Source organism: Ailuropoda melanoleuca, chromosome 7, assembly GCF_002007445.2.
Source record: "Ailuropoda melanoleuca isolate Jingjing chromosome 7, ASM200744v2, whole genome shotgun sequence".
Lineage (NCBI taxonomy): Eukaryota > Metazoa > Chordata > Mammalia > Carnivora > Ursidae > Ailuropoda > Ailuropoda melanoleuca.
In genome coordinates this window covers 118291837-118436015 of record NC_048224.1, presented here as the reverse complement: position 1 = coordinate 118436015, position 144179 = coordinate 118291837, and the positions used below count along the sequence as shown (strand labels likewise).

Genomic DNA, 144179 nt, shown 5'->3' with positions numbered 1-144179 from the left:
AGACCAATCTTTACACTAAGAGAAACCACAAAAAAAAATACATGTAACAATTGTCAGAAGTCATTGAAGAATAACTGGGATAGGCAGGTTGAAGATCCAAAATGCCTGAGGTAAGAGTGGCGCACAAATGAGAGCTGCACATTTTCTTCTCCTCCTCCTTCCCTCCTTCTCCTTCTTCTTTTTGGTTGATTCATCGTTTCATGGGTAAAGGAAATGTAGAAGGAGCAAAAAGAGCAACAGGGAGTTTGCAGCATTCTCTATGAGGTGAGGATACAGAATAAGGGGATCCCTGTTTCCATGGAGACTGGGATTCGAGGAGGAGAAAAATATCTTAGGAAAGGTTCCCTAAAATACTGAGTGTTATTTTCTGTCAAGGCTTTTTCCAAATCTTAATATAAAGAGCGTGAATCTCCTAGACATCAGCAGATCGATGTCAAACAAAACAAAACAAATGCAAAAAGAAAACTCCTAAGACTCAAAACTAAAATGTTCATATAGAGCTTATCACTAAAAAAATCATACATAGAGTGAGGGTATGCAAAACAGCCAAAGTCTGCCTCCAACTAAAAAGGTAAGATAAAGCCAGGTGCAAATTTCTAGCTCCCTTTGTACAAACCATGCTGAAAGAGTTTTCTCTCTTGGATGGAGAACTACTGACACTGATGGAACAACTTAGAACCAGAGAGTACAAAACAGAGTCTCATTCAGAATTCCTAACATCCTGCTGGTCTAGAAGGCTTATTCTTGCTATGTAATGAGACTTCAATGGCAGAGCCCTATGGAGTTCTCACTGAGGACAGGTGCAAATCATCAATCTCACTGTTACCATAAAAATACTAACAAGCTGGTACAAACCACTCCATTTATCTTCAGACCCATGGTTACAAAACACACTATTAATCAGTAAATTGTATGTCTTCACCAAGGGTCAGTGGCACAGAGATACATATCACATTTTAATAAAACAGCTCAGCCTAATTCTAGGCCAGCTGGATTTAAACCTCACAACACACTGGAAAAATAAGCTGAGCAAAGATTCCAGCAGTCTTAGATTCAGGATATGGAAAAATGGCAAAACCCTGAAATGTAACAGTGTTTCATTTGTGACCCCACAGACTTCTGTTTCTTGCTAAGATGGAGTAGCAGAACTCACATTTACTCTGCCTCTTATAACAACCAAAAATAACAAAGAAGAGCCCTGATCCTAAAGACACAGGAAGCAAACAAGGTGAGACCTATTCTCATGCAAACTTACTGCCTTGAGAGGACTTACTGAATGCAGATCAGTGAAGAATATTCAGGTAAAATCCTGTGGACACCTTGAGTAGAGAAGATGGAGATGATAATCTGAATAGGACAAGACATCTAGAATTTATAGGACAGAATAATAGAGAAAAAAAGAGATGCATGGAAAGAGAAATCCAACCACCTTCAGAGAGTCTTCTTTTGTTATTCTTTAGAACATACCTGTGAGAAAATTACTTGAGTCTAGGGAAGAACCACCCAAACCAATTAGAAATAACATTTCCAAGCATCCACATAGGTCTGGATATGCTGCCTGTTTCCACTAGCCAGGTAGCAAAATCTCATGACTCATAGATCTAAAAGCCTCAAAAACCTCCAAGTACAAGAAATATGACTATAGGTAACACAAAGTCACATCATAATCACATTGCTCAAAACCAGTGATAAAGAGAAAAATCTTAAAAGTGGCCTAAGCAAAAAGACTCATTACACACAGAAGAACAAATATAAAGAGATGACCTTGCATTTAGCATCCTTTGGGCTAATTCAGCGTTCCACTGCTTCTTCTACGTGAGAATTTACAATAATTGATGTGCCATATAGTTGTGATTCTTCGTCCCATAGATGCTAGAGCAAATATATTGATTAGGAAGTGGTGCATATAGAGAACTGCATATCTACTGACTCCTGTGATCTACAAATCTATGAGACTGATGATTTTCTTAATTGGAACTTCTAAGAGAGGCAGCCGCCTCCCAGGCTTCCTTTGGGGTTTGGGCTCTTAGCCTTGCTGATATGACTCAGCTATTAGCTTGTAAATGGAGATGCCAGACCCTCAGGGGACCTGATGATTCTCTGGCCTAGTATTCAAATTTTTGTGTGAAAATGGTGACAGTTCCCAACAATTTGACTTCTTAGCATAGAAGCATCATCCTAACCATGTTCACTTTGAAAGAAAAGGGTCTGTCCAGCATAAACTGAGTTGGTATTGTCATCCTACTTAGAAGTGATCCTCCAACATGACCAAGACAATGAACCCTTGAAAATGTGAATATGTTGAAATTTCTCTGAATATTCATGAAATTTACTTTTACTCCCTGACTTGAATTTATCTTTGTAGGCTATCCAGGATATCTAATAGACATCTGGGTAACAACAAATCCTTTTCACCGGTACCAGTTATCAATTTAGAAGTCCAGTATGTTGCTATAGGGTACACCAAGACAATCAAAATTTCTATGGAATGTAATACGGCAGATAGCAGGATAGTTAAAAATAATCTAGAGGCTAGACAGTGATGTGCTGCTGCCTTTTTTATTCCACTGGAAGATAAACTGCTTTTGATTCTCCCTGCTGAGTATTCAAAAGAATACCTTCATAGAATCAATAGCTGCATATCATGTTCATTGATTTGTTCCAGTGAAGACAACACATCCTGCAGAGTAGAGCAGTAAGGACAAGACCTTGTTGTGTTTACAATAAACACCATCATCTGCCTTGACCCATCTGGCTTTCACAGAGAGCAGACAGGTGAAGACATGGGAATGCACTGGTGGGAGAAGAACCAGCATCAATAAATAGCTCAGTGGTGACTACCTCTTGTGGACAAGGGCTGATGAGAAGAGATGCTGTTGCAGAATTGGGTTCTCTGATAGTAATAGGCATGGTAAGAGCCAAAAAAAAAAAAAAAAAAGGAGGCCAGGTGGTAGTACTTAATCAAATGAAGCCAGGTGAATCCAATTATTGTAATGAGCTGAGTTCTAAAACTGGCAGTTAGGAAGGCTTGACCCATGGAGAGCTATGAAGATACTTTATAGCACATGGACTTCTCAGGGATAAGAGTCATGGGCACTCAGAAAAGATATTGCCCTTTATACAACATAAAATAAATCCAGGATGGATAATCAGGAGGCAGCAGGCAGCACCACTGATGAATTGGCATAATCCCTCAACCCATTTTCAAATTTGAACCATTTCTTATCCAAGAAATTTCTTGACTGAAGGGAAGGCTGGCTCTCTATAAGGAGAGATGCTGGAACACTATAGCAAACGTATATAATAATAGTTTCTCCGTTCTTCCCACAAAGTGGTCTATGGCCATTTAGTCAGGTAAACATATACCAGGAAAAAGGAAATACTAAAACATATTTTAGAAATGGCTGAACACAATTTCCTACTGAACGTTAATACCTAAGGACTCAGCATTGACCTTTGCAACATTTTTCTTGATATGTTTCCTGAGGCAAAAGAGACAAAAGCAAAATCAAACTACTGGGACTAAACCGAAATGAAAAGCTTTTGCAAAGTGAAGAAAACCATCAACAAAATGAAAAGGCAACCTACTAAATGGAAGATATTTGCAAATGGTATATCTAATAAGGGGTTAATATCCAAAATATGTGAAGAACTTATAAAACTCAAAACCAAAAAATTTTTTTGATTTAAAATGGGTAGAGGACTTGAATAGATATTTTTCCAAGGCAGACATACAGATGGCCAACAGATACATGAAAAGATGTTCAACATCACTCTGGTACCATCAAGGAAATGCAAATCAAAACCACAATGAGGTATCATCTCACACCTGTCAGAATGGCTAAAATAAAAAACACAGAAAATAACAAGTGTTGGTAAGGATGTAGAGAAAAAGGGACACCGGTGCACCATTGGTGGGAATGTAAATTGATATAGCCACCGTGGAAAATAGTATGAAGTTTCTCCTCAAATTAAAAACAGAAATACCATATGATCCAATAATTCTATTTGGTATTTACACAAAGAAAATGAAAATACTCATTTGAAAAGATATATGCAGCCCTATGTTTATTGCAGCATTATTTATAACAGCCAAGATACAGAAGCAACCTAAGTGTCCATCAATAGACAAATGGATAAGGACAGTGTACACATACACACAAATGTACAATAGAATATTATGCCACCATAAAAAAGGATGAGATCATGCCATTTGAGACAATGTGGATGGACCTAGAGGTATTATGCCAAGTTAAATAAGTCAGGCTGAGATAGACAAATACCAGAGGATTCCACTCATAAGTGGAATCTAAAAAAAAAAACAAAAACAAAAACAAAACAAAACAAAAACAAAAAAATGAATAAAAAAACAGAAAGCAGAATCAGACCTATAAATACAGAGAACAAACTCATTGTTGCTAGAGGGGAGGTTGGGCAAAATGGATGAAGGGGAGTGGGAGATACAGGCTTCCAGTTATGGAATGAATAAGGCAAGGGGAAAAAAAGGCACAGCATAAGGAATATGGTCAGTGATACTGTAATGGCTATATAACTGGGCAGAAGATAGCTACACTTCTAGTAAACATAGCATAATGTGTAAACTTGTCATTAAGTTGTACACCTGAAACTAATGTAACATTGTGTTTCAACTATACTCAAAAAAGTCTCTTACGGGGCGCCTGGGTGGCACAGCGGTTAAGCGTCTGCTTTCGGCTCAGGGCGTGATCCTGGTGTTATGGGATCGAGCCCCACATCAGGCTCTTTCACTATGAGCCTGCTTCTTCCTCTCCCACTCCCCCTGCTTGTGTTCCCTCCTCTCGCTGGCTGTTTCTATCTCTGTCAAATAAATAAATAAAATCTTTAAAAAAAAAAAAGTCTCTCTCTCTCTCTCTCTCTCTCTCTCTATATATATATATAAATGTCTATTTTATATATAAATACATAAATGCCTATTTCATATACATACACACACACATATACACATCCCCCTGGATATTTGAGTCATATGAGATGCTGAATGAGTCTTTGTTATACAAAGCTATCATCATATTATAGGACATCTAATATGTCTGGCTTCTGCCCAATAAATGCCAACACACAATTATTGTGTCACCTAACCATCCCCAGATGCCCTCTTGTTGGGTGTACTACCCACTTGAAAACCTCTTCTCTCTCATTCTGTTCTAGGATTGTCCAAAAACTGAAACATTTTTGAAAGTATATTGCTGTCACTCTGTATCCTCATGACACTGCATGACACCTAACCTGTGGCTGAATCTCAATAAATGTGTATTAAATGGTAATAACTTAAGAGAAGCAGTTGTACAACTGTTAGCCAGGGTCATCTAAAAGATCAGATAATATTTTGATCTCAGGATTCTTCAGGTCTACATTAACTAGATTTGATTCGGAGTCTGTGGGAGTTGGTATCCAATAACTTTCTCTTTGCCCAGAAGATATTACCTAGTTTTCATTTTGTTTCCTGACTTTCAAGTTAAGGAAATAAACTTACAGCAAAGTCCAATTTGCTTCATTTAAACACTCTTTAATGAATTTTTCAAGATAATGTCACCAGTTGTACCAGAAAAATGCCTGAGGTGATTGTTTCTGCATTTTCTCCTTCATCCCCAAAGACTTCAGAAAAAAATAACATTTGTAATTATCACATGCAGTATGTGTTGTGTATGATATACAATTTAAAATTTCTAGTTAAAGATCTTGTATACATAGGAAAATCTTATCATAACATTTCTTAATTGCAGTTACAAAAACTTGTCTAGCTATGAAAATATTTTGGGGTCATCTAAATCTAGTACAGGAAGCAATTACACTTAGGAAAACTATTCTTTGTAAAATCTATATATAATGTGCCAAGTGATAGATGGAGAAAAAATATGGACACTCCAGTTCAAATATGTCAAATGAAATTTACTGGAATTACTAATCAAATTACACTTCGAAACTTTCTAGAATGAGATCTCTGCTTTATTTCTTTCTGTCTTACCAACACCGAGCACAATGATACTTTGTTCACATTCTGTGATCAATAAGTTAGCGAATAAAATATATTATGATAGATGTGAAGCAAAATGGCCCTAATGTCACAATGAATTTTCTTCTGACAGCTGATAAAGACATAACTAATCCAGCTCAGGAACATTTTGCCACATGTTTTCAGACTATAATGCATATGCTAAAAATTGAAATGAGGTTGTTGTGAAGGTTAATAAAATGTCTTTTAAATGCAGTTTGTAGAATTCTCTCATCTCTGTAACCTAGGTTATAAAAGTTGTAAGTAAACAAAGGTTTCACAGAGGCACTGCCTGCTGCTGCTGTATATCATCCTGGAAATTAGGATCAGTTAAGGCTTCATTGTGACAGTTCCTGAATGCCATAGCTGGGATATCAGTGGCAGTATGGGACCGCTCAGCTCTCCCTGGTGCAGCCAGCTGCAATTGATTCTGGTAGATGTAGATAGAGCATATCTCTTTTACACTGTCTTTGCCTGTCATTGCTACTCTCTTATCTAGTTTAATTTCCTATTTTTATATTTGTGTGTCACAGTGATTGTATCTCCAAGAGGAAAAAAGTTTAAAATATAATAAGGGTATGTTCACTGTCTTGGTGAGGTTATACTGGCCACTCTGATGCAAATTTGAACCATTTCAATATTTGCCAGTGTATTGCCAGTCTCATTACAAATTTGTATCATTCACAATTAATCAGAAAAATATTTTACCCATGGGAGAAAAGGTAGATAAGGGCAAATTTATCTTAATGTATAAGGTATTTATGTAGCACTGTTTATAATATAAGCTGTCAGTATACTGAGTGCCTATTAGGGGGTGTGTAAGTGGTTATTAATATTTAGTCCTTTTATTTCTAGTTTTGTATACTACCAACTCTGATAAAAACATTCCTGCAAGTAAATCTTCACTCTTCTGCTGGCATGGGATGAATATTGTTTGGCCTGCCTCTCAAGATGGAAGAAAGAAAAATCTGAGAGTTCTAACTGCTTCTTATCTATATAAATTATAACCAATATATAATATAACCTATATAATATAAATGACTTGTAAAACACTTAAAATATTTTATAGTCTGAAAACTTTGAAAGGCACATATGATTTTATTTCCTTAATAAATAAAATAAATATAGTTCCTTGAACTATCTGGGCTAAAGTATAGAAAACAGTGATTATTTTCTAAACTACAGTATTTTAAATTCCCTTTATAGCCCTCACCACCCATAAATTCTTTAATGAAATAATATGATTCTTCAAAATGAACTTTGGGCCAACAAAGAAAAAACAAATAACATAATTATGGCTTTAGGATGGATCATTAGCCTTAAATAGAAATTATTAAGTATACCATATTTAAAATATTAAGATAATTACATAATGGTTAAACCATATTTACAAAGTATATTTGAAACAATAATATTACTTAATATTTGAAGAGTTATTATAAATTTTTCAGACCAATAACACTAGAAATAGGAAAAGAATTTGAAGAATAGTTCATATTAAGTGAAATTACAATTAACAATTTAAACATATGTCTCATTTTCTTACAATTAAAGAAATATGAATAAAGCAATAATACAAAATGAATTTTTAACCTATCAGCTTGGCAATGACAAAGTTTTAAAATAAAAAGAGTTTTGCAGAAGTAGACACTAGATACTTTGAGAAACTCATCGTAATTGCTGTCTTTTTTACATGCTCATCCTCTATATTTATCTACATTAAAACTTCGCATGCACTTGCACCAGAAGTTCCATTCTGTTTTTTAATCCTATTGATATACTTCTACTTCTGATTCCCATCCAAAAACAAAGATAGAAGAGTGTTAATACGTGTATTGCAACTTTGCAATACTGTTCTTACTTCCCAAGTGAAGGCAATAAACTAAAAGTCCATCAATAAAGGTCTGACTAAAAATTGTATTTTATTTAATCTAAGACACTATTGTAAATTGCATCATTATTTTATGCATTACTTATAAAAAAAGAAACCAATTTATCGGAAAGACTATCATTATATTATTATAAGACACAACTTAGCTTCAGAGATGTTTAAAATAAAAGAAGGTATTCTTAAAATCAGTGAAATATGATATACAGTAAAAGGACAAAGGATATTATGAAAACATTAAAATAGCATAAACACAACAAAGTGAAAGACTCTCAAAACCTTCAGTAAAAGATAAGTGAGTGGAGAATATTGTAGATGATTGTTCTCATATACATAATTTTTGAAGTAAATGGAAAAATCTAATTAGAGCCTGCCTTTGGAAAAGTCATTTTACTTTTCAGTAGGTGACTGAATGAAGGAAAATTTATTTTATTAAAAGTAGTATGCAGTATTGCATATGTTGTTATATTTTCTTTAACATAAAATTGTTTTTAAAGACTCATAAAATAAAACAAGTTTTCCCATCTGTCGACCTCTAATTCTTAACCCTTACACAGAGAACCACTTTCAATTACTTCTGTAATTTATCTTTTTAAAAATATACTTCCATATTTTTAACTGACATGTGTTTGGAATGTATGTGGCCCCCAAAATTCTTACGTTGAAAACTACTGCTCAAGATGAGATTATTAGAAGGTGGGTCCTTTGGGAAACAATGAGGTCATTAGGGTGGAGCTTCTGTGAATGAGAAATTCACATCAGTGTCTGTGGTTTATAATCCTTACCCCTAGAAGCAACTCTCCCCAGGGAAATAAGTGTTACTGTCAGTATACTGAGTGCCTATTAGGGGGCGTGTAAGTGGTTTTTAATATTTAGTCCTTCTATTTCTATTTTTGTATACTACCAACTCTGATAAAAACATTCCTGCAAGTAAATCTTCACTCTTCCGCTGACGTGGGATGATTATTGTTTGGCCTGCCTCTCAAGATGGAAGAAAGAAAAATCTGAGAGTTCTAACTGCTTCTTATCTATATAAATTATAACCAATAATTTGATTTTATAATTATCTCTATTTTCTTTTTCAGGGATATCTGGCACTCCAGTTTTTGAGCATTTTGGGATTCAGGTAATATAACTTGTCTTGGGCTGTCCTCAATAGGGGCACATTTCTGTTTCCTCTAACAAAATTAATCAATTAGCACTGCTCCCTTTGTTCCTGAGGTTGTGTTTTTTGTGTGTCTTGTCTCCTCTTCTTTTTTTTTTTTTTTAAGATTTTATTTATTTATTTATTTATTTATTTGAAAGAGAAAGCGAGTGAGCACGGGGTGGGGTGGTGATGGGGGTAGTGATAGCGGTAGAGGGAGAGGGAGAAGCAGACTCCCCACTGAACAGGAAGCCTGATGTGGGGCTCCATTCGAGGACCCCGAGATCATGAGCTTAGCCAAAGCCAGACACTTAACCGACTGAGCCACCCAGCTGCCCCTGTGCTGTCTCTTCCTGCATTTATTTGTTTTTTTGCTGTTCATAGTATTTCATCTTTCCGTGTATTCCTGTATTTTCATTTTACTACTTCTTAAAACTATCAGAGGTAAAGTGTACTTTAATTCCTTCATATTTAACTGAAAACTATACATATCATTTAAATATATAAATATATATTGATATTATATCTACTGATACATTTAAATATATTAAAACAAAGTAAAGTAGATGAAGTGGGAGAAATGACTGAATTATGAAGCATGGATCAAGGAAAAATAGTAATTTGTATATAATTCATTATATACGAACTAAATTTGAAAAATACATGCAATACATGAAAATAAAAGAATTTAGATAAGGATAATTTTTTAACAGCATGTTTTACAATTTTCACTACTTAGCAATGTCTCTTCTCAATATATTCTCATATTGGTCACTTTAGATTCATAAAATACACAAAATTAATCTGTTTTAATAATGAAGGAGTTGAGACAGAGAAAATCTTTATACTTCAGCTTAAATATATTTATTGAGTTCCTACCAGGGATTCAATTATTGACTAGGCTCTCAAAGAATAAAATTTATAAAGATTTTCCTTTCTCTTGAGGAGGTCATTCAGTGGGCAGCCAAACAAATACAACATGTCAAGTAATAAGATAAATACATAAACAGAGGAGATGAAAAACAGATATCACAAAATTTCTCACAGTAAATGCTTAAATATTTAATGCATATTAGTAAAATATGTCATTTCCTAACATATAAGAAAAATTTGAATTCTTGCACGTAGTAATAATTCAACGTGTGTGCTAATAGGGTAGATATTTTCTGTATGCATCTGAAAACCCACTCTATTCTTTCCATCATGCTCTGTGTCACTGAAAGGATGATCTCTAATGACTGCTTGAACTTCAGGAACATTGGGTTCCTTTGTCCTTTAGTTTCAAGTTGCATTACTTCCAAAAGATGCACCAATAGAAGAATAGGTGGTTCACTCTAGGGTTCATTTCTTAAGGGTTCATGGTTTAGGCACTGGCTCTGTTCCTCCACAGAAAGCCACAACTGTTGCTAGACATCTCCTCACTTCAGCTACAGTTTTACTGAACTCCAGTAACAGTTCGGCCTCACCCCCATCATTATCCCTTAAAAAGACAGGTAATGGCTTCCTACTTTTCTTGATCTTGTAGTGCTTTACTATTTCTAATGGTTCTCTGGCCTTGTCTATATCTTTGTAAAAAATTCCTTTCATTAAATACAATGATCCATTTTGTGTATGTCACCTCTTTGGGGAGTGGGAGAAGACTGTCAATTTGCCTTAAAATGAAATTTATATGAAAAGTTTTCCTGTGAAATGCAGACCACAAATTGAATTGTAGAATCACATAGCTCACAATTTTTATAAAAAACATTAAAATATTCTTTCTGAGGAAAAAAAATGAGACACTGTAGTCATTGGAGTAACAATTGGAGTAGTCATTGGAGTAACAATTAGCCATGCTGGCACGTGATAAAGGGCAAATAGAGCAGAAGTTGGTGAGATATTTTGTAAATACTATACTTTTTCAGAAGAACAACACTTGTGATAATAAACATTGTAACATAGCCTGGCTGCCTCTTTTGATCCTAGAGTGGGTACCAAAGAAAAGAATGAATTTATGGCTTTAAATACCCAACTCAAGGTTGTGTCTTACTGTCAGAGAGGGATATTACCAATAAACAAGAAAGGAAGGCTAGAATGAATCACATTATATCAGACTTCAGCTGGAGATAACATAAACTCATGTGTAATTTAATATACACATAACATGGATTGATACAAGACTATAACAGAGACTGTTACAAATGTATGTATATATGGTTAGTATACACACATATTTCCTATTTCTGTTGACTGAGAATGCCTAGAAGTATTGAAACTCTAGGAGAAATGAGAACATTCAGCATGGAGATCTGGGTTTACAAATACCATTCTCCAATAAAAGAAACCAGAGTTCCTTGGTAAAAATGGTTGACTCTTTGACCAAGCCAGGGAGAAGTACAAGATGGATTTAGGATATCTTGAAGTACCAAAAAGTAATGAAATGCTCAAAAACCCCCAAATGGTAGCAAGCCAAAGGGACACAGAATTCAAACTGAAAGGGTTCCCAATGGTGAAAACTGAAACAACTTGAGAAACAAAATAAATAACACAGTATTGGACTACAATGAAAAGTATAGAATACACATAGTTGAGCCCATAGTAATATGACTAAGTTATTGAATAAATCAAATAAGTGGAGAGGATAAGACAAATCTTTTGTACAGAAGAAACCCAAAGAACATTTGTGGATACCTCCTCTTCCAAGAGGTGGAGTTTCATTCCTGGCCCTCATCCTCTTAGCAGTGAGTTAGTTTTAGTGAATCACTTTCTAAGAGTAGAATAGGAAAGAAAAAGAATAGTAAATATACAGTCGACAAAACTGGCAAACACTACTGAACAGTTCAATACAACAAATAACGTCTTGTGCCACCTGATATGATGTGACAAGAAGACCACTTTTCACTTCTTTTGTATAATTGCAGTCTGATCATGAGAAAAACAGTCATTCTGCAGAATACCTGCCCACTGTTTTTCAGAATTGCCAAGATGATGAAAAAGAAAGACTGGGAAGCTGTCACAGACCAGACAGGACTGGAAAAAATATGGTGACTAAATGCAATGTGGTAGCCTGGATTGGATGTTGGAATAGGAAGAAGATATTAATGGAAAACTGCTGAAACCCACATAAAGTCTGGGTTTTGTTTAATAATATTATACAAATATCATCAGTTTAATCATATTAGAAATACACCATGATAATGTAAAATGTAACAATAAGTAAAACTGAATGAAGTGTATCTGGAAACTCCCTGTACTGTATGTTCAACTTTTCTGTACATTTAAATAGTCTTACAATTAAACAAAAAATATATATCCAACATTCCAATTATATTAGATTCTGGAAAAAAACAAAGAATTGAAAAGAAAGTGATGTGATAGTAGATATGAATCATTGGCAGCACCAGACAATGAAATACTATCCTCAGCTACAAATTGTGGAGATACATGTACCTGTTTTTGGCCTTTTGCATTGAAGAGGATATTATTATTATTATTAATTATTATTATTATTATTATTATTATTATTTTGTCAATTCCTAACAACAAATCTGCTCTCACATAGGTTTGGCATAAACAAAGATCTGCCCGTGGTTATTTGGGGTTTGTTTGTTACTTAGTCACTTGGACAGAGCAAATGAAAAATTAAAATCACTGCTGGAGAAAAAAATCTTCAAATTCAGACCACAAGCAATACAATAATATTTTTAGACTGCCAGCAAATTAGGCCAAATGCTGAATCAATGTATATAACTTCTTACTTCTTATAAAATTATATGAAGCCTTACAAGATAAGGAATGTATTTACATATTTAATCTTGAGTCTTTTGCTTAGAAAAATTTCTGCAGGATAACAAATCGAATGTTTAGGGGCGCCTGGGTGGCACAACGGTTAAGCGTCTGCCTTCGGCTCAGGGCGTGATCCCGGCGTTATGGGATCGAGCTCCACATCAGGCTCCTCCGCTGTGAGCCTGCTTCTTCCTCTCCCACTCCCCCTGCTTATGTTCCCTCTCTCGCTGCCTGTCTCTATCTCTGTCAAATAAATAAATAAAAATCTTTAAAAAAAACAAACAAACAAAAAAAAACAACAAATAATGTTTATAAACACATGTATAAGTAGATTTGAATTAATTTAGTCATTGCCCACTGCACTGCTCTTCATTGTTTCTTTTTTTTTTTTTAAGTTTTGTTTATTTACTTAAGAGAGAGAGAGAACATACCCAGGTTGGGGGGAGGGACAGAGGGAAAGGAAGAGACACCCCAAGAAAACTCCCTGCTGAGCATGGAGTGCTTCCTGGGGCTCAATCCTAGGACTCTGAGATCATGACCTGAGCTGAAATCAAGAGCCAGTCACCCAACCGAGCCACCCAGATGCCCCCATTGTCTCATTCTTAACCAAAATATTTATGCCTTATATGCGTAAACTCAAAAGATTTAAAATATTTAGGTTTGATAAGTAAAGAGGTATAGAAATTGTTTGAATATATGTTTAAATCTATCATTTAAATAGTTTAATATAGTTAATTATATTTATATATGTTTATATATTATATTTATATATAAAATAGTTTAATATATTTCACAACTGATTTTTCAATATACATCAAATGAAGTAAAAGTTTTATATGTAAGAATTACAGTTAAATAGTAAGTCATTGAGTTCTCATGTTTTGATTTTTTCCAATCCGCCAATGGTGACTTTCCTATAAATCTTTATAAAGAAGACATAGGAGCCTTTTATTGTTTTCAACTGATGCCTTGTTAACAGTATATGCAAAAACATGCAGATCACAACACCTTTAAAAAATAAAAATATATGTCAAGTTTAAAATTCTGAAAGCTGTATAATAATGCTAAAATATTGATAAGTAAAATTTCCTCCTAACTATCAAAGCTAAATAATATTAAAATAAAAGATCACTTTGTTAGAAGAAATGGTCTAACTGGGGGATTAAAAAAAAAGAGAGTATAGTCTCTAGTTAAATATATTTCATGTTTCAGAATTTACCATATTCACAGATTAAAAGAATTTTAAACATTTTTATTTCTAAGGCATCTGTAACTAAATTAGTTACAGCAGAGAACTATTTTTTAAAAGATTTTATTATTTATTTATTTATTTATTTATTTAGAGCATCCACATGCATTGGAGAGGAGGGAGGGGCAGAGGCAGAGGGAGGAAGAGTCTCAAGCAGGCTCCATGTTCAGTGTGGAGCCTGACTGGGGACTCGATTCCTCGACCATGAGATCATGACCTGAGCCAAAATCAAAAGTCTCAACACTCAACTGACTGAGCCATCCTGGTGCCCCAGAGATTTGTTTTTAAGGATCAACTGAAACCAGTAACTTTTCTGTAAGTTGAAAAATAAACATCTCATTAGGAATATTAGACTGTCAATCTCATTTTCACTAACATGGTATTAATATCAGTATGTTGCAGGTCTCTGATAGTGGTAATTGGTTCTACACTTAAAATTAAGGTTACAGAAATCTATAAAATATTTCATCTTTGTGGTACACATAAAGAATATAAGATAAATATAGTGGGGAATGGCATCTGGCGTCAGAGTCCTTTGTGAATTATTCCCATCACCAGAGGATAGAAGCAATATTTTATACATATTGAATTTTTATAGCCTACAAAAATAATTACTTTTGAGTTCTATGTTTAAAAAAATTTAATATATATCCAGGTGGTTATGGATCTTATGATTTTTCAAAATCAAATAAATAGCTAATTTTAAATTAAAAATGAGTCTTTTCAAACATATAATTTTTGGGGTGCCTGGGTGGTTCAATCACTTGGGTGTCCAACTCTTGATTTCTGCAGGTTGGTGATCTCAGTGTCTTGGGATCCAGGCCCATGTCAATCTCCCCACTCAGTGAGGAGTCTGCTCTCTCTCTCAAATAAATAAATAAATAAATAAATAAATAAAACTTTAAAAAATACACATTTTAAAAAAAAATCATTAAAAACTTTTAAATTTTGAAATCAATTAACATTATATTGTAACTGTAAAGTCATGAACAGATTGTTCATGCCATACCATTAATTAATTGCTCTATAATTTGTAGCTGGGTATTTTATATAAACATATTTTTGGCCAGTAGGTAAGTAAACAGAAACTGTTTTGGCCATGTGGTAAAACAAGATATATGACTGAGGTAATATAAAGTTCTTAAAAGTCTGCAGCTTTTCATCACTTAAGGGGACTGACTTCATTTTTCACAGAATATCAAATCTATGCATTAGGTTACTGTCACCTATTAATATAAAGTCAGGCAACTGATGAGAAAACAGCAATATTTAAGAATCATATATGAATTTTTAGAATAGATGACAGATGTCACAAATATAGAAATTTATGCTTATTTTATATAATAAGTATATTAAGAACAATTCAAATATAATCCTCTTCCCAAATATAAATAAAACAAAAATTTAAATGTTAATACATTGGGTCATTTCTTTTTTTTATTCCCACCTTGTAGAGAAAATGTCCCCTTTTGTATCTCATTCTTCTTATCTCTTATTTTGAAATTTAAACTCCATTCTAAATAATTAGTCTTCTTGAATCAGTAGTCAGAGATGGGCGTCTATTTTCAGCAGATGTTGAAATGCAAAGACGCTCACCACTGCATCATTACATAATAGGGAGCGATTTTTGCCAGGGTATGGAAGTTTAATTTTGTCCTCCTACCCCCAGCTCCAATAGGTGTAGAAAGGTATGCACAGAAATAATAGCTTCTTTCCAATGAGAATTTAACCAAAATGTCATGCAAAGTCCTTTCCTTTTGTTATTCTACTAGATATAATTTTGTGACTCAATAGTATGTAGATGGTGATCTGAATCTGGGAGTGCAAAGCAGCAGGTGCCATCACTTTGAGGATTACTTTCTGGAATGTTGTTCATACAACTCTCCCAAACTCTAGTTAGAGAATTGACATATTAGATCCAATGACTCAAAGCAATGTACAGATATTTTCTGAATTATTTCATGACTGTTCCCAAAGTCTATCGATCTTTTCTTCCACTTCCCCAATCCTAGTGACAGACTTTCTCCTCATCAAATGATGTCTCATAATAAATATCTGGGCACTGTCATGATTACATGTATATATGCCCCTGATATGGGCTTTTGTATTTTAAAACAAAACAAAACAAACAAAACAAGATGAGAAAAAAGTGTAGCCCAGCACTTCAGTTTTACAATAGCAGTAGACATAATGACAGCATAGTACATATTTTTAAATAATCCCACGATATTTTATTTTCTATTCATTTTTATTAAAAGACATTTTCTGGTAGATTCCCCATTGTATCACTTCACAAAATATTACTTTCTGCTCGACTTTTCCAAACCGGCTTTTTTTGTTTGTATACACAAGGGAATCTCCTGGCATTCCTGGTTTCCAATTTGAAAACTCAGTATATAACTTGCATTTTTATTGTGTGTATCCTATAGTTTACATTTAACTGAAAAAATCCTTTGGGTTATTTTCTGCTGCTAGAAGGGCTGCTGTGACTTGCATTGACTGGCAGTGATTTTCCACAGGCAAGCACCTGCATGGGAAACACCTGCAGTTACCGGCCTTTAGGAAGTAACACTTTTAAGCAGAAACTCTAGGGGTAAACAGGAGCATTTCCAAACTGCCTATGACTAATCAAAGGGGAAAGGAACTTTAAAAAATATAACACCTATTATATTTTTATTTGGTTACCCAGAAGTAGACAGTGAAATATTTGGTATAATAGTAGTAATAAAGGCGCAAAAGAGCAAATATAGTAACATACACTTAAGGTAATATTTTTGAAAAATATTTAGAAAATATTAATATAAATTAAGTCTTTGAAAAATGTATATTATGGACAAGTGTTTTCATCTTTCTATCAAATCTAGATCACCGGGCTTTTTACATATTCATAATTTTTATTTATTATTATTATTTCTACAAATTTGAAGCTGGAGAAAACACTACATATTATAAACTGATTATTTTGTAAAACCATTAACGTAGTTTGAGGTAAAACTTTTCGAATCTGGCACATACATGATAACAAATCACTTCTTGAGTTTAGGGGGGAAAACTATTTTAAGATAGAAGAAGGAATTTTGTAGATTTCAAAACAGAGATGAAATATTACCTTTATTATACCCTGATTAAATGCCTTACTAATTTTGAGATAATGGAAGAATACCACTAAAGAAATATATTGAGTTCATTTGTCAGAAGAATAAAAATGCTACTTATTTTAATATACATGGCATAAACTTAATCTATATACAGTAAACTTGGCTCTTTTCTCTAAATACAATAGACTAGAACAAACCTCATAAACACTCTGTAAAGTAAAAAAAAAAAAAAAATGTCTGTCCGACCGTTAATATCAGCAAAATAGTCTTCCAACAAGATTAACTCCAGGGAAACCTTCTGAAGTAGGGAAGCTGAAGGGATTCCATTTTAGAAATACTCAGTCTATGCCATTTTTCTGCTAGGTCCCATTTACTTAATGTTCCATATTTTGCCTCTTGAATAAGCCACAGAAGCTATGTTCCCACTTCACGGGAGAAGCAAGACAGTTATTCATTCTCTGAGTTTTGTCCTAATACCACCTGATACCTGATACCGCCTAAGAAAAGCCAGATCCCAAACATGTTCCAGAACATTAGCTTCAAACAAATCTTGGCTGACACTGGCAGTAATTGCCCTATTTTTGGCAAGTTATGGAATAATACCTATTGTTCACCTGACACTTGTCTTTGATTGGACTCTACCTTGGATTCCTGGAGTAACACATACCCTGGACCCTTTTCTAATATAAACCCAAAGCCCCAAGCAATGATGAATCTTATTTTCCTTTCCTTTCTGAGTCTCCCAGACACTCCATCTACTATTCTTTGTCACTCACACTATTCAATAAACTCTGTTTTCACTTTTTCAGGTCACATTTGATTTCTATCCTACATGAAGTCAAAGACCCTCCTGGCTGGTCCTGTGGGACCCTCCCCTGGTTCTCAGACCCAGGCTGCCTGCCTCACTTCCTTCTGTAGGTTGATATAATCTGTGACATTGAAATATAATTTACATATTAATTTATTAATTAGATCTGCTTCAAAATTCCAAGCATATTTTACAGCAAATTGAAAAAAAAATGTATTCTTCTTTTAAAATAGAAAACCACAAACTGAAGTCCTACTCTGAACATAGGGCTAAAATTCTAATAATCAATATATGAATTAACTAAAAATTTTTTGGAATAAAACATAATGTGAGCCACCATCATTGTGCTGTACTATAATATATAGTATACATATAGCATATGGTTTATAGCATATTGTAATACACATACAGTGTAGTATATGTGATATACTTTTATATACTATATAATCTTGGTTTTATGGTCCAGCAGCACAAGCATCATGTGGGAGCCTTCAGAGATGCAGAATCTTAGCCCAACCTCAGACCTATGCATTTTAACAGAATATGCTGTTACGGTAATGAATGTGCATAAGAAAATTTGAGAAGCATAGGTACAGACTGTGCAAAAAAAAAAAATTCTTGAACTTGAAAAATATATATTATTCCTCAAAAGCAAAGATAGATTGCTTTTTCACTGTAGTGGTCTGGATAGGAGTGGATAACATCAAAAGATGTGAAAGGACATTTTAAATATGTGTGCAATCTTTACAATACACTGTTCATTCAAATGAACAGTTTCTGGGTTCTTTTGGTCAAAGAGGAAAGAGAGAGGGCAAGTTTTTATCTATACCTGTTATTATTATAATTGGAGTGTGGGAGAGGCAAGAAATGACAAAATTTTAGTTGGGACAGAAAAAAAGCTTGAGACTTCTAGTTCAGAAGACATTTTATGTTTCTCCTTCACTCAAGAGAGCAAAATGTTGTGAGACAATGAATGCAACTAGAGAATAAAAACTCTAAATCACCTACACTCCATACAAAAGACCAGACACAATTACTTTTGATATTTTGTGCAACTTTATGTTTTGTTTGTTAGTTACTGAAATGATTGTATTTGTCTTAGTTTGATACACTTGAATAAATCTCCATTAACTGTATTGGAGATTGGCAAACTATGGATCATGGGCCAATAATGGACAGTTAACTCTTTTAGTAAATAAAGTTTTATTGGAAGAAAGAAATGATAATTTTATATGTATTTTCTATGGCTGCTTTTGAACTACAAAAACAAGTCTGAGTCATTGAGAAACAGACTATATAATAATCTGCATCGTCTAAAATATGTACCATTTGTTCCTTTACAGAAAAAGTTTGCTGACCTATATGATGAAGGCTAACTATATGGTTTGTTTTAAGATTTCCTTTTCACTATGCTTTTGGTATCCATATATCTTTCTAGTGTGCCAGTAAAGGAAACCTCACTAAAGTGGACTTGAGATGTTAGAAGGGGAGGCTGGAAAAGGGAGCTGTACTACTCAGTGTCAGTTATAGGAAAAAAATGATCAATTCCAGGCCCTGACAGAATAAAGTGTATATAGCACTTCCTACGATGAATTGACTACCCAGCCAATGAGCGCTGTCAATTCAACCAATAAGGAACTGTCATCACCCTACACCCTCACTTTTCATCTATTAACTTTTGTTCAAAACAACCCCTCCCAGCATTCCCCTCTTCTCCATAAAATAACATTCCTCTCCTTTCTTTGTTGGACTTGCCTATGGTTTTGCCATAGATTGCTTGCCCCAAATTGCAATTCTTAGTTATTCCTGAATAAATCCATTTTTTACTGGTACAATAACTGACTTGTTTTAGTTTTAAGTTTAACATCAGCATCTGGAGTATTGCTTAAGAATACAGGATCTTGAATTTACACCATTTTTATCTCTCTAAAACTATCCAATTGTATATGTGGCTTTTAAAGAATTACAGGCAAAAATCAATTTAAATATATAAAAGTTTAAATGTAAATTATGTTTTAAAACTTATTATTGCTCTCTGAGCAGGCAGAAGTAAACCAGTGCCAGCTAAAATTTTCTTTCAGTTACTGTGGGCAAAAAGAAACAAGTTCAAGTATTATTATTTTGTAATTTCATGTGTGAATATATGCTACATACATAATATAGTTTCTGTGTGCAGTGTTCTAAAACATAAATTATATTCATATATATAAGTTATAAAGATATGTACTGATACATATATGTGTGTGTAACTATTTCAGAATACATTATTGTTTTGTCATGCTTGCTGACTACCCTGGTTCCTGTAATGCACTCATGTCATAATGGTTATTTCCCAGACTGGAGGGTCACTGCTAATGCCAGTTATAACAGGATTGAGAAAGACACATTTTCTGTATTGTAGGAATTCACAGACAGAAACAACTGTATACTGTGTGAATCCATTTGTATAAAAAGCAATATAGAGAATCAAAGAAGCAAATTGGTGATTATCTGGAGTGTGTCTCACACAGAGGAACAGATTTTAAAGAGAAGTGGGGAATCTTTTGCAGATTATGGAAATACACTCTACCTTGTTTGAGGTGGTATTTTCTCTGGTGTAAAAAGCTGTCAAAAACCCAGATAATAGTCCATGTTAAAGGATGCAGTTTATTTTATATGATTATTTTCTTCATAAAATTAAGGAGAAAAAATGAATTTCACTACATGTTTCCTATGCATTTCAAAGTAATGTATATTATTCAACAGTTTCTGACTGCTGTGTTCTAAATATATAAATTACATTTGTTTTTTAGGTAGTCCTGGTGCAGCATAATATGCCTTTTCTGTTTTGTTTTTCTCTTTATTCTATGTTGCTGTGTTTAAATTCATGTTTATAATTGGGATGTGTGACCTGTACTTTTATTTCTGTTACAAACACACACATTATTAGTATTTAATAGTAGCAGATATTTCTAGTGTATTGTCCTTATGTCATTACCCATTGTTACCTAAATTGAATATTATTTCCTTAATTCTGTAGTGCCAGGTGTTAGCATAGCATCATTCAAGATTTAACACTCTTTTATTTCACCATCTCTGTTCTTTCCTATATCACTATATTTTAGTGGTATCTATTTTAAGAAATATATAATTAGATTTTTTAATACAACCAAATCAAAAATTTTGTCTTTAAGTTGAATATTTGGTTTTTTTTAAGCTAAGAACTTCTGTTTTTAATGAATTACAAACTAAATTACAAATAATGTTAATAGCAAGGANATCTTTAAGTTGAATATTTGTTTTTTTTTTAAGCTAAGAACTTCTGTTTTTAATGAATTACAAACTAAATTACAAATAATGTTAATAGCAAGGACACTCAGGGGCGCCTGGATGGCACAGCGGTTAAGCGTCTGCCTTCGGCTCAGGGCATGATCCTGGCGTTCTGGGATCGAGCCCCACATCAGGCTTCTCCGCTATGAGCCTGCTTCTTCCTCTCCCACTCCCCCTGCTTGTGTTCCCTCTCTCACTGTCTGTCTCTATCTCTGTCGAATAAATAAATAAAATCTTTAAAAAAAATAGCAAGAACACTCAAAGACAAGTGGTGGGAGAGGAGAGACAAAATCATAAAAAAAAAAAAACCACAACTTTTTTTTTTAACATTTGCATAATGAAACCCGAAGGTGTACATGGCAACAAAGTAACCCATTTTCACCTAAAAAACTACTATAACCTGAAATGTAAATATAATTGTTCATCCTTCTTTTAAAGAAAAACATTCTCCCAATGCCCTCACTCACAGCCCTATAAAAAGGGTCAGCATTCTCAAAACGTTGTCTAAACCCTAACTTCCACTCCTATGGGGTGACCTTCAGAAGAAGATGGGACCCGGCACATGAAAAACTAAGATCGTTAAAAGGAAAAGAAAAATTCACACGACTTTTACTTGCCTCACTTGTAAAGCCATGATGAAGCACAAACCCGGTCCTAGAGCCACCCAGACACCTCCTGCCCATGGGAGGGAAGAAAGGGGACTAGGGGCAATCATTTCTACTGCAGTCTGGAGTCTCCCGGACTGTTAGGTGAGGTGAAACATGGAAACTAGGGTATAAACTGGGTGCATCTACTTTTTAACCTAATTCTTTGAAACAGACCCCTCCCTATGTTTTTGTCTTGCTTGATTTTCAAAAGTTCCAAGGTAGGTCCTCTGCTATCAGTTGGCCTTACAAACACAGTGACCTGGGAGGCTTGGGTGTCTGTCATCCCAATTACAGGAAATAATAATTTCAGGGTTTTCAGAGTTTGAGGTGGCAGACTCTATATGGGGGGAAGAGAAAGAGTCAGTCTTTTTTTTTTTTTTTTAAATACCAGCCTTCCTCAGCAATGGTGGTGGAGGGACTTAAGCACATCTCATACTGAAGCTTCTTTTCATTTTCACCTATTTCTCTGTGCCACCCCTTACATCCCCAGAGTTGGCTGGCTAAGAAGAGGAAGTGATAATTAAGGCAGCCAGACAAGATGAGAGGGCAAACAGCCCAGGGGCAAGCCAGATCAGGCTCCCACTGGAAGAGAGGGTGAGACAGGGTGTAGGGGTTGGGGGAAGGACATTAGAGCAGAAGGTGGGGTACTGGCTTGGTCACATTCTGGAAGAAGGAGGTAGTCAGAAAGGGGGAGCCAGAACTGCCTTGTGGAAATCTGCTTGTTGGGTTCATAATACAGCATTTGAAATAGGAAGCACCATCCATCCTCGTCCAAGGGAGAAGCAACTTTGGTAAAATCTTGCCAGGACCACTTGGGGAAATGCAGCTTATAATCAGGCATAGAAGGAACTCCTAACCAAACCACTTCATCCGAGGTCCCCAGAGTCCGAAAGATCCAGAAGAGTTGGTTGATTTCGGAACCTCCAGGAATATAGAGCCCGGTGGGTCACTATCTCAGCAAAGATGCAAGCAGCCCAGGCTCCAGTTATCTACAGCTGTGGAGTAATACTTGGAGCCCAGAAGAATTTCAGGTGCTCGGTTCCACAGGGTCACCACCTCATGAGTATAAGTACAAACAGGGACTCCAAAGGCTCTGGCTAGTCCAAAGTCTACTAGCTTCATGGCCCTCTCTGCGTTGATAAGCAGATTTTGAGGTCTGAGGTCTTGATGCAGAATCAGATGAGAATGGCAGAAAGCTAGACCCTGGAGCAGCTGGAACAGACAACTCATGATGAGTGGAAGAGGAATGCCCGTCAAAGCAGAGACATCCAAGAATTTCTTCAGATCCTGGAGCAAAAACTCAAAAAGCAGGTAGAGTTCGTTTTCCGTGTGCATGACATCCAGCAGCGTGACAATGTGAAGGAGGTTAAGCTCCTTAAACAGAGAGATCTCTCTCCTACAGCAGTACTGGTACACTGTTTGTCTCAGTTTCCAGAAGGATTTTTTTAATCCCCACCACTTCTCCTGTCACCTTGTTTTTGGCTTTGTACACATCTCCATATGTGCCCTCTCTGATCTTGTCCACTTTTTTTTTTTTTAAGATTTTATCCATTTATTTGAGAGAGCAAGATAGCTAGAGAGCTAGAGAGAGCACGACAGGGAGGGAGAGGCCATTTGATTCCAGGACCCCGGGAACAAGACTGAGATCATGACCTGAGCGAAAGGCAGATGCTTAAGCACCCAGGCGCCCCTCCTTTCTACTTTTTGGAAATTCTCCATGAATCGCCAGTAAGTCAGGTCTGCCCAGCCCTGCAGCCAGGGCCTGGGAACTCTGCAAAGGGCACAGGATTTCTTGGTGGGGGAAGGGGTTTGGGAGGGTGGGGAGTGGCCGCCCAGCCAGCCCCAGTTTGGGATCGAGTATTAGGTTTTTTTGTTTGTTTGCTTGTTTTTCTAACATTCATTCTAAGTATTTACTTAAGGTCAGGAACACTACAAAGATGTCCACTATCACCACTGCTGTTCAACATAGAACTAGAAGTCTTAGCTTCAGCAGTCAAACAACAAAATGAAATAAAAGGCAAATTGATAAAGAAGAAATCAAACTCTCACTCTTCACAGATGACATGATGCTCTATGTGGAAAACCCAAAAGACTTCACCCAAAAATTGCTAGATAAATACCTAGTAGTGCAATTGCTGAGTCATAGGGTAGCTCTATTTTTAACTTTTTGAGGAACCTCCATACTGTTTTCCAGAGTGGCTGAACCAGTTTGCACTCCCACCAGCAGTGTGAGAGGGTTCCCCTTTCTCTGCACCTTCGACAACATCTGCTGTTTCCTGAGCTGTTAATTTTAGCCATTTTGACAGGTGTAAGGTGGTATCCCATTGTGGTTTTGATTTGTATTTCCCTGATGCTGAGTGATGTTGAGTATTTTTTCATGTGTCTGTTGGCCATTTGTGTGTCTTTTTTGAAGAAATGTCTGTTCATGTCTTCTGCCCATTTCATGATTGCATTATTTGTTTTTTGGGTGTTAAGTTTGGTAAGTTCTTTAAAGATCTTGGATATTAGCCCTTTATCTGATAAGTCATTTGCAAATATCTTCTCCCATTCTGTTGCTTGTCTTTTGGTTTTGTAGACTGTTTCCTTTGCTCCCCTTGCCTTTGGAGACGCGTCTAGCAAGAAGTTGCTGTGGCCAAAGTCAAAGAGTTTGTTGCCTGTATTCTCCTCTAGGATTTTAATGATTTCCTGTCTCACATTTAGGTCTTCCAACCATTTTGAGTTTATTTGTGTATGGTATAAGAAAATGGTCCAGTTTTATTCTTCTGCATGTGGCTGTCCAATTCATCCAACACCATTGGTCAAAAAGACTGTCTTTTTTTCTGTTGGATATTATTTCCTGCTTTGTTGAAATATGATTTAGTGTCCATTTCTGGGTTCTCTATTCTGTTCCATTGATCTATGTATGTGTCTGTTTTTATGCAGTATCATACTGTCTTCATCACTACAGCTTTATAATATAGCTTGAAGTATGGAATTGTGATGCCACCAGCTTTGCTTTTCTTTTTCAAGTTTGCTTTGGCTATATGGGGTCTTTTATGGTTCCATATTTTAGAATTATTTGTTCCAGCTCTGTGAAAAATGTTGATGATAATCTTTATAAATTCTTTTCTGCTGGTGGACTTAGGCTTTATTTGCTGTTTTTCTCCAGCTCCTTTAGGTGTAAGATTAGGTTGTGTATTTGAGACTTTTCTTGTTTCTTGAGGAAGGTTTGTATTGTTATATTAGCTTCCCTCTTAGGACTGCCTTTGCTACATCCCAAAGGTTCTGAAAACTGTTGTATTTTTATTTTCAATTGCTTCCATGAATTTTTTAAATTCTTTTTTAATATCCCAGTTGACCCACTCATTCTTTAGTGGGATGCTCTTTAACCTCCATGTATTTGTGTTCCTTCCAAATTTTTTTTCTTGTGATTGAGTTCAAGTTTTAAAGAACTGTGGTCTGAGAATATTGCAGGGAATAATTCTAATCTTTTGATACCAGTTGAGACCTGATTTGTGAACCAGTATGTGATCTATTCTGGAGAATGTTCTGTGTGCACACAAGAAGAATGTGTATTCTGTTGCTTTGGATGAAATGCTGAATGTATCTGTGAAGTCCATCTGGTCCAGTGTGTCATTCAAAGCTTTTGTTTCCTTGTTGATCTGCTTAGATGATCTGTCCATTGCTCTGAATGGGGTGTTAAAATCCCCACTATTATTGCATTATTATCAATGTGTTTTTTAAATTTTGTGATTAATTGGTTTATATAATTGGCTGCTTCCAAGTTAGGGGCATAAATATTTACAATTGTTAGATCTTCTTGTTGGATAGGCCCTTTAATTATGATACAGTGTCCCTGCTCATCTCTTATTACAGTCTTTGGTTTAAAATCTAATTTGTCTGTAACCTTTATTTTTAACTTAGTACAGTATTCTAGGATGGTGGTTGTAGAAATATTTTTTGAAGATATGACTTCAGTATCTTCTGGATTTCATTTTATTCTGTTGACCAAAAAAGTGACCTGTCAGTCTCAATGGTGAAAGTACTTGAAAGCAATGTATTTTTACATATGGTTACCACTTAGAGTTCATTTTTGTCTTTAGGTTTTCACATATTTTCTAGTTTGTGCTTAGTAATTTTTAAATTTTTTTCTTTTCAGTTTTGTAGTGGTTCTTGAAACTATAACTTATTGTCGTTTCTGATTTTAGAATATTATCAGCCACTATCTCCTCCATGGTGTTTTCTGCCTCATTATTTCTACACTCCTTCTGGCATTTAAATCACATGTGTGTTAGACGTTTCACTATGCTTTCTTTAAAATTTTCTGTATTGTGTATATTTTGTCTCTTTTGTGTTTGTACCTGGATTCTTCCTTTTTAAATGTATGCTTTCACTGATTAGGTCTTCAACTGTGCTTTATCTGCCTTTAATGCCATTTGCTCAGTTGTTAACTTAAATATTCATATTTTCAGTTATACAATTTACATTTGTTTCCATTACATAGTCTTCAGTTCTCTGCTATAATTGTCTATTGCGTTATTTAATTTCTTATCATATTAATCATAGTTATTTTAATTTGTTTGACAACTCCAATATTTGTTTGACAACTCCAATTATGCAATTGTTCTTTTTGTTTTTGTTTTTTTCTCCTTAAAAATTAATTCTTACTTCTACTATATTCTTTCCCTTTTAAAATTTTTTATACTTTCTTTTTTAAAAACAGAATTCCAGACAATATGAATGAAAGATTCAAAATAATATGAGGTTCTATATTATATTAATTTTCCCAAATGGATTTACTTTTACATCTAGAAGTTAGCTAGAATAAATGCAGATATCCTTAATAGGCTCAGATATTAAGACAATTTGACACTGGGTTTCAATTATTATATAAGGTCTATTTTCTCATCTCTGTTACTAATAAGGTAACACTCTTAAATTCCAAAAGTATGATTTATCAGAGCTCTTCAAATGAGTGATACAGATGAAAGCTCTATTCATATTCTCATCTTCTCAGTTTATATTTTTTCTTCTGAATGGACAATTGCCTGGAGGGAATTGTAGCCCTCCACTTCAGAGTAAGTTGTTTTAACTTTCTTCCTCTTCCAAATAAATACACAAAATTTCTTAATGCCCTCGATTTTTCTGAAAGCTGAAAAAGGAAAATATCTATATTTTTTCTACCATTTTGAATTGTTCTTTGTGGGAATCTTGGTCTGAAAAAAATTACCTTTATATTGCCACATACAAAACTCCTTCAAATTTAATCCTATTTGTATCCTATCATCCAGCTGAGTAAATGTATTGATTATTGGCTTAATGACATGCATTGTAATTTTTTAATCTTATTATGTCTTTATTTTTCATCTTATTATAAACATTGAATAAATGGCATCAATTAAAGAGCATTAAATGCTTACCAGATTTAAAATATGGTATATATACACAATGGAATATTATTCAGCCATAAAAGGAATGAAATCTTGCCATTTGTGACAACATGAATGGGCCTAGAGGGTAGTATGATAATTAAAAAAAAAGTCAGAAAAAAGCAATATCATATGATTTCAATTATGTGTGGAGTCCACAAAACAAAACAAATGAACACACAAAACAGAGACTCATAAAAGCAGAGAACAAATGTGATTGCCAGGGATAGGGGGAGGAATGGAGAAGCAAAATAGATGAAACAGATTAAGAGGTATAAATTTCAAGTTATAAAAAATGTCATGGGGACATAAAGTATAGCATAGGGAATATTGCCAATGATATTGTAATAACTTTGTGTGATGATAGATAGTAACTATGCTAATTTTGGTGATCATTTCATAAAGTATATAAATGTTGAATAACTATGTTGTATACCTGAAACTAATATAATATTGTATGTCAGCTACACTTCAATTAAAAAAATAAAAATTAAGAGCATTTAAAAATGTAAAAGCGGTTTGTCTCACAATTTCAAATTAATTAAAACTCTTAAATGAGACTTGAATTCCAATTCAATGGGTCTTTTAAAGAAAGGATTTGCCAGTTATATTATTCCATTTCCTATTTTCCTCATAAGATTATTATAATGATCAATTGTGATGTATTCTTAGCACAAAACTTGAAACATAGACTCAAAATATCACCATTATAAATATAATTGTATAATATTAGTATCACACCATAGTGTCTTTACGTATAATGAGAAACATTTATCGAGGGCAGAAGTTTGCAAATTGCACTAATTGCCTTGTTGGAATCTATAGTTATAAAGAATGGAGGTAAATGCAATTTTATTTCACTTGTGAATCATGATTATCTAAGACACTCTTGGTAGATTGCTAAGTTTCTTTGAAATAGTAGAAAACTCAATAAAAATGAGAAGGGAACACTATTAAGTATTATACAGTTCTTCCTACATTCTCTGATTAGGTCCATAACACTGAGAGAGCTTTGGACCTCACAGACAGTATACAGGATGTAACATTTGTCAGAAATCATTATGGAAGCTAGTGATGAACAATGATATATTTATATCCTATTTGATGTAATAATAAAAATTCCTAGTGTTCTAGGAAAAGAACATTTTTTTTTCCTAGCCAAGATAAAACATAACCACTGGAACTAGTTTATATTCATTTCATAAATCAATGACAATTCACTTCAGTGAATGCTTCTGGAAGTCAGCCAATAAGTAACAGCAACAATCCATTAAATATACTTCTACAGATAAAGGTCAACCATTTCTAAACACTTCCATTTCTGAAAGTCTGCCAATTCCTGAACTCCATTCATACTTCTTTAAACCCTACATAAGATCAGCACCTTTGGCTGTGCTCAAGGAAGCTGTGATTTACAAGGGAACCTCATAAACAAGCCGTGCATTTTACTTCTGTTTCAGGCACTACAGCACTGACCGCTGAAGGCTTCAATGATATTTTGTTTGATTTTTGTTTTGAAGGCCATCTTTTCTGGTTTTCCTCTCGGGGAAAAAAAGTTGCCCACTCGTGTCTTTGTGTCCTGACAGTCCTTCAGATTTGCTGCCAGATAATTCCTTAAACAACAGTTTAAGTTCCGATTGAGATTTTCTTTCTTAATTCGCTTTGTTATCCTGGAATTTATAAGCAAATAGGTCTCTGTATAAATTAATTAGATCCTTGACTCGGAAGAACATTATTTTTAAGTATTCTTGACATTAAATTGCTTATTCTTTTATTGATTTATTTATTCTTGATTTTTAAAATAATTTTTTATATTATAATAGTTTTAGATTCACAGGAAAATGCAAAGATAGTATGGAGAGTTTCCATATAATCCACATTCAATTTTCTCATCTTACATTAGTATCACCCATTTGTTACATATATTCATATTTTATTATTAACTAAGTCCATAATTGACTCAAATGTCCTTAGTTTTTACCTAATATTTATATTCTGTTCTAGGATCCCATCTGAAATACTGTATTATATTTAGTCCCCATGAATTCTTAGGCTTTTCTTGGTTGTGACAGTTAATGCTGTTTTTTATTTGTCTAGTTATACAAAATCTCAACTCATTTGGTTGTTTTGTCTCTGTAGAGTTTGTGAGTGAGTACTCCATAAGGAATGGATGAAGCATAATTCTGATAAGTCTCAAATCTAAGCTGGTGCAAAAGACTAATATTTTAGCTGCATTCATCTGATGACTAATCCATACAAAGACAATTGCTCAGGGTGCCTGGGTGGCTCAGTCGGTTAAGCGTCAGACTCTTGGTTCTGGCTCTTGGTTTTGGCTCAGGTCATGATCTAAGGGTTATGAGATTGAGGGCCTTCAGGCTCTGTGCTCAGCGCACAGTCCGCTTGTCCCTCTCACTCCCCCTCTGTCTCTTCCCTGTCACGTGTTCTCATTCTCTCCCTCTCAAATTAATATATAAATGAAATCTTTTTTAAAAAAAAAAGACACTTGCTCAAACTTTGTCTTAGATCCCTCATTAGAAACTTCAGAACATTCGCTGGCATGAAAAAGGACAAAAGAGGGTCATTTTGCTTAGTTTGTATTCCAGATCAATGGTAGTTGAGATGTAAATTCTACTACCAATTTTTACCTCTGCTTAATTTGGAAATAGAGACTCCTTTTATAAGCATACATGTTAGCATTGTAGTGGCTTCTTTCTTATGTGTCGTGATTTCATCTAAAAGAAAGTTGCAGTCTCCTCCTGGGGAGTACTCCTCCTGCTAGTGTGCTCCCTTGCTCTCTCGCTCTTTCTCTTTAGCATTCACTCTCTCAAATTAAGTAAATAATCTTTAAAAACAAAACAAAATAAAACAAACAAAAAAAACAACTCTAGAAAGGGGAGAAAATCAGATCAATCAATAGTTCATTTTCTTTGATTTATATCCTGAGGCCTCAAAATTAAAGATATCTTCTCTTCAGAACTCTCCAGTGATATCCTATTTTAAAAACTAACAGAAGTCATGGAAAATGATTCACACTCAAACCATTTTAAACCTAAACTTCTTAAAACCTGCCTCTCTCTATTTTTTTTTTTATTCTACCATCCACTTAAATTTCTCCTTTTTCCTGCCCCTTCTTCTGGTTGGTATAAATGAACTACTCTTTCATTAGTTTTTGTTCTAAGGGGAAGAACACTCTTATTGCATATATTCCATTAAGATTCCTGGACCAAATTCTGGATCTATACAAGTTGCATTTAAACCCTGATCTACAGCCAAGACCAGGTCAATAATTAAAGATTTTCTTAAGTCAGGAAGACAGGCAGAATTTGCTTCTGAATTAAGGATTTTGTTAATACTTATTTAATCCAATAGTTCACTTAATTGTTAACACCTTAGAGGGAAATGTTAAAAGCAGCAGAGTACAAAAAGCTGGTACAACATTTAAATAGCATAGCTGTTCATAATTCAAATAAATGTGCTTGAAAAGACGATATGAACCACATAAAGCTATTTCAGAAAACTTTCCATTAAGAATAGACTAAGCAGAGATTCCAAATTGCAAATGAAATAAAGCTGAATCAATAAATCATTTTAAAAATTGATTTTAGAAAATTTTCAAAATATTCTGAGAAAACAGAAGTAAAAGAAAGGGAAGTTTCTCCCCATTTTGCTAAGTATCTCAACCTGAAATAGGTTTTAGCAAGGAAAAAAAGGAATTGGAAACTGACATTCAAAACATATGGCTTGGGGCACTTGGGTGGATCAGTTGGTTAAGGGTCTGCCTTCAGCTCAGGTCGTGATCCCATGGTCCTGGGATCCAGGCCTGCATTGGGCTCCCTGTTCAGTGGAGAGTCAGCTTCTCCCTCTCCCACTTGTGCTTGCACGCTTCTCTCAAGTAAATAAATAAAATCTTTAAAACAAACAAACAAACAAACAAAAAAAACATATGGGTTAACAGTTTTAAAGAGCTGTGAATCCAAGTGTATCCACACCAAGTCATCTTTAATTTAAGTGTGTTTAATAAATCATCTTCCTAAATGGCAATAAATAAATAAATAAATAAATAAATAAATAAACAAATAAATAAAATAAAGAGCAACAGAAATTAAACATTCTGGAAATTACAACTTTGTGGCTCACCAGATAAAATAATTGGTCTCCAAATAACAGAAGACAGAGAGGTTCTCTCTTATCAGTGAATTGTGAACTTATTAGTAGAGATCTCTTACAATATTCAAGCAAAAGATCCATTAAAAGAACCACTATCCCATATTGGCTAAGAAACAAGAGGACCACTATTAAAAATAAATCAAACCACACTGCTGTTAGAAGAGCTAATAATACTCCCTGATTTCTTGTCCAACTCCCATGGATCATTATCTGCAGATTTAAATGAACAACAAGAGACCATCAAGCTCAAAAAGCCCCTTCCTGATTTTGAGTTCATCACAGACACCCCCCCCCAATCTCAGCCTTTGACTTGGACATGGTGAAGCTGACAGCTCAGCTTGTGGCCAGCAATGGCCGCCAGTTCTGACCCAGCTGATGCAGAAAGAGCAGCAGTCTGACAAGGCTCTTGGATCACCTGGAATCTGTAGCTATCATGTGTCCCTCCAGCATATAACACAAGAGTCCTTGGAGTACTCAAAGACCTAGTAGTGGAAATTTCTAAGAATTGGTAAGTCCTTTCCCATCTCCCAAACTCTTAACTGTTGTAATGGCATCATTATCATTAGAATATTCCTTTCTTCTTTGTAGCATATTTTCAAAAAAAAAAATCAAGTAAGAAGAAATCATATTTTCAAATGGAACTACCAGATTAAATAAACTTTATGTTCACATATGTCAGAAAATTATTCTATATGTACGATCAAATTACAGCTGACCTATACATTAATATTCCTACATGAAAAATAATTCAATAAACAATAAAAATTAGCTGTCATCCCTGAATCTATCTAAGAGCAAAAGATTCCTCATACATAATTAGAAAAGTTGGAGCGCAGAGTCCAGATTGTTGTATCTAAACTGTTTATCAAAGTTCCTCAATATTTTCTTAAAGCTGATCTTAGGATAATCAATTATAGCCATTTTGAGAGAGGAAGAAAAGAATTAATTAATAGTTCTTTTTTCCAGGCTCTGTAATTCACCTGCTTTACTTTCTCAAAATCTAATAATGAAGGATATAAATTTTTCCAAATTCTGTAAGGAATTAGCTCCACAGCAATTGCTCCACAGCAATGTCTAACAAAATCAGCTTGGATAAATTTGAAGACATTTTTATTGTAACAGCTTTTCAATGAGCTTTCTTCAGTGTCCCAGTTGCTAAACATAGCCAAAATTAATTGCTTTCACCTGAATAGTTATCCACTAGAAATTTACTGTAGCTCCATTCTTCTTCCAAATCTAAAACCAAAAACTTGATAAAATTCATAAATAACTGTTCAGTAAAATGAGTTCCTCTCTTACTGGGTAGAGATATGCTGGAATACCACAGGCAGTATTTTTCTTTTAGGGATAAATAGAAACACTCCTCTGTTGAAAAGCCGCAGTACAAATGGTGACCAAAGGGGGGAAAAATCCTACCTGTAATATTCTAATTTATCTATCTGGTGATAGAAGAACTCCCTTTACTATATAATTAATTATTCATTAATTCTACAAGGTTTTATCACGTAGTCTCCTTATCACTCCAGTCATTTCTCGTAAGGTAGGATGGATAATGTGCAGATAACCTATGAGTCTGAGGTTCTGAAAACTGGTGGATAGAAGTGGGTGTCACCATTTCCAGGACTGGATATAAACGCCATTATGTGATCAATCATGGTCTTTTATTCCTCTTTCATGGAAAATAATATGTTCTGTTGTTGGATGGCAACTTCTGTGAATGTCAGTTAGGTCACAGTTTTGAAACTGTAGTTCAAATATTATACATCCTTATTGATTTTCTTTTTCTTTTTATTAATAATCGATGAAAAGGTACTGAAATCTCCTTGTATAACTGTGGATCTATCTCTTTCTCCCAGTTGTTCTACCTGTTTTTGCTTCATGCGCTTTGAAAAACTCTTATTAGATGCATAAATAATTAGATCTTTGTGTTCTTTTAATGAATTGTTCACTTTATCATTATAAAATGACCTTTCTTACCCTTGGTAATATTCTTTGTTCTATAATCTTCTTTGTCTAATTTAAATATAGCCATTCCAACTTTCTTGTTATTAGTGTTAGTGTGATAAAATATATCCATTCTTTTAAATTTTAACTATGTGCACCTTTATATTTAAAATGAATAAAAAAATAAAATGAATAACTTGTAGGAAGCATATAGTTCAGCCTTGTTCTTTAATTCAAATCTGAGAACATCTACCTTTTAACTGGGTCAATTACCTTTTGTGATTATTGATATAATTGATTTTAAAATCACCATCATGTTATTTTCTGTTCATGTTGTTTCTTTCCTGATCTGTCTACTTCCAGATTAATATAAGATTTTCAGAATTCTATTTTATTTCTTTTGTTGACTTATTAGTTATTACTCTTTATTATAATATAATATTGGTTGATTTAGTCCTGTGATTGTTTAAATTGAAAAATTTTCTCCCTAGAGGTCTTTTGACAATGTATCAAGACACACTGAAGGGTGTGACTAGCAGGTAGAGGCAAGGGATACTACTAAACTTTCTATGATGCAGAGGACAGACTTCCACAACATAGAATCACCCATCCAAAAATGTCAATGGTGCCAACTTAGAGAAACCCTGCTTTAACCTTCATAGTATAAACTATGTTACAGTATATAACTTGTTACAGTCTGCTTTTAAGCGATTTTATGCTATTTTGCATGTAGCATAAGAACCTTAATGTACTATGCTTCCATTTCTCCCTGATCAGGCTTTGTACTAGTTTTGTCATGTATTTTTCTACTAAAAAAATTATAGCCACAAAAAACAATGTTATTACTTTTGTTTTTAACAGATAATTATATTTTAAAATATTCAAGTAAAAGAAAATACATTTATATTATCTACGTAGTTATTTTTCTTCTCTTACGGGTCATATTTTCCTGTTTCTTTACATGCCTGGTGATTTTTCTGATTCCAAACATTGTTAAGTTTTACTTTGTATATTTGCATATTTCTACAAATATTCTTGAGCTTTCTTCTGTTTTAATGTTAAGTTTCTTAAAAACAATTGGTCTTTTTGTTCTCGGTTTTAAGCTTTGCTACGTTCAACTACAGCAATGTTTATTATAGTTCTCAATCCACGACTGAGATAAACCCTATGTCCTGTTATATCCATTGTCCTATGAATGTGGCTGATGAGGGCAGAAATATTGCCATCCCTGTATGTGCTCCTGGGATTGTTCTAATCCTCTCGTGTGGTTCTTTTCTCAGCATAAAGTTTTATCTTCATATACGTACCATTCTTATAAATAAGTTTAAGACTCTCTAGGGGTCATCTGCAAATCTCCAGAGATCTCTGTCTCTGTGTAGCTTTCTCCTTTCTGGTATTCTGTCCTATGGACTCTGAATAGAGTCCTTGCTGCTCTCCCTGGCTTTCCATCCTTGCCCTCAATTTAGAAAAACTGCTGGGCTCTGCATCCTTCTTTTTCCCTACACAACTGCCTGGAAAATTTACTAAAACAATCTGCTGGGATAATCATAAGGATCATTTCATTAATCAGCTTTTCCAGTAGCCTCTAGTCAGATTTCTCTTCAGTTGTCTTATGGACCTCCTCTCCTACTTTAATTTATGACTAATGCACAATATCCATACAGAAGAAAAAATAAAGGCAATTTTTAGGGTGTTCTGTTTGGACTTAAAGCCTTCCATTCAGTACACAATTTCTAGGTTAAGAAAGAGAGTGGCTTTCTTGCCCCTGTGGCACCAATAACTGATTTTTTTTTTCTACTTGAAGTCTGGCTGAGGGTTAGCTAACCATGTTACTATTCAAAAACTTTAACTTCTGAAGATAAACTTAGATCTTATTTTAAATTTTTAAATAGCATCTGTACTCATTCAGGAAAGAAACTATAAACTTCAATTCCTTGTGCTTGTTTTTGTTATTTTTTGTTTTCCTCTAAACCCAGGGTCTTTTTAGTCTCAATTATATCAAAAAGCTTCTGCACAGCAAAGGAAACAGTCAACAAAACAAAGAGGCAAACCATGGAATGGCAGAAGATATTTGCAAATGACGCTTCAAATAAAAGGCTGGTATCCAAGATCTATAAAGAACTTCTCAAATTCAATGCCCAAAAAACAATTAATTGAATAAAAAATGGGCAGAAGCTATGAACAGACACTTTTCCAGTGAAGAAATATGAATGGCTAACAGGCACATGAAAAAATGTTCAACGTCGTTAGCCATCAGGAAAATTCAAATCAAAACCACATTGAGATACCACCTTACACCAGTTAGAATGGCAAAAATTGACAAGAAACAACAAATGTGGAGAGGAAGTGGAGAAAGGGGAACTCTATTATACTGTTGGTGGGAATGCAAGTTGGTACAGCCACTTTGGAAAAAGTGTGGTGGTTTCTCAAGAAGTTAAAAATAGAGCTACCCTATGACCCAGCAATTGCACTACTGGTATCTGCCCCAACGATACAGATATAGTGAAAAGAAGGGCCACGTGCACCCCAATGTTCAGAGCAGCAGTGCCCACAATAGCCAAACTGTGGAAGAAGCCGAGATGCCCTTCAACAGATGAATAGATAAAGAAGATGTGGTTCATATATACAATGGAATATTACTCAGCCATCAGAAAGGATGACTACACAACATTTGCAACAACATGGATGGACCTGGAGATTATGCTAAGTGAAATAAGTCAAGCAGCAAAAGACAATTATCATATAGTTTCACTTATCTGTGGAACATAAGGAATAGCAGAAAGATCATTAGGAGAAGGAAGGGAAAAATGAAGGGGGTATAACAGAGGGGGAGATGAATCATGAGAAACTATGGACTCCCGGAAACAAACTGAGGGTTTCAGAGGGGAGAGGGGTGGGGCGATGGGCTAGCCTGGTGAAGGGTATTAAGGAGGGCATGTATTGCATGGAACACTGGGTGTTATACACAAACAATAAATCATGGAACACTACATCAAAAGCTAATGATGTTCTGTATGGTGACTGACAGCATAATAATAAAAAAATTCTCAATTATATCAAAGTCTTTGGTATTTCAAGGTGAATGGGGCCTATAAATTTGCTCACTCTCAGTCTTCCTTTGGCAAAAGTAAATCCACTTCTTTTGGATTGTTCTTCATTTGCATTTATCTCTCTTATAAACATGGATTTTTTTTTCTTTCCAATCTCTTACGGGCAGATTTGTTTTACTGAATCTATTTTAATGTTCTCCTGTGCTTTCTTATTGCTGCTGAAACAAATCCCTAAAACCAAAATATTGACAGAGCTGCATTCTGAAGGCTCTAAGCAGAATCAATTTCAATAATTTTTCCAGTTTCTAGAGTATATCTGGATTCCTTGGCAAGTGGCTTCTTTCCATCTTCAAAGCCAGCCATAATAGCCAGTCAAGTCTTTCTCACCCTGCGTCACTCTGATATTGTCTCTTCTATCTTTTAAGAATGCTTGTTAAATAGTGAGCTTGTTCTAGTAATTCAGAACAACTTCTTAGGGTCAGTTGATTTGTAATTTTAATTCCCTTTTGCCAGGTAAACAATAGGTATTTGCAGGTTCCAGAGATAAGGCCTTAGGTATCATAAGGGCTACTACATCTGGCTACCACATCTCAGCCATGCCCCTGATTACCTACTGCAGCTTCACTGGGTCCGCACTAAACACACAAAGGGATGAAAAAAAAAAAACCCTTGCTGTCTAGTTAGGTTAGACCCTTTCAGTTTTCTTTCATTCCGGCTCCCACACAAGGACAATCCTATATTTAGCTTTTCTCCCAGATTCCAAGTGTCAGAAATATGTGTACTCTGTTAATTAGTCTAATAATATAACTTTCCCACTTTTAAATACATTTAATATACCCTCTATATATATTCATAAAGAAAAAGAGTAGGCCTCAGAAGTCTAATTTTTGTTTTCTGAGTTCAGACAACATAGAAATATGGTCACAACCAAAATTCCAAACATATCTATACCATCTATTATGGACTGAATTGTGGTCTCCCCAACATTCATATACTGAATCCTAAACTTCAGTAGTTCAGAATGTGACTATGATTGAAGATAGTGTCTTTAAAGAATAATTAATTTTAAATGAGGTCATTGTGGTAACCCCAAATCCTATACAGGGGGTGTCCTTAAGAGGAAACTAGGACACAGATAGAGAAAGGGAAGATCATGTGAAGACACAAGAGGAAGATGGCCATGTCCAAGCAACAGAAAGAGACTTAGAAGAACCCAACCTTGCTAAGAACTTGATGTTGGACTACTAGCTTTCAGAATTGTGAGAAAATAAATTTCTGTTTTGCAAACCACATAGTCTGTGGTATTTTGTTATGTCAACCATAGCAAACTAGTACATCATTTCTGTATCCTCCCCCCCAATAAATACTTGGTCAAGATCTGGACTTCCTGCCATATTTCCTCTATATCAGTTAATGAATGACATGTTTAACTAAACAAAAAGATACTTGACTCATTAATGTTTTTCATTCTGCTAAAAATGTATTTTCATTTGGAGGGTACCTATTCATTTAGGAGAATAATTCTGAGTCTTTGCCTCTAGGAAAGAACCTTTTCAACCCAATTATTTTGTTCAAACAAAAGGCTGGATGAGTTACATAAAACAAAACATATTTATTACTTACAGTTTAAAAATTTGATAGAAAATCATAGCATATCAACTAATGTAAGTACTAGACCTTATTTTTTCCCTTTTATTCAGCAACTTTTTCTCATTTGAATAGCTATATCATATATTGGTTGCTTAACATTTTAATATAATACATTTCATAATTTTATCATAATATTATCACTATTAGGGCAAATTGTACTTTTAAATATATTTAAGATATGTCATAACTTTTATTAGTAGTCATTAGCTTACGAATACAAATCACAGCTTTTACTCAAATGCATTTTGTGGTGAAAAATTAGCTGTGTCAGTCATAAACCACACCATCGTAGGCAAACCAACCCACATCTCTCTTTTTTAAATTCTTCATCTAAAAAGTTATAACAAAAATTGTACTCAAATTAGAGCTCAAACAATTCAACATCGGCAAAGGACTCCAAAGAGCATCTGGTATCTATAATCAATCAATCAATCCATCAATCATATTAATCACTAGCATAGTCATCATCTTCAACATCATTATAAGTGTAAACATTCACAGATTTTATTTCATTTATATTAAAAATTATGTAGGCTATTCCTAAATCTTAAAATGAACTAATTTTCAATCTTATAACTTATTTTTCTTCACTTAACTTTATTTTGTAAATTTATTAATATTCACCACAACTTATTTTACAAACATACACACACAAACACGTGCATATACAAGTTTACTGTTTTTTGAAGATGACTGACGAGTTTTAAAATCTGGTTTAGCACATTTCTTTTTGATTAAGTAATGACTTACCTATTAAAAAATAAATATAAATAAACTAAAAATTAATTTAAAAAAATTTCATCCTTATGGGGGAGGGGTTTTTGTGTAATATATAATATTATATTATATATATATACTTTATATTATATATTATAAAGTATTGTGAAGAACTGACAGATGTAATTTGAATAATGGAACTACAGTAACACCCAGACTTTGGAACAGACCTGTCTCCATAAAGGGATGAAATAAGAATATTAAAGCCAGAGCAGGGGTCAGTGCTCACTTGAAAAGATGACGACCATCTTACATAATGCAATGCATGCCATTTTAGATTTGAGAGAGAAAAAAATGTAAGAGAGATATTCTCAGCCTTACAGCTAGTCCAAACTCAGTATAAGTATAAATGTATTAAAGAAAAAATAATAAAACAATGAATGGTATTAATACTCTGTATTCTTCAAATTCCTGTCATTGATAAGGAATCTATTATTTTTATTACTTCTCCTTCAAAGTTGGAATGAGGTGAACACTTTTTGTTCTTTTATGTTGCAAGTAATATGAGTAGATAGAAAATGAAATAAAGACTGTGCTTCCAGTGACTCACAGAGATAAACTATTTTATCTAGGTCAAATCATCATTTTAATAATAATTATAATTAGAAAAGTCCCATGTAAGAAAAAGTCAATTATCAAGTAATTTCAAGTATGATTATTCTGATGTCTCATCCTCAGTATTTCTATTCCCATTTATCTTTTTTTATTATGTTTTTCCTTCTCTATTTTTTTAAACCTAAACTCAACTCTGACAAGAATTTTATACACTATTTTATAGGATATGCCTAGAAGTATTTTGAGGTGTAAGCAGTGTTACAGAATGAAATCTTTCTTGGTCCTGAGAGTGGGATGGCAGCCTCTGTTTTGCTGCAGTTTCTGCTACCTGCCTGAATGTCTGTCCCTGAAGAAATCAGGACTCAGGCATCGCAAGTGGAGGAAAGCCTCAAATCTGTCTCAAATGAGTTTATCATTTAAATATTTTTATTAGGTCTCATAATGAGACACTCTGCCTAATTCAACCAGGATAAACTACTATCAGGATTCCAATGAGTTACTTCTGCATATCAAATACTCAGAAGTTACTAAAGATTCCAAACCTTTTTGTAGAACAGAGATGACTTCATACTTCAGGTTGATGACTTCTGAACGAATATCTGTGGCTGGGGAAAAAAAATGGAAATTTTTAAAATGCATTCTTTTATTTTGAGACTGGCAGAGATATGTGGAGTCTCTTTCCTTTAATGGCAAAGTCAAAGGATATTAGATGTCATGGTCTCAGGGCAGCAGATACAGCTGTAAAGACAATGCACCCTGATTTGCAGATGAATTGCATTATTTTCTTTTAAAAGTGTTGGGGCATTACTTCACTTTTTGAGCAGATTCCAAACAACTCCCACTGAGCTCTGTTTTTAAAATTAAATAAACTATGGAATATGTCACAAAAGTTCAGATCTATATGGGCGCCTGGGTAGCTCAGTCAGTTAAGTGTCTGATTTCAGCTCAGGTCATGATTTCAGGGTCCTAGGATTTGCCCTGCATCAGGCTTCCTGTTCAGCAGGGTGTCTAGTTGTCCCTTTCTTTCGGCCCTCGGCTCCCCATTCCCCCTGCTCATGCTCTCTCTCTCAAATAAACAAGTAAAATCTTTTATAAAAAAGTTCAGATCTATAAGCTATATATACATAGGCTACATATATAATTTATTAAAAGCCTTCCAGATACGAGTGTCAAAAGTCTTCTGACTATTCAACAGATACACTCCTTACATGGCAGATATGAAGACCCAATCACACCCTATAAATGTAGTGCATAACTGGCCTTATCTGCAGATAACTGCAGTACAAAACAGTTGGAAAATACCACTTAGATATCACTGGAATTTAACTTGTAGATTAGTAACTTGCACCTCCATCTGACCTGGGGGATACTTTTTATTGATTTCACTACTAAATAACCTGAGGGCGCTATTTTACTTTGGCATTATCTCATTAGGTCAACCCTTATTTACCTTGGTACTAGTGTCTTTGTCTTTTCCTTTAAAGTAATCAAAACTCTAATTTCTATTTATAAACATAATGGTCACATGTGTGGTCTTTTCTTACAGAACACTGGGTGTGGTATCTGTAAAAATTTCCTCTTAATTATCTGTCATTTTGCTGATCATACCACCTTTCATTTTAGTAACAAATAACAAATTTAGGGTTTTTATTATGTTCTTAAGATTTTTATCTCACTAAATTAATGAAGATGTTAAATAGCTTAATTTCACTGTTTTCTTCTAATTGTGTATCTTAATGACCAGCAAGTACTGGACACATAATTGGAGCACAGTAGGATTAGTAAGAAGATAACCCAATTTACAAAAGATTGAGGAATTTTTAATGCTTCTAATCACAATTGCTACTAATTTTACTAAATACTAAAATACACCTTCCAAAATCAGTTTTAGATTGCCAAAATTTAAAATATTGTCACATTATGGGTGTGTTTCATCTTGAAGATTAATGGATTCTTGGTTTAAATATTATATTTTTGTAATTTTTCAGAATTCAATGTACTTTCACATTGATTTTCATAATTTAGAAAAGAAAATACAATTCCTTCATCAACAGTACTCAACATGGCTTTATTGTTAGCAGACTTTCCCTTAAAATATTTTCATATATTCTGAGTAGAAATGATTGAAAATTTAACCTTATCATTTGGGGCATCTGAGTGGCTCAGTCCGTTAAGTGACAGACTTGGTTTTGATTTAGAACGTTATCTCAGGGTCCTGAGATCGAGCCATGTGCTGGGCTCTGTGCTCTGGGGGGAGTATGCTTGAGATTCTCTCTCTCTCCCTCTGTCCTGCACCCCCAATAAGTAAATAAATGTATCCTAAAAAATTTAACTTTGTTTTAACAATATAAAATATTTTAATATCCACTAACAAGTTATCTTGAAAATAATGATATCCTTTCGAACAGATTCTCATATGGTCTATTTCCATAGTTTATTTTCTTAAAGTATCTTTAAATTCTTAAGGGATAATTGCAGGTTTCAAGGACAAATTTAAGGGCATATCTATTACAAATTTAATTTTGAGTAATATAATTATGCCAAAGAAGTAACAGAATTATGTCAATGGAAATCAAAATTAGAGTGCATTTGAATTCAGTGAATGCATGTGCAAAGGACACTAGAATCTGTACCTGTGCTTTTAAGAACCATCTGGTTCCATTTTAGTTTGCTCTCTTGATCCCTTAAGTTGAGGGAATAATGGACAATGGAAGATTAATATACTGATTTCAAATGTCAAAAATGACTTATTTAATTAATCAAATCAATTTTGCACAGAAAATGCTAAGGTTTCTTGAATATATACCCCCACAAAATTGTACTCCAGGATACCAGCAGACTAAGAGTCATATTCAAATGGCTTAACTCATAAATATACATTTTTATTGTAAATATACTCATATCTTTGGAAGAAAATACATAGAATATTCTAAGCTTACTTTCCTATATTCTTTATGCACTCTTAAAACTTAGCAGCTAAAAACATTGTTAATATGTGTATTAATATTTACATTTAATTTATGTATGTTATTTACTACATAATAAATCCATCAAAAGAATAACCTTGCATTTTTTTTAAAGATTTTATTTATTTATTTATTTGACAGAGATAGAGACAGCCAGCAAGAGAGGGAACACAAGCAGGGGGAGTGGGAGAGGAAGAAGCAGTCTCATAGAGGAGGAGCCTGATGTGGGGCTCGATCCCATAACGCCAGGATCACGCCCTGAGCCGAAGGCAGACGCTTAACCGCTGTGCCACCCAGGCGCCCCAACTTTGCATTTTTTCTTATCTATATAGAGCAGTACCTATGACATTATATTTTTGAATATATATTGAAATTATTTAATGAAGACACCCTTCATAGTGGCTTAAATATAATGATATAAATGCATTTAAATATATAAATATATGTGATGCTTTTAATGAATACATAAGTGAGAGTTAATTAGAATTTGAATTTCATGCAACTACATATAGATGTTTTATTTGATAGCTCTGTAAATATGTTGTTTAGTAAGTGAAATGTGTAAAGATATTTGATCAATTCAATAGTAAGTTTTTAAAATAATCTATGCATTTATTTTTCATACATTATATGCCAGATATCATTCGGACTCCGAAGATGAAATATAAAGAGATTCTATTTTCTAGGTCAGTTGGAGGTAGTTAAGACAGATATGTCTCTGGTATCATTGACTTTTTCTTTTGTAGTATGTATTAGTGTACTTTATCAGTATTTGCATATAAGTCATGGTTCAAGGGGTCATAGGGTAACAAAAGTCTACTACCTATCTGTATTAATCTATATAATTTCATTAATGAAACTGTACACATTTTGATCCACTACAATATTGAATTGTGAGATTACTAGTATATTTAGCTGCTTTAGATACATTCCTTAGGTCATAGGTAGAAGAATTGAGTTAGTTATAGTTACATAGCAAGGCATATTTAGTATATTGTACTCAAATAAATGTAGAAAAAACATTGCTCTAGATTAATAAACAGTGTGATGGTCTTAAAAGACTATAAAATTTTTAACATATAAATAAATTATAAATAAAGTCAATATTAGAGTAAGATCTCACAAAACAGTGAATCAATCAGTTAAATTTTACTTATTTGCTGTATATTGAAACTTTGCAAATGTACAAGGCAATTAATTGGAAAACATGGAAAGGTATTTTATTTGATGTATTGTTTACATGAAGTGAACTATATAAATCTTAAGTACACACTCAATAAATTATTACACCTATGTAGATAAAAAAACAATCAAGTTATAGAATATTTCTGCCACTATACTGGGGTTCTCTCTCACTCAAATCCTTCCCAAAGGTGTAAGCAAATTAAAAACTCTATCAGTTTTTATCAGTTTCAGTATTTTTATATTTCATATAAATTCCAGTTAGTTAACATACAGTGTAATATTAGTTTTAGGTGTACAATTTAGTGATTCAACATTTCCATGTAACAGTGAGTGCTCATCACAAGTGCCCTCCTAATCCCTATTACCCATCCTCCTACCCACCTCCCCTCTGAGATAATACAGATTTTATAAACTTGGCATTGGTAACTATGGAATAATGGGAGGAGATACTGTTTCTATAATTTTAGAGGGAAATATATTATACTTCACTAACCAAATACTGGATGAGGCAAATTTCTTTTCCTCCTCTCCTATCCTCTTTTCTCAAGTATCCTGTTTCTCTCTGGCTTTTCTTTCTTTCCTTCTTTCTTTCCTTTCCTCCTTTCCTCCCTTCCTTCCTTCCTTCTGTCCCTCCTTCCCTCCCTCCCTCCTTCCTTCCTCCCTCCCTTTCTTTCCTTCTTTCTTTTTCTTTCTTTCCTTTCTTTTTTCTCCCTTTCTCTCCCCTTTCTCTTTTTCTTTCTTTCTTTTTTTCTTTCTTTCTTTCTTTCTTTCTTTCTTTCTTTCTTTCTTTCTTTCTCTAGTTTTCTTCTAAATAAATTTTTATTAAGTGAAACTCTCCCTCTTGTTTGGATCAAGATTTACATTCTGTTTCTCTCCTGCTAACTTCAAACCTGTCCCAATACTGACCATTTTCCAGGACAGCCATTATTTCAATTCAAGATTACCATTCCATATTCTACCATCTTCCTGTTCATTTGTCTACTCTTTACTACAGTAATATTAGAGGATGTTCGTTACGTTTAATTCAACACTTTAGGTGTTCTGATTGGGGAAGAGTTTCATTTTATTGAGTAAAAGAAAATTACCATATCTATAAAGAAAATACATTTCTAACGTTATAATTTCAGGCATTTGAATTGCCATTGAGGGGGATATTTTTATGCAAAATCATGTTGAATGTGAAAATCTATAAAGCTGAAGACTAACAGTGTAAACTTTATTCATACTTTTCTAAGAAAAGGAAAGAAAAATTATTTCTAACCTATTTTTTTGCTCTGATTGGCATTATATTGCATTCTTAATGCTCTGTGGAAGCCAGCTAATGTTGGTGAGACATTATTCATATGTAAAATATCATTTCTTACTTGGAAAAAAGAATTAGATATATTACCCCTTTAAATACTCTAGCACTTGCTTTCACCATTGTATAGACTGAGAAATCTGGCTAGGTTAAGCAGCTTCCATAGAATTTAAATGCAAGCATTTTAAAAGAGCTGACAAGATTTCCATCACATTGTACCCTCTGTCCCTTAGTTTCTTCTTCATTGGGAATTCAAAATTTATTCCACCATTTCTGCATAATAGTGGCACCTGCACCTTATAAATTAAGAAATAGAGTCAAAATGAAGTCAATTGCCTTGCTCAGGGACACACAGTGAATCGATGGTAGAATCAGTAATAAATGGATTCCTTGGTCACAAATAACCACTCTTTCCTACAAGAACATAAAGCTAATGTAAATTAAACTTTAGTCAGCCTAAATAATAAAAAAGCTCTCAAATCCAATGTATTTTAAAACAGCTGAGCCAAGTAGAAGAGGCTACTGCAACAAAAATATATTCTCCCTTTTATATTTCATTCCAGGAATATCTACAGAATTATTTCTCTGGAAAGCACTCCATTTCATTGTAGAAATAGAAGACAAGAAGTACATCTATTTTACCTGCTTAGCAGGGCTAAAAATTTAACTGATTTAATAACCTCTGTGTAGTCTAAAAAAGGTATCTTAATTTAAAAAAATCCTTCCCACTGAATTTAGTCAACAAATTTTTTAATTCTACACTCTGATATTTAAAATAAATATCATGTAATTATTTTTAAGTATTTGTTTACCTTAGAATCATTTAAAATTATATAATTGTGTTTCCAATAGAAATGGATGCAGAAAATACTACAATTCCAAATTGGGAGCAGAAATACTGGGTAGATGTATCAAGTTTATCAACTAATTACTTAGTAATGCTGCATTCTAACAAGTCTATATGAAGGAGACATGCCAAGAGAGACCATTTCTCTTTTTCTACATATTTGGTTTTAAACCTCCATGTAAGCAGCCTTTGTGAGTGGTATGGGTTAAGCCTTATTGGAGTTGCAATGACTCCATTTATGTCATTGAAATAAGGACTTCATTAGCAATTTCTCAATTGCTTATATTATAAAGGGTGTATGTAGTAAGAATGCTTCTCTCAGAAGTCAAAGGGAGACCCAACTACTTAGCAGGTGAATTATTACCTACAATGATCTACAGAAGATAAGAGGGCATGGTCATTTCCAGGAAGAGAAGACCACACCAGGAAAAACTTCCTCCCATACTGTGCTATCCTAATTACTAAAGTCTTATTCTGGAAGGATTTATGAATATCTGCATTATGGCAATAGGTGGATCTCAGGGGTACAGATTCCTCCTCAGCTGTTGAGACAGCTGCTAATGGGCAGATGTCATCCAATAAAATCCCTATAAATGCTCTCTATAACTAGGTGGAAGAAAAGGTTGGGTTTCCAAGAGAACCTGGAGATTTCCATGAGCCTTAAGTGTCAAGGAAAATGTAGCTGTTCATTTATCTCACTTCTTCATTGATCTTATTTGTGAATAATTCATCTTTATCTTTAGTCTTTTATTTATTCTTTTTTTAAAATATAGCTGGCTTATGCAGATATATTATAACCATTTAAAGATACCTGAAAATTCAGCCTTCAAAAGTGGTGCAAAGTTTCTAGTCCAGTATTATTACATCTTTGAGTATGGGAGAAATATAACTATCTCTTTGTTAAAGATTCTCTTAGACATAATATCCTGGATAAGTGTTTGCATCCCTGAATCTTTCTACTTTAAACTTCTCCATGTCAAATTTGCCATAAATTGTCTTCTATTAATCCAGGTATTTTAAACATTTGAACTCTAATGTTTTAATTATCTGAAGCATAATTATCTTTTCTCTACTCTTTTATTTTTCAAAAGTACTAAAAAGAACGAGAATGATTTTCCTGAAGTAGTATTTTGATTCTGTCAAGATATTCCCTTCTCTGAACTCTCTCGTGGTCTTTAATTGCTCTTTCATGAAATCACGACTTTTAGTCAAAGGCAAAAAATGGCATTTTGTCTCATTATTTGCTAAAATATTTGTATTCCTATTTGTTGATGGCTGTGTTTTTTTTAATTTAAATTCAATTAGCCACCACATAGTACATCATTTCAGATGTAGTGCTCAACAATTCATCAGTTGTGTAGAACACCCAGTGCTCATCACATCACTGGCCATATTTCTAATTTCATCTCAATAAATATTTCATTATTTAAGCACATTTTGTCTTTCCTACTAGATAGTTAACAATGTTCAACTCTCTATTGAGGGCATTTTCAAAATGTTCTTTAAATTTCACTTAATTCAAGAAACTTAAATCCTAACATAATCTTCCTGAAAGCATGCCTCTGTACCAATAATGTGCTCCTTGTCTTTTGTCACCAAAACTAATTTATCTGGATTTGTATTTTTTCTCAATTCAGACACATAACATCTAGTTAATATTTTATTCTATGTAGCACTTTATTTTATTCTCAAGTTCTCAATGTGTTTCAAGAGACAATGTGCGCAATTAGGGAACTCAAAGCTCTCTTACCAGTGACATCCTAGAATGAGTAAACACAATGTCATTTGTTCCTGGCAAGCCTATTTGCCTTTTTGATTTTTATCTCTTTATTTCAGTGTTCTGTAGTATAAATATACTAAAACTGAAAATATGCCAATTTTTCTATATATTGTTGGCCATGTATCATGGTCAAAGTGGCAATTCATGTTATCTATGTGTCGTTTATTCCTTCCTTGCCTTGTTTATTCCATATTTTACTCATCTAAAATACAATCTGAGCCCAGTCTTTGATTTCATAATGAGAAATTATTAAATGTTGCAAAGTAGAACTTTTTTTTTATCCCTGAATATTTGTAATGACAGTGGGTAGAGATGAACCTGGAGTTGTTGATATAATTGGGAGAAAACATTATAGTGTCCTTTTACTACTCAGATCCTCAAAAACTGATGGAGAAGAGAGAATGCAAAAGGGGCAATTACCAGAACAGGAATACAAACCCATGTAAGACCTCAAGCTATAATCACAGATACTGGTCTGTTAGCTAATTATATCTAAGTCAGTGGGTTTAGGAAGAATTGATAGTTTATACGGTACTTTAACCCCATCAAGTAACTGAAATTTGCTAATATGTAGTGTGACCCATTTAGAGTATACTAAACAAGAAGAACCTTATATACTTTAAGCTAACATATGCCACAGAGAAGAAAGTTGACTATTTTGAATGTTTTTGAAAACAAGGAAATCATTGAGTAAATTGAAATTCAGTTAACTACATAGATTAATACCTATGAAATGGATCATACTAGCTATATTGCCTTACACGGTGAGGAGAGGATAGTCTATTCAATAAAAGATGTTGGGAACACTGGACAGCCACATGCAAAAAAAAGAGGCTGGACCCTTTACTTACAGTCTACATATAAATCAACTGAAATTGGATTAAAGAATTAAATGTAAGACCGGGAACTATAAAACTCCTTGAAGAAAACATAGAGAAAAATCTTGACATTCGCCTTGACAATGATATCTTGGATATGACACTTAAGACAATAAAAGCAAAAATAGACAACTGGAACTACATCAAACTAAAAAGCTTCTGAACAGTAAAGAAAACAATCAACAAAGTGAAAAGAGAACTTATAGAAGATGCTTATTGACTTTATATTTGATAAAGAAGTACCTAAGTAATTCTAACAACTCAATGGCAAAAAAATCAAATAACTTGATCTAAAAATGAGCAAAAGAGTTAAATAGTTATTTTTCCAAAAAGACATACAAATAGCCAGCAGATATATGAAAAGGTGATTAACATCACTAACCGTAAGGGAAATGCAACTCAAAACCCTAATGAGATACCACCCTACGCTAGTTAGAATGGCAGTTCTAAAAAAATAAAAGAGAAAACAAGATACGTGTCACTCAGGATACGGAGAAAAGGGGACCTTGTGTACTATTGGGAACGTACATTGGCATAGCCACTGCAAAAAAAATGGAAGTCCGTCAAAAAATATAAAAAAAGGCACTATCATATCATCCAGCGTCACCATTTTTGATTATATATCCAACGAAATTGAAATCAGGATCTTTCACCTCCATGTTTCTGCATTTCTGTGTTCACTGCAGCATTACTGACAATAGAAGCAACCTAAATGTCCATTGATGGATGATGGATGAATTTATAAACAAAATACGGTATATAAATATACACTCATACATAATTTGATTTTAATCTTAAAATAAAGGAAGCATCATCATTTGTGACAACATGGATATAGCAGGAGGATATTAGGCTAAGATAATATGCCAGCCGGAGAAGGACAAATATTACATGATACCTCTTATATGAGTATTTTAAAATTGACAAATTCATAGAGGCTCCTGTTTGCCAGCAGCTGGGGGAAGGGGGAATAGGACATATTAATCAAAGGGTATAAAGCTTCATTTATATAAGGTGAAAAAGCCCTAGAGATGTACTAGACATCATAGTGCCTATAGTTACTAATTTATTGCATTTATAAAACTTGTTATATTTTTGTATTTATTTCTCGCATACTTAAAAATTTACTAACAGTGCAGGGGCACCTGGATGGCTCAGTCAATAAGTGTCTGCCTTTGGCTCAAGTCATGATCCCAGCATTCTGGAATCAAGTCCCGCATAAGGCTCCCTGCTCAGGGAGAAGCCTGCTTCTCCCTCTCCCACTCCCCCCGCTTGTGTCCCCTCTCTCACTGCCTCTCTCTCTGTCAAATAAATAAAGTCTTAAAAAATTGTTTGTTAAAAAACATTACTAACAGTGCAAATCTTATGTTAAATATTCTTATCACAAAAAATTAAAAAAAAAGATGGTGGGAGGAAATTTTCGGAAGTGATAGTTTCATGGCTCTATAGTTAATCTCCAAACTCATCAAGTTGTATATATTAAATGTATACAGTTTTTGGTATTTCAATCATAATACCTCAATAAAAGGACTTATAAAAAGACTAGTTTTGGGTTGCCTGGCTCTCACTAGTTGTAGTTAGCCTGGTCAACTAGCTCAGGCAGTTAGGCATCCAACTCTTGATTTCAGCTCAGATCTTCATCTCAGGGTTGTGAGTTCAAGTTCCACATTGGGCTTCACACTGGATGTGGAATTTACTTAGATTAATCATTTAGTAACCCTTCTGAGATCAGTTTCTTCATTTTTAATATTAGAAGAATAATTCCTATGTAAAATCCCCAGCAACAGACTTCACTCTCTTATCCAAAGCTGCTTAATAGATATGCGGTAGTATATTTCGCTCTTTTTATGTTAATAGTTCATATATCTGTAAATTTTATATGTGACTCATCTCCAACTCATTTTATGCTCCCTATAATCTCAACCAGCATCTGAATTGTTTTGTGGTTTGAAAATACAGCAGTCCCTCTTTATCCACAGGGAATACTAAGATCCCCCATGGATGCCTGAAATTGGAGATAGTACCGGACCCTATATATGCTGTCTTTTACTATACATATACAGTTATGATAAGGTTTAATTTATAAATTAGGCACAGTAAGAGATTAACAACAATAACCAATAATAAAATAGGACAATTATAACAATATACTTCAATAAAACTTATGTTAATATGGTCTCTCTCTCTCCCTCTCAAAGTATCTTATTGTACTATACACACCCGCCTCGTGATGACATGATATGATAAAATATCTATGTGATGAGATGACGTGAGGTGAATGCTATAGGCATTGTGAGCCTATATAAAAACACACATATATATGTATATGTATATATACACATATATATACTATCACATATGTATATGTAATATACATATATATACTCACATATATGTATATGTAATATACATATATATACACATATATATACTACCACATATGTATATGTAATATACATATATATACTATCACATATGTATATGTAATATACATATATACACATATATACTATCACATATGTACATATACATATGTACATATATATACTATCACATATGTATATGTATATGTAATATACATATATACACATATATACTATCACATATGTATAAGTAATATACATATATACTCACATATATGTATATGTAATATACATATATATATATATATACTCACATATATATACATATATGTGTGTGTATATATTTAAGGTATACTTTGTGATGTTTCGATACATGTATACATTATGAAATGATTACCATAATCAAACTCACTACATGTCCATCATCTCAAGTAGTTACCTGTGTGTGTGGTAACACTTGAAATTTGTATGTTCTTAGCAAATTTCTGTCACACTAAAGCTCAGTCACTTTTAGAAACATAATTGTGCCAAAAGCTGGGAAAATAGCCATCACAGAAAAAATAAATTTCAGCATCTGTGATGTAAACCATAAACCATTAGATTAGTAATTTTAGCAAATCTGGTAGATGTAAATGAGCATAGAAACTGTAGTTGACAATTACACAAAATATTTACATTTTGAAAATTTCAATAATATTTATAATTTTTTCATGTTATGCAAAATTTATTTTACTGTTTTCAAAAGATAAGAACTTCTTATAAAATAATTAAGTAATGGGAATGCAATATATACTATGGTGATTATAGTTAATAATACTGTATTGTATATTTGAAAATTGCTAAGAGTAAACTGTAAAAGTCCTTATTACAAAAATTTTTTGTAACTCTCTATGAAGACAGATGTTAGTCAAAATTATTGTGGTGATCATTTTACAATATATACAAATATTAAATCATGCTGCATACATGAAACTTAGATAATATATGCCAGTATATATCAATAAAATAAGTAACAAAAATATTTTATTTTGAAGTAGTAATACTCAGAGATTTCAATATCTAGTTGGCTCCAGCATAGTATTTTTCAAATGTACACAAGTGTAACATCCTAAAAAAGACTGAAAAATACTTGAAAAATATTGGTCTAACAAAATCTGAAATGACAGCTCAGTTTAAAACAATGTGGGTTTTCTCCAATTTACTTTTTTGAAAACTTTTCATAATCAGTGACTATTATTATTTAAATCAAGGATCAGCACTCTTTATCTATACAAATAACAAATAATTTAGATTTTTGGGGACATATAGTTTCTATCACAACATTCAACAATAATGCCATAATTTGGAAGAAACCATAGATAATACATAAACAAATAAAGTGGCTATATTCAAATAACATTTTATTTATAAAAACAGGTGGTGGACCATATTCGACTCATGGGTTCTAGCTTATAAACTCTTGATTTAGATTATACTATATATTATATTTTTATACAGCCAGCAGTTAAATTTCAGGAATTACTTATAATCCTTCTTTTAGAAACATGCAATACTAAGAATGTTTCCATTAAACTTTTTTACAATAATTTAGGAATGGACTACAAATGATTAAATAAATAAAATTTGTGTGACTGGACATTGTCCAAGAGAATAAAATTTTATTGAAAACAATGAAGAAAAGATGAATTGAGGAATGTTATTAAATTAAAAATATTCTTCTTCTTATTTTTAGAGAGAGAGAGAGAGAGAAAGTGGGCAAGTGGGGAGGGGCAAAGGAAAGGGAGAGAGAGAATCTTAAGTAGACTCCATGCCCAGCACAGAGCCTGAGGCAGGGCTCGATCTCAAGACCTGAGATCATGATGTGAGCTGAAATCAAGAGTCAGACACTTAATCAACTGAGCCACCCAGGCGTCCCCCAAATTAAAGTATTTTTTTATCATAAGCTAATTTACAAACAGTAATAAACATAATATATATATTATGAAACAGGAGGATTTTTTTAATAGAAAACAAAATAAACATAGTCATATAAGACTTCTAATTTCCATTCTGACAGGTAAGAGCTTGGAAGCCATCGCCCTCATTCTCACAACAAGAAAAAAAACACAGGAAAAAAATTTAACAAAAGTGAAAAATCAACAATTTTTCTTAAATCCATCAGCTAATTAAGGTCACAGGTAAACTGCTGCCCTGAAATCTGGAGAGACAGGCAGAGACAGGGAATCACAGTTTCCCTGCAGCAGAAGCTAGACTTGAAGCTAAAATTGCCAAATTATCAAAGTTCAGTGTAGGCTAGTTTGAAAGGTAAAAATTCAGCTTTGTGAATTTTGCCTCTGGAAGCCATACCAGGTTCTCAGGGTGAACACTGGAGACCTAAGCCAAATGGGAGCAAGTTACATTGTGGATATCAATACACTTTTTCTAACATTTATATGAAAGGCAAGAGACCAAAATAGCCACCATAATATTTTTTAAAAATTCAGAGTTGGAGGACTGACACCACTTCAAACTACAGTGATGTAGGTAGAGTGGTATGGGCAGAAAAACAAATAGATGAGTGGCACAGGAAAGACAGAAATAGACATACAGAAATATAATAAAGTAATCTTTGAGAAAGAGCAAAGGCAATCCAATGGAGAAAAAGACAGTCTTTTCATCAAATAGTGCTGGAACAATTGGGCAAAGGCAAATAAATAAACCTGATGCAAACTTTACATGTTTGATAAAATTTGCGATTAATTTTTAAAGCACAAAACTACGAAAATAGTAGAATATAACATCAGAGAAAATCCAGATGACTTTGGATATGATGATGACTCTTTAGATAAAATATCAAAGACATGATCTATGAAAGAAAAAATTAATAAGTTGGACTTCATTAAAATGAAAATATTTTTTATTTCCAACAGACATAGTCCAGAGAATTAAAAAAAAATAGTCTGGTAGAAAATACTTGAAAAACTCATATCTGATAAAGGATTGGTGCTCAAAATATATAAAGAACTCTTACAATCTGACAGTAAGAAAAAAAAAAACAGCCCAATTTAAAAGTGGGCAAAATATCTGAATGTCACAACAAGAAAGATAAATAGATTACATATAAGTACATGAAAAGATGTTCAATATCATATGTTATTAAGGAATTGCAAATTAAAATGAGACACCAGTTACATCTATCAAAATGGCTAAAATTCAAAACACTAACACGACCAAATATTGATGAGGGTATGGACAACAGGGACTCTGATAGATTGCTGGTGGGAATGAAAAAATGGTACAGCCACTTTGGAAGACAGTTTGACAGTTTCTTACAAAGCTGAATATAAGTCACACAATACGATCCAGGAATCATGTTCCTGGGTATTTATACAAATGAGTTGAAAATTTATGTGTATACAACCTCAACAAGACTGTTTCTGGCATCTTCATTTATATCTGCCAACCAGAAATCAGTAAGAAAAAAAGTAAACAACTTAATAATCTATTGGTCAAAGAATAAGTTTCAGTGAAATCAAACAAGACATTAAACGGAATGAAAATAAATATAAAAATATCAAAGGCCATGTGTTACAACTAAAGCAGTGTTGAGAGGGAATTCCTACTGAGGAAATGGGGGGGAGAACAAAATAGATGCAAAGCAAGAATGAAAAAAATAATAGAGACAAAAGCAGAAAAAATGAAATTGATAACAGAAAAAAACAAAGAAAGAAGGAAACAAAATTGGTTCTCTGGGGTGCCTGGGTGGCTCAGTTGGTTAGGTGTCTGACTCTTGGTTTTGGCTGAGGTCGTGATCATACGGTTGTGTGACTGAACTATGTGTCTGGCTCCAGGCTCAGTGAGGAGTTTGAAGATTCTCACCATCTGCCCCACTCCCACTCATGCACACTCTCACTCTCTCTCTCTAGAGCGCTTTCTCAAATAAACAAATCTTAAAAAAAAAGTTGGTTCTCTAAAAAAGACAAAAAGTTGACAAATGTCTAAGAAAGCTAACAAAGAAAAAGAAGAAAAATTAATCATATGAGGAATAAAAGAGGGGATATCATTATGAACTATACAGGCATGAAAAGGGTAATAAGCTAATGCTACAAACAGCTCTACACACCATAATAAACTTGACAATTATGTTAACAGGCATCAATTCTAAGATCAGTAAATACTGCAAGTCTTTCAGTATGAAATATCTATTTGGAAAAGCCCTATAACTATTAGGGAAAGTAAATTTGTGAAAAAAAAATCCCCCAAAATATTATCTTCAGAAGCAAAGAATTCCACCAAATGTTTGAAGAAGTAACACCAACTGCAAGTGGTGTAAGGAAAATGAAGCCACTTTCAACAAAACTGAATGGTGTATACATGGGCAAATATGTTAAGATACCAAAAAAAAAAAAATACAGGTATTTAAAAACCGAAATGATAAAAAACCTGCAAAAAAAATCCTTGAGCATGCATGTACAATCTTAGGGGAGGAAATACATTCTTAACTGAAAAAATATAATTGACATTAATTAAAATGCAGACTTTTACTTAAGTTAAAGAAAAAAATCATAATAGTTAAAATGAATAAAATTAACAAAAAATATTATTAAAGAAAAGCATTTGCAATACAAAGACGAAGTGCGTCACAAGAACAGGACAGAATCCCTAATAGAAATATAAGGAGGAGTATGAAAATACAAGTCACATTACAACAAATTCAAATGACCAGCATCCATAAGAGAAGTTGCTGAACACTGCTAGCAGGAGAAGGGCAGGTGGAAGTAAGCATGAGATATCACATTACACATAGAGGACTGACAAGATTAAAATGAGTGATAACATCTATTGTTAGCTGTAATGAAGGCAAAAAGTAACTCTCCTACATTGCTGGTAGAAATGTGAATTGTTAAAAAAAAAATCTTAGAAAGCCATCTGGCAACCTCTACAAAAATTAAAAATATATTTACACTCTGTTCCAACAATTCCATTTCTATGAATCCATTCCTTAGTGTAAAAAATGCACTTGTGCATAAGAAGTTCGAAGATGTTTACTGCCATGTACTTTGCAATAGCAAATAAATATAAATAAATAAATAAATAAATAAATAAATAAATAAATAAAATAAATAAATAATCCATTGGTTAATGTTCTTAAAAAACCATTGAAAAGAATGAATTGGACTGATATCAATTTATTTAAAAAAATAAACCTAGCTTTGAGTGAGAAATTCAGAAAAATTTGCATGAGCACTGTGTAAGTTTTAATAAGGCTAATGATGACAAACAGTCCCACATATATGGCTAGACAAAGGCAAAATGAAGAGAAAGAACAAAAGCCACCTTAGTTAACATGTGTTAAGAGGATATTGGATACACTAAGGTACATGGATGCTGCAGTAAAGAAGGGAGACCTAAGTAACAAATAAAGACAAAAATTGTGTTAAATATGTATGTCTACTTAAAAAAATTAAAGAAAACAACAAATTACAGATAGCTTATAGAAGGCACTCTTTTACAGCTGAAAGAAACTATTTATTTTAGTAGACAAAGTGTCTGCTAACAACAGTCTGGCAGTAAACACATCATAGAACAGCTTTCTTTTAGTGCCAGATTTTGGGTTCCCTTGGTGACTATAGCCTTTAAATAGAAAATAACTCTTGAACAGAAGCTCAAGTCTTTGAACAAAGATTTAGTGGATTTTCACAAGAGCTTCTAAAGCTAAATCTTTCAGTCTATATCTGCATCATTTTCTTGTTGTTTCTATGATCTCTCCCCTAATCACTGTGTTCAGATATCCATAAGAGTTGTAGTTTAAGTGAAATGATATAAAGTTCATTAAAAATAAATAACTACAAAGAGATTTAGTAGAATTACATATTTTCTTTAGTTGTATATTTAAATAGTATTTGTATATAATATTTATTTTTCTACTTGAAATAATTTAAGGCAGAACAATTGTAAAGAAAATGCCTTAATTTTGTTCAGCTACATAGCTTTAATTTCCTGGTTTAAGAAATTAAAAGGCATTGCTATTGTAAAAGTGGTACTTCAGATAAAATAATCTATCTTCATGGGAACATTAAGACTTTTGAATGTATGTGTTTAGAAGACACAAATGACCTAAGTAATAATCTATTCTGGAATTCTTAGCTGTCCTTTACAAAGAATGGATCTAATGTAATTTGCAGGTGTATCAAAATCTCATTTTCTGAAGCACACTTTTGCAGCTCCCATAGTACAGCCGAAGAAAGGCAATAAGCAATATGGGCTTTAAGAAGGAAGTATTGTTACAAATGAGATTCTGATTAAAAATATATAACAAATCACAACAAATATATATAGCACAAGCATAATCAAAAGAAACTGTGTGATATACGAGTTTTAAATTATATTTTCAGATAAACCAAATCAGGATTCATCTGCCAACACCTAAAAATTTAGAAAACAAAGAAAGTAACACAATATTCCACAATTTCTGAAATAAGGGATCTTATTCAGTAATCTGTTAGTCATAAGAATAAACTGATAATAATAAAGTGATAAAAATGCACATGTAAAATGCTGGGTAAGAAGTTTGGCTATAACAGAAGAAAATATAATATACCAATCCACCCACCACTATGAATATCCAATTAAATGTGGGTGAAGTTTTCACTGTTCAAGGAAAGCTTGATTACTTTTTCCTGATTCATCTGAGACATTCCCACTGATACCTTTTTTTTTTAATATCCATTCCTGAAACTATACTTTTGAGAGGTATAAATCTTGATATAGAGTGGCTGGATGGGGCTAAGTAGTGTATTCTGAATGTAAAATCACGAAGTAGTAAAGTTCACCATCTTCTGACGTTGTGTAAATGAGGGAGTCTGAAGTTGGAATATTTTATGCATTATTTACAATAATAAGGGGCGCCTGGGTAGCGCAGTCCTTAAGCTTCTGCCTTTCCGCTCAGGGCGTGATCCCTGCGTTCCCGGATGGAGTCCCACATCGGGCTCCTCCGCTGGGAGCCTGCTTCTTCCTCTCCCACTCCCCTGCTGTGTTCCCTTTCTCACTGGCTGTCTCTCTGTCACATAAATAAATAAAATCTTAAAAAATAATAATAAGATATATCAGCAATGTCTGTATATTTTATGAGCCCTCTACAGCAAGACATCAGAGTAGTAATCTATAGCGGTAAGTTAGATTATTAAAGCCGTTACCTGGCAAGAAGCAGATTGGGGGGTGTCTATTTTCTTTCTCTTTCTTTCTTTTTCTTTCTTTCTTTCTTTCTTTCTTTCTTTCTTTCTTTCTTTCTTTCTTTTTACAAAATGAGTCGATTACCTAAAGGAAAAAAATAAGTGAGGAAATAGTATTTTGTTGTATTTGAATGAAATATTATGGGCGGAAAAAAAAACCTATATAGTTAGCAAAAGTAAATACAATCATATAGCACATCTACTTTTGTTTCTCTATAAAATTCAAAGAAACGCATCCTTCGTCATACAAGTACTTCTATATGAGAAAATGATTGTGACAATAAAAAAAAAGATGATGGAGGAAATGTTAATCAAGTTGGATGGAAACTAAAAAGACAAATCTACAATCAAATCATTATTAGAAATAGTAGAGTAGGGGTTTTTGGTTGGCTCAATTAGAAGAGCATGCAACTCTTGATCTTGGGGTTGTAAACTGGAGCCCCACCTTGGGTGTAGCAATTACCTAAAAATAAAATCTTAAAAAAAAAAGAAAAGAAATAGAGTAAAAGTGGTCCTATTGCCCTGCCAGGAGTGAGACAAAAATAGAAATATATAAATAAAGATAATTATGTTATCAGAATAAAAATATCAGTAGAAAAATGAAACTCTATGTAGACCAAACAGCAGAGAGAACTAGTGGATAGCAACAACAAAGTAAAGGGGTAAAGAATGTGATTAAGAAATTATAAAATACTGTAATTACAATGGGAAATTTAAAAATATGTATAGTAAGAATTACAGAAAATAGAATAAGATGAGGGAGAGGCATTATTTGAAATTATTTTTAGAGTATTTTAAAGATTTTTTAAAATATACATAAATGAAAAAAATTTTAAAAATAAAAAAAATACATAAATGCATGGATTGAAAAAAATCAGAAAGAGTAAAGGAGTAGGATGGAAATAGAGAAAAAAGTAGACTATGATAGTGATATCACAGATTCTCAAATAAAAAACAAAGTTAAAAACATACAATAGAGCAAACACATATTACTCTGAAGATACATTCTGTATAATGGGACTAAAAGGTAACTTCTTATCATAACGTAGAATAATATATTTAAAATTCTAAAAAAAAATAATTTCATGTGGGATTTTGTACCTAGTTTCAATGTAATTTGTAAAACACAACAATACAAATGATAGATTGAGTTTCTGCCCAAAAGAACCACAATTAATATAAAACTAAAGGATATTCTTGAACAGAAAAACAATAATAACAACATATCATCTGAATTCAACAGGCAGAACTGCAATAATTTTGAATAACAACAACAAAGATAAAACTTTTTGGCAAAGCTAAGGCAGAATTTAAAGATATATTCATATGGGTTAGGAATCTATTTTATTGCTGTAGAAACAAGTTGGAAAAGACAAACTAAATATGAAAGCCTGAGGGGAGGCATTTTTCCAAGACAATTTAAGGAGTGTAAAAAGTATTGCATCATTCAAAAGGAAATTGATATATCCAATATAATTAAACATATTTTATAAAATTATAGTAATTATCAATAAAAATAGAACCTCAAAAAGAAAAGGGAAGGTGGATGACACACAGAATGTTTTTTAAAGGTTTATTTATTCAATTAATAAATAAAGTAAAAGAGAGACTCTGAGACAGAGAGAACATGAAGAAGGGGAGGGACAGAACGAGAGGGAGAGAGAGTCCCAAGCAGACTCCGTGATGGGGATGGAGCCCAACATGTGGCTCTGTCTCACAACCCTGAGATCATGACCTGAGCTGAAACCAAGACTTGGATGCTTAACTGACTGCATCACCCAGGTGCCCCCAAAACTTCTGAGTCTAACACAATAGGAGGGGAGAAAAAAATAGCATAATAAAACTTGATAAATAAAACTCCTTGTGAGTTAAACAAAAACACACAAAATAATACAATGTACAATTACACATAAGTATTATGTAACTTAAGACATTAAAAAAAAACTGAAGAAAAAGAAAAGGGAAAAGGACTGAAGATGGTATGTATCTATAACCATATCTGGAATGTTTTCAATGTTGTTTGTAACAACTCTCTTTATTGAGTGTAATTCACATATCTCCCTTTTGCCCTTTCAAAAACAACTCAATAGTTTTTAGTATATTCACACAGTTGTAAAATCATTATCATTATCTAATTTTAGAACATTTTTATCACCTCAGGAAGAAACCTCATACCCATCACCAGTTACTCTGCAGTGTCCTCTGCCTGCTAGACCCTGGGCAACTGTCTTCATGGTTTTCCCTATTCTGTATATTTCATATAAATGGAATCACATAAAATGCACCCTTTTGTGTCCAACTCCTTTGGTCCATCCATGAAAAAAATGATTGACGTAATTAACATTTCTAAATTTTTGGTGGTGAGTTACTGTTTATCTTAAAATAACAATTTTTAAGGAATCATAAAAATTATGTCCATAAAATCTTAGGGTAAAAACTTACACAGTATTGTGTAGATATCTTTTGTAACATAGATTATATGTTAAATGTAATGAAAATTTAATTCTTTTTTTTTTTTTAAAGATTTTATTTATTTATTCAACAGAGATAGAGACAGCCAGCGAGAGAGGGAACACAAGCAGGGGGAATGGGAGAGGAAGAGGCAGGCTCACAGCAGAGGAGCCTGACGTGGGGCTCGATCCCACAACGCCGGGATCACGCCCTGAGCCGAAGGCAGACGCTTAACCGCTGTGCCACCCAGGCGCCCCTGAAAATTTAATTCTTAACAACAAACAACAAATTTAAAATTTAATAACAGCTGGAATGTTAAATCCCAGGGAATGATAAATAATGGAAAAGGCTAAAGTCCTCTTGCATATACCTAGTCTTTATCTTCTATAGGGAGAGTTACTTGATATTGTTACTGGAATAACCTATGATATTAATAATTAGAAAAAATTATATATTAAAAGGAGTGTTAGCTTTCTTAGGTGAAAGGACATGTGTTCAATGTATATTAAATTGCATTGATTAATGAGATATATTTCTGGAGAAGAGATAAAGAGCAAAATGAAGAAAAAATAAAGAAAATTAGAATAATGGGAAACATTAAACACTTAATTGGAAAAGGTAAAAGATTTTGGTAATCCTGCCAAACTTTTTCCATAATAAAATAAAATGTTTTCTGGATAAAAACAAAATATAAAAATTAAAAAGTCCACCAAAAAAAAAATCCAACCCAAAGTCACCTAACATAATTTTTATTTTGTCCAAACTAAACATCAATATCCATGTGTCAAAACTTGACTCATACTTGCCTTCCAAAATATGTTCTATCTGAATTAGCGAGAAGTTCCAACTTTTGCCCTGTTACCAGTAAATCATTAGATTCGTTCTTGGTGTCATCTCACTATGTACTCCCCAGTTAATACATCGCCAAGTCCTCCTTAAGATATCTCAAATTTGTCTATTGTTTCCATGTGCACATTTCCCAAATTTAGGCTCCCATCATCCATCACCTGAAGTACTGCAAAGTGCCAATCAGTCTTTTTTCCTTTGAGCTTCTTCCACTTTAAGCATTTCATCAAAGTAAGGTTGGTGAATTGAATCAAATTTAATAACTTCTCCTACTACATTAACTCATAATTCTCGTTCCTTACTGATTTTATGTTGTTCCAAACTGTTAAAACAATTTGTAACAACATTTATTTGCTTTTTCAGCTGTTAGTCTCAACAGTGTCCCATAACACCTGCACATATACATATAGTTTTGTTTCCTCTTTTTCCCTCTTTTTCTTCTTGCATCAAGCTTAACTTTTTCGCTCACCTCTGGTACTTCACACATTTTTCTTTTTCTCCCTCCCTACCTTCTTTTCTTTTTTTCCCCCTTTTCTCTTTTTTTTCTTTTTCTTTCTTTCCTTTCTTTCCTTTCTTTTTTCTTTCTTTCTTTCCTTCTTTCTTTCTTTCTTTCTTTCTTTCTTTCTTTCTTTCTTTCTTCCTTCCTTCCTTCCTTCCTTCCTTCCTTCCTTCCTTCCTTCCTTTTTTCTTTCTTTAAAATTAAAGTATTTTTCTTACTACCGTAATGGACATTTGATATCTATCTATTAATATTATATTGAAACATAAGCATACAAACTCACAGTAAACAAACTCAAAACATTAGTTCCAATGTAATCTATTTTTCTTATTATATTCCTCTCACATCAGGGATTTGACAATGGTGTAATTGCTGCTTATTAATCATAACACAATTTTTAATAAGACTTAATAGGACCATATATTAAAATACATCTTAAAAAATGTAAACTCTTTCACAGAATATATTGTTTTAACTTAGAGCAAAAAAATGTAAAACTTACACCACAGTTTAATTTTATAAACATGAACTTTGTTTTATTCTCATAACAGTCTAATCTGCATCAAACACTTGATTCCATTTGTATAAAATATAATCACTTGAAGGCAGGACTCTGGAACATTATTTAATATCTGCATCACTTGGGGCAAGTATTATATTTCTGCTTATGATCAGAGAGATTTTGTCTGGGGTGTCTGGTACATATAATAGTACAAATCCTGACAGATGCTCATCCTAACAGCTATCCCTTGATTTAAAAGTAGAGATATACCACTTTAATCCCTGTGGTCAGTTGCTGTATTGCTAAATTTGCTATCTCTACCTCAAAATGTGCATCTCTTATGTTGGAATTTTATATCAGGAAAAGCTTTTAATTCTTAGATATTATGAATTATAAAACATTCCCTAAACTTGAAATATAAGATGAAATATAGCTACAGTAGGATAACATAGTGTTAAAAGATCATAATTTTAAAAATTATGTTCATGAATTTGAATAAGGAAGCAGAGGCTCAGAGGAATGGCTAATAAGGGCTGAGTTATGAGTATTAAAAGTTTACAAACATGATACAATAGGGGGTAAATATGTTATATAAGTTAACATGTAATATAAAACATGTTTTCATTTTTAAGTAGTAGAATTAAGGAGATTACATTCCTCATGAAATATTTTTGCATAAAAATGGTAATGCGAATTGACAAATACAAGCACATCTCTTTTCGTAAGCATGCCCATTCTTGTATTATAAAAAAATCTCAGAGTTCACCCTGCTTTGACAACCTTCAAAAAATCCATATCCTGAGAGCTGTTCCAGCAATGAAGAAACCTTTCAGCATGGGGTTGTTATCTCAGCTCACACTGCTGATAGCTCTGCTTGCAATGAAAAGCTACTGCTGGGAAAAACCATGAAGTGGTCTTGAGGCTTAAATCCCACAGGCAAATAGAGCCTATTTTGTGAGAAGGCATTGGGAGAAAAGGTTCCAGGCAAGGGGGCAGGAAATGTCTTCCTGTCACACAAGCACATTTTACAGGGAGAACATAAAACACACGCAGACACACAGACACACACACACACACAAAACAAAAACAAAAACTACAGTATATTGTTCTTTAGTTGCATCTTTGGATCAAAAGTCTTAACTAGCCACATAAAATTATATCTTTAGTAGATTGACAATATTATAGTTTGAATATTCTGACAATATTTTTATGGCTACTTCTTCTGAGATGTACCCACAAACTAGGCAGGACTCCTTGCTGCTGATTAATGGCACACATTCTTATTAAGAGTTCTGAAGGAAGAAATTAAAAAGAATGTCAAATATTTCATCATCACATTATCAGCCAGCTGTCTATCACTTATGCTCAAGGGCACTATTTTTGTCTCCCAACGTTAGAAACTTCAAAAAGAAAGCTGAAATTCTGTTCCCAAGTGTGTAAAAGCACCTAAAAAAAAAGACTTGTCATGTATTATCATCTATTCATTCTCTATGACCATTTTAATAAACCCACCAATATTTATTGAGCACATATTTTGAGTCTAGTCTTGACCAAGCAACCATCAGAGACTCATAAAAAGCATACTATGTCCCTGATCTAAATAACTTAAATCTAATAATAAAGACAGTGTGAGTCACCAAACAATAGAAGATAATATATAAATTCTAAGCTTTAGAATGTTTGAAATAGATACATCTAAGATGCAGGGCAACATCAAGGAAGACTGGAATAGTAACTTCAAGTGGTCAGTGATGAAGGGAAATATGAGCATGTAATTGAAGAATGGATGAATATAAATAAGAATGTATCATATGTGTACATATTATAAGCTGGGAGAACATGAGAGGCTAGGAGTTTAGCATAAATGCAGGAAATAATTAACTACTTGGGTGAATGCTATGTGCATGTTTAAGATACAATACAAAGAGGCACAGGCCCTATGTATTGATAACCTAGTGGAAAACATGTCTTAATATAATAAATACTTTATAGTTCTCTGGTTATAATAAGTAAAATGCATTGTAAAACATCATATAGGAATTAATAGAGAATGGGAAAGAAAAGGAAATCTTCTAGGAGTTTAAGACAAAAGATATAAGTTTTATATGATGAATAAATGTTCCCTCAAAAAAAAAATCCTTCATGTCAGTCAATTCCAGGAAATAAACAGAACTTCAAAGGTAGAATGCTATGCCAGAGTGTGAGACGTGGAGGCATTAATAAGGCAAGACTAGATCTTCGACTATTATAGGTGTCAGAGTAATGAAGTACTCAGTAAAGGCTAAGGGCTAGAGACCAGGTGATAAAATTATTTACTGTTATTCCAAAGGATTTGAGTTTGAATGTGAACACACTTGAGAGCCCCTCAAGGATTTTTTATGAGGGTGATATTTTCACATTGGTGAGAAATGACCCTTTCTTCTTTTGCATCTCTATTCTGAGAATTATTTTCTCATACTCTAATAATACATATCGTCTAATAGATATAGATATCTAATTGGCATTGTAAAATCATTCTTTGATTATATCTGACAATGCTGATTACAAAGTAGGTAGGAAGAAGGGATATCAACTTTGTTTTTAGAAAAGTAACAACCAATTAGAGAAAATAAAATACACAAAGGAAGCACTGAAGAATTTTTAAGATGATTTCGAATAAATATGAGACATTGTCCTGTAGATTGTGAAATAAAAATGTTTAAAAAAATGACATAAAAAGATGGAGGTAAATATTTAGAATGGTAATTTCTTCACAAATTTCACTAGAGTCTACCCAATTCAAAAGTTAACTATTAAAAATGAGCCTATTAGCAACTATATTCATATGATTCTTTTTTACCCTGTGCATAAAGGAAAACCGATTTGGGGAACATATGTAAATCAGTACTGTATTTTCTTTAGCGATAAATTATGCCAAAAAACAATCAGCACTTATTTTGGTGCAGGTGTTAAGAGTTTCCCAGTTGTTGACAATAATTTACAGTGCTTAATACTATTTTTTTTTTTGAGAGAAAGTTTAAGTTTACCATCAGTTTAGTTTTGATATTTCTCCAAAAATATTTTTATCTGTTTTTCAACGATTCTGACTTCGATATTTCAGCCCATAATTCTCCTGCGGTTCCGAAGCTATGTAAATAGGAAACTGAGAGAAAAGTTGATGCAAACAATGTAAAAATCACTGGTTACCAGGTACCCATTTACTTCTTATAGTGATTTCTAGAAACTGAAATGGAGCTGGTGCACAAGATAGGGCACATGTCCGTGTTGCTTCAGGGAAGTAAAAAGATTTGGCAAAAGAATACACTGAAGCAAATGATATGTAAATTAGCACTGGCTTTTCACATACTTTGTACTTACTAGTAGAGATAAGAAATTGAATCTGGGCATGCAGAAGTAGAGATTTCATGTCAAGATAACTGCAGAAGGAAAAACAAAACAGAGGGTTTTGTTTATCTATGTTCTCCCTGCAAGATCCAGACTGCCAACAATGAGCCTCATGGGCTAGTTAGCAGGGTAAATGATAATAGTTTTATAATTAAACATACCAATACATAGTGTTAGATCTATTGTCATCCTTGCTTCTCATCAGAAAAGATGATGGAATATTTATTCCCTTAACTTATTGGGAATTATTATTACTTTAAAAATTATTAAAATATATTTTTAGAATTTTTTATTTAGAAAACAGAAGCTGGATTAAAAGCTACATATTTCTGTATATAAATGCATATTTAGAAATAATGAATGGTTACTTTAAAATTATTTCAGGATAATGTTTTAGGGAACTTATTTCAATTATGGAAAATTAAGTGGTATAAAAACTAATAAATAGAAAAGTACCTGGAATACATTATAGAGTAAGATATAATTTTAACAATAGAGATTTACCATCTATAATTCCCATATATCGAAGATGATATATAAAGCTCTTTTCTCTATTTTATAGAATTCAATTCATTTACATCGAAACATATTTTTCATTTGAAAGTAAACATCTCCCTCTTCAGGAATTTTTATTAAATTCAGGAATCTGAAGATTTCACTGAAAAGGCTAAACAATTTCATTTTACCATGTGGATATATATGAAAACTTAGCAATATGTTTTAAATATAGCTCATCATGGCTTTGAGATTCTATGCAATACAGATCTAATTAATTTTACATTTTGTGTCCACTACTTATAATTTTATTGTTTTAATATTAGAATATATTTAAAATGAGCAATCACAATATTTGCTAATGAGTAGAAATATATATTGATGATTAATACTCATTTATTTTATTTTTATATCTAGTATTGCATGTGCATTTTAAAGTTCGTTTACTTTCATGGTTTTCATTGTGTTCCCAAGTTTTCCTAGTTATATTTATTTAGATAAAGCTCATCCATTTCCACAGTACTCTTCACTGAGATTCAAGTCATAATGAAAAACAAATGTAGAAGTAATGTTTTAAGTAAACTATGTACAAATTAATTAAAATACTAAGAACCTTCATTCTCCAACCGAAAACTTCAAAACATCTAAAAAATAATATATAAAAATAGTGGCTTTCAGACCTCAGTTTTTCGTAATTTGCAGGTAGACTTTTTTTTTTTCTTAACCAAAAGGTACATGTGTTAACATGAACAAATAAACCTTTAAAAATAAAAATCTACAAAATCATACTTAGAACCTTACAAAATTGTTTCTGATACATATACTGTTTAGATCATTTGAAAAAATGTATTTGTTAATAAAATCCCAAATAAAGTTTAAAAATCTAAAAACTCATTTTAGAAAAAAATATTGGTTGCTTCCATATCAGCATTGCCATATGATGATTTGAATCAAAATCATAGGTTTTGTAAAAATTTACATTTATTTTTATTTATTTATTAAAGATTTTATCTATTTGAGAAAGAAAGCCAGAGAGAGAACAGGAGCGGGGAGTGGGGGAGGGACAGTGGAAGAGGAAGAAGCCGACTCCCAGCTGACCAGGGTGCCTGACTTGTGGTGGGCCAGGCTCTATCCCAAGACCACAGGATCATGACCTGAGCCAAATGCAGATGCTTAACCTACTGAGCTGCCCAGGAGCCCCAGTATACGTTTATTTTTAATCTATAGAACACTGGCATATGAACTTGAAAATAAAGGTTATCCAAGGTGATACAAATGTTCTCAATGTTGTAGAAACTTGAAAATATTTCTATTCATAAGGCAGAAGTGAAATAAGACATATATGATTTTTTAGAAAATTTGATTCGGAAACATTGATAAGTTATTTGTAGTAATTCTTAATATTCCTTAATACTACCTGAAAAGATAATAATTTTCTTCAGCAAAAGAAAAAAAAAACTCAATAAACTACAGGTTAAGTCTTCATATACTAAAATCAAGAGTAATTCCATGACAACAAGGTGTTACACAAAGCAGTAACACAGAATTGGCTGTGTTCGTTAAGTTCTTAGTCTGAAACTCTTAGCTCCCTTACCTATGGAACAATTTTAGCAGGAGACAGAGACATTGTGTATCTTTTTATCCTGTTTTCTCAAAGTTTATGCCACTCTTCTATAACAGATAGCAATGAGAAATCTCTTGCAGTATGTGAAACAAGACTGTAACTATGTTCTAGACAAAGTGTTTATCTGTCTTTCATCCAAGTTTCTCACTGTAATTCCTAAAGAGGTGTCAAATCATAGCTATCACAGAATTGCTTAAGAAAAAAATGGCTTAAAGAAAGGGTTGAGAAGAGTCTGCCCTTGCAGTTGTATCACTGATAAATATGCGGAATCGTCTTTGCCACAGACGGAGAATTTGTGGGAAAGTAAACACTAATCTTAGAATGAAAATAAGTTTTGTTTTTTTTTTGTTTTTCTGTTTTTTTTTAAAGATTTTATTTATTCATTTGAGAGAGAAAGACAGCTAGCGAGAGAGGGAACACAAGCAGGGGGAGTGGGAGAGGAAGAAGCAGGCTCCCAGGGGAGGAGCCTGATGTGGGACTCGGTCCTGCAACGCCGGGATCACGCCCTGAGCCAAAGGCAGACGCTTAACGACTGAGCCACCCAGGTGCCCCTGAAAATAAGTTTTATCATCAAGCTGATCCAGAACCAAAATCATCAAATGGTCAATGTACACTAAAGCAGAATATGTGATTTTTTTTTTTTTTAATGTGAGCATTATCTGCCAAATGACGTTTATATTTTGGAAATGCTTCAAGACAGAATTCTGTAGTGCTGTGGTTGTAGAAATCCATAGACTTAACTGTGCTCCATTTGCTGGGAACCTCTCCCTTCCCCAACAGAGAAGCTTGTATTAGATTCCCACTTCCTAGTGTTCCTTCCACATTTTTTTGAGTTTGAAGTGAAGAAACACTTCAGAGATATTCTTTGCCTGGATGTTTTAAAAATCCCCTCTTAGAAGGTACAGAAGCAGCAAACTGATGTTGGTGCCTAATAGAAGCTGCAATGGAGACCACCCCAAGAAAGGGTGCAGCTGGTGCAGCCTGCTGGGGCCTGCTCCCCGCTTCACATCCCAAAGTTGGAGAACCAGCCATTTTTCATGAGGTTCACTCTACTTTTAATATGCAATATACATAAAAACACCTGATATGCCAGTAAAAGAGAGTACAAATGTCTAAACATTCATTGCCCAAGTTAAGAAATAAAACTTTACCAGCCTTGAATCTCTTTATGTATTCCCTTTCCAATTTTTAAAATGTCTGTACAACACAAAGCTACAGATCTTATGCGATCTCTATCAAAATACCAATAATGTTTTTCACAGAACTAGAACAACTCTAAAATTTGTACGAAAACACAAAAGACCCTGAATAGCCAAAGCAATCTTGAAAAAGAAAAGCAAAGCTGGAGGTTATCACAATTCTAGACTTCAAGTTATATTACAAAGCTGTAGCAATCAAAACAGTATGGTGTTGGTGTAAAAACAAAACATACATCAATGTTACAGAATAGAAAGCCCCCAAATAAACCCACAGTTGTAGTCAATTAATCTTTGACAAAGGAGGCAAGAATATGCAATGAGAAAAAGACAGGCTCCTCAAAAACAGTGTCGGAAAACTGGACAGCTACATGCAAAAGAATGAAACTGGACCACTTTTTTATACCATAAAGAAATAAACTCAAAATGGATTAAAGATAGAAATATGAGAAGTGAAACCATAAAAATCCTGTAAGAGAGCACAGGCAGTAATTTCTCTGATACTGGCTGTAATAACATCTTTCTAGATATGCCTCCCTAAGCGAGGGAAATAAAAGCAAAAATAAACTATTGGGACAACATCAAAATAAAAAACTTCTGCCCAAGAAAGGAAACAACAAACAAAACTAAAAGACAATTAATTTGTATGGGAAATAATCACTTCATTTTATTTTTATGGCTTGCCATATTTATACTTAAGTGGTGAATCATGGTAATATCAAGAACTGCTTTGTACTTTTAACTGACTCTGTTTCCTCAAAGTTAGAGAAGCCAATTCAACTCTTTTTTGCTTTTGAAATTAAAAAAAAAAAAAAAAGCAAGTGGACCAATATAGAAACAGACTCTTTCCTCAATGGGATAAAAAATAAATAAATATAATACTGGAAAAAATAAAGCTACAAGAAAAAATGTCTCTAGTCATTAAGTGGGACTCCTGTGGTACACATTCTGCCTGTGGGTGACACTGGTGAAATCTGCACTTGGAGCCTGGTAGGAAACAAGATTCAATGAAGGTAGTTTTCATAATATTTCACTATTAAAACTTGCACCAATCCAATAGTTAAGTGGCCATCTACATGGGTATGTACCATGTTAGAAATGGAATTTTGAGAAAGTTAGGCAACTTAATTATTTTTCACATTTTTTTGTTCCCTCATGATATAGAAATCATTTTTTTCTTTTGATAGCCATGAATGAGATAGCCGAATTTGAATCATCAGTACTGTAAATTATAGAATTTTGGGATAAATTGACAACTTCGCTAATATTCTGCAATATTTTTAATTAACTTATACATATGTAAATAAGTTCTCAAGAAATATCTGAGGGAAACTGCAACATACTTTGACTGAAAACATTAGACAGAAAGATTTTTGTTTTGTCTTCATTTGTTTGTCTGGTATTTTGGGAAGATTTTATTATTTATTTATTTAGAGAGTGGGTGGGGGAGGGGAGAGGGAGAGAGAGAATCTTAAGCAGGGTCTACACTCAGAGCCCTACATGGGGCTCTATCTCATGACCCTGAGATCATGACCTGAGTCAAAATCAAGATTCAAACACTGAACCAACTAAGCCATCTAGGTGCCCCCATCTTGCTTTGTTTTTAATCATCTTATAATCCAGTGATAAATTCTCTTGCTATCAAAGACCAGAAAATGATTTTAATTAAAGCAATTTGATAACAGGAAGAAGCATCTTATTTACAGATGTACAATGCCAATGTAATGGAGATATGCTTTCTTGGAACTGAAGAACTTGATCAAAATAATACTGTTTCTGAAGCAAATTGTTTGCAGACTTTATAATTTTTATTTTTGCAAATCATAGCAGATATGTGTACACTGATTGACAAAAACTTCTGAATGGAGATGTTATTTATTGTTACCATTTGTTACAATAAGGTTTAACTCCCTTTGTTCAGGTGAGATCACTTCCTGTGCTTTCATAGAAATCATTGCCATTGGTCACAATTGATTTTTCAGAATGTAGTTATTTAGGAGATGTCTGTATCTCTTGTTGGAGCAATTATTTCTTTAGAGTAAGAGACTTAATTTTATCCATCTTACATCTCGATCACTTAACACAATGTATATCAGATTTTTGGAGATAAAAAAAAATTAAATGAATTAATTTATCCCATCTTTATATATTACTCTTTAAAATGATGCATAAGCAAAGTGTAATTATTAAGATGAGGTTAGTCCATACACTAGTAAACAGAAGTCAAATGGTATATCCTATCTATTTTGCACTGTAATATTCCTGAGGGAATTTCCCCCAGAAAAGATTGCTGTAGATCTTTAATGATGGATCCCATAAATTGAATCCATAATCTAAACAACACAAAATGTTAAAGTCAATGACTTTGGGAGTGGATTTTCCAGACCATAAAAACATTGCAAATTCAGTGCTATGGTGATTCAGATTTGACCAGTGGATTCTTCTCACTGGCCATGCTTCCAAGATGCATGTTCATCTGGGTGGCTGCAGCTCCTTATGGTAGGGTCCACCTTGACCCAAGGCTAAAGATTTCCCGTTTTGAATCCAGTGCACAAGTCCAATGATGTCCTACCCATAAGGTCTTCAGTTCCACAGTGGGGGACACACCTCATCCTGGAACCACTCTCATCTCACCTTCCTGAACCCCATATAAATACTGTTCTACTTCCTACTCTCTGGGAACCCATCTAATTGCTCCTGGTGATAGGTATCTCATAAAATAAAACAGATACATTTGATTTAAATATATATGTACATAAACATTAAATAAGTAAAGGCAGAATATAGTACAGGCTAATCATGTCCTATCTATTAAAAAATATGTTTATTTTATAAGTGCACATAACATATTAGAATAGTGTTATGCTTCATGTAATATACCATACTTTTCATAAAATTATAAAGAAGCACTTGATGTAGAATGTAGACATGAACCAGAGAGGAATCTTTTGCAAATTCTAATCAATTGGTCTCATAACTTGGCTTCTCTTATTAATCCAATTCCATTGTACGTACTTTTTTGGAAACATCACACAACTCACACTCTCTGTAGTTTTACTCATTTGTCTATGCCATCATGAAGCAAACTTTTGTTGCTACTGTGCTTATCTAAGTTATCCTACTTTTCCGGAATACCTCAAATAGTATTTTTTGACATATCCTGTGTATAATAATAAAATTATCTGACAGGGCATCAAAAATAAAATTTTAAACTATACACAATCTCAATTTCAGTGGCTTATAATTCAGGTTTCCAGAGAATCTGGACTATAACTGTTATCTAATCTTCAGCCATTTCTTAAATCATTTCCAAGTGTTGGTTATATTTCATACCAGCAAATGCTACTTTTATTGATACTTATTTTACATAATTTTTCCATTCTCTACAGAGTTTCCCAAGAGAAAAGAAGTTATCTGAAGTATTTTGTGCCCCTCAATTGAAAATCATATCAAAGAACTTGCCATTTATATTTACTACACTAGCTGGGCAGGCCATAATTTGTGTTAACTCTATAGAAATTGTTTTAATTAGGGAAAAACTATTACACAAATATTCAGACTAAGAAAATATGATTTATTGAGCCATTAACTTAGAATTGTAATATATGTTTTTAGGGAAGGATTGTATTTCTGTATGAATTATTCTTTTATTTTTTAATTGTTTCATTTTATTTAGATTTTAATGGTTTGAACTAAACTAATACCTCTCTTCAAAAAATAAAGGAAGTAAAAAAAAAAGCAAATAAAGAAAGGAGGTAATACAACATTTCTAAAGTCAAATACATGTCTAACATTTACATATCCAACACTTAAAGTTTTATTTGTTTTTAATATTCATTCTGATAACTCCACTAATATTTAAGGACTTATAATAATTCCTTGGGAGAAAGTTTTGCTAGACTAATTCGAAATTTAAAACAAATAATTATACGCATATAATGAATCATGGAACATTGCATCAAAAACTGGGGATGTACTGTATAGTGACTAATATAACAAAATAAAAATTATAAAAAAATGAAATAAAATTAAAACAAATAATTAGCAAGAAATATCAAAGAATGTTTATGGGGATTTTGTAAATATATTGTTATTAAGGTATTGCAATTAAGATTGCTTATTTTAGCAATGGGAATAAATAGCTACAGAAACATAAGTATGCCCTTTAAATCAGGAAGACTATGGATTTTAGAAAATGATTATAATTTTGATAAATAGATTGATCCAGAGTATTAATCATTTCCTAAAACATTTTTATATACTATAAACCAAAACAGATACATTAAAGTGATGCTGAGATACAATGCCATTTAATTGTTTAAAAAAAATAAATTAGAAAATGTTTCTTTGCACTATCTTAAAATTCATTCCTGTACAAAGAACCTGTCTACCTCCTTTGGTGGTAGTTATTTTCTATAATTATCGTACAGTGAGTCTGCTCTTATAAGCAAATGTTTACTTATAAAATAACAGTGAAATCTAAAGTATTAAATACAAAGAATTTTGCTATGTGAGGGGTAAGATTTTAAAACCAACAAATAACTAAACGTACTTTTCAGACACTCTTTACCAGAGTGAAACAATATCTTGAACTTCATGTGTAGACTGACCAACCACTTATAGATTTTGATGATAAACTACTTAAAATTGGTTACAATACGAGAAAAATCAGTATATTTAATAATTATCAGTTAGTGACACTGTGTAGAAATATGAACGTTCATTTGCCATTTGTCTTCTCTAATTCTTCAGTGTCAAGAAGAGAGGAGGTGGAGTCTTAAAACAGTTTCTTTTTCAGCTTCCCTTTTTGATATATGAAAAAAATCACAGCCCTATGAGTAACAGCAGATTCCATAAATGGCTCATTTTAATTTCCCATGCCAACAGCAAGAAAGAACCAAGGATGTACACAGAAGATCACGGTGTAAAATTTGTTCTAGATTAAATTGTATTGTTTTACTTTCAAGTGTCTATCTATGCCCCTGTAAACCATTTGAATGTACCAAATTATATTGAATTAATATGTTAATAATTTTAAGTTTTTGTAATTAAGGATTTAATGTTCCACACATTTAATGAAATTAATCAATCTTAACAAGAACAAAATCTTAGAGAGTAAATAGTTATGACATATTCTGTTAATATCTATTCACAGATACATGTATTTGACATGTATGTGAATATATTCAGACATTGAAATAACAATAAAATCATCACTATTACTATTTTGTTGATCTGACATATACAATACACTGTACTAATCTCATATAAAATATTATTTCTGTAGAAGTCTCATAGAATTGATCCCATTAATTGTTACACCATTCATGTTTGGGGATTCATGGTTAATGTTAGCTCCTTGTGGATAATTATCAAGAGATTTGCTGTTGACATGAAATACTTTGTGCAGAATAACCAGAACTTGGTTAACTTAAATGCTAGTAAAAAAATGTCAGGCTTCTAGCTAAAGTGAAGTATTTTTCTCTGTTTCTAAAATTAGAATTTATTTTTATGTTACTCAATTTTATTTTGTTTTATTTGGTACTTCAAAAAACAGTGAAATGTGTGTGGGGGTATGTGATTTGATTTGAGCACATAAGTAGAAGGAACTGGATTGGTCAATGGGGTGCATTATGGGGACTTGAAGAGATAGAAAAAGAATGATGATCCATTATCCACTTGAAGAACCGAGTTGTATTTGGATGTTTTTCCTAGTCATAGATACAGAAACAGGTTGTTTTGTTCTTCAAGAATAAAAGGTATAATGCGTACAGATATGTAACTACTGGGTAAGGCTCTAGCCCAATCACTGATAGAATATGTTAAATAGATGAGTCACTTAAATTTTCTGAGCTTAATTTCTTCATCAGTACACTGAAATTATTTGTTTCAGGGTTCTGGAAATAACACCATGAATTAATCCTCTCAGTATGCCTCAGGTTACATACAATTGGATCATATAATTGGTATTCCTATAAGATTCAATAAGCACTTCGAAAAAAAAAAAAAGATTTTATAGAGGCCACAGATTTTCATGTGAGAACAAAAGAGGACAAAAAAATGAATAGTCCTAGCTATAGGTATCAATAACAAATTCATAAAAAGAAGTGGCATTAAAATTAGTTTTGCAGATTATATAGAAATTTAAAACTAAAGAAAAAAAAAGGAAAACAAATGAGACCATAATGAAGAAAGAAACTATGTTCTGACAAACCAGGTGTTGAGGACAGAACATCACTGAGATAATCTGCAGTTGGAGGCAGCAGGTACATTAAGATGGGGGGCATCTCAGACTAGAGAGAAGGTGATGTGTCAGAGACGGTACAGCATCAGGCAGTGCTGTATCTGATGGTAGCAATGACTCTGTATCAAAAAGCTATGGGTAGTTGTTCCCAAACCAGTGTGAAACACCAGAGAGAACTCAGAATAACCTTGCAGAAGAGACCTCAAGAAGCAAGAGTTAAAAGATTCCCAAAATAAAGATTGTGCTGTCTAATTATGAGAACCAAAATTGATTAAAAAGATTAGCACACATGGGGCGCCTGGGTGGCCCAGTCATTAAGCGTCTGCCTTCGGCTCAGGGCGTGATCCCGGCGTTCTGGGATCGAGCCCCACATCAGGCTCCTCCGTGGGGAGCCTGCTTCTTCCTCTCCCACTCCCCCTGCTTGTGTTCCCTCTCTCGCTGGATTTCTCTCTCTCTGTCAAATAAATAAATAAAATCTTTAAAAAAAAAAAAAAAGATTAGCACACAGAAGTGTTCAGGCAGTTAAGTGTCTTCCTTTGGCTCTCAGGGTCCTGGGATCAACCCCCACATCGGGCTCCCTGCTCAGCTGGGAACCTGCCTCTCCCTCTCCCCCTGCCCTTCCCCCTGCTCATTCTCTCTCTCAAATAAATAAATAAATAAATAAATAATAAATAAAGTCTTTAAAAAAAAGATTGGCACACAGTCAAGAGCCATTACATATTTAAGGAAAGTGTACATAAGGAAATTTATCAGAGCAAGTAGAAGGAAAAGGAAATCTTTGGAATAAGCATTACCATTACCATCAAGAGAGTTTCAAGCAAATATCTATAAAAGAGGAGTCAAAAACAGTCTTGGCAGTTAATAACATGATTACTGAAATCAAAACAATTTAAACAAATTAGAAGAAACACAGAATAGAGTTAATTGAAATATAATTTTATATGTATTATTTAATAACTTTGATTAAGTTAATAGTTCTCAAGGAGCAGTAAATATTCAAATTATATTCCAGAAGTGACAGATAACACAAATAAACCAAGAAACATGAAAACTGAAAATGGATTAAAAAATTCTCAAAAAATGACAAGGTTTAGATTGTTTATAAACAGATTTTACCAACTACTCATGGAATAAATTTTTCTAAATGTATACATTTAATCATATGAGAGGGGAGGAGTAGGAGAAGGACCTGAAGCTTGCCTCCTCTCTCCAAAACAACTAAATAATTATCAAATCATTCTGAACACCAGGAAATTGATCTGAGGACAAGGGAACAAACTGCGGAAGGGGAAGAAAGGAAGAGGAAGGCACATCATGGAAGGTAGGAGGTGTGGTGATTTGATTTGGAGGAGAAAAGATTCATGGGTCCTGCAAAGGGGAGGGAGCCCTGATCACCTAGAGGGAGAGAGAGGGAGAGAGAGAGGAAGCAGCACAGAGGGGATTACACAAGAAAAACACTTCCCCAAAACCATTCACTGGGAAAATGAGAGGGGAAATTGAAGAGGACACAAAGAAATGGAAAAGCATGCCATGCTCATGGATTAGAAGAACAAATATTGTTAAAATATCTATATTACCCAAAGCAATCTACACATTTAATGCAATCCCTATCAAAATACCACCAGCATTTTTCACAGAGCTGTAACAAACAATCCTAAAATTTGTATGGAACCAGAAAAGACCCCAAATGGTCACAGCAATCTTCAAAAAGTAAAGCAAATCTGGAGGCACCACAATTCTAGACTTCAAGAAATATTACAAAGCTGTAGTAATGAAGACAGTGTGGTACTGGCACAAAAACAGACACATAGATCAATGGAACAGAACAGGAAATGCAAAAATGGACCCACAACTATATGGTCAACTAATCTTTGACAAAGCAGGAAAGAATATCCAATGGTAAAAAGACAGTTTCTTCAACAAATGTTATTGGGAAAACTGGACAGCCACACACAGAAGAATGAAACTGGACCACTTGCTTATACCATACACAAGAGTAAGTTCAAAATGATTGAAAGACCCAAGTGTGAGACAGGAATCCATCAAAATCCTAGAGGAGAACGCGGGCAGCAAATGACCTCAGCCACAGCAACGTCTTACTAGGCAAAGGAAACAAAAGCAAAAATAAACTACTGGGACTTTGCCAAGATAAAAAGTTCTGCACAGTGAAGTAAACGATCAACAAAACTAAAAGGCAGCGTACAGAGTGGGAGAAGATATTTGCACATAACGTATCTTATAAAGAAAGCATTAGTATCCAAAATTCATGAGGAACTTAAACTCAACATCCAAAAAACAAATAATCCAGTTAAAAAATGGGGAGAAGACATGAATAGACATTTTTCCAAAGAAGACATCCAGATGGCCGACAGACACATGAAAAGATGCTCAACATCACTCATCATCAGGGAAATGCAAATCAAACCCATGATGAGATACCACCTCACACCTGCCAGAATGGCTGAAATTAACAGCACAGGAAACAACAGATGTTGACCAGCCTGTGGAGAAAGGGGAACACTTTTGCACTTTGGGTGGGGCTGCAAGCTAGTGCAGTCACTGTAGAAAACAGTATGGAGGTTCCTCAAAAAGTTAAAAAGAGAACTACCTTATGGCGCAGCAATTGCACTACTAGGTACTTAACCAAAGGATAAAAAAGTACTGTTTTGAAAGGACACATGCACCCTGATGATTATTGCATCATTATCAACAATAGCCGAACTATGGAAAGAGCCCAGATGTATATCCACTGATGAATGGATAAAGAAGGGGTAGTATATGCATATGTAATGGAATATTACTCAGCATCAAGAAGAATGAAATCTTGCCATTTGCAGTGATGGGGGTGGAGCTAGATTGTATTTTGCTAAGTAAAATAAGTCAGTCAGAGATTGACAAACACCATATGATTTCACTCACATATGGAATTTAAGAAACAAAACAGATGAACATAGGGGAAGAGGAAAAAAAAAGAGAGGAAAGCAAACCATAAGAGACTCTTAACTATAGAGAACAAACTGAGGGTTGATGGAGGGTAGGTGGGCAGTGGATGGGCTAAATGGGTGATGGGTATTAAGGAAGGCACTTGTGTTGAACACTGGGTGTTATATGTAGTGATGAATAACTAAACTCTACTCCTGAAAAAAATATTATTCTATATGTTAACTAGAATTTAAATAAAAATTTGAAAAAAAAATAATCATATAAATACTAAGTCTACACAACTCACTTTCCAAGGTAACCATGACTATTCTAACCTTTTCCCAACCATACAGGATGTATTAGTCTACCCTGGCTTCCATAATAAAATACCATAGACTGCATGGCTTAAACAGCAAAAATTTATTTCTTTGCTATTCTAGAAGCTGAAAGTCTGAGATAAGGGTGACAGCTTGGTCAGTTCCTGTTAAGAGCTCTCTTCCTGCTTTATAGATGTTTCCATCTGTGTGTGTCCTAACAGGGCAGGGAGAGAAAGAGGAAACAAGGATCTTTGGCTCTTCTTATAAAGTCACTAATCCCATCATGAGGGCTCCATCCTCTTGACCTCATCTTACCCTAATTATCTTCCTGAAGGCTTACTTTCAAATACCATCATGTTAGGGGTTAAGGCTTCAATACTGAGTTTGGGGGAGGAGCACAAACATTTAGTCCATATTGTAGGGATTTGACTCTATTATAGTTGCTTTGAAGAATGTATATATGTATAGTTTTTTTTTTAAATTTTTAGCATATTTCAGGTAAAGCAATGTAAGTCTATATAATTTATGAGCACTTGTGTAAATTTTTAGGCAAAATAATAAAAATTAAAATCTAGCATCTAATAAAAAGTAGTAAACTATGACCAAGTTAGATTTACCAAAAAAACCCAAAGTTAGATAATTATATCAATTAAATTTTACTGTGTTAAAATATTAAGTGATAAAAATATAATGATAAACTCAAAAGAATTTACCAGCTTACTTTTCTAATTCTCTGAAAAATTCTGACCTTCCTTGCCTACATCTTGACTGAACAGCTGGTTCCACATCTTGATATTGGGATTAGGCATTTACTAGGCAGTTCATGAAGAGCTTGAATCAGGGCCCTTGGCTTCTACAATCTGTGATTTAGATATCTTTCTTCTTCTTTTTTTTTTTAAGGATTTTATTTATTTATTTGATAGAAAGACAGCAAGAGGGCAGCACAAGTAGGGGGAGTGGGAGAGGGAGAAGCAGGCTTCCTACTGTGCAGGGAGCCCAATGCGGGGCTTGATCCCAGGACCCTGAGCCGAAAGCAGACGCTTAATGACTGAGCTACCCAGGAGTTCTGTGATTTAAATTTCTGTCTTTTTATCTACACTGACATAATCTAATCCCGAGCCTATCTTTTCCTTTTTATTCCCCACCTTTATTGAGGTATAAATGACAAATAAATGTGTACATAAGGGGTACAGCATATTTCACATATAGTGAAATATTCTCCATAGTCAAGTTAATAAACACATCCATAACTTTACATAATTCCTTTTTTATGTGTGGACAAGATGTGTTTTATATGTGCTTAAGATCTACTCTATTAGCAAATTTCAAGTGTAAAATAAAATGTTACACATTATTGTCACCATGCTGTACATTAGTCCCTTAGAATGTATTTAGCTTATAACTGACAATTTTTACCCTTTGACCAATATCCTTCCATTTCCCGCACCTCCTAGCACCTTAGTTCAACTTTTTTTTTTTTTTAGGTTCCACATGTAAGTGATACTATACAGTATTTGTGTTTGTCTTATTTCATTTAGCATCATGCCCTCCATTTCATTGATGCAGTCACAAACATCAGGATTTCCTTCTTTTTAATTGTGTGTTTGTGTGTGTGTGATTCATATTTCAGTTAGTTTCCAATTTCATTTTGAATTGCTCATTTAAAAAAATTCACTGACTCTGACATTTAGGATTAAAAAAATTCATGGTCATATTTATCTCCTTAATAATGTCAGCTTTGTTTAGCACATTCAAAGTTGACTTAATTTTACCCTGACACTTATGTGGCCAAATAAGAGGGAAAAAATATTTCTAAATAGCCTAACATTGTTTCTTTAATTTCTCCCACCTCTATCTAAAACTCATTTTCTAACCGTATGTGTGACACAGTAGTGTTCTATTGACTTACTTGTAAGCATGTGCTGCTATCACCCACACATAAGCACCCCGAGTTTGAGGGTATTGGGGAATAGTGCTTGGTTTACACAGCTTAACCGCTGTGCCACCCAGGCGCCCCGTCTTCAGGATTTCTTTTCAGAGAAGTATGTACATAAAAATATTATCATAAGAATACTAATAAAAAGTACTCTCCAACCTTTAGTAGGGAAATAAATCAAACATAAATAATGGAAAGCAAGAGATTTTTGAAAAATGAAAAATAGAAATTAGAGGCTTACTATCAAACACAAAATGAAATGCTAGAAATAAACCTAAATATAAAAGATTCACAGAACTAGCTCCTGAACTAGATTGCTTTAGTGTAAATTCCTCTTATTCCACACACCTCAAGTTTATTTAAAATTCAATAAAATTTTCAAAAAAAATTCAGTAAAATTCTGTTTTTCAATATATAAAGTATTTTATATATAAAGTAATATTTAAAGGAGTACACACCTCATCTCAAGGGGTTTGTTTAAAACAGTGCCAAACTCTAATAACAGATATAAGATAAATAAATGTATTATAATATTTTTATTTTTTTTTAAAGATATTATTTATTCATTTGAAAAAGAGCACCAGCAGAGGGGAGAGGCAGAAGGAGAGGGAAAAGCAGACTCCCCACTGAGCAGGAAGCCTGACATGGGGCTCCATCCCAGGACCCTGAGATCAAGACCTGATCCAAAGGTAGACACTTAACCATCTGAGCCATCTGAGCCACCCAGGCACCCCTTACTATATTTTTAGTGTTAGTCTATCAGTATGGGTTTAATCTGGAAAGAGTAAGTGCACAGTAATTTAAACATGGAAAGTATAAAAATAAATTATATCAGGAAATTAGAGTAACAAGGGATTAGCTAATAAGAGTAAGTAGAACACTAAAAAATGCAGGAACAGAAGGTATAAGCAGTAGCCACTACATTACAGGGCTGAGATAAGCACCGAAGAGAGACATCTTTGACTCCCCCTTCCCAAAACTGAAATTCAGATATTTATGGAGAAGGCGTGGCCTTGAATCAATGAATGCTGAGGAAACATTGTGTTGGCAGAACCTGTTACTAACCTGTCCTCCAGAACCGGCCAGAAACCATCCTATAGGCAAGAGTAGAGAGTTGACTTCATCAGAAAACCATTTAAGGGCTGCCATTAGAAGCTACTGATTGCCAGGCAATATAAGAGCCGGGGACAGGAAAAGCAGTGCGTCCAAGTAACCTGGGACTGGGGGAGGTACATTCAACACAGAAGGCAGGAGCTAAGGAATTCACACACTGGAGGAACCTGCTGAGCAAGCACATTGGAGCCAGGAAACAAAACCCTGACCTCCTGCCAGGTTTCTCTAGTGCTTTCTTTTTTTCTTTTTTTTAAGTTTTTTATTTATTTATTCCACAGAGATAGAGACAGCCAGCGAGAGAGGGAACACAAGCAGGGGGAGTGGGAGAGGAAGAAGCAGGCTCATAGCAGAGGAGCCTGATGTGGGGCTCGATCCCACAACACTGGGATCACGCCCTGAGCCGAAGGCAGACACTTAACCGCTGTGCCACCCAGACGCCCCTCTCTAGTGCTTTCTATTGATAAAGGAAAAATATTTAATGGACTTGATCCATTTTCACAGAATAGGTGGAAGAGTGAATTTGCAGTTGGGAGGCAATAAATTGATAACTGATGATGTTAAGTTGGGTAAAAGTGTCATCAAATGGAGCTTATCAAATTTCTTTAAGAATTCAAGTTATAGGGGCACCTGGAGAGCTCAGTCGGTTAAGCATCCAACTGCTGGTTTTGGCTCAGGTCATGATTCCATGGTTGTGAGATGGAGCCCTGAGTTGGGCTTCAGGCCCAGTGCAGAGTCTTCTCAGAATTCTTTCCCTTTCCCTTCCCCACCCTCCTCTGTCCCTCTCCCTGTTTGCTCTCTCTCTCTCTCTCTCAAATAAATAAATAAATATCTTAAAAAAAAAGAATTCCAGTTATATGTTATTAAAAAGACATCTCCAAATTATACCACATCTAAAATGTGGTGAGCAGAAATCCTAAAAGTACTTCCCAAGATTTCTCAACATAATCCCCAGGACTATGAACTTGATGAAATAGCAAGTCTGTGATTATATTTAATGAAAAATAAGATTTTTACAGATACTATCAAGGTTACTACTCAGTTGACTTTGAGTTAATTAGAACAGAGTTTATCAACATGGAACTAATCTAATCACATGAAGCTGACAGTTACAGCCAGTACAGAAAACAGAGATTTAAAACATGAGAAGGCCTTATACCCAGTGAGGATGAAGAGGACATATGAATAGGAATTCCAGAAGCCTCTCAATCTCCTAATAGTCAGCAAAGAACCAGGCAGTGGTTATGTTATAAAAACTTGTGACTAATTGTATCATAAACCTGAATGAGTTTGGAAATGAATTATTTCCCAAAACCTCTAAATAAGAACCCAGCCTGGCCAACACCTTGATTGTGGACTTCTGAGAACTTGAACAGAGAACCCAGTACAGTGCATTTGTTCTTTTAAAAAAAATAGACTTTATTTTTAGGGGTGCCTGGGTGGCTATGTCAGTTAAGCATCTGACCCTTGATTTCAGCTCAGGTCATGATTTCAGACTTGTGAGATTGAGTGCACCCCCTCTCCCCAGGTCAGGCTCCAGACTCAGCAAGGAGTCTGCTTGAGATTATCTCTCTCTCCCTCTGTCCCACCCCTCCTTTCTCTCTTTCAAATAAATAAAATAAATAAATCTTTTTAAAAATATGCTTTATTTTGAGAGTAGTTTTAGGTTAACAAAATATTGAACAGAAGGCACAGAGATTTCCCATATACCTACTGCCTCCACATGCGCATATAGCCTCCTTCACTATCAAAATCCCCCACTCAAGTTGTAATTTTGTTAGAATTGATGAATCCACATTAACATAGTGTTATCACCCAAAGTCCATAGTTGACATTAGGGTTCACTCTTGATGTACATTCTATAGGCTTGGACTAGTTTATAATGACATATATCCACCATTATGGTAACATAGTAACTTCACAAAAGACAGTGTCTTCTGCAGAGAAAAAAGAATTTCATATTGGTGAAGTACAGCTGATTAATTCTTTAATTCATGGATTGTAGCTTCAGTGTTGTAGTTATGAAGTTATCACCAAACAAAAGGTCACCTAGATTTTCTCTGTGTTATCCTCTAGGAGTTTTATACTTTAGTGTTTTATATTTAAGTTTGTGGTCCACTTTGAGTTAATTTCTATGAAGGATATAAGGGCTGTGTCTAGGGTTTTGTTTTGTTTTGGCTTTTGAATATTCAGTAGTTCTAGCATCATTTGTTAAAGAGACCATCTTTTCTCCATTGCAATGACTTTGCTCCTCATCAAAGACCAGTTGACTATATTTATCTGAATCTGTTTCTGGGCGCTATCTTCTATTCTATTGATCTGCTTGTCTATTCTTGTGCCAATGTCACACTGACTTTATAACTTTCACTTTTTATTTAGTCTTGAAGTTGAGTAGTGTCAGTCCCCCTACTCTGTTCTTTAATATTGTGTTAGTTATTCTGGGTCTTTTATCTCTCTATATAAATCCTGGTGTCAGTTTATTGATATCAGCAACTTTTTTGCTAAGATTATTATTGCAATTGCATTGAATCTATAGATCAAGTTGGGAAAAGCTGACATCTTGACAATATTGAGTCTTCTTATCCAAGAACATGGAATATCTCTCCATTTATTTAGTTCTTTGATTTTGTTAATCAGTCTTTTAGGTTTTCTTTATATAGATCTTGTACATATTTTGTTAGATTTATATCTAAGTACTTTATTTTGGGGGGTGCTAAAGTAAATGGTTGTGTTGTTGTTGTTGTTGTTGTTTTAATATTCTTTTTTTTAAAGATTTTATTTATTTATTTGACAAAGAAAGAGACAGCCAGAAAGAGAGGGAACTCAAACAGGGGGAGTGGGAGAGGAAGAAGCAGGCTCCCAGCAGAGCAGGGAGCTCGATGCAGGGCTCAATCCCAGGACCCTGGATCATGACCTGAGCCGAAGGCAGATGCTTAATGACTGAGTCACCCAGGCGCCCCAAATGGTTGTGTTTTAATTTCAAATTCTACTTGTTCATTGTTTGGATATAGGAAAACATTTCATGTGTGGATATTTATGTATTCTGCAACCTTGTTATATTGCTTATTTAATTTAGGTCGTTCTGTGGATTTTTTCAGGTTTTCTATATAGATAACCATGTCTTCTATGTAAAAACACAGTTTTTATCTTCCTTCCCAATCTGTATACCTTTTATTTTCTTTGTATGATTCCACAACTAGGACTTCCAGCATGATGCTGAAAAGCAGTGGTGAGAGAGAACATCCTTGGCTTACTCCTAATCTTAATCAGAAAACTTCCAATTTCTCAACCTTTAGTTTGATTTTAGCTATAGTCTTTTTGTAAATAGTCTTAGTCAAGTTAAGGAAAGTTACTTTTACTAGGGTACTGGATTGTGTCAAATGCCTTTTCTGCATTCTTTTAATATCCATGGGATCTGTAATAATGTCTACTCTTATTTCTGATACTAGTAATTTATATCCTCTCTCTTTTTTCTTAGTTATCTTGGTTAGAGGCTTATTGATTTTATATATCTTTTCATAGAAACTAGTTTTTGGTTTCACTGATTTTTGACCCACAAAACTGTGAGATATTAAATAGGTGCTGCTTCAAATTGTTGTGTTTGTGGTAATTTGTTTCATTGATTTTCTGTTAAATTTATATTGATTTCCTGTTTTCAATTTCATTTATTTCTACTCTGAGTTTTACTATTTCATTTCTTATGCTTAATTTGAATTTAATTTCCTCTTCCATGTTTCTGATAATGAAAGCTTAGATTATTGATTTTAGATAATTCCTCTTTTCTAACATATGACCTTAATGCTATAAATCTCCCTCTAAACAATGTTTGCTGCATCCCCCCCAAATTTTGGTAAGTTACTCTTTAATTATCTCTTGGAGTCGTTCACACCGAGCTTCCAGTAATTCTTCAATTATAGTTTAGGTTTCCTTACTTTAGCACTGGTTCCTGTAAAGGTTTCAACTCATGGACTTCTATTCTGTTAAGTTGTGATTCTCCGTATTTGCCTATCTGTTGATCCAATTTAAAGGGAGTGGTTTTTCCTATTACTTCAATTTTCTTATGGTTCTAAGAAGAGTAATTAATTTTTTGGCTCAGATTTTTACTTCTTTGGACAGAGTGGCAACTTCCAAGCTTCTAATATGATGAACCACAAATCCCCACCTGTATTTTTTTATTTATCTAGCCAATGTTTGCATGGAGATGTTAAGAAAGTTGATAGATTTATCAGGAGTTCAAGGGAAAAATCTGAAATGGAGTTACTTGTTTAAAATGATCAGTTTAACAATACCTCCTAAAATCCACACAGTTAAGATTATCTAGGACAAAATATAGATGAAGAATATAAGAGTTTCCAACAGTGACTCCTATAATGTTCCAAAAAATTTTTTAAAGATTTTATTTATTTATTTGAGAGAGAGAGAGAGAGAGACTGCACAAGCAGGGGGAGGGGCAGAGGGAGAGACAGAGAAGCAGACTCCTCACTGAGCAGGGAGCCATATGTGGAGCTTCATTCCAGGACCCTGGGATCTTGACCTGAGCCAAAGGCAGCCGCTTAACCAACTAAGCCACCCAGGCACCCTTGTAATGTTCCAAATTTAAGTGGAAGAGAGACATCAAAATATGAGATGCTTTAATGGAAAGAGGGAAAAAAAATAATAGAACAAATCCAAGAGAGAAGAAGAAGCCTTCCAAAAGGCTTCAAATGCTTCTGAGTGGCAAGATGACAGAGAAATACTCGTTGGATTTGGTCATATATCATTGACTTTAGCACATGGAGATTTAAGGGAGTGATGAGGACAGAGAATGGGGTAACTTGATGGGTACTGGAAATTGCTGTCAATAAAGACTGACAGTTACTTCAAAAATGACTTTCCAAAATAAAGGAAAGTAAGGGGAGAGGTGAAGTTAAGGTGCACATTGTGTTTATTTTTAAGATGGGAGAATTTCAAGCTTTTACACAGCTAAGGAAACAGTCAACAAAACTAAGAGGCAATCCACAGAACAGGAGAAGATATTTGCAAATGACATTTTGGATATAGGGTTGATATTCAAGATCTGTTAAGAACTTATCAAACTCAACACCCAAAAAACCAAATAATCCAGTCGAGAAGTGGGCAGAAGACATGAACAGACACTTCTCCAAAGAAGACATACAAATGGTTAACAGAAACATGAAAAAATGTTCAACACTCCTAGCCATCAGGGAAATACAAATCAAAATCTCAATGAGATACCACCTTACACCAGTTAGAATGGCAAAAATTAACAAGACAGGAAACAACAAGTGTTGGTGAGGTTGTGGAGAAAGAGGAACCCTCTTACACTGTTGGTGGGAATGCAAGCTGGTAGAGCCACTCTGGAAAGTAGTATGGAGGTTCCTCAAGACGTTAAAAGATAGAGCTACCCTATGATCCAGCAATTGCACTACTATGTATTTACCCCAAAGATACAGATGTAGTGAAAAGAAGGGGCACATGCACACCAATGTTTGTAGCAGCAATATCCACAATAGCCAAACTGTGGAAGGAAACGAGATGCCCTTCAAAAGATGAATGGATAAAGAAGATATGTGGTTCATATATACAATGGAATATTACTCAGCCATCAGAAAGGATGAATACCTGCCATTTGCATTGACATGGTTGGAACTGGAGGGGATTATGCTAAGTGAAATAAGTCAAGCAGAGAAAGACAATTATCATATGATTTCTCTCATCTATGGAACATAAGAACTAGGAAGATCGGTAGGGGAAGAAAGGGATAAAGAAAGGGGGGGTAATCAGAAGGGGGAATGAAACATGAGAGACTATGGACTCTGAGAAACAAACTGAGGGTTACAGAAGGGAAGGGGGTGGGTGGATGGGTAACCAGGTGATGGGTATTAAGGAGGGCACGTGTCGGGATGAACGCTGGGTGTTATATGCAACTGATGAATCACTGAACACTACAACAAAAACTTTTGATGTACTGTATGCTGGCTAACTGAACATAATAATAATTTTAAAAAGATGGGAGAGTTCCAATCATGATCATATACTAATCACAATTATCAAAAAACAAGAAAAATTAATGATGCACAAAGAACTAAGCATAAATGGAGAGGCAAAGATTTTGAGATGGCTAGAGAACACATGATACAAAAAATAGTTAGATAACATAAAAAGAATAACATCTCCCATTTTAACAGAGGGAAGAACAGCAAATATCAGTCTGGTTCAGATGAGTTTATAGATATTTCTGGTGCAAAGAAGAAGGTTTTACCTTTGATAAATTGTAAGTTAATCAACATATGAATAGTTTTCCTGATACAGAGGAGACAGTAAATATAGCAGAAGCAAAAATCCAAGGTCCCATTAACTAAATACTTTTGTGTGAATTATAGACAGATACATGTGCTTGAATTATAATAGCTTACCATTTTTTAGAAAAAAAATAACAATACAGGCTGACACTTGGAAGTAATGTAGCAACACTTTGCACTGTCATGGCAGGAATACAAAAAAATCAATAAAACATAAAATCACAACGAAAAATGAAAATGAACATCCATGAATAGTTTTGCATGAAAATTAATATTATTTATCAAACAGTATTTTGCAGTAATGTAACTGTTATTTATAATGTATTTTGCAATAATGTAACTTTTATTTACTGTAGATAGTATCTTATTTTGAAAACCTAAAATCCATTTCACCAAAGATGGTTAAGATGAAAAGACATGAAAATGTTCATGCATATAAATGAAATGGTAAATTCTAAGATTAAGCAAGGCTCAGAATATATGCCATTCTTATGTTATTTTAAAATATATTTCTTGAAATATATGTACTCTTTTAATAATAGATTATGCAAAAATACACAAAGCAAACATTTTAAAGTAGTAACATAAAAATATGGCTGGGAATTTAAGCAGTTAAAATGAAGATGGCTTAAATGTATAGGAAGACTTACACTGTAAAAGCATAAATGCAGCCCAGTGATTAATGACACAGGTTTTGCAATCAAATAGATCTCAATTTAAATAAAGCAAATAGCCTCAGCTAGTTATGTCACCTTGGGCTAAATTTTGAGACCGTGTTAGCACTGGTGTCCTAATTTGTATGATGGGAATCACACCATCTGTCCTGTATGTCATGGTAAAATTTAAATGACAGACTATATGTGAATGATTATCACACATCCTCTTACTGATTAAGCACTTAGGAAAAGCAGCTAGCAGAGGTAGAAAGTAGAAATGACAGTACCATAAAATTGTTGTAAATCTGTTTCTAACAGATTTTTAAGAGTGTAGTGGCCACATGAATACCGCAGCATGATAGCTATGCAGTACAGGGTTTCACAAAGAAAGTATGAGCTCAGAAATCATAGTAACTCTCCAAATATGTCCTCTAAAAATCTCTATAAAAACCCATGTCTATTATGGAGGACTGAAAAACCTTATCAGAAGAAAAAAAAGTTTGCTGATATCACCTTCAATATTTTTTTCTGGGATCTTTTATCACTTTTCCTACTACATATATTGGCCCTATACACTTAAGCACAAAAATATTAAATCCTAGATTGTATATAAAAAACAGTAGAAAACCTATTATTTACCATTTTGATCTTACTTCTGTTAAGGCAGTATAAATGAATACAAATTTTAGAGTGTATATTTTAAACAAAGTCTCCTAACTCAGGTAAAAGTAAAAATGCTTAAGAATATCTATTATGCTTCCAGACATCTATTTAAAATCACCTTGACTGTGGGCTGGCTGCTGGGTGGCTCAGTTGGTTAAGCATCTGACTCTTGATTTTGGCTCAGGTCACAATCTCAGGGTGGTGAGAGTGAGCCCTGCCTCTGGCTCCTCACTGGGCATGGCGCCTGCTTAAGATGCTCTCTCTCTCTGCCCCTCCCCTCCTTGCTTTCAGTCTCTCTCTCTAAATAATAAATAATAATAATAATAATAATCACCTTGGCTGGAAGAATTTAGGCAGAATTTTAACTATTCATTCTTTATTTTTTAAAATTTATTTTAGAAAAAGAGAGAGTGTAGCACATGGGGGAGGGACATAGGGAAAGGGAGAGAGAATCCCGAGAAGACTCCATGCTGAGCGTGGAACCCCATGCAGGGCTTGATCCCATGACCCTGAGATCACAGCCTGAGCTAAAACCATGAGTCAGATGCTTAACAAACTGCACCACCCAGGTGTCCTAGGTATTCATTCTTTAAAAAGTATTTGATAATATACTCTTTGGAAATTGTACAATTACTGGAGATGCAGTAATAAACAATAGACATTATGTCCCCTCATTCCTGGACTGGTATCAGAATGGTCTTAAAAACCGACAATCCAATTAACATCATGAAATTGAGATCTGTAGATTTATCTCATGTTTGACAAATTCAGAACTCATCAGCACCAGTCATTATACAGGGCATACTGCCAGTACCAGCTGGAATATGGGAGATTAACTTAGTAATGCCCATGAGGTCATTCAGAATTTAACCTGCCTAGATAGGTGTTCAGCAGTTACACAGACTGCAGTAAGGACTAAAGTAATATTTGCAGAAGAAACCATGTTTCTGGGCAAATTGTCAATAACCCATCTAGGAGCATTCCCACATCTAGAGTACCCAAAACAAACTCCAAAAGTAATCTGCCACAGATGGAAAATTACTGCAGAAAGCCTTCATTCTTGCATAGTCTTCTGAAGAAAGTAGTCCTTGACAAAAAAGCTCCAGTAAATCCTCAGTAATTTAGGGGATAATTGCCACCTTTGTAATTTTGAAATTTGAACATTTAAAATCTGAATTAACTAAAGCCATTTTTAAAAGACCTTATTTTTTGGCTATTGTTGATAATACTGCTATAAACACTGGGGTGCATGTATCCCTTCAAATCAATACTTTTGCGTCTTTTGGGTAAATATCTAGGCTTCTAACTATAGAGAATACAATGAGGGTTGCTGGAGGGGAGGTGGGCAGGCAGATGGGTTAATTGATGACTGGGATTAAGGAGGGCACTGGTGATGCGCACTGGGTGTTGTAAGTGATGAATCACTAAATCCTACACCTGAAACTAATATAGGGAAAACTTTACATTACGTATCTACTGATATGAAGTATGAACAACACCATAAAACATTTTATGGGAAACTGTTAAGGCTGATCATTTCATCTGATGACATCAAGAAAAGTAAAACAAAATAATTTAAAATATTCTTGAAGGACTTTATTAATATGTAACAAATGCTTTATCAGTTCAAAAGCTGAAAGAAAATAAGAAGTAAGGATGTTGAAGGAAGAAAAATCACAACTGTGGAGTAACCACCCAGAATTTATACTGGAACTCTGGAGGGCTAAATCCTAGGAAAGGAGTGGATTGGAAGTAAACATTAGGAGTTTGGGTAAACAAACTGCAACACAGCTTAGGGTCATCTACAGCGCAGGAAAACCACAAATCCTAAAATTGGTTTAAGATGATTTCAGATTACTTCCTGTCGTAGGTGTGTGGCAGAAGCAAAGGACAACTTTTACTGGACATAGATAATTCCCAAGGTCTGAAATTATTAATATAATTAGTACTGCAAACACAAAGTACAGCATACTTCTAAAGATAACTAGGCTTACAAAGATACAAGCTATAGAAATTCATATCAGAAAGACTTATAGGCACCAGAAAACAGAACCTTTGGACTTCTAGATATTGGAACTATCAAATGCCAAATTTATAATTGGTGGGTCAATTGAGAAAATCTGAATACAAAATTTAAATTAGATATTGCAATCAGTAATTTTATTAGCTATGATCATGATTTGTGTCTATATTTTATATATTATTTAGGAATTGCATGCAGAAACATTTGCAGATAAAATGGAACAATGTCTTTATCTTACTATGAAGCAGTGGAGGAAGGAAGGAAGAAAGGAAGGAAGGAAGGAAGGAAGGAAGGAAGGAAGGAAGGAAGGAAGGAAGGAAAGAAGGAGGAAGGAAGGTGGAAAATCTGACAAAATATTAATACAGGTTCAACACAGGTGGTATTTATATGGGTGTTCATATTAATCCACCCTTATATTTTCTCTATATTTAACATTTTTTAAAAGACTTTATTTATTTATTTGAGATAGAGAGGGAGAGCAAGAGCGAGAGCATGAGCCAAGAGACAGAGGGAGAGGGAGGAACAGGCTCCCCACTGAGTGGGTGCCTGATGCAGGGTTCAATTCCAGGACCCTGGGATCATGATTTGAGTGAAGGCAGATGCTTAACTGACTGAGCCACTCAGGCACCCCTATATTTAACATTTTTTAATAATAATACTTTGAAATAAAAAAACAGATTACTGAGTACACTTTTTTCCTGGTGTTCAGTAGTTTATAATGTTTTGAATTTGCATCTCAATAATCTTTATAAAATTTTCACAAAACAACATAATCATGAAAATGGTATCATATTATCAGGTTATGGAGATAAGAACAGGCTATCTATGCATTTAGGGGACTTTCAAAAATTCTGCTTACCACACCCCTCTGATGCATGTACAATTTATTTTTCTTTTCAAATTCATTTTTGTTTTCTCCCCGCTATTGTTTTATGTTCTTTTTAATTCTTTTTTTTTATTGTCTCTTTCTAATTGTAAAATCCAGCAGTCATAATATCATGTGTCCTGCATTAATTTTGATAATAAAAGATGGTATAATATCTATTCTAATTTTTAAAGGCTGGGTATCTTAAATCTTATTTTAAATAACTTAGAAAGGTATAAATGTAAGGTCTTTATAAATTAGAATTATTCTTTTTAGCTTTTCATATTAAAATGAGACCAGTAGACCAATATTTGCTCAAAATTGTTCTTTATACAAAAAACTGGGGTTGTGACTTCATATTTTAATGAGAGCTTGAATTGATTTTCTTTCTTTTAAGCAATATCAATAAATTTTGATGGATTACATCTCCATTCTCATTTTCCTTTTTTATTCTTTATGTTCCACTTCATACCTCACTCTTAAGTTTTAACTCGAAATATGTAATCTAGAAGGGATGTACAAAAACAGAACAAAGATATCTGAAGAAATAAAGCAAGAAAAGTGGTTAAAAATTTTTGTTTTTGTTTTTTCTTTAGTTTGTCAAAAGGACCTCTACTTTTTATAGAATACTGATAAAGGTAGTAATAGCAAATGAAATAATAACTAGTATTTATTGAAAATCTGTTCTTTGTAAGACTCTGTGGTAGGAGTGCTATACATTTCAGGCTTGTGGATTTCATATTTTTCCACAATCTGCAAATAAGGAAACAGTTATGAAGAAAGTTAAGTAATTTGAACAGTTAAATACTCAGAATTGTAAATGTACATCTCCCAATTTAACTATAATTTTACATCCCTCTTTATAGTTTCACTTTCCTCTTTTATGAAATTGCTAAAGAAACAGCATGGTGCAGTAAAAAAGAGCACTAGAAATGGAGTTAAGTAGTCTAAGTGCTAATCTCAGCACTCCCAATTACTACTAGTGTAGTTTTGGGAAAATTGTTTAAATATGCCTATCATCATTTTTCTCGTTTCAACAGGCACAGTACATGCACAGATGTCGTGCAATCACATAAGGTAGTGGAAGTGAAAGTACTTTTCCCAAAATGAAAATTGTAGTGTAATTCTATAATGTGGTAATGATGGTATGAGATATACACAATTAAAAAAAAGCACAAGCTGGCATCTCTCAGTCACCCCTCCCCACTCACCACAAGCAGGTAATAAAATCTCCCCTCTTCTTTGTTATCTTAAGGAGGAAAAATACGATTCTCTCTATCAACATTTAATTTATTATTTGAATAGCAAGTATAAGGGAAGTTGAAAAATGATAATGAAAGCATAAAGTAAATGAAAGAATATTCAATTTAGATCAGCAAATCTGAGTTTGAGTTCTTTCTCCACCAATGAATATTTATTTGACCCACTTTAAATCATCTACTTGCTTTGGGGTATCTGGGTGGAGCAGCTGGTTAAAGTTTTATCTCAGGTCTGATCTCAAGAGTCATGGGATTGAATCCAAGGGCGGGGGGGCTCTGCACTTAGTGGGGAGCCTGCTTGAGATTCTTTCCCTTTCTCTCTGTCCCTCCCACTTTCTCTCTCTCTCTCAAATAAATAAATAAATAAACCTTTAAAAAAATAATCTACGTGTTCTGAACCCGGTTTCCTTCATATATAAAACAGAAATTACAATATTTTTTCTTCTACTTAAAAAATTTTTCATGACTTTTAAATACAATAATAAGAAATGTAATACCAGTTGGCATACTATATGATAAGACAGTATAATAGTGATGATACAGTATTAAAAAAAACATACAATAACACAATACGAGAGTAAGCTACATTATTAAAAAAACTATACAATAATATAGCATAAGAATGACACATTATTACATTTTATAATGATACATTAGCTAATATATTATTAGGAATCTATTTATAAAATACAACCTGGAAAATGTGTAGGAAATATAGAGATAATAGAGGTAAATCAAAATTGGATTATTATTTTACACAAAGATGTATAAATATGGTTTAAGAAGATGAATGAGACGAACTCTAGCAAAAGTCAAAGCATATGGGATACTGGAAGGAATGGTAATATATCAGCATAATTTATATGATTTACTTTTTTATATGGAAAAAGAATGGTAAGCAAGCTCACATCTTCTATTTGAGGTAGGGAGAAAAAGAGAGAGACAGATGCACCATGAAATTACAATATAATTCTCCATGTGCAATTTAGGGAAATACAGAATATTAAAAACTGAATGGATGAGATTCTAAGCCAGACCAGTAAGATTAGCTTTCTAGGCAAGTAACTCCTAAACTGAGATTTGAAAGATTAAAAGGTGTGAATCAAGAAAGGTGAAGGGAAAAAAAAATCCCAGCAGATGGAACAGCATGTTTGATAGCCTAAGAGCAAATCAAAACATTGTATGATTGAAGATTCAAAGGAAATTTGGTATCAGATTTGGCTCTAAGGATAAAGATGAAGAGAATAAAAATATAAGCAGTGGAAATTTATTATAACACTCCAATAACTTCTACTTAAGTATTTGGACTGTATCATATAAAGAGGGAGTTTAAAACCAAGTTGAAGTAGGCAAATAAACAAATTTTTCTTACAAGGTGTACATAATTAGAATTACATCAAAACTGTAGACTTAAAAACAAGTTGGGAGGCTGATGACATAACTCAGAGGACAAATAATGGCAACCTAGAAGTGGGAATAGATTGAATAATTCAGGAGTTGTTTAGCATAACAAATAGACAGCATGTGCTTTTTGACTGAATGAGACAATGAGGCACAGGAAGCCCAGGCTATATAACATACATAATATGTAAGGGACAGTAAACCAATATAAGTTTATCCTCAGTAACTTTTACTCCTGGTTTTCAGCAAGCTCCCACGTCAAAGCAAAGTCTACTAATATTAGATCATAGTGCTTCTTCCAAAGTCCTTTGAGTATACTCCTTTCTATTATGATTTACATGTCATAGAGCATTCTTGTCTTAAAGGGAAAAACATCATACCAAATGAGATTCATCTGTATCAAGAAGAAGAGGAAGTAGCCTTTCTGCTCTAATATGAGCAGAAACAGAATGCATGAGCATAATAGAGGAGAGACAGAGTTAGCATGCAAGCACATTAGAATTGCTTTTCATCTCTCAGAAAAACTATTGTAGGAGATGTTCGATGTAGATGCAGAACATTTTTCATTACTTTGCTGCTGGGGTTGTGTAAGGAGATGCTTCAGAAGGTTCCCTTTGATAACATAGGGAAGCCGTTAACTGAAGTACAAAGAAACTGCATGAAGCAATAGAGCAGAAATAGGTCCTGAACTTGTGCCCTTGAGTGTCTTTTGACTACTTCTGTGCTGTGGGATGACTTGAAAAGATTGTGTCAGCCCCTCAAGGCACATGGAAATAGCTGTTCAGAGAACCAGTGGAATTGCCATGGGGCAGTCATGATGAGAAACAAAACCACCCTGTAACAAAAGCCATATGATAAAAAGAAAAGCCAGGGGATCGAGCGTGGGAAGACTTGGCATTTGCTGTGCCTGGAATAGCTGGTTGAGACAGCACCAGCAAAGAAGGACCAGGTCCTTAGTCAATGCAAGACAGCTCAAGCTCATCAGCTGCCTGTCTGAAGTCAAGAACGCAGGATGGCAAGGGATTATCTTAGGACACTTATCCCTAGAAGAGTCTAGGGATGCCCTGGAAGGCAGCTTGATGAGCTTTGTGCAGCTTTGAATCCCCAAGTTGATGCAAGCCCCTACCTCAATCCCAAATATATACAAGCAGCATTTAGGAAAGGAGCAGGGGGATGTAAAAACAAGAGTGTGTACTGAGAAGACTGAGCTTTTCAAAACTTACCATTGAAGCTTAATAATTGGCAAATGTTTCCATACACTATCTTCTGATGTTTAAGTTTCTTTGGTGAAAGTGATTATCTACAGAAAATAAAGACACTGTATTCTCTCTACACATCTCCTAAATAGAATGGAAATTTATGAATAAACCACAACTGACTATAAGATTATAGCTAGAGCAAAAACAAGTGGATCATTTCACTAGTCATTAAAAATAATTTATAAGTGTATCTCTGATGGAACCTAATATACAAGTTTGAAGACCCAGGGACAGTTTAGGTAGCATCAGCATTTAAACATTCATCAGTAACATGGGAATAGATTAAACTACATGGAGAATGATATTAAGCTAGGAGAGAGGCAGAACTAAACTGAAACTAACACATACATAATTGAAAGATAGACCCTGAAGAGAAGTACACAAACAAGATTTAGTAAAGCACTTCGTAAATATATCCTGATACATCAAGAGATATAGCAAAGCATTAGGATAAGTTCCCACTCAAACTTTCTGGGATGTTAAATACATACATTGTTATGGAGTTTATTTATGGATGAATTAGTGAGTAGGCAACCAGAGCCCAGAGTGCTTATGGTACAGTGGATTTAGAAACCTATCCATAGAACCCCAGAAATTATTAGAGCCGGAGAGTGTCATAAATAAATAAAATAATGGATAAGGACAGGAAGGATATTTAAAGAAATAATAAGAGCTAATGTCCCAGAAAGGGAAGGACCATTTTTCAGATGTGCAGCAATATCTAAGTGTAAGCAAGGAAATCCACATGAAGTCACAGCCTCATGAAAATGCAAAACTTTTCATTTTTATATCAGTGAGATCGTTTATTTTATTTTAATTCAATTATTCAATTATTTAAATAAAAAAAATAAATAAAAACAAAACCAGTTCATCCATTTCTCCCCCCACTCCAAACTCTGCCTCTTGCAACCACAAATCTGTTCTCTGTTTCTATGAGCTTGGTTGGTTGTTTAATTATTTGTTGACTTATTTATTTATTCATTTATTTATCATTCCACACATAAAAGAGAACATACGGAATTTTTCTTTCTCTCTCTCACTTATTCACTTAACATGATGCCCTCGAGGTCCATCCATGTTGTCACAGATAGCAAGTTTTCATTGTTTTTAATGACCAAATAATATTCTTGTGTGTGTTTGTGTGTGACAATTTCTTTAACCATTCATCCATGGATGGACACTTATGAATGCAGAAATCAGTATTTTGTCAAAACTAGCTTTTGGATGTGTGACATTTCTAAACTTTAGAAATGAAATAGCATTACTCAACAGTTTGGCAAACAGATGGATAAATAGCCTTTGGGCATGTATTCATTTAATTTCTTTATTTTATTATGGTATGAATTGTTCTACACCTTATTACATTAACATATTTTGGCAGCAATTTGAACTACTTATAAAAGCACCATGTTTTAAATTTTTTGTAATTGAATGCAAATAAAATATATTTTATTCCACTAATAGATTTAATAGAACTTGTTTTTAAAAGTAGTAATGGTAGTATTTTTAATATTACAAGTTTATGCTTTAGATACTCTGAGAAATGGTCTTTTGAATAGGCTGTTTGCTAGTTTGAACAGCAGGTTCACATGAGAACATTACAAGACATACACTTAAATTACTAAATTAATTATTATTATTAATTACTATTGTTATTATTAAATTACTGAGCAATATGTTCAATATAAGCAAGTATTACTGATTGCTTTGTGAAAACATTGTGCCCTCCCTGGACATGTAAATTATGCTTATAATGTTATTTGAAATATATTTCCAATATAAATAATATATGCATAACTGTTAAATAATTAAATAGCTAATAATGCTGTTTATTTTTCTTCATTTTAAATCAGTTTGCATCTGTGAGCCTTGTCTGGCCTTTGAATGGTCTTATAGGTGTTTCAGAGCTAGAATATTATATCAAAATTTAATTTATAGTACTTAGCTTTACAACAAAATCAGGAATGTTTCAGTTTGTTTTTTTTTTTAATCTACTCAAGTACCTTAAGGAACATTTTTATCCTTTTTGTAGGTGAGTGAATGCATTTTGTGAACCAAACCAGCTAAGCTGTAAGCTTTTATTTGGTTCTATTAGCCCGTACTAGACATTTGAAAGACTTTGAAAGATTTGCTCTAACCTAATATATTTTTTTTTGTCAGAAAAATACTGGCCTTGGTATTAGCATCATTCCTCCTATCTGAGTACAGCACCCAGTGACCTGCCTGTTTACTAGACTTTTTAGAATATCAGTAGTATTTACTTATTAATTAGAGTCAGTAAAAGCTATTTATTGTAACAAAACTTAGGACATAAAATAGTTATTTGTCTCCTAGCTCTTTCAAGAATTTCAGTGGCTATCAGAAAGCAGCTCTCTGAATATTTTCAATGACACTGGTGGCTTTTTGTCACATATCATCCTGATGCCTTGTGACTATTTAAAAATTAGACAAAAAAGAGAAATTAGCAGAAAGAGAGCAGGAAATTCTAAAAATGCTAATGAGACCCCTTTCGCCCCCCACGTAAAAAGGACACATTGAAAAATTTTGTGCATCATTTAGGTCCAACCAGATGACAGTTTTGTTTTATTTTGTTTTAAGATTTATCTATTTATTTCAGAGAGAGAGAGAGAGACAGCGTGAATGACCAGGAGGGGCAGAGGGAGAGGAAGAGAGAATCTCAAGCAGAATCCACCCTGAGCATGGTGCCTGAGCTCAGGACCTGAGCCGAAATCAAGAGTCTGACACTCAGCCTACTTACTGTGCCACCCAGGAGCCCCTGGATGAAAGGTTTTTTTGTATTTTTCACCTTCCACATTTTTCTAAGTTGTGACTTCATGTCTTTATGATATGGAAATTACTTCTAAATATTGCCAAAGTGGAATTAGTCTGAATGTACAGAATGCTTTACCAAAACTTTTACTCACCCTAAAATTAGATTTGGCATTTATTTATAACTCTATCACTTGTCTCCATAACTAATAAATTTGTTACTACACGTGGGTTAAAATATTTTCTCTACAGTGAAAAAATGTTATAAATACATATTTAGAGTCACTAAAAATTAAATAAAATTGTTATTTCTTCCCATAAATATGGAGCATGTGTCTTCAATAAAATGTTTTAATCAGAACAGTACAATGAAATATATATGTGTAATCATTAATATAAATTTGTGTCAATGGCCCATATAAATAATAATACTGATGATGAAAATACTATCTAACATTTACTAATATACTGAGTGATAAAAGTTTAAACATTCAATAAGAATTTAGTTTATTGCATGCATTCTCACAGCGGCGATATCTACCCAAGAGGCAGAAATTGGTTCTGGAGTGGAAGAAGAGAAGAATATCTTCGCTATTATGGTAATTTCTGGCCCTCCAAAGGGCCACAGTGTATAAGCCAATATACAATATATCCATGGTATAAAAATTTAATGGTGAGGAGTTAGGATAAAAAAGTATCCAAAAAGTTTCTTTAATGGGGCAGTAAAGAAAAAAGAAAAGTTCAAAAAAACTGGCTCATTTAATCTTCACAGAGAACCAATGAGAGATAATGATATTATCCTAATAAATAGGGCCAAACCCAGAGATTTTTGCCCAGAGTTATAGATCTAGTCACTGGTAAAAACAGGAACGTAAATGCAGGTCTGGACTGTAGTGCACTCTCTAGGACTCCTAACCAGTATGAATACTGCCTCCTCATACAAAGACAGAACTCAGTGTATGAACTGTATTTTGTTAAACAAATTTTAAAAATTGCCGAAATACATAATAAATTTATCTTGTGTCAGTTATTATTATTAAATAGTTATAAAACTAATACCCTTACAAAATTTTGAGCTAACTTAGAGATTTGGATATATAACTAGTAGCAACAAAACATACATTGCCTTTACTATATTATATTTGCATATCAATTGGCTTTAATTTTCCATTGATGACGTTTAGAATTAACAGTAGCTCCAGCTTATAGAATAATGATGACTTTGAATGTATATTTCCTATTTCTTTGAAAATATAGGCTTCATATTTTGTACTTTACCCTTCACTCATTTGATAAATTTTAATAAGAAAACCCACCTGGACTTGGGTATTATTTACATGTTAAATGTTAAAAAAAAATGTTTTCTTACTCACAATCTATGCTTATCCATCCCATCATTGCAGTAAATACTGTCACTCTTTCATTCACATTTTCTCACAGATAGCAGTTGAGGTTCATTAGTCTTTCTGCTGCAAGATAAAAATTAAATTTTTATTAGGTAAAACAAGTATTAAGTAACATCAAGTTGTTGTAATAATCTCTTCCACCTTCATGCATAAGTGATCTACAACAACCAAAGAAAAAACAGCTTAAAAAACTCAGACAACACATTTCTAGTTAATAGGAATAATATGAAAGCAATATACATTAAATGTGAACAAATTAAATTAAAAGCATTTTCATTTTGGACATCTTTTTAAAAATATTCTGTGGTCATATCAAAGTATCTAAAAATAAATACAAGAAAGGCCAACAAATACTAGCCAACAAATGATAGTTTCATTGAAAACTTAATTTTTCAGGATCTACTACCCAACAGAAAATTTTAGCCCACTTCTCTGTGACTCAACTCCCAGGTCAGTATAAACAATAGTATGGTTGGAAGTATTTTTTCCTAAACAAAGGTGTACATAGTTATTATTTGGTGAAAAAAAATGAATATATAAGAGTTAATTTTCATTGATATCAAACTATAGGTATATATTTCTCTAAGTACAGTGTCAAAGAAACAACAAATCCTTAAGGAATCATGAATGTGAAATAAAAAGGTCAGTCATCTATGAGAAATATTGGAGCAGATAACAATTTATATGTCATGTTTAATTTTAAGTAAATTCAATGTTTCTAATCAATTTAATTGTATTGATTACATGTGCATTAATTAGAAATAAAAATTTAATAGTGTCATTCTTATTTATTTTCAAAATCTAATACCACCATCTGCCAAACTATTTAAGTACTAAAAATCAATTTTAAAATATGCAGTAAAGGCAATTCTAGGGAAATATGTATTTTAAGGTTTTTCATACTGAAATTTGTTTAAGGTAGTGTCTTATAATCAGCAAGTACTGACTATACTCTTTTTTTTTTTAAGTTTGTCTACAGGGCCCCTCTGGGAATATTCTGGTGCATTCTATAAAATGAATTGCCAGGCCAAGCAGCCACTGCAATTAATTAACCAGAGCAATCTGTCACTTCTGGTTTGGCTATGAGATACAGCCCAGGGCAATTTCCCTGCTTTATGAATGACTCAGAACTGTAATGAGTAATGGAGAAGAAATCTCTTTGGCCTTAGCACTATCACAGAATTGTTTTTGTCTGTTGCTCGTTTTGCATTTTTTGGTATCAGAGACTAGATACCAAGTGTGCATAAAGTTGTAATATGTAGATTTTTGAAGCCTATACCAAAACATGTTGTTCTTGTATGTGAAAGAGGAATGGTGTGTAGGACTCTATATGTGTTATACTAACAACAGAAATCTAATTTGATGGAAGTATCAAGTGATGCCTCCATTCATTCAATATGGCTGATAACTTTTTGGAGTGGGATAATGCACAATTAGCAGTTATATGGTTTATATGTAATTGAAGCATTCACATTGTCAAGACAATTGACAGGAAGTCATATTTGAGAGAACTACTGACATAAGAGCCAAAAATGAATAAGCATATATATAAACATAAAAACCCTGGTTCTGGGGGCGCCTGGGTGGCACAGCGGTTAAGCGTCTGCCTTCGGCTCAGGGCGTGATCTCGGCGTTATGGGATCGAGCCCCACATCAGGCTCCTCCGCTGTGAGCCTGCTTCTTCCTCTCCCACTCCCCCTGCTTGTGTTCCCTCTCTCGTTGGCTGTCTCTATCTTTGTCGAATAAATAAATAAAATCTTAAAAAAAAAAAAAACAACCCTGGTTCTGTAGCACATCTCTAAGTAATAATGAAAATCACATTATTCATTTTCATGTAAATGAAGATGATTCAAGAGTTTTATGTTTGATTAACTGAAGATAGGAAGTATTGAACTACATATTGTAATGAAAATAATTAAATATATAATTAGATGACAAAATATATCATTCTGGAACTAACAATCAAATGTATTTGTTGCCTTCAATATATTATTTAATAAAGCTCTGACACCGAAAATTATTTTCTTTATATTACACTTTTCCATTCAATTTGTATGAATAAAAATTATTAGCATCATCTGATCTGAACAGCTATGTGTCACTGTGTATAAGGAAACTGAGCAAAGATAAATTAGATAATATGAAATATCAGTACAGGCTGACAGTGAACCATATTGTTCTAATAAATATTCAGTTCAATGATCCATGGTAAGAAAAAAATATATACATATATAGTTTAAACATTCTATGGAATGCACATAGAGTAAATGAGCTAAAGTTATGTGGAAATGTAAGGTCCTTTCAATGATGCCCACTGAGTCATCTGATATCTTTTATAATAATATATAGTATTATGCAATCAAGTTAGAAATAATACAAATGCAAGAAACAGAAAATTTATGTTAGGGATCTGGTAATTTCTCAGCATCGTAAATACAATGAAAAAATAACACAATTTCTCTCTTTAGTCTGCATGCTGAGAAAAGTCATATATATTACCCAAGAAATAAGATGAAAATTAAAAATATACATGTAGGTATATAAGCCAGAACAACACATTATAAACTAATTTTTATCCTCAGCTATACTGTAAAATGAAAAAAAAAATTAGCTCCTAAGTGTTATCTAAAGTACTTCAGGTGGGGTGCCTGGGTGGCTCAGTCAGTTAAGTGGACTCTTGATTTCTGCTCATGTCATGATCTCCTGGTTGTGAGATCGAGCCCCATGCTGGGCTCCATGCTGGATAAGGAGCCTGCTTGGGATTACCTTTCCCCTCTCCTGTTCCTTTGCCTATACCCAAACCCACCTTAAAAAAAAGTATTTCGGGAAAGAAATGTTTATTATAAAAATAGTATATTTGACCTTGTAAACAATTTCCTTAAGACAGGTATTTTGAAATCCAGTTAGGCTACGCATGTTCAGTAAAGTATGTTGGGTGGGGCAAGCAAGACTAAACACGCAGGACTCTAAAACGCTTTAAAATAATGTCAGAAACTGGAGCCTTAGATGAAATATGGAATGAAATGTACACATCGTGATGAGACAATACGAATTAGAATTATAATCACCAGGACTTTGCCATGATAGACTCAGCTGCCAAATAACAAAAGTACGAAGACTTTTCAGTTCTGTGTTATTGTTATTGAGAGCATTGGGAGAAAAAAGTAAGCATAGTTTGAACCAGAGAAAAGCCAAACTGTAATTACTACGTGTATGATTAAAATAAATTGCCAACTTCAAAACTCAGTTCTTTCTTCTGTGAAACGGAAAATACTATCTCATACAAATTGATTATGCTGGGCTTTCTTTACATTGCTTTTTGGAAAGAGCTATTTCAGCCCTGTTATGTATACTTCCAAAGAGCTTTTAATAGCCAGGGTAACATTTTGGGCAGCAATATAAATCCTAATTTGAATTGGCTTTAATGAAAATGAATTATATTATATCTTATTTAATTGAAAGCCTCAAAGTAGAGCCTTGCCTAGACTAGGGGTTACATGTGTCAATAGAATGGCAAGGGCATATCCATGCACTGATAAGCGCAGGAATTCAATATTATAAAGTGTCGTAAAGACACTCAAAAGTGCTAACATCCTTTATCACTTTCCTTTTTATAATGAGGCTTAAAATTAACCAGAATTGTTGGTAAACTTTATTGAAAATAATACTGAGAATAATGATGATGAAATGATGATGGCAGTGACGATGATAGGAAAAGGAAGGAGTAAATAATTTATACGAAATACTTCCACTTAATTCCTGTTTTATATAAGGTACTTGAGAAGCTGTTTAAGGTTCCCATGATGGAAGTAATATAAAAGATCATTTTTAACAGCTTTATTGAGATATAATTTTTATATCATGCAATTACCCAGTTATGGTACGTAATCCAAGGAGTTTTGGATATTCACAGAACTATGCATCCATCAACACAATAAATTCTAGAATATTTTTATTCCCTCCAAATGGAAAACATGTACCAATTAATTGCCATTCCCTCAATTCCCAGGCCTAGGCAACCATAAATACAGTTTCTGTCTCTATGCATTTCCTTATTCTTGACATTCCACATAAATAGAATCAAGTAACATATACTTAACATAAGCTTTATAAGATTCATCCACATGACTATTAAGTAAAACACTACTTCTTATTTTTACACATTTAATATTATGATTACACAATTAGCAATAAGTAAAATAAAATATTAAATATATTAGGGCTGTGCTATTTTAGTGATATTCTAATTAGGAAATTAAAGTGAATACTGCTATTCAAAATATTTTCTAATAATCTTTAATTCAGGTGGTTAACAATTTACAAGTTTGACCAATTTAATACTTTAGAGAATGTGTTTGGGGGTTCCTTAATAGATGATGATTTCTTAAAAAGACAGATGTTATGTCTCATTCAGATTTTTTTACTCTCAAAATACACGGAATTATGCTCTGTTCAAAATAAATACTCAGCAAATGTTTATTGTTTTGCTCAATATATTAATGCAATTACCTATAATATATACAGGTATCCCTGACTTTTCAAAACCACTTCGCATTTATGAAAGACTTGTTAGTACTTTTTTTGCTAACCTAACGCAATTCAAAAAGGATTGTCATCTTTATTAAAAAAGGTTTAAAGCCAAAATAGTGTTCAGCATTTGTTTTTGAGGGAGCCATTAGAGGCAGTGTGTACCCTCAGCAGTGAGAGTGGCACCGCCAAGCTCCCCCCAACAACTACACTCAGCATCTCAGCATCAAGCTGCCATAGCTTTGAACTGTCTCTGAGCATCTGTGCTTTATCTCAATTTATTGTGTGCATCTGTTAGCAGGATGTGTCCTAGGGTATCAGAAAAGCCTAAGAGATGTTATTTTTTGGGAAAGTTCAAAAAATTTTTCATGTAATTTAATTGTAACTGCTTCTTTGTTTTACACCATTTTTGCTTTTGGTTTCCTAGGAACACTCTAATTACTGGAGGGCAGGAAGAACCTGTACTCTTAATCAAAAATACTTTTAGAAGTCATAATTCTCCAACATTAAGTATCTTGTCTTGCTTCAGGAATAAACAATATGTTCTGTATTTCCCTTAGAAATATACCATCTGAAACATTTTGTAAAATAAGATTTTTTTCCAAACTAGTAATGGCATCCACAGGAGACACTCAGATGCTCATGAGGTGTCCTACAAGGCACACTGGGCAGGCTAAATAGTAGCTTTCGTGAAAGGGAATTTAACAGTCATTCCCCAGCAAGTGCTTTTCTCAGCGTGATGATCACATAATTGTGAGAAAATAAGTGAAACCCAGAGTTTGGCACAATTAATCTGGTTCTTCCTGCCACTGAGTGCTTGCAAGGGTGAATATTACAAAGGAAATAAGAGGAGGAGAAAGGCAGTAAAAATGAGGTGGTCATGCTGAGTCTCTGACTGCTTATGGTCTCTCAAATCAACTACTACTTTTTGAAATTAGTGTAGGTCTAAAGTGGTCTTCTTTAGGAAGAATGCAATTGGCATTTCTAAACAATCATTGATTTAAAATATAATTAGGTAATTTTCATGTTTTATCAGATTACATACATGCATAGACAGACACACCTCCAAGCCCACAGAGATACATGAAGAATAAAAGTAGTCAAACATTCCTGTTTTTCCTGTGAAAGTCTGGGGAAACTAGTAAAACCCAGTGAGTTGTAGAAGACTACTGAAATCCCCAGAGGAAAGAGTTTAGAGGGGAACACAGAGGCCAGTCTCATAATGGGATTAATTCAATTGTTCCTGGGTTGGATGGTGGACTTATATGTTTTGTCATTACTCCTCAAATTCACATAAATATGCAGTATAGTCTTTCAGACTTCTCAAACAGCACATAAAGCAATTAAAAACAAAACATATAAATACACCAGATCATATAGTTCTTTAATAGAAATGATTTTTATTTTAATCTTTTGCTAAAAAATGGAAAAAAGTTAACAGACCATGGGAAAGGAGTTTTATATGACACTCAGTATATCAAAAATATATATTTATGAATCCTGGATTAAAATCTACATGTCATCTACTATTCTTTTGAATAAGCCTCCAAAATATTTTTCTTAATATTTAAAATAAGATTTTACTTACACCCCTAATTTAAAAATATATTTGTACCAGATTTGTAACAGAGAGAAGGGTACTAATAGGTCTGGGAATGACCATTGGTAACTATATTTTACTACTATCCCCTGCAATCACTAAACTGTGAGTCCCAGTTTCATTATGTAATAAAAGTAGGAGGTTGGTAATCACTAATATTCCTTCTAATTGTAAGATCCTTGATTTCATATACAGAGGAAATTTAAAATGTTATAAGCATTGTGGATCACAAGCTATAGACTGATTCTGTTAGCAATCATAACAGGTTTATTTCACTTGAGCTAAGGTGTTATGTTTACGTTCTTACACGTTTACTGCTGTGAAACTTTTTGTATACCAAATTTATAAAAGTAAAATGCTTTCAAAAGTTTTGCTTGTTATCTCTAGGCATTATAAGTAAAAATGCCATGAGTATCTTGGTGTTATTAACTTTTTTCTTGATATTATATATATTAATATTTGTATTTGAATTGTTTTCTTAAGCGTCCAGTTCCCTCTCTCTGGAAATCAAATACAACTTAGCTATTTTCTAATGCCACTTTTTAGTACTTAATCAAACTTGAATTTAAATACATTTCCCATAAAACATGGCATTTCTTACCTTACTTTGAAACATGTGAGAAGCAAGCAGAGTTTGAACAAAATGAAATAAATTATCCTGATTTTAGTGCACAATTACACATCGTATCTATATCAAAGTATTTGTGTGTGTTGTACTTTATGAATAATATTTTACATTTATTTATGATGGTATAATATTAATTCTTCTTCTACAGACTATCTTTATGTTGGAAATCATACAACAGAAAACAAAGCAAAACTGGCTTTTGCTGAAAAGTACATGTTGAATGACTATTTGACTACTTTTAAAAAATTTTACTTTGTTTGCATTCAATTAAATAATGTATAATGTATTATTAGTTTCAGTATTCATCAGTTGCATATAACATCCAGTGCTCATTACATCCCATATTCTCCTTAACACCCATCACCCCACCCCTCACCCACATCCCCTCCAGCAACCCTCAGTTTGTTTCCTATGGTTAAAAGTCTCTCATGGTTTGTCTCCCTCTCTGATTTCATTGTGTTTTATTTTTCCCTCCCTTCCTCTATGCTCCTGTTTTGTTTCTTAAATTCCACGTATCAGTGAAATCATGTGATAACTGCCTTTCTCTGATTAACTTATTTCACTTTGTATAATACCCTCTAGTTCCATCCATGTCATTGCAAATGGCCAAGATTTCATTTTTTGATGGATGAGTAATATTCCGTTGTATTTATATTCCACCTCTTCTTTATCCACTCATCTGTTGATGGACATCTGGGCTCTTTCCATAGTTTGGCTATTGTGGACATTGCTGCTATAAACATTGGGGTGCAGGTGCCCCTTTAGATCAACACCTTTGTAACTTTGGGTAAATGCCCAGTAGTGCAATTGCTGGGTCGTAGGGTAGCTCTATTTTTAACTTCTTGAGGAATGTCCATACTGTTTTCCACCGTGGCTGCACCAGCTTGCATTCTCACCAACAGTATAGGAGGGTTCCCCTTTCTCTGCATCCTTGCCAACATCTGTCATTTCCTGACTTGTTAATTTTAGTCATTCTGACTTGTGTGAGGTGGTATCTCATTGTGGGTTTGATTTGTATTTCCCTGATGTCCAGTGATGTTGAGCAGTTTTTCAAGTCTCTGTTGGCCATTTGGATGTCTTCTTTGGAGAAATGTCTGTTCATGTCTTCTGCCCATTTCTTGATTGGATTATTTGTTCTTTGAGTGTTGAGTTTGATAGGTTATTTGTAGATTTTGGATACTAGCCCTTTATCTGATACATCATTTGCAAATATCTTCTTCCATTCTGTCAGCTGTCTTTTGGTTTTGTCAACTGTTTCCTTTGCTGTGCAAAAGCTTTTTATCTTGATGAAGTCCCAATAGTTCATTTTCACCTTTGTTTCCCTTGTCTTCAGAGACATGTCTAGCCAGAAGTTGCTGTGTCTGTTCTTCCCAGAGCAATCTGTACATTCAATATAATCCCATCAAAATGCCATCAGAATTTTTCACAGAGCTGGAACAAATAATCCTAAAATTTGTATGGAACCAGAAAAGACCCCAAATAACCAAAAGAAAGTTGAAAAAGAAAACCAAGCCAAACCATCACAGTTCTGGATTTCAAGCTATATAACAAAGCTGTAGTCATGAAGACAGTACAGTACTGGCACAAAATAGATCAAAATGGAACAGAATAGAGAACCCAGAAATGGACCTTCAACTCTATGGTTGACTAACTTTGACAAAGCACGAAAGAATATCCAATGGAAAAAAGACAGTCTTTTCAACAAATGGTGTTAGGAAAATTGGACAGCCACATGCAGAAGAATGAAACTGGACCATTTTCTTATACCATATTTGATTACTTTTAAATTTAGGTTCCATAAAATAGATATTTCTCTTAGTCATGTGTAGCTTATACTTTTCTGGCTAACTACTCACTTTTAAAATACTTCAGATTTCCCTTCTTCTAATTGCCTTCCACATCACCAATACTATGAGGCTGTTTGGTAGTAGACCAGTTTCAAATAGTAAATGGTACATTTGTGAATGCCTCATAGTGGGTTTAAAGGCATCGAAGTCATTGATTAATTGCATATTGTTTGCCCACTTGTCATTTTTCTTTGTTTGACCTAAGGTCAGTATCAAGTTTTGACATTCAGAAAAATGTATGTCTTCACTCAATTCAATTGCATTGATTACGTATTTTAATGACTATTGTATCTGTTTCATTGCAATGAAAATTGTCATCCTTATTATCAAATCATATCTTAATGGCTCAGAATAAAATTGGTTCCATTCTCTAAATATATATTTTGCACCACAGACTAGTATGATTCTATTTGTACAAAATAAAATACTGGAAAAGAGTTAATTTTAATTTCCATGTGAGCTGCTGAAGAATGGCATTTAAAAAAATTACTATGGTTTCCTTTTTCTTGGAGACTTGTTATGTTAATTTTTAAGTCTACATGTAACTATGATGATATTAATAAACGATTCCTTCATTTGTAAAATAACTAGAATGGGAAAATAATAAATAATAGAAGGAATGAAGAAACTCAGAGAAAGCCAACACTTTTTATTCATCATAATTACACTAATGCAACTGATGTCATGAATCGTGCTTTCTTAAGTGTGTATTTTTCATCGTAATTCTCCAATCCTGACAGCTATGCATGTGGCAATATTCTCCTTTCCTGTATAATTTAAGCTTTATTGTTGATTATAGTTTTGGCTGTCATCTATTAGCCCTAGCCTCTGTAAATCTGTTGGAAACACACACACACACACAATTATATAGACATTTTTTTTTAAAGATTTTATTTATTTGACAGAGATAGAGACAGCCAGTGAAAGAGGGAACACAAGCAGGGGGAGTGGGAGAGGAAGAAGCAGGCTCATAGCAGAGGAGCCTGATGTGGGGCTCGATCCCTTAACGCCGGGATCACGCCCTGAGCCAAAGGCAGACGCTTAACCGCTGTGCCACCCAGGCGCCCCTATATAGACATTTTTATTCCAATGCAATCACCTTGGTGATGTAGAATAATTGCTACACTACTATAATATTTGATGAATCATGAGGTAATGAATATCATAAGATGGAAAATATGATCTTTTAAAAATATTTTTCATATATGTTCCTCTCTATTTTTTATTCATAGAACATTATCTAAATATATGTAATATTTAAAACTAAATATTTTTTATCATTACCTTGAAAATCACAGTTATAGAGACATATTCTTGGTATATAGAATTGATATTTTTAGGATCTAAAATACATATATTTTAGAAAATTGTGCCAAATTTTATACTGGTTGGTCTCTGTTGTTGTTCTTTAAAGCAATGTAATTTCAAATTCTGTTCAGGGATTACTTCTAGCAACTGTTTTAGCTGTGTTGCCCTGATATGGCTTCCAAAGAAATAGAAACTTTGTTTTCCTCCTGATTCCCCCATGGAGTCTATGGCACACACCATGAGCCCTATAATCTGCTATAAAGCAATATTGTATAAATGATGTTTACCTGCATACATTTTTTATGGCCATTTGGAGGCTTCGATTCTGCAGGGAACCCATTTCCCTTTTATCCTGGGATCCTTTCTCATCACGATTAAACAAAGGCCCTCTCTCTAACACAGCTGAGATAAAAGGATTTGTTGGGCCTCTATCACATCAGGCAGGTGATGACAGATCCCCATCTATTTCAGGAACAAACTTCAAACTAGCCACAGGTGATTTCCTTTCCATGCTGAATGGCACAGCAGACATTATGTTTCCCACCATAGCAATTTCTAGCTTATTATTTAGCTCCACGACAGAAAAACAAGTAAAAACTCAAGATTTTAAAATATAAGCTCACACATTTAAAAAAAGGAAATTCATGTAGTTTGCTTTAATCTTCAAAGAGTGTTTCAACAAGCATTCTAACCTATAATATTAATTTTGCAAAGACATTTCAATTGCTTACTCATCTGTACTATACACATAGAAAGGGATAGATAAGATAGATGATATAAGTGGATGGATGGATGGATGGATGATAGATGCAAAGCAATGTGGATATAATATTAGGAAGATGAATTTCTAAACTTTATTAAACTATGAATCTACCTATTCTGCACATAGAGAAGAAGAATAACTTTCAAAGTGAACTTATGTAGAATTTAATAAGTCTTACGTGCATTCAAGGTCCCAAAAGAACATAAAGAAGATAATTATATTTCAGAATTCTATCCATCATCATCATCATCATCATCATCATCATCATCGTAAAACTTCACTAGATTCACAATGTGTGGCCATGTTTCTATTTTTTTGCATTCACTCCGGCATTTGTTCTGTTTCATAGCTCTTTGAGGTAGGAGCAAACGGAGGGTAGAGATGTTAAATACCAGGCTGAAGGTCACAGAGCTGGAATATGTGATTTGTAATAAAACATCATTTTGTTTCCTTGTGAACAAGTGCATCACTTATGATTTATATCACGGCAGCTCCCTGGCTGGATTGTTTATCTTTTAAATTAGTTTTAAAATTCTTTTCTTGTTTCTGGCAATATACAATTTTTGTCCTCAAATTCTGCCTGTTAAAACATTAGTTCTATTGGTTAATGATAGCCATTATATAATCAGTAATTTTAAGAAGCACTGCAGTAAGGAAATTTAAGCATATCTATTCATTACCAGAATTATCTGAAATACTCAATTGCTAACATGTATTGTGATTCACAAAGAGGGTCATTTGACCATGGCAAACATTTGACCATGGCAACACTTCTTTTGTTGTTTCAGTAAAACAGATTATTTTCTTAAGGAGTCAGTGTTAAACAGTTCAATAACCTTATAAAACATTTTCTAAGATATTGGCAAAATAGTAGAAGGATGTAGGAAGACTCTTCTCTCTGTATCACTTAACTTCACCTAAAGTGTGGCCACGGGTTATACACAAAGTCAAACAAGGTGTTCACTTAGTACATACATACCACAAGAAATGTGGGTTAATATAATATAGTGGGGGGGGGAATCTATCACTAAATGAGAAAAATTTGTTCAAGGGACTTTCTCTAAAAGGTATATTAATTCATATATCCTATTATGCCTTATTCTTGAAGATGACATAATACGTATCATTCAGTTCTTACATATTCTCCTATGTTATAGTGAAACAAGTAGCCTGAACATACTGTGATGATAATTCCAATAATTACTCTGAAACTACATATTTCAAAAGTTGTTTACTTATTTGGGTATTCATCCACTTAGTCATTTATCTAGTAAATATTTTAGGTCATTTATTCTACAGTCTAGGCTTGTACATCATGCAAAAATGAAAGATGAACAATTAATTAGAATAATAATTCAAAACCAGAAATTTTAGTCTTAATAGTTAATACTTACTAGTTTTTTAGATGTCACACTCCTATTCATACAATTATTACTACTACTGATGATTAAAATAATGGTTACCATTTACCTAGCACTTACTACATTAAAAACTCATAGAGAAGTGCACCATAAAGTTAAGAACACAGAATTTGAGTCAACGTGCCTGGTTTAGAACCAGATACACATATTCATTAGCTGTACAGGAGTGGGTAACTTACTTTACCTCTCCACACATTAATTTTCTCATCTGTTATATAGTAATAATAGAGCTGTTCTGAGATATTAGTGAGATGAAATATTTACATTTTAAAAATAAGCAAGTGAAATATAGTAACAACTCAAAACATGTTAGGTATTATCTACACCAACATTCTTCCCATTTTTGTTAACATATTCTCCAAAAGACTTTTCAATAACTTCCTCTTTGCAATTTTATTTTTAATCTGTGAAGCATTTTTAAATGGTATTAAGTTTGGCATTACATGTAGAAACAGAGAAAAATAAGTTAAAATTCCTGCCTTATTAGAAATAGTAACATTAAAAAAATTCTAATGGAACTTTAAATATGTACAGTATCAGTAAAATGTCTCAGCAATTTAATACCCTACATCATCCTTAGAAATGTTTAACAAGTTTTAAGAAAACAATGAGTAAGTGGACAAAAAAGGAGTATAGACATGACATTCAAAAATGTCATTCTGAACTCCAAGGTTATATGTCAAAAATTATATAATAATCTATCATTAGAATGTATGCCTTTTTACTGCCTTAGATGAAGTCTTCCTTCAATATGTTGAAATAAACAAACAAAAACGGTAAACCACCTAACTCACAAAAAATATCTTGTTAATCATTAGTGTGGTTCACTTTTTTGATAATATATCAACATTTAAAATTCTTGCTGTGACTACTTTTTTAAAGAAGATTTATTTATTACAGAGAGAGAATGAGCAGGGGGAGGGGCAGAAGGAGAGAGAGAGAGGGAGAATCCTCAAGCAGACTCCCCACTGTGGAATGGGAAGCTAAATGTGGGGCTCAATCCTAGGACCTCAAGATCATGACCTGAGCTGAAATCAAAAGCCAGCTATTTAACTGACTGAGCCACCCAGACACCCTCTGTGACTACTTTTAGTTTAACTCCCCAGCACAGATCACCATGAAGAGGTTAGAGGCATTCCTTATTTGTAAAGACAGGGGATAGGCTGCAATTTATGGCAGCTGAGTGTGGAAAAGAAATGGGCTGGAGAGTTTCTGGCAGATAATTATTGAGTATGAGTGTATGGAATATACTTATATATATTATAAATATATGTTATATACTTATATATAACATAATACATACGTAAATAATACATACTTATAATAAAAAGTATATATACATATATATTTGAAGTCCTGGAAATTTATTTCCCTAATTCTTTCCATTGCCTAAAAATCATTAAAAAGTTTTCATGAACCTGAGGGGTATGTCTTATTTTGAAGAAAGCAATTAATTTTAGTCCTCAGAACAATCTGGTGAGTGAATGAAATTATGTCCATGTTCATAGATTAAACAACAACAACAACAACAACAACAACATCTTATAGAGTTTAAATTATCTGTCAAGGTCATAAAACTAATGAGTGGCTGATTTCGGATCTATGCCAACGTAATCTAATATCAGGCCTGTGTTCAAAGCACTATATGTGCTGGGACAAAATGTGCCTGAGCCATCATCACATTATGGTTCACAGTGGAGAAAGTACACTTAATTTTAGGGAGAGACTGAATTTTTGTCAGGACATTGGAAGAAGTACATTTTGGAAGAGGATAATGGCATGTGTAAAAATATAGTTGAAATAACTTCTTTCATCAATGATGAGATCTAAATTATTCCACATTTTAACATCTAAAACCTAGATGAATATTGCAATTGGCAGTAATAAAAAACTTATTAAAAACTAAAGAGTTTTTTTCTTCTTATTAAAAAACTAAAGAGTCTTTTTCTTCTTTATGATACATAGCACACACGTATTTTTCAACTGATGACATAAAATCTAAAGAACAATAAAAACAACTAAGTCAGTCAGAGAAAGACAAATCCCAAGTGATTTCACTCATATGTGGAATATAAGAAATGAAACAGATGAACATGGCGGGGGGTGGGGGGAGAGAGGTAAGCCATAAAACAGACCCACCTATAGAGAAGAGGGTTGCGGGAGGGGAAGTGGGTGGAGGGGATGGGTAAATGGATGATGGGGATTAAGAAGGGCACTGGTGATGAGCACTGGGTGTTGTACGTAAGTGATGAATCACTAAATTCTACTCCTGGAAGTAGTATTGCACTATATGTTCACTAACTGGAATTTAAATAAAAAGTTGAAATGATAAACAAGAAAAATACTAGAAATATTGTGCAATATAAATGTGGGGAGCTTGCAGGAGATGACATGAGGCTCATCAGAAGCAAAAATATGAGGACCAAGTAAAACCTTTTTTTGGTCCCTGTGATATGTATAAAGTGTTATGTGCTATTGTATATAATATAATCTCTATATTTTACCAATTAAGTGGTATAGATAATTAAATGTTAATTATTTTATAATTATTAATGTTTCTGAAAAACCTCATAAGTATTTTGTCCTTGTTCACTGACTGCATATTTTCAAAACTTAAGAAATACAAAATAAAAAGAAATCTAGATAAACTTTTATATTTAGATGTTTGGATTTTTTAATTTTTAAATTTCAGTTCTTGTAAAATTAACATCAAATATTATATTATATTAGTTTCAAGTGTACAATATAGTGATTTAACAATCTATACATTACTCATCATAAGTGTACTCTTTAATCCCCATCACCCATTTCACTCATTCCCCACCTTCCCCCTTGTAACCACCAGTTCATTCTCTATAGTTAAGAGTGTCTTTCTTGGTGGTCTCTCTTTCTTTCTCTCTTTTTTTCTTTTTCTTTGTTTCTTAAATTGCCCATATGAGTTGAGTCATATGGTATTTGTCTTTCTCTAACTGGCGTTTTGTCCAAGCCTCTGCCTTCTTCTCTGTGTTAGAAAAGCCAGTTATGTCTACTGCTCCTGAAAGTAATGGCCTTATGAAGAGGTCAAATATTGTCAAGGGCCTGGTGCCTCAGGGAGTGTTTCCAGTGTGTGCTGCATGCACGCTGCTGTTGTGTTTTGGCTATTCTACCCTTCAGTCCAGTCATCTGCAGAGTCTGTCCTTGCCTGATACGGGCAGTGTCTGGTCCCTGGCCAGAATGTGGCAAGCTTTAACTAGATGTGCTCTGGTCTGCTTGTGAAATGAGACCTAACACCAACTCCACCAGATCTGAGGCCCTGCAGAACTCTGGTGGGGAGACATGGTGTGGCAGGGTTTTGTGCTGGACTTCAGGGAGAGAGGCCACTGCTCTCTAGCTCCATCCCTGTTGTTGCAAATGGCAAGATTTCATTCTTTTTTTATGGCTGAATAATATCTCATTGTGTGTGTGTGTGTGTGTGTGTGTGTGTATTTTATACGACCTCTTGTTTATCCATTCACCTATGAACGGGCAATTTGGGATGTTTCAATAATTTGCTATTGTAAGTAAAAATGCTTCAATCAACATAGGGGTGGGTGTATATATGAATTAGTGTTTTTGTATTTTGGGAGGTAAATATCCAGGAATACAATTACTGAATCATAGCGTAGTTTCATTTTTAACTTTTTGAGGAATCTCCATACTGTCTTCCATGGTAGCTGCAACAATTTTCACTCCTTCCAACAAGGCATGAACATTCCTATTTCTCCACATCTTCTCCAACATTTGTTTTCATATTTTAACAAACTGGCCACATTTATACTCTTTGGCAAGTATATGTATTAAGAGCTGAGTTGATTTTAAGACACATTAGTCCAGATAAATTACTGTGTCATAGCATCTAGAGGAAGAGGATGTCATTTTCTGTGTAAGTGGAAATAAAATGAAGACACTGTGATATTTAAAGATCTAAAATCCTGACTTTCATGATTAATTTACCACAGGTCCAATTATTTTTTCTTTAGTAATACCATCCACTACAATTAAATATTTGCATAATTATGACATTTAATTAATTTTATTTCCCATTGTTAATATTAGATTTCTAAAAGACAATATTAGGAGTTTTATAAATTTTTATTTTATAGTAATTCATATTTTTAGTATCATGAAATAAACAGGTTTTTGTTTTCTTGTCATATTATTAACATATATTTCTTCATTTTAAAATTACAAATGTTCCCCATAATCAATAAATATACTTAGGAAAATTATATAAAATTACAAAACAGTAGATGTTAACTGAATCACATTAGCTGAAGACAATCTCTGCATAAAATTTGCCATATGCCTTTCTTGATCCTTTTTTACTGTCAGAGAATCAATGTTAATTTTTAAATGATGCTGATTTCTAAACTACTTTCTGCTCAGGATCTGAGCTACCTTCATTAAGTTTCTCAGAAAAGTAATTACATCTTTCTTAAGCATAAAATTAACTTATGTACTTCAGAAGAAAATTTGGAAAGTGGAAAATAAGATGTGTCTAAAATAAATGCCAAAAATTAACCTTTTGAATTAATTTCATTACAAAAAATGTTATGTGAGTGATATAACATATATAGGATTACATCTTTTTCTAGATCATTATATAATTTTGTTGCCATTTCCCCCATGAATATTAATAATAAAATAATATTTTCATAGCTCATATTTCAATAAAAATATAGTCATGAAACTTCTTAACCTATGTTTTAAATTTTGAATTACAAAACTACGTTTTCAAATTTCAGGGTTTTCCCCCATTTATGCTTGATAGATACTGACAAATTTTCATTAAATTCAGGGAAGTCCCCCCACCCCCCGAAAGACATACTGGTGTCCATTTACCTTCAATTTTGTAAGCATTTTAAACTCTCATCTGACAGGTTAAAAAAATTAAATTAAAATTGAAAATCAATGAAAAGGAAATCAATAAAACCAAGAACCGGTTCTTGGAAAAGACCAATGAAATCAATAAACTTCTAATGGAGCTAACTAAGAAAAGAGAAAGAGGACACAAACTACTAATATCAGAAACAAAAGTGGGGTCATCATTAAAGATCCAATGAAAATTAAAAGGATAATAAAAGAATACTATGAACAAAACTACGCTCAAAAATTGGATAATCTAGATGAAATGTCCAATTCATTGAAAGACACAACCTACCAAAACTCACACAAGAAGTTCTTAAACTGACAATCTGAATAGGGCTTCATCTATTTAAAAAAAAAATGCATCAATAATAGTCTTCCAAAGCAGAAGGTACCAGGCCCAGATGGGTCACTGTTAAACTTTACAAAGCATTTAAGGCATAGATTTTACCAATTCTCTACAATCTCTTTCAGAAGATAGAAGCAGGGGGAATACTTCCTAACTCATTCTATGAGGCAAGCAATAACTTAATACTAAAACCAGACAAAGATATTACAAGAAAACTACAGACCAACATCTCTCATGAACATAGATGCAAAAATCCTCAACAAAGTATTAGCAAATCAAATCCAAAAAAGCATATAAGGAATTATACACCACAAACAAGCAGTATATATCCCAGGTACTCAAGGCTGGTTCAACACTAAAAAAATAAATAAATATAATCCATTCCATCAACAGACCTAAAAGAAAAATCACATGATTCTATTAATAGATGGAGAAAAATCACTTGAAAAAATCCAATACCCACCCATGATATAAATTCTCAGTAAACTAGTAATAATGGGGCATTTGTCACATTGAGAAAGCCTATCTACAAAATAAATAAATAAATTACTTACAGCTAGTATCATACTCAATGGTGAGAAACCAGAAGCTTTCTCACCAAAATCAGGTAAAAGGTAAGGACATCCTCACTCACCACTCCTTTTCAAATCAGACTGGAAATTTCTGCTAATGCAATAAGACAAAGACAATAAAAGATATAAAAACAGGGAAGGAAGACATAAAACTGTCTTTGTTCATAGGTGATGTAATTGTCAATTTAGAAAATCTGAAAGAATCAACAAAAAAACTGGAACTAATAAGTGATTAAAGCAAGTTTTTGTGGGGCACCTGGGTGGCTCAGTCAGTTGAGCATTCAACTCTTGATTACAGCTCAGGTCATGATCTCAGGTTCGTGAGATTGAGCCCTGTGTCAAGCCCCATCAGGCTCTGCACAGCAGGGCATAGATCTTGCATGGGATTCTCTCACTCACTCTATCTCTGTCTCTCCTCTCTCTCTCAAATAAATAAATAAATAAAATTTAAAAAAATAAAGTCTGTGAGATACAAGATTAATCTACAAAAGTCAATTCCTTTCTTTTATACAAAGAGTAAACAACTAGAATGTGAAACATAAAATACCATTTACATTTGCACCCCCCAAGAATGAAAGTAGTTATGTACAAATCTAACAAAATATGTACAAGATCCATATGAAGAAAACCGAAAAACTCTGATGAATAAAATTAAATAACTAAACAAATGGAGAGATAGTTCATGTTCATGGACAGGAAGATTAAATATTGTCAGTATGTCATTTTTTTCCAAATTGATGTATAATTCAATGCAAACTCAATCAAAATCCCATCAAGTTTAGTTTGTGGACATTGACATATTGACTCTAAAGATTATGGGTAGAAGCAAAAGACTCAGAATAGCTAGCATAGTATTGAAGGAGAGGAGCAAAGTTGGTGCACTGATGGTACTCAATTTCAAGACTTACTATAAATCTATGGCATCAAGACGGTGTCAACAGATATCTCATTAAAGAAGATAGACAGATGACAAATAAGCACATGAAAAGATACTCCACATCATAATGCATCAGGGAAATGCAAATTGAAGCAATGAGATACCACTACAAAGCTATTACGAAGGCTAAAATCCAGCATGCTGTCAACAACAAATGCTAGTGAGGATGTAGAAAAACACAAACTCTCATAATTTGCTAATAGGAATGCAAAATGTTACAGCCACTTTGTAAAGTAGTTTGGTGGTTTCTTACAAAACTGAAAAAGCTCTTAGCATATGACCCTGCAATCACACTCCTTGGTATTTATCCACCGGAGCTGAAAAACTGTGTCTACACAAAACTTGCATGTGGATGTTTATGGCAGCTTTTTCCTAATTGTCAAAACCTTTAAAGAAAGCATGATGTCCTTTGGTTGGTGAATGGCTGAATAAACTCTGGTATATCCAGACAATGGATTATTGTGTTGCTCTAAAAAGAAATGGTCTACCAATTCATGAAAAGACACGGAGAAAACATAACTGCATATTAATAAGTGGGAGAAATGAATGTGAAAAGGCTACTTATTATATGACTCCAACTGACTCCAACTGTATGACATTCTGGAAAGGGCAAAACTATGGGGATAATAAAAGCCTCAGTGGTTGGGGCACTTTTGGTTCAGTCAGTTAAGCGTCTGACTTCAGCTCAGGTCATGATCTCAGGGTACTGGGATTGAGCCTCAAGTCACACTCCCCACGAGGAGTCTGCTTATCCCTCTCCCCCATTCATGCACTCTCTCTCTCAAATAAACAAATAAAATCTTAATATATATATATATACAATCTATCAGTGGTTGCCAGAGGTTGGGGCCAGGAAGGAGGAGACAAATAGGCATAACACAGACAAACATTAGGGCAGTGAATTTCTCTGTATAATATTTAATGATGGATAATATCATTATAAATTTGTCCCAACTCACAGCATGTAAAACACCAAGACTGAAACTTAAACCATAAACTTTGGGTAATTATTACGTGTCAATGTTAGGTTTATCCATGATAGTAAATGTACCTCTCTGGTGAGTGAGTGATGTTGGTAATGGGAGGAGGCTATGCAGTGTGGAGCATGAGGTTTATGGGAAATCTCTGCACCTTCCTTTTTTTTTTTTTTGGTAAACTTAAAACTGCTCTTAAACATAGTCTCTAAAAAATAAAAAAAATAAATAAATAAATAAAATGTTGGGACACCTGGGTAGCTCAGTTGGTTAAGTGTCTGCCTTCAGCCCAGGTCATGATCCTAAGGTCCTGGGATCCAGGATCTAGTCCCACATCGGGCTCCCTGCTCAGTGGGGAGTCTGCTTCTCCTTCTGCCTGCCACTCTGCCTGCTTGTGCTTGCTCTCTCTCTCTGACAAATAAAATCTTAAAAAAAGAAAAAAAATTCGACCAACTTCAAACTCACACCAGTAGTTTCGATGTCCTTACATGCCACCCTACAAATAACATCCTTAATTTCAGAAATCTTCCAAGAATTTGAGCCATGAAAAGTTCTCAAAACTAACTTTGAGATTCCTCAACTTCTTCTATCAATCTATTTATTAATCTATTAAGCTAACAGTTTTTGGCTGGTTTGCTCCATTCTTAATTATTATTATTTTTTTGTTAAAGATTTAATTTGAGAGAGAGAGAAATAGTGAGAGAGAGCAGGAGCAGGGAGGAGGGAGAAGCAGGCTCCCCGCAGAGCAGGAAGCCAATGCAGGGCTAGATCCCTGGGAGCATGACCTGAGCGGAAGGTACAGGTTAACCGACTGAGCCTCCCAGGCTCCCCCATTCTTAATTCTTAGTAAGAGAAGTGTGAAGAGTTATTAAGTTCTAAGGTTGCATGACCTGAGAGAATTTCTTTAAATCATGTATTTATAATTCAAACAGTAATTGTTTTTTTTTCAAGTATCGTATGTATTTATTTGGAGTTTTTAAATATGGATAAATTTTTCTAAAACATTAAAATTTTACCATATCTGAATAATGAGAGCTCTCAGAGAAATGACATATAAGCAATAATTATTGAAGACCATGTGCTGATACAAATATAATTGCATGTCATGATTTGTTTTGTCTATAAACAAAATCCAGTACATTCAAATGTCATCAAAAAAACAAATGAACATTGACTCCCTAGTATATTCCATATACTTAATTGTTATTCTAACAATATAGTCTGAAAATCATTGGATCTCAATCTAGTTTTTGTTTGTTTGTTTCTATTGCAGGTGTGTGGTGCTGTGCTTGAACCTAGAAGAGACATTTTTATCAAAACCCTTTCATATCCTATAAAATACAGTGGAAAATTCACAGAGTTTTATAAATAGAATTCATAACCTTAGACCTCCTCTTTGACTTTCAAGATATGTCTCCATATGCATTTACAAGTCCCTGCTGTTCTGGTTATGCTAATTCTGGTCAAACTTTCTGAGAAACGGTGCCAAAAATGGCTAACCATTCCCCTATGTAAACTTGAAAAAGGAAGATTCTAAAATAGTTCCAGAGTTTTCAAATTTAATCTCTTGGACTTTTTTTTTTTCCCCAGATTTTCTGCTTCTAGTTCATATTTGCTTATCTTCCTTTGTGACATTCAATTATATTTTGTATTATCATCTCTAGTCACGGTCCTAGCATTTATTTTGATTGATGCCTTGATCTTATCTGAAATTACGATTTTGCTTTGAATTGTATTTGAAGTTTATGGATATCATTCTCTCAGGAAGACATGGTCTTGCTATTATTATTATTAATTTTTTTTCTTTAAGAGGTGTCAGCACCTCTTTACTTCCCCACAATTACTAATCAAGTCAATATGTTAGATCTCATAGTACTTTCAAATCATAAATATATGCTTAAATACATTTGACTTATATAGTATAATCAATTTGAGATAGGAGCATTCTCTCCTAGTGTTAAAATTAATTAAACAAGATGACCATTAGGGTGAGGTGTTTTTAATGCCCTGGTAGCCTATGTAAGCAAACCAAAATCTAAGCCTGTAAATGCCTCAAGGTTACAAAATCAAAACCTAAGGACAACCAATCACTGACAACCAAACAGGCTTTAAGCTATAGACAACTAGTGATTTCCTTACTTTGTTTCTGCCTTTTTTCTGTAAAGATTTCACTCTAGGTTCCTTCCTTTGGAGTGCTCGTAACAACTTCCTATTTTGTCACTGCCTTATACGAAATTGTAAATAAAGATTAGAGGGTTTAAAAAATTCTGAAGGGAGAATGGGAATCACTATTTCAAGAAAATTCTGTAGAAATAAATAATAACCAACCCAATGAAAAAGCAAACTCTATTTATTTAGAGCTTACTACAGCAAAAGAGTAGTCTGCCATCATATGCATGTTGACAGAAACTCAAAGGCAGGCAGAGTAGCTGAGAAGCTTCCCAGTGGAAAAAGGGAAAAGCTTCAAGTATGTCCTATTTGAAGGCCGCTGGCATGGGGAAGCTGGAGGTGTGCTGACTAGAAGCAAACCCTATATGATTGGTTAGGGATGCACATTTGTTTAGATCTGGCTAATCATAAGTTGTAAGTGGGGACCAATTTAGGAAAGCTATTCATTGTGAATAAGTCCTAACCATTTTGAACCAACTGTTACAGAAGTTATTGTTTGGCTTCCTGGATTGTCACTAAAGATAGCAATCTGACTTCTGCAAGTCTAACGAAGGGCAGACTGGCTTCCTGGGTTCTTTAATACAGATAAAAGGGTTGGTTTTCTTGCCATGCTGCTGCAGGCTGGACTGGGGGTCAAAGTTCTGCTTTTATGTATGATCTGGCCATTGTCCATTTGTATATTCAGTCTCTCAATTCAAATACAAGTTATACACGTAGATGAGTAAAGTATACCTTATTGCACCAAAGAAGCCACAAGACCCACGTTACTTAATGGGCCTTTAAGCTGAAATACAGTAAAGATAATTTTTTGGTTATAAACCTTTCCTTATTTTCATATGACTAAATTAACAACATATTGTTATTAATTTTTTAGTACATGCTGGTCAATCTGGTGAAACAATTTGCACAAACACACCCCATAGACAAACATACATACTAAAAGATAAAGAGACGGAAAAGCACTTACTTTCTAATATATTAGTTATAAAGAGAGGCTAGATTTAAAAAAAAATGCTGTTGGAGGTTTTTTTTTAAGTTTATATTGATATTTTTTAAGTTTATATTTAAACTCCAGTTAGTTAACATACAGTGTAATATTAGTTTCAGGTGTACATAGAGTGATTCAACACTTCCATACAACACCCTGTGCTTAATCCCCATCATCTATTTAACCCATCCCCCCACTGCCCTTCCCTCTTGTACCCAACACTTTGCTGTCTATAGTTAAGAGTCTGTTTCTTGGTTGCCTCCTTCTCTTTTTTCTCTCTTTTTTCCTTTGTTTTGTTTATTAAATTCGACATAAGAAGGGAGCCTGGGTGTTTTAGTCCATTGAGCATCCGACTCTTGGTTTTGGCTCAGGTTATGATCTCAGGGTCGTGAAATCAAGCCCTTCATCGGGCTCTATGCTGAGGGTGGAGCCTGCTTGAGATTCTCTCTCTCTCTGCCCTTCCCCCTGCTCGTTCTCTAAGTAAATAAATAAATAAATAATGAAAAAAATTCACATGAGTGAATTATACGGTATTTGTCTTTGGCTTATTTTGGTTAGCATAATATTCTCTAGCTCCATTCATGTCATTACAAATGGCAAGATTGCATTCTTTTTTTTATAGCTGAGTATTATTCATATATATGTATGTATATATATATATATATATATATATACCCATATAGATATGCATTTATATAAATGGATATATCTATATTATATATCACATCTTCTTTATTCATTCATCACACATGGGTTGTTTCCATAATTTGGCTGTTGTAGATAATGCTGCTATAAACAACAAGGTACACGTCTCCCTTTGAATTAGTATTTTTGTATTCTTTGGGTAAATACCTAGTAGTGCAATTGCTAGATCATAGGGTATTTCTGTTTTTAATGTTTTGAGGAACCTCCATACTCTTTTCCAGAGTTGATGCACCAGGTTGCATTCCCACCAATAGTGCAAGAGGAGTCCCCTTTCTCTTCATCTTCACCTGCACGTTATTTCTTGTATTGTTGACTTTAGCCATTCTGACAGGGGTGAGGTGATACCTCATTGTAGTTTTGACTTGTATTTCCCTGATGATGAGTGATGTTGAGCATCTTTTCATGTGTCTCTTGGCCATCTGTGTATCTTCTTTAGAAAAATGTCTTTTCATGTCTTTTGCCCATTTTCTAACTGAATTATTCAGTTTTGGGGTGTTGAGTTTCATAACTTCTTTATATATTTTGGATACCAACCCTTTATCAGATATGTTATTTGAAAATATCTTCTCCCATTCCACAGGCTGCCTTTTAGGTTTGTTGATTGTTTCTTTGCTGTGCAGAGTTCTTTATTTTGAAGAAATCTCAATAGTTTATTTTTGCTTTTGTTTCCTTTGCCTTAGGAGAGAGGGAAGTTGCTGTGGCCAATGTCAAAGAGGTTACTGCCTGTGCTTTCTTCCAGGATTTTTATGTCTTTAAGTCTCACATTTAGTCCCTAAATTCACTTTGGATTTATTTTTGTGTATTGTGTAAGAAAGTGGTCCAGTTTCATTCTTTTGCATGTTGCTATCCAATTTTCCCAACACGGTTTGTTGAAGAGACTGTCTTTTTTCCCATTGGATATTCTTTTGTGCTTTGTTCAAGAGTAATTGGCCATAAAGTTGTGAGTTCATATCTGGGTTTTCTATTGTGTCCCATTGATCTGTGTCTATTTTTGTGCCAGTACCATACTGTCTTGATCCCTCAAAGTCCAGAATTGTGATTCATCTAGCTTGGTTTCTCTTCTTCAAGGTTGCCTTGTTTTTTGGGGGTCTTTTGTGGTTCCACATAAAATTTAGGATTATTTGTTCTAGCTCTGTGAAAAATGCTGGTGGTATTTGCATTAAATACCATTTAATGGTATTGCATTAAATGCATTAATGGATTGCATTAAATGTGTAGATTGCTTTGGTAGTATAGACATTTTAACAATATTTGTTCTTCCAATCCATGTGCATGGAATGTTTTTCCATTTCTTTTGTCATCTTCCATTTCTTTCATAAGCATTCTATTGTTTTCAGTGTACAGATCTTTTACCTCTTTATTCAGGTTTATTCCTAGGTATCTTATGATATTTGGTGCAATTATAAATGGAATTGAGTCTCTAATATCTCTTTCTGCTGCTTCGTTATCGGTATATAGAAATGCAATAGGGGCACCTGGGTGGCTCAGTTAGTTGAGCATCTGACTCTTTCTTTTTTAAATATTTTATTTATTTATTTATTTGAGAGAGAGAGACAGCCAGCGAGAGAGGGAACACAAGCAGCAGGGACTGGGAGAGGAAGAAGCAGGCCCCTAGCAGAGGAGCCTGATGTGGGACTTGATCCCAGAATGCCGGGATCATGCCCTGAGCTGAAGGCAGACGTTTAACGACTGCGCCACCCAGGCGCCCCAACATCTGACTCTTGATTATGGCACAGGTCATGATCTCAGGGTCCTGGGACTGAGCCCTGCTTTTGGCTCTGTGTTGAGAGTGGAGTCTGCTTGAAATTCTTTCTCTCCCTCTGCCTCTGTCCCTCCCTTTCCTTGTGTGCGCTTTCTCTCTCTCTCAAAATAAATAAGTAAAAGCTTAAAACAAACAAACAAAAGAAATGCAACAGATTTCTGTATATTAATTTTGTATCCTGCAACTTAATTGAATTCATTTATCAGTTCTATCAGTTTTTTGGTGGAGTGTTTTGGGTTGTCCTTCCCCCGCCTTTGGGTTTTATATATAGAGTATCATGTCATCGGCAAATAGTGAAAGTTTTATTTATTCCTCGCCCATTTGGATGGTTTTTATTTCTTTTTGCTGTCTGATTGCTGTGGATAGGAAAGTTTTTTTAATAGGGAACACAGCCACTTCTTTTAGGGTTTATTTCAGAACTTCACATGTTCTACAACTAAAACCATAAGATTTGTTGATTATATTATGCTATTTGGTCCAATAGCTATCTACATGATCTCTGAAAAGTATTTCATCAGAATGTTAAAAAATGAGTTCATATTCACTCTTATAATGGCAAAATGTGGTAACCCATTTAAGAAACCAAATAAAAATCTATTTTTAATCTTACATAAGTACTCTGACTACAATAAATCAGAGCCTACAAAGAAACTCAATAATACATCAAAAGATGAATTTGGAAGTACATGAGTTTGGAAGTCCTAAGTTTGATCCATGACATTATAATTTATTAAATGGATGAATTTGCATCAGTTATTTAATCTAAAATCTTTCTTCATTTTTAAAAGTTGTAGGATGATAATGACTTGTCTACTCAATGTATTTTTCTTAACAAGAATCAAATAGGATCATGTACATTTAGGTAATTAAGTAAATGATCTACATTAAGGAATCCTGACATGCTATTCAATGTAGAGGTTTTAATAACTCTATTTAGCAGAAAGATGAGCTCATTCAAAGCTAAAGACTGGGATTGACAAAATTACAGAAAATTTATTTAAATATATACCTGGATATTTAAATCATGTTTCATGAAAAAATATATTGGTGTGTATTTATTTTTTGAGACTTTTTAATGTGATATTTTTTTCTTTGGGACATTTGGTTAGTATTAAATTCACACCAGGCTTTTATGATCTACTTAGTGCTCCTTGCAACTTTTTTAGTGTTATTTTTCCATAAGTACACAAAACATTAAGTTATATCAGTTCTAATATTTCAAAATAATTATCTATTGGTATTAGTCTAATATTTTAAAAAGTACTTTTATTTGAAAGTGTTAGATAACTGTAATTTTGTATCTAATCTTAAGGATATATTTATGAGAAGCCTCATTACTTTTTAGTACATTTGTTCTGCACTTTTCCTTAAACCTCATTTATGAGATTTATTACCATCTGTATTAACTTATTAATAAATAATACAAATGAAATACTTTAATAATTAATTACCTGATATCAATCTCTTGCATTATCACTATTCTTACTGGAGGGGAATATGCTGCACTATCATTATTCATAAGTTATTTTGTTGGAAACAGCTTGCTGTTCATTCTCACATTCAACATTCACACATAAAACTAGTAATGAAAATACTTTTCTTTGAGGCTGAATATTGTGGGTATTCTGCTTAAATGACAATGTCCTAAAAGTCAGATTTGTTTTTGACTGGCAGTAGTTTAAAATCAGATGAAGCAAAAATAAGAATGAGGGGAAGATACAACCATGGCACTAGAAAATGATTTTTCTCTTTGAAGGTATATGTTATCCAGGAGACAGGGTTTAAAAAGGTATAAAAGGGAAGATCAGCATGCATTGATTTGCAACTATGAAACTTTGTTTAATTTAATTTAATATATAACTCCAACTATCAAAATAATAATTTTAAAATAAAATTCAAAATAAAGTTATTATTTTGATAGTTGGAGTTATATATTATATAATAACAATTTATTTTGATAATATTGAAAATATATAGTCAATAAACTAATAATTTTAATAAATTACATAAGAAAACTGTATAAAATAATTTGGAAATATAAAACATAACAAATGTGGCCTTATTGAAAATGACAAAGTAAAATTTTTGTCAAAATAAGAGTTTCTGTTTTAATTGTATCCCAGAGAAAGTCAATTAAATGTCTGAGTTTCCATTTCATTGGTGGGAAATAAGATATAATCTAACAGCATTGCTATTAGTATCAAATGAGGCAATATTTTTGGAAACCCTTTACAAAATATAACATTTCCTATAAACAGAAGATTATTACTATCCATTAATATTACTATTACAAATTATATATGTGTTAATTTTGTGTTAATAAAATGTAAAGAAAAATCATAAGCACAGAAAAAATTGAGTGAAAACCTAGACATTCCACGTCTTCAAGTAATCTGGATTAATGAGTACAATATTTTTGCAACTACAAGAATAAAACAACATTTGAACTATGGAAGGATGGGGAGATGCTCTACACAGATCTCTTTCCAAGGATTTGCTGCCTAGCTTCAGGAAGAGCATTCAGTAGACAGCCTCCAGCTGTCAGCTCTTTCAGGGACTTTGTCAGTAGCATAGTCATCTTTCCCAAGGGAATGCCCCTCCTGGATTGGTATGGGGGTGTCATCTTATGACCAAGTTAGGACTGTAAATACTGAGAAATTTCAGCTCAACTCTGTCAATTCCAAAGGGAAAATTTGTTTTAGAGCTTCCCATTGAAATAGCCAATCTTTGTCAGACCTGCATCCGAGTTCAACTTTTTCCTCTGCTCAAAACTATCTGCTTCTTCCTTTCAGAGGTGATGATCCCTACTAGGTAATTGGAACCTGGAAACCTACGTTAACATTTATGATCAGACAACTGCCACCATTCTCCAAGGTGATAAGATTTCTGAGCTTAATAATTCAGGGGCATGCTGTCACTGATGGGACCACTAGTAATGGTAAATGGAGGGTCTACCACCCATGGCACACTGTGGTGAAAGGGTAATGATGGAAGGGAAACCACTAGTCAGTGTGAGGTAGTTACACTCAATGAAGACACGTGTGTTATTCCCCAGCCATGGATCTAGTGTGGAAAACTTGGGTCTCTTATACCTGGCCTGAAGCCATTTTAGGGTATGCCTCCAAAGATTGACTCCCCAGATTCCACTTAAACTTCTGAATTTGCAGATATGGTCTACTCCTTCATATTCACAGTTAGTACTGGAAGAAAACTGTACTGGGAGAAAATTTGGAAGCTTTTTCTAAAAAGAATACATGTGCTGCTCTTAGAAACAGCCCCATTTCCCCTAATAGGCCACTAAGCTTATCTCAGGTGGACTGCAGTATACTCAGGCTGGGGATACACTGGTCTGATAAGAGAGGAAAAGGCTTTATCCAAAAATACCTGCAAGAACTAGCCAGCATGCACTGGAAGAAGCTGGGACAGTAGCCATGGGACTTGATTCTGAGGATTTTTAACAAGAAGGGTGATAGATAAAATTGGATAAAGAAAAATGTGTTGACTTGAGAGCACTGTATTTAACCCCTTGATGAATCACAAAAGGCTTTTGGAAATGAAAACATCCCAGCCCAAATTTTGTGAAGGTTAGATGCCTAAATTGCCACAAAAATGGTAAAAGATTAGACTCTATGACAGAGAAATACACACTTACTTAAATGGATACAGTATGTATGACTAGAAGACGCACCAGAGGTTATGTTCCACTGGAAGACTTAAGGGAATACTCCATATACCAAAGCTGTAAGAGGTTGGGAGGGGCATCAGGATCATTAAAAATTATTGGGGGCTCTTCTCCACAGGTTAATGTTAACAGTAGGAGAGAAAATAACAGAGTGGGATGTTTTTCTAGCAAGTACATGTTAGTATCACAAAAGAAGAGAGGCTAAAGGATGGAACTTAACTGACAAGAGTAGGGATCTCAATTTTCAGAATGACTACCAAGATTATATGTGGATATGTTATTTAATAATAAAATAATTACAGTTGTCAGATTATAACTAAAACCAATTTTAGTAAAGTGACAATTTTTTGGTCAATGTAGCTAAAAAAATCCAAGGGAAAAACATATTTCTACTTCTGGCACCACTGGATTCAGGACAAAATTATTTCTATGGCTCTCCTCTGCATTCTCCGTCGCGGGATCTCCTATCCTCTGAGTTGGCAAAATCAGGAGACAGATGTTGCCTTCTGGCAATGATTATCACCAGCTCCAAGAATGCCTCCCATTCTCTTAGGAACACCAACAGAAAATGGAACACATTGCCAGGATCTCCCAACAATCTACTAGTGTTGAGTCTCATTTGCTGTTAGTTCTTGCTTCAGGTTCCTGTTTATTGATAACACTCACTGTGACCAGTGTGAGGTAATGTACAGTTCGGCCAGTTCTGAGTCACATGACAACCCCTGATGCTAGGCTAAGAGTTGCTTTTTTTCCAAAATACATTGACTAAGGGAAGAATAGAAGTTTTGCCTCAGGAATTTTTGGTACTAGAAGTAGCAGGCAGGCAAAAAAGAAAAAAAAATTACAAGAACATTCAGATGTTTATTTTTAAAAAGAGATACAGCAGCTTAAAACCACTAATACAATATCACTATGCCTATACTACCAAAAACAGAGTGTCAGTACCAACAAAACTGACTAGTTGATTGTATAAACCAGGTATTTGTTATCCACAATTACATGGGAAAGAGCAAATTGTAGAAACATATTTAAATTTTTCATTAATTCTGTGTTCTATAACTTTAAATGGTATTATGAAGCGAAATACATGTATTTCACAATTCGTATGAAATTATTATATTATTTACATTAGATTATTTTAGTGTGGGATGATACATATTAAAATCATTTAAAAGAAACAACTGTATTTACACTGACATGATTATTAATTTTGAATGTTTCATTTCAGTCTATAAACTAATTTAAAAATGGCTCAATTGCCAACACACACCAAACACATCAAACAACTTCATTTCATTCTAATCATTTAGGATTCTTGTTTAAAGAGAACATCTTTTATGTAATGAAATTACTGCCCTTGTAATTACAACCAAGAAATTATGTTAACTAAGGATAGCAATAAAATAGAAACCCAAAGTTTCCTCTTACTTTTCTCAACTCTTTTTGGATGTGTTCAATATTCTAGAACAAAAGTTATTAAACTATTTTATCATTATAACTTTTATGAGAAAAAAATATGCTTAATTATCCAATATGTTCAAAGCAAGTTAGTATAAATATAACAATAATTAGAAAAGTGATATTCATGGAATTTTGCTTCCCAAGTTTGTCATATTTATATAACATACTGGGAGAAAACTAAGCATATGCTGTGTTCTCATAAACAAAGTAATTCTGGAAGAAATTGCCACTTTAGGGGAGAACACAAGTACTCACAGGTTTTAAGTGCTATGTTTAAAATCCAGGTATAATTATAAAAGTTGGCAAAATGAAATGATGAGAAACATCATAGATCTAGAATAAATTATGTCTAGACTAACTAAAATACAAGTGTTAAAGAAAATTGCCTAAATTACTAGAAAATGCAATGTTGACCATTACATATTTACATAACGCAAATATTTTCTACGTTTTAAGTGATAATAATTAAAAGAAAATATAACGTTATGGATTTACCTGGGAAATTTTTAGTTTTTCATATTTTAAAATGTCACCAGTACTGTTTAAGGCTGCCTTCATCTATGAAAATTTTTTTTAAATGAAATATGTTGATGACATATAGGAAAGTTTGAAATTTTATTTATTATTTTATACTATGAATTTTCTAAATAGAAGGATTGAAAATGGAGGCTGTCTCAGACAAATTATATAGTTTACATAATAATAGAGGGATAAAAAGACTTAAAGGAAACACTATCTTAAACACATCTTAAAAACTTTTTAAAAGTCTTAACCTGAAAATAACTTAACTATCCAAAAAAAGTCCAAAATATTTAAAAGGATTTCAATAAAACCTGGTGTTCAACAATACATTCACAATATCCTCCCTTCTATCATAAATTATGAGCAAGTGGAGTTCATCTATAGAATGCTAAATGGTTTTAACTTTTGAAAATTAGTTGATGTGATTTTCCACATCAACAGATTTTAAACAAACATACACATCTGTTCAACTGTCAGGTGCAAAAAATATCTGACAAAATTTAACAATCACAAAATTCTCCGCCAATTAGAAATAGAAAAAAAATGTTAAGATCAGGTAACAGGGATCCAAGAAAAACTACAGAAACCATCATACTTGATGATGAAAAACTGAATGGTATCCCTCCAAAACCATGGACTGAAATAGTATCTCATCATTTAGTTGGACTGAAATGAGTAAACACATGCCTTTCTAGCTTTCAAGGTTTGGATGGGTTAATATTCAGCAACTGATAAAAATTTTTTCAAAATGGGTTTGGAGAGATGGGCAAGATGGAGGATTCAAGCAGTCAGAGAAGTCAGAGAAATCAATGCAGCCCAGCTTCAATGTACATAATTGCCCTCTCTTATCATTTTCTGGTATGTGAGTTTCAAGTGAAGCTTATCAATGTGAAAGGACACATTTGTACATATTCAACCAAAAAGTACATATTATGTGGAATCTTTCAACTTACTTATATCTGAAAACCTGTCTTTGTAGGGGTTAAAGTATCCACATGACCTCAAAAGCAATCTCCAACGATTATGCTTTTCCTTATAAGCACAAACTCTCTGAAATCTTAAACAGTATGGAATGCAAAGAGTGAACTACTTAACTTTCTCCATACTACTTATGCTTATCTTAATATCATATTAATGCACCAACATTTGAGGACATACTTCTTTACATTGGTGAATATTGCAAATAATTATTGTCCTAGTTAACTACCTTTTATTACTTCTGTGCAAGATAAACTGAAAATTCTTTTGATTCAGTCATAATGTTTTAAATTTTTAAAATTATTGTTAATATATAATATTTAATATCAATCTTTCTCAAAAAAAAAAGAATCTCACTGACTCTGGAGATCTCCTATCAATTTATAATCTCTAAAAGCAAGGACATTTCATAAATTTAAACAATTTTAGAACAAGACATAATTTTAGGGGTAATCTAGTCCACTGGCCTTGTTTTACAAATTAGGAGATTGAAGCTCAGAAAGGAGGAGTATGTTAATTAATATTGAATAGAATGTATTAATTTTAAGGTTACTTATAACTCATCAGACTATAAATTAGTAACTTGAAATCAAAGTTAAATTTTAAAATAACTGGTGCAATATGGGGAAATAGGCTCAATATGAGGAAGAAATAATAGGTTAATATTTATACATTAACTGAACGTAATTGTGAAAGTATATGATGTAAACATATATAGTCACAAATTGAATTGAAATGTGACCATTTTATGACATAAAATACAAAATAATTGAAGAAAGTTTTAAAAAACATATTTTATTTTTTTATAATATATTTTAGAAGAGACATTCAGCTTCAGTTTGACTAAGAATATACTAACAAATTAAACATTTTTTAAGCTAGGATATGGTTTTGCAATCCATGATCTAATACTCATTTCAGGCTTTTGGATTTTCTTTGTCAATTAAATGAGAAGCCTTTTAGATTACATTTATAAATCCTTATGTCTACAGCTAAAAGTCACTTCTTTTCTTAAGGTGTCACAAGAATCCCTCATACACTTGACATCTATTGATCTCATCTACTTAATGGTTTTCTTTTCCACTATAAATCTATGTCCTGGTCTTATTTCAAAATGATAATGACTCTCTCAATGTTCTTTTATCTTAAAAAAAAATTAACTACTACATTTTAACATTCAAGTTGGACAGAAACATAATTAGATATCATTTTAGCTACTCAAGTAAATTACCCTGTTTTTTATAGGTATATATAGACAAACATTCCAGAAACAGCAATCTAATATTTGAGAATGAAACAATCTCCATTTAATGTGGACTGGGAAGTCCTACCAGTGACACCATATATTTACTACCTTATGAGCCTGGACCTGAGCCCACAAGGCCTCCTCACAAACCTCAATACTTAACTATATAATTCATACAACTTTCCAATATTCCTTCCCTGATTATGAAGGAAGTGGGAAATGAATATTATAATGAATATTGATACTACTATTTGGCAGTTACACCAAAATGTCTTCCTATGCAACTTGGGGATTTCAGAACCAAATAAAGGGTTTAGGAAACTGGGAGAACTTTTTGTAGTCATTGAACAGGAGTTATTCCAAGGTGACTAGGAAGCAGCTAAGAAGAAGTGATTTAAAATGAAGGAAATTTGCTTAATTATTGTTTAAATATTTGTAGAATAAAACTTACATGGAGAGAAAAGTAAGATAGGTAGCTGGGAAGGAGCTATTACCCAAGCATGACTGCAAGCTCTCTTTCCAAGTCTATCATGATGATAAAGGTTAAGGGTACACAGCTAATTGAAGTCTGGTGGTTTGAAGACCATGTCAATTTGGCAATATGTCGCCTTGCCCTTAACCTACTGCTTCCTTACACACTAGGTCATAATATTCAAAATAACATATTATGTATAAAAAAAGAAGATGATAATTAAAACTAAGAAGGTTAATTAACATTCCAGAATACCGGTTAGTTTCCAAGCCATAGACTTAATGTCAATTGTCCTCCATCTGTAAGGTTGAAATGGAAGTAGAAGGTAAAGTAAGGGAAGATGAAATCACAATGAGAAAAGTCCAAATTTCATTAATCATCAACAAAAAAATAAAAATGAAAGTCATGCTGCATGTACACATTTTTTCTAAAATCATGAGTAAAAGCGTATCTGCTATTACTGAACATTAAAGTTTTTATTAGAACAGCATTTAAAACAATCTTCTAAAAAATAAAAAAAATAAAACAATAAAACACTATTCTATTTATCCTTTCCTCTTTTTTTAATTTTTTTTTAAGATTTTATTTATTTGACAGAGACACAGAGAGAGAGGGAACACAAGCAGGGGGAGTGGGAGAGGGAGAAGCAGGCTTCCCGCTGAGCAGGGAGCCCCATGCAGGGCTCAGTGTGGGGCTCAGTGTGGGGTTCAATGTGGGGCTCAATGTGGGGCTCAATGTGGGGTTCAATGTGGGGCTCGATGCAGGGCTCGACCCAGGACCCGGGATTATGACCTGAGCCGAAGGCAGACGCTAAAGGACTGAGCCACTCAGGCGCCCCTTTTTATCCTTTCCTCTTTGCAGGAAAGGAGCTCTGACCTTGAATACTTGTGTTTGATGCAAATGTACTGAAGTCACACAGTGATGCTATCAAGGTGTCAATGACTTAAATGTTTCAAAAATTTCCTACAGAGTAATGAAAAGTTTGTAAATAAAAAATCTGTAATTAATTCTATTTTAGTGATTTAGAAGTTTTTATGTGTGTACTTTGAAACATGAAGTCTGAGATTCATATTTGCACATGTTTTCTTCCTTGGTATTTGCATAGCAATTTAACCATAAAAATTTCCAATATTTACAAATAGTTTGTTGTTTATGTTTCATTTAAAATTGTATGTAATTTCACAAATAATGATTTCTTGGATATTCTGGAGAAAAATAAATTCTGGAAGTGCTGGCAGATGACAAATCTTATCCCAAATTATTATTTTTCTCTCTAAATACCAAATACAGTTTCTCTTTTCCAGAACAAATATACTTTACATAAAATATGCTTTAATGGTTCATGCATTCATCAATTCATTCAATAATCTCTTATTAAATATTTACCCTATATTATCCACCATTTTGTTTTGGAAATATGAACATACCCACACTTTCACAGAGTGTATATTCCACTAGTAGAGACAGAGTAGTACACAAAATTATTGTAAGAACTACAGTAAAATTTTCATAATCTAAACCAAAGCATGCTTTTAATATGCCCTTACTGAGATTTGATATGGAAGCAGAAGATATAAGTAAAATGATTAAACCAGCTATTCATTAACAAATTTTCTAAATATTGTTTGACAAATTGCCATACACTGACACTGACAATAAGCTGACATTTTTTTGTAGAACTTAAGTGTATTTGGAAATAGATATACTAAATCAATAATTATTTCAAAAATTTATATAAGTGTCTTAGGTGACAGAAAGAGGGAAAACAGTTTGAAATAAGAGCATATAATGTGTACATTTCATAGTAACAAGAAATATCAGAGAAAACATTTGTGACAAAGTAACTTTGACACTGCCATAATGAGCCAGGGTTAGTTATTAAAATTAAGGACTAATGGAACAATACTCAAGGTAAAGGAAGCAAATATGTGCAAAAGCACTAAGTCCAGAGGGAATTTGTTGCTTAACAGAAATTTAAAGCAGTAGGTGTACCCATGAATTCACACTGTGATGATAGATGTCCGAAGAGCAGACAAAAGCCAGATGATAAAGATTTTTAGGCTATATTAAGGTTTGTTTTTTGTTTTGTTTTCTTTTTGGAATTTATCTTCAGAATAACAAGCTGTCTGGGGTGCCTGGGTGGCTCAGTTGGTTAAGAGTCTGCTTTTGGCTCAGGTCATGCCCCCAGGGTCCTGGGATCAAGCCCCACATCAGGCTCCCTGCTTGGCAGGGAATCTGCTTCTCTCTCTGCTCCCGGCTCACTATTTCTGCCTCCCTCTCAAATAAATAAATAAAATCTTAAAAAAAAAAAAAGAATAACTGTCAAAGAGTACTGTAAAGTAGAGAACTGGTAATTTTGTCTCATTATCCAAAAAGTAGCTCAATGACTACTCTGTAAAACTTGATTAAAGTTGAGAAAGATGGATATATAAAAACAAGTTAGGTGATTATTGCAACAGCATAGGAAAGATATGATGAAAATTTCAAATAGTGGCAGTGGGAATAAATAGAAATTTATAGATAAAAGGAAAGAGTAGGAAGGAGTTGGGAGATGTAACAGGGGCATAAGGGGCTCTGGTTCAATACTGCCATCTTCCAGATAGGAGACTCTTGAGGACTCGAGTGGGTAAAAAGAAGTTCAATCTTGACTGAGTCAAGATGTCAAGACACCAAAAGAAGATTTGAAGTGTGGTTGCCTATATGGATTAAAAAAAAAATGGAATTAGCATTGGTATGTATCAATGGGAGGATTATAGATGGAATTTGAAAACATGGGAATCGTTAGGATTGCCTAGATGAATCTAAAGAAACTGCAATTGTCAAGGTTGGTTTAAGAAAGGTGGCAATGAAAAAAAAAGGGGGGGGGCTAGTATGGTGACATGGAAATCAAAGAAAGAAAGCCAAGAACCAGCATGGACAGTGATAATACTGTCAGCTATAGGCCACTTAGGCTCTAACCTCCTTGGCCAAACCTACTTCCTCTGACGGAAGTGGGCACATGCCAGTCAGTCCTTACCATATGAGTGTGATTGTGGTTGTCATCACATTAAGGTTTGTAGAACATTAATTTCTTGTATCTTTTGCATCAGCAACACAGAGAAATTTCTCAGAGAGAAATACAAGAAAAGGCACTAGCCTCAGATATAAGTTATTTAGAAGAAAAATGTCAGCAAAGAAGGTGATGGTCAACATTTTGGTGATGTAAGAATGACAATTAGGATCTCTGCAATTATAAGTACAACTGAATAGGCTAAAAAGTAGATGCAATTAAAGACAGTCTTTCAGAACATCAATGACTTCAGAGAAAATATAAACAAACTTGGGAACATCTTTTGTCTCTCAGTGGACAGCCACCAGGTGAAATTACTTGAAATTTCATGAAAATGAGATTACATGAAATTACATGAAAAGTTCATGTTTTTATGCATCAATTCAAAACATAACATGGCCTCCTTTGAATGGGATGATGACATGTTCCATTTGTACTTTTTACACAAATGTCTTCATGATTACATAAAGCTTATCATACTACTTAAAGAGGGAAACAAATAAAATTATCAGAGATTATCTTCCAAATTAATATATGGTTCTGAGAGTTGAGTTCCCAGATTGGTACCATTAATTTTTATATGGCATACAGTGGTAAGCCCATTAAAACATTAGAAAAATGTTCACCTCATAGAGTTTTCTGGAAGAGAATAATGTGCTCAAATCTGAAGCTGGCACCACTGTGCCCATGATGGAACTGTTTAAGCACACCATGTACATATTTTGTCTGCAACAAGTGATAAGAACATGGAAAGCATCTTAACCACATTAGGCAACCACAGTTTCTACAGCCGAAAACTGTTATTAGAGAAGATAATGAGAAAATAAGGAGGAAGGTAATATTCAGGGGACCTTAGTATTATTGTTTAATATGATGCTACATACATAGAATGTAAACAACATGTAAGGTGGCTGACATCCTTTCAAGAATTTCAAAACTACAAGAAATACTGAAGTGCATCAGCTGTTGAATATCATTTTGAAGTTAGTGAAATAAAAATCTTCATGCATCTATTGAATGCTAAAATTTTCTCTAGATGCTGCAAGTTGAAATTACAAGTACTAGCATTTCTGTCAACCGATATTATTAAACATATGACTTATAAAGCTGGAAGTATTGTTCAGCAAAAGAGAGAGCAGATGAAAATGTCAAAATTATTGTGGATGTTAGATTTCAATTCCAAGATTTTCAAGGATTCTAAATTTCATAAAAACAAAGAATGATATTTGATAAAACTACAAATTTATCTTGTGTTTATTTAAACCTTGCCTATGTTTCATTAAATGACTATTTGGGCATTAAGTAATTATTTCTAATAAAAATAAATAAATAAATAAATAAATAAATAAACACTCCAGGAAAAAAGAGTACCTTTCACTTAATATTCTAAGCAGATTGTCATGCCCTGGTGCCTTTCATATTAACCTGGTATCTCCAGCAATTCTCTTATGGTTAGGGTTCTCTTACATCAATAAAGAAAAAACATATATATATATATATCTTACTTGGCTGCCTAGAAGACTGTGCAACTTCAAGTTACAGGAGTGTTATTTTCCCTTTTCCTAATTCTGGTCCTCCAGATTACAGTCCCACCTGTCTACATACTTTCAAAGACATCCTTATGTCCATCATTTATAAACAGTAATTACCAATGATAACCAAGTGTCCATTTACGACTAGATTCCCTATCATTTTCTTCTACTAACTTATTAAATTATCTTTTCCCCTTATCTATTGTATATAGTTTCACCTTACAGGTTTTAAGTAGTATTTGTAAATCTGCATATTACTTTCAGGAAACTGTTATTAATTTTAAAAATACATTAAGTATAGAACTGGTTATTAGATGGCTATTTATCAGTTGAATTAGTAGCTTTCAATCTGTTTAGGAATACATGGTGGGACACTGGATTGTTTTAGAGTATAAGTTCTGACTTCCTACTAACACGGACTGCCCTGGACATATATTGTTGCTTAAAATCTGACAAATAGTTACTTTTTATATTATAATCCATTTTTATGTCTCTCTTGAATAGATCTGCATTTGAAAACAAGTAATTCTAATGATTTTCTAAAGAAACTGTAATATACAAAATCAAAAAAAGTAATTTCAAAATCATAATTCAACTTTCTACAAATACACTTAAAAATTAGGAGTTTTTTAGGTCCAATTTGTAGACCACTATGATGGTGGGGCATCCTTGTAGTGGTCAGTGATATGGACCCTCAGAGTTGCGCACTGTCTTAAATATATTTGCTAACTTCCACTGTGTATGTATGGCTAATTTCTTCTTTCCCAGAATGGTTGCCCACAGATGAAATCTGTGGCCCATGAAATCCTTTTACCTTAGTCAGAACCCAGGAATTTTCTGAGGTCAACACTCACTGATACTGTCAATGATAGTGAAGTTTCACCATGGGCTAGTGGCTAAATTTCTAGCCCCTGACTATTAGGTCAGTATGCTTCACTCTGGTGAACTGCTTGGCAAGCCTGTCAGTAAAAACAGCTATCAGTGCCTGCCTGGGTTCTTTGGAAACCTCTCCCGCATCACACATCTGCCAAAAGAGAGGAGCAGGAACTCAGCAACTCTTTAAACATCACATACCCTCCTTTTCCTACAGCTGCCCCTATTTGATAAAGGAATCCCTTTGTGTGACGATGTCCTCTAGGATTTTCAAATACAGACAAGACCTGAGAGCACAAGTCTTGTCTGTATCTGACTGTCTTCCAAATAAACCTGTAAATTTTTGTACAAAAGTGTTTTATACAAAAGGGCAAAGCCAGGACATGTATCTCACTAGCTGCCTCCTTGAACCTTTCACTTTGTCTTCTCCCTTTTTACCCTGAACCTTGTCTAAAAAGTGGCTTTTTTTACTTCCCCTTTCTGCAGTAAAATGTCACCGTCCATCTTTCTTGTTCAGGAGTTCATATATACTCCCTTAAATTCCCTATGCCCCAAATAGTGAAATAGTTGCTAGGAAATGTAAAAAATATGGGCAGGAAATGGAAAAAGAAAAACAAAAAACCTAGCTTTGTTTTTAAATTATAAATATCATCAATCAATCAATCATAAATATCTCCATTACACATGACGCTCCCTTTCTTTGGAAACATATTCTTCTAGAGCAGGAGTGAGGACCAAGGCATATGACACAGAGTCTGGTATAAAATAAGCACTTCAAAAAAACTGATGAATATTGGGTATAAAATAAGACAAATATACAACAACATAGTGACTGTACTGTTTTTATATTTTTAAAACAATTTTTAAATGTTACTTCATGTGGTTTATTTATTTGTTCATCAGAAATCTGCGATTATTTCCGCTTTGGTTGTGTATATTTTATTTTTAACAATTAAATCTTGTTTATTTTTTTCATTTTGGATAAATAATATTTCACAAAAACATTTGGCAACATTTAGCAACTTCAGCGACTTATAACCCTAAAAGTATAAATGTGCAACTCAAAAGTTAATGACAAAATAAGTCATTCAAGGTAATGTCATTCAATAATAATCTGACAAGAAATAAACTGGCTTTGCAGATAGATACAAGAACACAAACAAGCATGTTTTTCTCTTTTCTGATTGAAATTTCATTTCATGCCAAAAAAAATTACTACATTGTAATTTGTGGGGATATTTATCTAAGATAAGCATAAGATATACTTGAAAGATACCTCTGCTCTTTTTTAATACTTTGATAGCAGATCATGCAATTCAAATTTAAGCTTCACAGTGGATCTTCCATGCATCTCATTAAAATTGATATTTTGACAACATAAAGGGTTATCTCCATTTTATAGTCACTTAATAAAAATTTGAGAACTTGCCAAGGCCAAGATTTTGCCTTTTTCAAGGAGATAAATGTCTTAATAAAACTCCCTTTCATCTTTATCTTAGTTTAAGATGCATGCCTGGTACTTCATCTGAATGCAAACTTTTGCAGACCAGTAAAAACTATAAAGTCTAATTTCTTAAATCACTACTCTGGGCTAGTTGCTGTAACCAGTAATAATTAGTAATGACCTTAAAACAATATAACTTAAAATTTAAAATTAAATAAATGGACAAAAGGAAGAGTGAGTTAAATATAGATTTCTTTAAAATCACTGTGGTAACTTTATGTCTCCAATTTACTAATAAACTGTAATGACCAATTAAAATGTACAATTAGATTAGTGGTTAGAATCATGTATACTGTTTATAGTTTTTATTTTTTTTATTATTTTTTAAAATATTTTATGTATTTATTTGAGAGAGAGTGAGAGAGAGAGAGCATGGGCAGGGGGAGAGGAAGAGGGAGAAGCAGACTGCCTTGCTGAGTGGGGAGCCGGATGCAGGGCTCAATCCCAGGACCCCAGGATCATGACCTGAGCTGGAGGCAGACATTTAACCGACTGAGCCACCCAGGTGCCCCTATTTTTAGCTTTTAATTTCACCCATGTTTTAAAATACTAAATTCTTTTAAGTGCTTTTATGGCTAACAGCATGGTCACAGAATGTTGTAGAAATACTTTTCTACTACCCCTAATTAGTTAAAATATTAAATATTAGAGAAGAGTATATAAAATTAATCACATGTTCTAAAGAAACAATGTTTGTTCTTGAAGAAGCTAAAACTCAGAACTGACTCTTTGTACCATTTGTCACCACACACACACACACACACACACACACACGCACACATCCTGTCTAAAGGTGAAGCAAGACTTATTTAATATAAGTTCCATGAGACATATTGCTTATATTGTGAAGCTGTGGCCATCAAGGTATCCCTAGCTCCTTGAAATGCTTAGCACAATTAGATGCTCAGTAATATTTGTTGAATGAATGAATGAAGGGTTTGCTTTATGTGGTGGTTTTGACAATCTACTGGTGATATATTAAATTAGCTTTTAATTATATGTGTAAATGATTCATTTTTAAATATATAAGTAATAAACATCATTCTCTAATATTAAGTGCTAAGATTACTAGGGTTCAATTTATACAATTCTTGGAATGTCTAAGTTTGTTTTTAATAGTTTGCAACCTTTACAGAAGAACTGTCATTGACTATAGAAAGGTTAAGAAGGTTGTTATACCAAAGATATCCAGAAACAGTAATTGTGTACAGATAGGATTTTTCCCATATATAACCATGAATGATGGAACAATTGTTTTATGAATGTGAGTATACTTAATGAAGTAAACTATTCTAAATATTTCACTGTATAATTTTTAATAGTCACTCCTGTTTTCTATTTTTGACGCAAGTAATATGGAATAAAATGTTTTCTGACCCATGTTTTAAAATTCTAGTTTCTTTTTGAGGAACCTCCATCGAGTTTTCCAGAGTGTCTGCACCAGTTTGCATTCCCACTCTGGAAAACAGTGTGGAGCTTCCTCAAAAAGTTGAAAACAGAACTACCCTATGATTTAGCAATGGCACTACTAGGTATTTACACAAAGAATACAAAAATATTAATTCAAAGGGATACATGCATCCTGATGTTTATAGCAACATCCACAATAGCTAAATTATGGAAATATCCCAATGTCCATCAAGTGATGAATGGATAAAGAAGATGTGGAATATATATATGTGTGTATATACTTCACACAATGAAGTATTACTCAGCCATAAAAAAGAATAAAATCTTGGGGTGCCTGGGTGGCACAGTTGGTGGCACCCGACTCTTGTTTCAGCTCATGTCATGATCTCAGGGTCTTAAGATCAAATCCCACATCAGGCTCAGCACCAAGTCTGCTTGAGTTTCTCTTTCTCTCTGCCTCTTCCCTCCTCTCTCTCTCTCTCAAATAAATAAATAAAATATTTTTTAAAAAGAATGAAATCTTGCCATTTGCAACCACATGTATGGAACTAGAGAGTATTATGCTAAGCGAAATAAGTCAGTCAGAGAGAGATAAATACCATATGATTTCACTCATATGTGGAATTTAAAAGGAACAAAACAAATGAGCAAAGGGGAAAAAAGAGAGGCAAAACAAGAAACAGACTCTTAACTATAGAGAACAAACTGATGGTTACCAGAGAGGAGGTGGGTGGGAGGATGAGTAAAACAAGTGATGGGGATTAAGGAGTGCACTTGTCCTGATGAGCACCATGTGTTATGTGGAATTGAATCACTACATTATACATCTGAAACTAATATTACACAGTATGCTAATTAACTGGAATTTAAATAAAAACTTTAAAATTAAGTTAAATTAAATTAAATTTTAAATTAAATTAAATTAAATTTTGGTTTCATTTGACTGTAAAAAAAAATACAGGACTTCATTAATTTTACTTCTCTATTTGTACTTTCTTTTTAATTTTTATACTATGAACAAATTTTATGAAACAGCTGTTAAAATATTGTTTACTGTTGCTCTGTACTATCATGCTAGGAGTAAAGAAAATTTGTTCCATGTTGCTTCAATACTAACTGACAAAAAAAAATATGTCCCTTTAACAGCTGATGACATTTAATAAAGTGCATTTTTCAACTGGACTATAAATTTGGGTTACTATCATGCTACTGTTTCCCCTCTTCTAATATTCAAATTGCAAATAAGTGGTATTTTAGTATCCTATCAATTTTTAACTGCCAGATTTCACATTGCTAATATATATGCAAACTCTATTTAGACCTGAAATACCTCTTTCCCTAGTTAGGTGCTGCCCTCTAAAGATGATCTGAAATCATTTTCACCTGGAAATCAGTTTTTAAAAATGTTGCTGTCATTATGCATGTAACAGGTAATTTTCTACTTTGAGCATAGTCTTTAGATAGAATTATGTATTTTTGGAAATTCTCTATGAATAAAAATCAGTCTTTACTGATTTAAAAATGTATTTCTAATAAACAGTTTTGTTATTGACATAATACAGTATTGTATTTTACTTAATGTTAGATAATAAAATGTCTTTTTTGAGAAATGATTAGAATGGAGTGAATCATTAATAGTATGTTTTATAAGAATTAGCATAGTTTATTATATATGCTAGATATATATGTAAATATTTTTAAATATACTTTGAAATATTTTGTGACATTGGTTTTTGAAAAACACATCCAATAAATATGTTAGAAAAATAGACAAACATTCACAAAACAGATCATGACCTGAGCCAAAATCAAGTCATGAATATAATACAGTGGCATATATTCGTTTAAGAAATCTGTTCGACAGTTT

At 33.6% G+C, this 144179-nt stretch overlaps 1 pseudogene; it reads right to left on the bottom strand.

Moving 5' to 3' along the window:
- Window positions 1-22566: 22566 nt before the first annotated feature.
- Window positions 22567-23658, bottom strand: LOC100472960 (annotated as a pseudogene).
- Window positions 23659-144179: the final 120521 nt, after the last annotated feature.